The sequence below is a fragment of the Calypte anna genome, chromosome 3, assembly GCF_003957555.1.
Source record: "Calypte anna isolate BGI_N300 chromosome 3, bCalAnn1_v1.p, whole genome shotgun sequence".
Classification (NCBI taxonomy): domain Eukaryota; kingdom Metazoa; phylum Chordata; class Aves; order Apodiformes; family Trochilidae; genus Calypte; species Calypte anna.
Genome location: NC_044246.1, coordinates 31,797,625 through 31,941,803, shown reverse-complemented (window position 1 = coordinate 31,941,803; position 144,179 = coordinate 31,797,625). Strand labels below are relative to the sequence as shown.

The window sequence follows — 144,179 nt, the reverse complement described above, 5'->3', positions numbered from 1 at the left end:
CCATTTCTGGGGAAGAAATTCTTCTGTTTTCCTTGGGGTTTGGGGGTATAGGACGGGGACTGAAATGTTAAAAGTGTTAATTATAAGTGCATTTAAATATGGTTTTGTAACTTCTTCCTATCACAATAGTTTTGTGCATTAATCCAGTAATGCACTGTGGTAGACACAAAGTTTTTTACGTGTAGCTTACAATGTACTTTATGATATTTATATATTTAGCAGATAGGAATCTGCAGTTACGTTCCATACACAGAATGTAACTTCATACACCTTAGGGACTTACAGTTCAGCGATTTTTAAGCACAAGCTTCTGGCTTGAAGCTATCTTTCTCTTGGCTGCACACAGCACCCAGTAAAAGTTTGTATCTGGCACGTCATTTTTGAGGTGTGGCAGAGTTACAGATGGTAATAGGAGTTGAAGTTTTACAAGTGGCTATGTTAGAGACATGTATGAATCCCTGAGTTCCTTTATTATACGTTGTGCAAGCACTCAGTTAGCTGAGGCATACTTCACTTTTGAATCATAAGGAAAATGCCACTACCCAGCTTGCTGGCAAACTCGTTCACTTAGAAGCCTCCTTGCATCCGTGAAAACAGCAGTGCTTGGTCAGAGTGCTCTGCAGAGCACAATGTTTCCTGTTCTTCGTTCAGTTGATTAAATTATTGGAGCAATAGTTTTGACAAGAAGAAATCATTTCATTGTTATGGATAACTTTTCAAGTGAAACTGAGTTTTGGAATAAAGTGATGGTGAGTAAACCATGTGAGGGGGGAAGGAGGGATTATTTTTTTTCTGTTTCATTTAGCAGTTTCTGAAAAGTAAGATGGAAGTGATTCTGTTAGTGTAACTGCAGGGTTATGCTTTTTATTAAGTGGAAAACATATCAATTAAAGAAGGGGTGAGACAGTAACAGGCATGCTTGCTGTCATGTTTCATAGGAAAGTGGAATGTAATTTCTCTTTTTATATTGAGATACAAATCTGATTCACAGTTAGTTCATCTGATTTCTTCAGAGAAAGAAGAAATCTCTCTTCAAAGAGAAACATGTCAGCTCATTAAATAGATGCATTTTGTCTAAGCAGCTGCTTTTAACATAATAATAACCTTGATTTTGAAAATAATTTGTGGTATCGCTATCTAGATATTTAAAAAGGTGGTTTTTTACTAAAAAAAGAAAAAGGAAAAATAAAATAAAAATATAATTGTTTCAGATCGGGGAAAACTTTAAATTACTAATTATGATTGCTTGCTTTCTGGGAACAGTGTTACTGTATTAACTGTATTCTGCGTGTTCTATAAGTAGCTTTCTTTTGTTTCTTTTTTTTTTTTTTTTTTTTTCCCCTTCAGAATGCAAATACTATTTCAGTCATGGAATTGTTGATTGCATCCAAAGAGTCAGGGTGGTTTTTTTAAGTCCAAGTTTTGCCCACAAGAATAAAAAGACCAGACGAAATAATGGTGCTTAAGTATAGGGAGGTAACCATATGCATAGCTGCAGGTTAGGACAAGTAAACATTATTGTGCCTTCTGTGTTACTGATGATAATCAGGACATTCATATTAGCCTGATGAAAAGAAAAAATCAACAGGAGGTTTTCTACAGTAACTAAAGGAACACTTTTTTTTTCTCTGAGGGAGAGAGGCAATGTGATCTGGCTGGTAAGGTGTGTAATCAGTGTGTCTGGTGTATCTTTTTGGGCACTGCCACAGGCAGCCTTATAGGAGTTTGAAGAAGCCACTGTACAAGCAATTTCACTACACTTGCTTACAAAGTGAATTGTACTTAATTCACCTAGCAAGGTATCCCCTGAAATCTTTTGGTTTCCAGATTTTTTATATATCAGTAATTTTTGCCTCCTTCACAGGGCTGCTGTGATTCTACTCCATTGGTGTATTTAGGTTTTGATGATACAGTTTCAGTCATCTCTAGGTCTTTCCTTCACAGGCAGCACTGCAGTTAGGAGTGAGTGATTAATATAAAAGTTGTGCATATTTGTAAGGACTTACTTGTATTGCCTTGTTTTAAAAACGGCAACTAAAGTAACCATTTGGCTATCCAACTGCTGAAAATACAGAGATAGGTTTACCTGCATTTTAGAGATGTATGAGTTAAGCTAAAGTTTTCTCATATAATTTCATTTAAGTTTGTAAGCAATGAAACTCTTAATTTTGCTGTCTTGGGTATATGATTTGTACAAACATCCTAGCTCAGGACAGCAAGTTTGCAAGTGGAAGTGCACACCCTGTTGAACCTTTAGGCTGTGATCATGCAATCTGGTTGTAAACCAACAGTTTTGTGGGTAAAAACAGTTGTGGTTCTTTACTATTGAGGGTGTTCCCATACATGGATGTTACCTTTGCAATGTAGTTATTTCAGGAAAGTTTGTGTCCCATGATATCCTTTGCAACCTGTCACCTTCATGATTTGCTAATGAAATTTAAGAATGACACGAGAAGTTTGCTCTTTTTTGCAATTGCTGGGGGTTTTTTCCTGCCTTTGTCCTAGAATGGTAGTACTTCCATCTTCACCTGATTGTACTTTCTTCTCTGGTGAGCTCCGTTTGGCAAGACCAGAGCTCAGAGCTGAGCTTTATAAGCTTCACTTGTAAGCTTTATAAGCTTATAAGCTTCACTCCATGAAGAAGATGAAATGAAAATTTCTGCCTATGATCATTCCTATCTCTTGAAACCAAATAAGCATCCATGTGTTCCTAATGTTTTCTTCTCATAGAGCGTTGCTCTACGAGGACAATACCATTTTCTTCATGTTTGTTGCACTTGAACACAACATTTCAAAGGAGCAAAAAAAACTTCTGAAAAATAGGGCTGTGGTTGTGTGAACACTGTAATTTTCAGGAAGGATTTTAAAAGGAAGGTGCCTGGAAGTACTGGTTGTAATTTCAAAATAAAATAGCAAATGCATTGCATTCCTGTGGCAGAAACCAGATGATAGTCATGAAGAAGATATGCTGGTGTCTGCATTGTTCATGAGGTTTGCAGGAACACTGCTGTGCTGAGCTGAGATCTGGAGGCGAGCCTCAAGTCACTCTTGCAGTGTATTTCTGTGCTGGAAGGTGGTGAACTAGTTCCCAGTGTGTCTTGAGGGTGGAATTATCAAGAAAGTTTGGTCAGAGTGAGTCAGGATAGCTGGTCAGTATCAGATCATTGACTGAGCCATATCTCCTGTCAAAGATAAAAAGAAGAAAACACTAAGGCATGCTAATGCTTCAAAGACAGTAGTAGACTCATTCTACCACAGGCATTTTCATAGAATCATAGAATGGCTAGGGCTGGAAGGGACCTTAAAGATGATCTAGTTCCAACCCCCCTGCATTTCCAGGGACACCTCCCGCTAGATCAGGTTGCTCCAAGCCCCATTCAGTCTGGCCCTAAACACTTCCAGGGATGGGGCAGCAACAACTTCCCTGGGCAGTCTCTGCTGGCTTCTCACCACCCTCACAGGAAATAATTTTAGTACCTCATTTTTGAATTTCAGTAAAGAAATACATGACAACCAGAACATGGCTAATATCAGGATAGAAAGTATAACAGGGGTAGAAAAATGTTTAAACTTATAGTTATCTATAGGGGGGAAAGTCATCTAGTGCAAAACGGCTGTGTTATGCAAGGAAAACCAAATCCTGTGGAAAGATAGAGGAGTTTTTTCTCATTTCTAATTAGGTGCTGATTTGCTGCTTGGTTTCATATCTATGGCTCAGGTTTGAACTATGACTCTCAGCAAGGGCTAGTAAATGGGGAAGGTCTCTTGATTTCCCTTTATGGCTCCTGGCATCCTGAGCCCAGGCATCACTCTTGCAGGCTCAGGAGTGCCCTGCTGTCCATATTGTCTGCTGGATCATTTTGTTTGGGAAGCAGCTAGTCACCAACAGTCTCCTAGTGAAGGAGGTTTTCATGTCATAAATTCAAAACTGCTGGGGTGTCCCAGTTGGTGTCAATGAAACAGGCAGACAGAAGAAGAGTATAATAGAACTTGTAATTGCCAAGCCATGGGTTCATGGGGTCTGTCTAACCATAGCGATGAAATGTGTCAGTGTTAGGAAGTGACAAGTGCAGCATCAGCCTGCAAAGATTTTTGGAATGTAGATCAGAAATTTGGCTCTGCAAAACTGTAAGTTAACTGTGTGTGTTGCCAGCTTCACCAGACAATGGAAAGAATGTTCACACTTTCCTTTAATTGAAGTGCTTAAAGCAAAAAGATAAGCAAAAAAGCACTTTAGTGATAACATAAATAAAAGCAATTTTAGGTTTCAAACACAAACACTGAATAAATTATGCTTAAAATGAAAGCAACCCTGCTGAATTCAGGAGGTATTCTGCAATCCAGTTGTAGGGGGTGGAAAGCCTGACTTTGTAAGCTCAGGCACAGCAAGGGAGTGGGATGCATCTTATCCTTGTTCCAAGTCCTGGAAACACTGCTTTTAGCCAGCTTGCCTTGCCAAACAGAGGCTTCACTATTTTTGAGTGGCCTGTTCTTCACTGTGTACAATTCACAAACATCTGAAAGGCTTTACCCATCACTGACCACGTTGTCAAGTCACTGACCACCTGGAAAGTTCCAAGTCACTTGCACTAAGAAACTGCTTATCCATTTGGATGAGATGCCACAGTCCTGCCACTTTTTATATAGCAAGGTATGAGGCAGCAAATCTTGAGCACAGACCCTATGAGGAGAGGCTGAGGGAGCTGGGGCTGTTCAGCCTGGAGAAGAGGAGGCTCAGAGGAGACCTCATCACTCTCTACAACTCCCTGAAAGGAGGGGGTAGCCAGGTGGGGTTTGGTCTCTTTTGCCAGGCAACTCTCAGCAAGACCGGCACGGTCTTAAGTTGTGCCGAGGGAGGTTTAGGTTGGACATTAGAAAGAATTTCTTTATGGAGAAGGTGATCAGACATTGGGATGGGCTGCCCCGGGAAGTAGTGGATTCTCCGTCCCTGGAGATATTTAAAAAGAGACTGGATGTGGCACTCAGTTACATCTGGTAACTGCAGCAGTAGTGGATCAAGGGTTGGACTCGATGATCTCTGAGGTCCCTTCCAACCCAGCCAATTCTATGATTCTATGAATGATACTGAAATATACTTCTCCATGTTCGTTGCATATAGAAAGTGTTTTTTTCTCCCCTCCTCCTAATTTTTACTCCCAGTTTACTAACTCTAGTTGTATTTTGTGCTTCATTTTCATCGCAGCTAATGGAACTGAAAACACTGTCTACTACACACCTGCATTTGTTTTCTATCTAGTCATCCAAATTCTAAAAATGCAAACCTTTTTTTTACAGGTAATCTGTTCATCTGAAAAACAAATTTTTATTTATTTTTTTTAACAAGACTGAAGGCTACATGCTTCCTTAGAGAAAAGATGCATACATTGATGTGTTTATTCTTTGCAATAATAATATTTGTCCATATGACAAAGTGTGAAGTTTTTTTCTTCTGCCACACCATATGGCTTATGACTATTTACAATCCAAACAATAACAGCTGCTGCTGCATAAGAGATGACATTCCTCTGAGCTAGAGATGCACTGAGTAGCAAATGACAAAGTGTATGTCCACAGATGTATTCCAAATATCCCCATTTACCACTAAACATCCTATCACTCTCGTCTTGGAAACTGCTGGAGCTTATTCCTTAGCTTAGCTAACAGGGAGAGCTTTGACAGCTTGGTTTGGCAGCAGATAGGGAAGCTGTGTCTGATGACGGTTTTCCAAATGGGAGAAGGAGGGACATTCTGGTTTGGTGCTGCACAAAATGAAAACGTGAATCACACTTTTAACTCCTTTCAAATAAAAATCAGTTGACTGTCTTAATAAGTTATGAGTTTGTAGTTGGGAGGGGAAAACAGGTAGTCTAGACCTTTAAAATGTGTGTCATTTCATGCCGTTCATTGATGGGATGCTTAAAGTTTGGAATTCAATATCACAAAGATACATCTTGCATTTCTCCACTAGCATCAGTCATGTTGGGCTCCTCTCAGCTGCCTCTTTGAGCCTCTTTTTTTCTGTGGTTTTCTGCTGGCCATTTTGATAATTCTTGAATTTTTGGATCAGGCATTATCAGTCATTCCTGTCAACAGCAAGAGAGCAATTTTCAGATATACAGCTGGGCTACATGCCTGGCCTTTACCTATAGTGCTCTGATTGGAAATGGCATTTAAACCATGTCCGTGGCTGTCAGAAGGTTCTCTCAGATTTTCACCGAGTTCTCCATGTACCTGCTCTTTCCCTATAGGTTAGACAATGGGCACATTGTATTTTATGTGACTTATCTTGCAAAAGCATACTCCAGAGAGAATGAAATGTTCAGCAGGGTTATTCCCCTGGCATATTCTTCCTGTCACACAATAATCTAACAATGCTCATTAGCGACAAAGAATTGCAATTTTCTTGCAGTTGATGCTTTATCTGCTATGAAGCTTTGCTGTTAAATAAAACCCACTGGATTTCATCTGAATTTAGAGTGTATTGAAAGGTGTTTATGAATAGAAGCAATCATACTTTCTATAACAGTGTTTACTGTTATGGTAAAGCCTTCTCATTGGAAAGCCTTAAAATTAGGCCAGATTAATTCCCTAACAGCATAGTAAATATGTAAATATTTTTTACATTTTATTTTTTTAGATGTATCTTTAATACTCCTGTGCTGCTAGGAATTCTTCCTGTTAGCACTACAGCTTAACATCAGAACAAAAGGACTGAGAGGAACCTTCTGACCCTACTGTTAGGCCAGCAGCCCTGAACCTCACTGCTTCAACAAGCCTTTAGCTTGTATGCCCTTGTGGTCATCTTAAAGAGAGGTGCTTTTAACTCAAGTTTTCATCCTTCTGAGTGGTTTCCATCTCAGACTCTGATTTACTAAAGTCAACAGCCTCTGCTCATCTCTTCTTGTATGATAGATGCCATTACACTGGCCACTTACAGTTTCTCTTTCGTGACACTGCAGTGACAAGAAAGGTCTTAAAAAGGGACCCCAGGTAAAAGAAAAAGCAATTGTAACCACTGAGAAAGATCTGTAGGGCACATCCTGTGGGACAGCTCGGCAAAATAATAATGTTGGCTTCAGGTAGATGCAGCTGAAATCCCTTTGTTGTAGAGCCCCAGCAATGCTGCTTATAGTTAATGAAAAATCTCCTTTAGAATTCTAAGGGCTGTGATATGGCACTGCATAGCTGTGATTCCATAGTTCATGTGCTGAGTCAGCTCATTCCCATGCAAAGGAAGGAATTACTTGAGAATATGTTCCTCAGTGTGAATTTCAACTCTTGCCAGAGATAAAATGGAGTTACCAAAAATATTTGTATGAAAAGCCATAAGTGCAGGCTTAATCTACAACAGTGCTACAGGAAAGAGCTTGTAACATATTCCTACCAGAAAAAATGGTGATATGTACTGTCTCCTGCCCCATTTATGCTTCACTAGAAATGACAAATTACTTCAGCTTTCTTGGATCAATGCAGCTGTGCCTGGGTTAAACTTGGAACTGTATGGAGAGAAATCAATATAAAACAACAGACAACAAAAATGGCAGATGGGAAAATTTCTCTGTATAAACTAAGGCTATGCTTTGTTGTGGCCTTTGCCTGCCAAAGCTGTTCTGTGAGCAGTAACAATGGGTTGCATAAACAAATTTAAGGGATCTATGGAATCCAATTTCATGCTTTGTTCTTGCTATCTGTCTGCTATGTTAAGCAGGGAATCCATTTCAGTATTCACTATGCAAAATTCTAGAAGCAGCTGTGAATTTTTACTTCTAGGGTGCTCCTAGGGATGATAGCTGGGCTTGTTGGCAACTCTGTGTTAGAGCAATTCACGTCAAGAAACTACCTCATGAATAGAATGTTTTTTCTGGCCTGTGACATGATTTGATGCCATTAATAGCAGATATTGAAGCCTCTGCTCTTCCTTCAGTCCTGCCCTTGGTTCATACAACACAGAGATGAGAATTTGCTATCACAGGTTACTCTGCTTCCTAAGCAGGTAAACCATGAGCTTCGTCTGCAGAGGAAAGTTGCTGTATTGGCTTAACTAAGGGAAAATCTATATAGAATGTTGACTTCAGAAAAGCAAATAGCATTTTGTCACTCTGTCCAAATGCAGTTGTGCACCCAGGCCTCCCTAATTCCCTGTGGCTTTGTGAGCACTGAGGAACTAAGTCACAGAGGGTCTGTGCTTTGCTATCAGCTTTGCAAGCTAATGAAACTGAGCCTCTCCTGTAGAGAGGCAGCTTAAATTGCTTAGCTCTGGAACTTCATAGGTGTTGTCTGCATTTTGGCTTCAGACCAACAAACTAGAATCTAAGAGATTGTTCTTTCAAATCCCGTACACTTTCTTTAGCATAGTAAATTAGAGCAAAAAGGCTTTGTTTGGACAGCATCCCAGTGAGACAGCATGGGAAGTATGGAACTGGTTAATGTCAGAAAGCTGTGTCTTGACACGAATCCTAGTGTCCTGGTGTTGCTAAAGCACTCCTCTCAGAAGTCTTCTCCTGGAAGTTAGATTCATTGATTTGCCCAGGGACCTTTGTCAGGAATAAAGTGAGTGATCTGAACATGCTTACACAATAACCTTGTGAAAGAGCTGCCATTAGCATCAGGCAAGCACCTGCAACAGAGCATGTTCATAAGGTTTTTACCTGGTGTGCCAGAAAAGGTTGAGCAAGGCATGAGGTAAGAGGGGATTTGGGGAGATCTCTTCATCCTACTCACAAGTAAGGAAGAAAGTCCTGCTCCTTCCATCTCTTATCTGAAAGGGATCTTCCTTCCTGTGTTTCCACAGGCTGATGATATGATGGCTCATTATGATGGAAAATACAAGATAGGGATAACAAGACAATGTAACAGCAGAATCTTACAAGAGAAGATTTGAAGTGTAAATCCTGTGTCTTCCTTCTTTTGCCTCCAGAAATGCCCCATTTCTTAGTTCTGCCAAAGAGCAGAGATGCCAGCAGCAGAGCAAACTCAGCCACATTGGGATTCCAAGAACCCTAAGAGAGCCTCAGGCCTCACTGAACTGTAAGAAAAGCATTTTGGGCTATTGCTCCCAGCATGGCTGTCACTCCATATATTTAGAGTGCAAAACAGTCAATCAGTGCCCCAAGAGAGGCTCTGACAAGCTGGGAGCTGAGCTTGGGTAAAAGGGTTCACAAGGCTTCAAGCATCTCCATGATCTGCTTTCACATGGGCTTTTTTTACATTTAAAATGTGCTTGAGCTACCATCCTGAGCTAATTCCTGCAATGTGATTTGCACTTTATAGTATTATTTATTACATTACTTCTGCAATTTCATTCCTCTTATTGTTTTGTCTGAAAAAAAAATCCCAAACAATTTACTGTTCACCACTTTGTGCTGTCACAAGATGAACTTATTTTCCACAATACCTGTACTAAACCATCAATACAGATCCCCTGTAAAAAACCTGCAGCTGTTAGAAGAATTTCAAAAATATATCTTCAAATTGGATGTTTGCCTCTTGATTTAATAGTCTCCTAAGCCATTACTTCGAAAGGGGATGTTGCCTGTTTTTTATTTCTAGGGTTCAGTAGTCAATGATAAATGAATCTCAAGAGAGAAAATAACTGAAGATGGTGAACAGAAGAAAAATGTTCATTATTAGCTCAGTCAGAAAATTAATCACGTTTCAGAGATTCAAGAAGTTGATAATGGTGGTATTTTTTTTATAGATGATTACCCTCATGGCAAATCTATCACTTTGCTTCCTCAAACAAGTATGATATGTTTTGTCTTTTTTTCCTCTTGACAAGGGAATTCATGACATAATGTCACTCTGTTGGAAAATGTGTATGTTTCTGGTAATTACTGGAAAATTATGCTGTTCTTAATTTCCATGTTACGCAGGGTGGTTGTGATTAAAAAGTTAGACGTTGCCATGCAGGAAAGTGCTGGAAGAAGTCAGTTAATTTCTTCTAGCTGCAGCAGACATTTGTCTGTGGCAAGATATATTAACACATGTGCTTTCTTTAAATCTTTAACAGCAATCCATGTACAAAGCAGAGCTGTGATCCCACACAGATGCTGAATTTCTGTGTTACCTTCAAGTGAAGGTATCACATCCCTCGTGCAAATTTTTACCTCTTCAGGAACTCTGTTACACCTTTATTATTGCCACACAAAAGAGAGAACTGTCATCTTATCCATTTTCAGGTGTGTATGTATTATTTTCGGAGATGCAGAGGTGAAACTTCATCTCAGCACCCATCCCCCTAGAGTAATGTGCTGTATTTGAAAGTCAAGCAGAGAACAAGCTGTCATGCTGTCCTTCTCATCTGTAAACCAAAATATTATCTCTTGCCTTCTTAGACATAGTCTTCCTTTGGACCTAATTGAGCATTTCTCTCCAAATTATTGCTGTGAAGTCAAAGTCAAGGGTGACAGAACCATTCTGTCAACGCAGGCACTATTGACTTAATGAGTGAAGTTGCAGCTTGTATTAAATCTTGCCCAGCCCATTATAACTCCTCAGCCCCATTTAACGTGTCACATCTGGCCACATTTGGGTGTGGTTGGCATCTTTGTTGGAAAGGTGCAATGAAATGCTTACCTAAACCATTGGCCAAAACAAAGGACTGAAGCAGAGCCAAGGCTTGAGGTTCCCTTGGGAAATGGAAAGACAATAGCGGGGACCCTAAGGAGTCCTTCCAAAATCCCTTGGGAAAGAAGTACTCAGTAAATGGAGAGAATCAGAAGGAGGGGTGATTGTTTTACCAGTACCCCAAAATAAGGCAAGTTTTGCATTAGTGGATTGCTGCAACACTGGCAAACCCTTAGAGCTTTCTGAAGATGGGAAGTTTTTTTTCTGACTGGTTTTGATAGAAAAGCAATCTTCTCATGCAGTGAGAATTTATAGTGCACCAAAATATTTCTCAGGCTTAAAGGAGGATGTAAAGCCAAAATCCTGGGGACCGCTGTAAATCCACAAACTAACAATAATTAAATAAAAAAATAATCACAATATCTCTTTTTTATTTCTGTGCCTCTCCCTCCCTTTTTTGAACTTTGTTTTGCCATTTTGTGGGTTCTAAAATTGCTAATGTTTCACAACAAAAAATAATGCTACAGAAAGGACAAATTTGCAATCAGTTTTGTTTGCAAATCAAAATATCTTATAATTATAGGATGTGTTTTTCAAAATATTTACAGTTTGCTCTGCTTTTGAAAGCAATCCCTTCAAATCCATGAAAAAAGCTGGTCAATTCCCCTCTAATTAGTCCCTTTCCCTGGGCTATGGTTCAGGCATCTAGGTTCAGTGTGAAAAAAGAGAAGCTATTACATTAGGTGAATGACTGTAGTATAATCTGGGTTGAGCAATTGCATTGATATGTATAGCAGATATCCCAAAGTCTTCTAAATTCCCCCATCTGAAGGGAGAGGAAGTTGTGCCAGGGGAAGTTTAGGTTAGATATTAGAAAGAATTTCTTTACGGAGAGAGTGATCAGACATTGGAATGGGCTGCCCAGGGAAGTAGTGGATTCTCCGTCCCTGGAGATATTTAAAAAAAGACTGGATGTGGCACTCAGTGCCATGGTCTAGCAACCGCAACGGTGGTTCAAGGGTTGGACTCGATGATCTCTGAGGTCCCTTCCAACCCAGCCAATTCTATCATTCTATGATTCTAAGAAAAAAACCTTAAGTGCTGAGATTAAACTCCAGTAATATCAATGTGTTGCAATCAAATCACTGATAGAGCAATAGCACCCTGTAAAATGATGTAAAAAAGATGAATACTGTTCAACAAGATTAGCATGCTAATAAAAAGGATTTTTTTTCTTTGAATTATAAAATCCACCTCTTGTAAACAGCTGAACAGGATCAAGATGCTTCTTCCTAGCATTTTTTTGCCATTGGTTATGTTTAGTGGTAAAGTAAGTTCATTATGTAAAATGAAAAGAGAAGGAATTGCCATCACTTCTATCAAGTTGGGGTTTTTTTTCTTCTTTACAGGCTTTGTCGTAGTTCCATTTAGCTTTCAAACATGCTGAAAGCTGTGTTTAAATTTTAAATCTTGGATGCAGCATAGAAAAATTTCAAGCAGATGTTAACAGCCTGAGCACTAGTCAAGCTGTGGAACACTGCATAAATGTTCTGGAAGCTGATGTGTGTTGTTCCCTCCCTGTGCCCCTGTGAGATGTGTGTAGGATCACTTTGGCTTATTGGGAAGATTTTTTTGACATGCAGCTGACAAAAAAAGAGGCCTTTCTGATATGATACCTGTAAAGCTGTGGAGGCCAGGGAGCTGGCAGGGTAGATCTGGTGGTAACACAGGTTTGTTTGTCTGTCTGCCAGAGGAAAGCAAAGACTCTCCCTCTACTTCTTTGCTAGCAGTTGTAGTGGGTGGTAGTAGGAAGCAGGTGGCTGTGCATTCAACAGGACAGATGCGTGGCAACTCTCAAAAGATTTCTCTTTCTGCTGCAAGATCCTGATTTCAAAGTCTCCTTGCTTTAGCCCAGCTTTTGTCTCATCTCGCCTCTCTCATTTAGCACCAGAAGCCTTTTGGTCCCACCAAAGTAGGCTGAAAACTTGTGCTGCCTGAAATGAGCCCTCCTTTAGTTTGATGAAGCATCTGTTCACCATCGAATTTCAAAGCATAGCTGTAATCTGTTTTGTTGTGTTTTTTTGCTTTTTTTTTTTTGCTTTTTCCCCATGGCAGTGCTTTTAAATGTTTGGATCACTTTGTTGTTTAGTTTGCAAAGTTTTAGATGTGGTCCCTTTCTTCTTTTGAGAGCAAAAATATTGCCTCAAGTTGCAGTATCACAACATATATCAGAAATGTATTAGTTAATGATACTTTAGAAGAAAAACACCACACAAAACATCTTCATTTTATTAAAATCAGTGTTATGATTTCATCAAACAAAAAGGCACAGGGAAGAAATCATCTCTTTGACCAAGAAGATGAAATAGTTAACCCTGTGGATTTTCACACATAACTTTCAGTTATTTTCATTGCTTTTTTCCCCTAATACCTAAAGTCCCATGTCTGTTGCTGGGATTCTTGCCATGACACTAAAATGCCTTATTTACAGAGATTGTATGTGCTCCTTTGTGCATACAGGAGTAACTTTCAGCTTTCCTTTCCCATTCCTCATTACCCCTCTCTCCCCCAGCTTTTTTTCCTCATTCATATTTATACCAAGAGTTATGGGAAGGAAAGGAAAAAAAAAAAAAAAAAAAAAAAAAAAAGGGAGAGTTCCCTCCTACCATTTTCTCCAAATCTTAACAGATTGGGGTACCTATGCAGCTGGGCTACACTATTCAGTTTTTGTGGATTTTTTTTTTAATTCTCTCAATTAATGGACTGTAGAGAGGCAATGCCTTCCTCTTACAGCCAGTCACAATCTTCCTCTTAGAGAAGAAAGAGCAGAGATGCCGAGAAATTTTTGCCTTCCTTTCCCTCTTCCCTCCACCTCTTCCCCTTTGAAATCCCTGGTCCAGACAGTCTCATCTCAGCTAAACACACCTTTAAAACTGCATGGATACATTCCTTTCAGATATTTAAAACTAATTTTTCAGGAAAAAAGACTGGATAATTCGCAGTCCCTTGTGTGGGTGGGAAAAGCCTGGAGAAAGGCACCAGGCTGAGCCTGTGACAGAGTCTATTTCCCCTGAGCACTTTCTGAGCTGCTTTACTTGAGTCTACTTGATGTGAAACCATAACACAGGGCATTTTCAACTGTGCAGCTTTACTAAATATTTTTCCATGCATGCTGCACCACTATGTATGTTTGAAACTTGAGACTTAAAGAAGATAAAATCTTTTTTCACCAGAAAACTGCAAGTCTTATCTTCTTGCTCTTTAAATAGTACTTGGTACCAAACATTTTCTGCTACTGCTAAGTATTTGTGGACAAAAACTCTTTTTAAGAGGTGGTGGAAATTATGAAAATAACGTTTACTTATTCATAGTTCAAAAAAATGTTTGAACTCTGGAAAATTCATCCTTCAAGAACAAGAAATACAGATTATATGAAGGTAGGAAGTAAAAGTAATTGGAGCTGTAAAGATATGAAAATCAAGAGGATCCACTAGAGGTATTCATGCAATGTGATAGTTATTCTTCCCTCTGTAGTAGCTGCCTATGTCTGCATACCTGGGTTAGGATATATGCACTCAGTTACTGTAAAACTGGTCCTACTGAATCCAGAAATCCTGAGAACTCAATTGAGAGGTTCTGAAAAATCTGTAAATGTTGAATTACAGCTGTAGGAAATAAGAATTCTGCATCTATCATCAGTGCAATATTTCGGTGGGGGGAGAAATCTCATCTAAAAGCAGGTACAACGAGTATGATTTGCCTGAGTTCTCCTTTGAACTCAGAGAAAAATGTTCTCCACCTAGGTGAGCAAGAGCCAGCTGCTTTCTTGCTTATATATGTACATGTCTGGTCCTGTAGAGTGGGCAGAAACTGAGCTGACACACTGAGCAAGTGTAATTTAAATAACAGGTTTAATTACAGTCCTGAACCGGAGCGGCAAGTCTGTGAAAAACGCGTAGTAATTTCCACTGCACTTCATAGAGTCAGCAAATGTTGATCAACAGGTACTGCTTACTCTGTCTTTCTGAATTTTGGATTTAAAATAACCGAGATCAAACCAGTTCTAATGTATTAGATTCTTAAAGTTTACTCATTTTACCAGTTCAGGTTTTTCCATGGTGTTTGTTTTCAGTAGCATAAGACATTGTAAAACAACTCCTACGACAAGATAATATTGTTTTAAAAGTCAATACTGTGAGTGCTGGGAGAGGAATTAGAAAAATGAGTAGCTCTTGTACAGGCTTACAATTTGTGTGTGGCAATATTTGTTTTCCTGGATATCAGTGGTATGTCAATAATCACCTCGGATTCAGGGCTGCTGTCATCAAACCATTCTAAAGATTACTAGCTATACATTTTCCATTAAATCATTTCAAGCTGTATTCCCACATCCTTTGGAATATCTTCCCTTAAGTCTTCCTCTTTTAGAGTATGAATTTTTTGTTTGAGAGTATGAATGAAACTCCTTATATTAAAATTATTTTGCTTCTAGTTGGTAGAGAATAGTGTTCTTCATGCCAAAAAAAAAGTAGAAAATGCTGCATAAGCACATTATTCTTAGAAGCAATAATCTAAACATTTAGTTTGGTTTATGGTCATTACCTGCACTGAAAATGAATGCCAAAGTAGGAATTATATTTTAGAAAGAAACAATCTGTCATCTTGGAGATATACTTTGTGCCTTTTTATGAGGCTCTCTGGAGAATGGAAGCCCATAGTTGATTCTCAGAAGTACCTTCATTTGCTTAAAAGTGATAATTTATCAGTTTTAGTTTTTTGCAGCAATTAGTTTAAAATAAGTTATTGAAGCTAAATGGGTTGTTAGTTTCCTCATTCTTCGTTTTCCTCAGTATCTTTTTTTTTCTAGAAGACTCCTAAAAAACACCCCCATGGATTTGAATGGTTGTTACTATTAAATCAGTGCTAGAAATAAATAAAATACTCCAGAAGATATTTTCAAATTAAAAATCTAACAATTTTATTTTGTCCATTTTAGTTCTGGCACACTTATTCTGTTCCTATCAGAAATCTGTGTCCCTTGGTTTTTCTTCCCTCTCCCCCTTCCCTAAACCTTTACAGCATTTCAAATACATTGATGACTGCAAGGTTTTTTGGGGGTTTTTTCCAATATTTGAATTCAAGAAACATGTCCTGGAGAAATAGTAATTTTTGTTTTATTTTTCCATTCATATTTGTCAAGACCTTTGAAATAAGCAACTAGAAATTACACATTTCATTTACAAGAAGATTTTTGTTTTGCTGTTTGCAACAGGAGGAAAAGCAATTCTGTTATTCAGCTATTGAGTACAAGCTCAGATAGCAAGACAGAAAATGGAAGCTTCATGAGCCCCACTGGATGTGAGCCATCCCAAGTAATGGAGGTGAAAGAGCTATGGGTCTCATTATGCAGTCCCACAGCCTGATTCCCTTACCTTTATCCCCATCCATCTGGAAATTCTCTTCCTCAGAAAGTGTCCTGGCACAAATAACTGAGAGAATTGTGCTCTATCTTTTAGTGCATTGGTTCCAACCATTCCATACTCTACCCTCCTGAAGGTACCACTGTGAAAGGATTCATGTCAGTTCTGCCCTTGAGTATCCTAGGTGAAAGTGAGGCTTGAACTTTTCCCTGAGTATAAAATGTTGTCAACTTGACAATTTCAGCTCTTTAGTGTGATATGACACCTTGACTCCATGAAAAGGCCCCCCCTCAAGTCCTCCTCTCCTCAGGGTGCCTCCTCCAGAAAGAGAAGTTGCAGTTTATGCCACTCTGCCATAAGGAGAAGGGAACGATGCAGGTTCCCTCCAGGCTTTCTGCTTCTCCTCAAGGCATTAGTCAAAAAGCTACCTTGGAGCCAGAAGACTTGGGGTAATGTCACTGTGGAGGTGTCTATGACTTCTGTTGCAAAGCTGAGAAAAGATCTTCAAGAAAGAGGCACAGCAGAACTATCATTTCTGGTTTTGCACTCTAATAATATTCACATTCCTCTTCAAGTGCTGGTGAAAGCAGTAACTCCATCAGATAATAATGGTTACTTTTCTGTTACATATATCAATCCTGTTAGGTGCTGTTGTTCCTCCAGAAGCAATCCAAAAAAGAGGCAAACTGATTAGGAAAGAGCCTGTTGTCTGATGTTATAAGTACTGGCCTATGACTTGCCCTTAGTGACCTACTAGGTACCATAAGTTGAAGTTTTATTAGCAGTATTTCCCCAATCAAGCTATTTTCCCTCAAACATCACATATTACATTGATTATGCACCATGTCATTTTAAAACTATGCAGTTGCTGTTTGATTTAGATGGTCAAACTGCCTGCCAACTCAGCACTTTCCATCCTAAAATAACAGATCCAAAAAAAACCTCAGGCCCTGCAGTCGGCTGCTTTTTGTTATAATGAGTCAGCTGCAGATCTGTGCAACCTCTAATTTGTCCAAAGGGACAAGCAAAAACATGCCATTTTCTAGCAATTACAATCAGTGAGGAACTCTATCTGGGAATGGTCAGCAGAAATATCGAGAAAATAACTTAGACCAGGAGACATAATTTTTTTTTTTTTTTTTTTTTTTTTTGCAGGCATTCTCTCTACCTCTCTCTATATATAGAATCATAGAATGGCTAAGGTTGGAAGTGACCTAAAAATATTATCTAGATCCATCCCTTCTGCCATGGGCAGGAACACCTTCCACTAGATCAGGTTGCTTCTTACATCCCCACCCAACTTGCCCTTGAATACTCCCAGGACTGAGGCTTCCACACACATATATATACCTATAGATGTCTCATTATTGGCCAGTTCTCAGAAAAGAAAAAGAAGGGGAAAAAACAAATGATAGCCAACCAAACAAAACCCCCCAAATCTGGTGAAGTCAATGAAATTACTAGAGGTTTGCAACTAACTGCATATTTAAGTGAATGGATGCTGATGAGGCATTTTCAAGCTTTAAATAATGTCTCTTATTGCCATAACAAAATGAATGAAAAGCTTTCTTGACAACTTTTCTATGCATGGTTATTTCACACATAAACCAGACAGGCCCATGTGCATCATGTGTGTGATTCCCTGTCATTCAACAGCACACAGCCTAATAGAGAGCAGTCGTAGGTTTGGCAAATACAAATGTATATTTCTACAAGTATGAGAAATTATGGAGGCAGCCCAAAAAAAAGCTAAAATATGCTGGTACACTCTTCATGTGTATAATATTCGTGTTGGTACTGATTAGGAAGGAATAAGGGAAGAAATTAATGTACTCTTACTGTTAGTTTGAGATGGAGATATTGTGCTGGGGATACCTTGTGCTGGCCACTTAAAACCCACTGCACCACAGTGCTGCAGTCCTTTCTTTGAATGGAAGATGAAAAGCTGTAGGGTAAATTCAAAGAACCCATCTCCATTATTTTCCCTTCTGGCACTACAAAGGTGACCAGGAATTCAGATTGGTTTTTTGATGTGAAAGAGCCAGCATCTGACAGTCACTGTGGAAGCCAGCTTTTATCAGTCCAGTCTCTTATGACCATAATCAAGTGTGACTTTGTAATTTTAAGGTGATATATTAGAGCCTCATACTTAAGTTGTACATTGTTTCTTTTAATGATGGATAGTTAAGCCCTGAGCAATAATGTAATGAGACGAATCCAATAGAGTTCATTTGCAGAACCTGTGAAAGGAATATCTTGAACAGACCTTACGTTTAATGAGAATATGGTATTGATTAAATTAGATTCATAATGGCATAAACAATAACACTGAATTTCCAAAGCGTGCTCTGATTGAGATGCTATTTCGGATTTAGGCTCTAGGGTTAGAAATTGGGTAAATGCATATCCGTAAGTAGTCTTTGCATGGCATCAGTACTAATTAGTATAATTATATCCCAATGTCATTTGCTTAATTTATGAGTTGGCAGCAGGGCTAAAAGTAGGGGTTTTTTCTTGGCTTTTAATGTTTAGAATTTAGTTATTACGATGAGGTCGTTAGTTTACAATTAAGTCATTTGATTTCCTCTAGCACTAATATTAATGGAACACTTCATCACTGGAGCCCATATCTTGCCTTTCTGGTAAATAGCATAGAGGGAGGAACTCTCATGGGGTTTAGCTTCCCACTCCATCATTAAAGCTGAAGGAGGAATTTTTTACTTGTGTTACATGAGACAATGAGGCAATTTCTTATTAAGTCATTTTTATACACATATTCCCATCTTCATGCCTCCAAAGGGCTCTTTGGATCTTTCCCCTATCCCTCTGCCAGTGCAGTCCACCAGTTCAGATGTGAAAGAAGGCTTTGCTTTGCAGACAAGAAAAAAATGTGAATCCTAGCTTTAATTACAGAGTTTTGTCAACCCAAATCAGCCCCAAACTTTTAATTCTAGAATACATACCTGGCAGCAGATCCCATCAGATCCCTTGTTGTTGCTGTTGCTATCACCCAGTAAAAGTAAATATACACAAAGTATGAGATTCCTTTTTTCTCCACCTGTATTTAAAAAAAAAACAAAACAAAACAACTTGAATTGGCTCAAGGCTTTTCATCATTTGTCACAGCATGATCTGATTTAACAATCGATCTCTCGTTATACTGTTTCCCTCTGGTGGTGGGTCAGAGGAGATGGGCTGCTGCCTGCCTCCAAAAGTGACTGCAGAGCAGAGACTACTCCTTGCTCATGGAACTGGGCAGCAGATGTGTGAGTCGTTGATTTAGAGTGCAAGTTTATAAGTTGTTCCACCCAAGTCTAAAGTCCCCTGAGAATGCACTGTGGCTTTTGAACTGCATATCTGTGTCTCGTGTATGCACAGAGATACTTGTCCCTGCACATAAACTTTACGCTTGAACCTTCTGAACTGGGTATCTTTAGTGCATTGAAAAATCCCCTCTGTGGGGTTCCTGATGGGAGCCTTGGGTGGTTGCTTTGCAGTGGGAGGATGTGAGAGATGGGACTTTTGCCAAGGTTGGCCTCCATCCACCCTCTGTATGCCCATCAGCCCCTGGAGGAAGGTGTGCACTGAAAAGCTCTGCCCTTTGTCAGGAGGATTAGCTGTATTCTCAATTTGCTGGGGGAGTGGTGTGCAGAAAGACTTAAGCTGAGCTATGAAAGCTGCTAAATGGAGAGCTGGAGATATTGCCTGAGAGTGGAAGTCCTGTCCTGGTGTTCCTTTATCCACCCCATTCCAGCCTCCTGCATTCATCTCAGATGTCTTCCAGAAACCATCCCAGGAGAAACAGCTGCCTCATGCTTAATAGAGGAAATACTGAAAGCTCTTGAGGTTTTTCAGTCTGGGGGACTGATGCAATTTCTCCCCTTTAGCAACACAAACAGTTTTAAACACATCTTTAGCAACAGTCAGGAGATTAAGAACTACCCTAAATTTTTTTGTTTGCCTAAGTTAAGGATGGTACCTTGAGTGGGTTCTCAAAGGTGTTCAAAGTGGGATAGCTCTTTGGTGTGAAATGATATTGTTTAACAGGATTTGAAAATCTACATTGAGAAAAGGATGAAAGTAATGTGATATTAGCATGTGGGCCTGGACTTTCAAATTCAAGGTACCTTAAACTTGTTCATCTAAAGGTGGCTCTTCAGTGGGGTTTTTGAAGTATTCACTAATAGTTATGAGATTTTCTAAACTGGTTATTCTCCTTTTCAACCCCTTTGAGATTCTAAATGCCTGTAAAAGGAAGTGCGGGGCTTCCTCTCCTACAATGGCTGAAGTTCTTACTATAATACCTTTCGAAGGGACAGTCAAAAATTAGTCTGGTGTAGAGCTGGCTCCTAGTGCTTACTCACAGAGAGAAGCAGCAGCCTCCAGGAGTCTGGCAGAGAAGCTGAAGTCTGAATGTCCACATGCAAGGATATGTCCATGCATGTAATGATGTTAAAGAGACAGCTTCTGAGTTGGACTTGCAGCAGATTAATGTTAATTGTAAAATAAAGTGTTGAGTAGGTATTTTGAGTCATAGACATATTCTCCCACTCCTGTAATAGTATGGTTCAGCTTGTATTAACACTTACAGTGCTGTAAATTCTGAGTTACTCCCTGGAGAAAGTGGCTCTGGCATAGATTTTACCAGAATGTAAAGGGGAACAATTACCTGAAGAGGGAGGTTAAGATGTGGAAGAGAAATTAATTGCTGTGATACACACAGTAATTTTGCTAGAGAAACAGAGGAGGTAGAGGTGACATTTATACTCTTTAGAAAAAGAAACAATTCTTCATAGAAATAGAAATCAAAGTTCCTGAAAATAAATGGCTATGAAGTACTTTTGCTTCTACTGTTTTCTTCCAACTTCACACATTTGACAGGATTTTGAACATTGCTATGTTTGCTGTATCCCCTAGCATATAATTCAATAATTTTTCAGTGTTGTGGCTGGATTGCTGCTAAGTGTTTGCAGGAATGCCAGCTGTATCTTTGGCACTGTCTAAGTACTTGAGGTTGGCAGCTTGGACTGTAAGGCAAAAATAAAAAAACCATAGTATTACTTTGCACAGCTTAAAAATCAATGTATTTTTCATAAGCAGCATGGTGCAACTGGTTCAGGTAAAGTAGGACTTTTAGGAAAATTTGAACAAGAAAGGTGATAATGGGGCAATAGACAAGGAAACTGAAAACCTAGCAGGTCAGAGGGCTGGGAGAAAAGGGCCAGGGGGGAAGAAGGTAAAGCTTAACAAGAGGAAGATAAATTAAAAGGACCCAGAATTACATTGAGCTTGGAAGGTGCTGACATCTGTTATGGTTTTGGAGGGAAGCCAATAATGAAGCTAAGAAAGGGATGAGGGAAGAGAAAGAAAAAGGGGTGATCAAACTTCCAGGCAAGAAACACATGTTTATTTGGCAGCACTTTGATTTGTATGCCTTTGTGCACACAGGAAGCCAGAAAGGAGGAATGGAGGCTTCAGTAATCAAAATGGGATATGTGTCACAGATGGAGAAAAAGATTACACTCTTAGGATGGAGATGAAGGGGTGGATTTTTAAGATGCTGAAGAGATAAGTGTCATGACTTGGAGATGATTTGTATTTGGCTAAAAGGAAGGAATGAAACGCAACCCTCAAATGTGGGCCTTAGTGATAGGAAGAGGAATGGTATTGTCAACAGCACTAAAAAAAGTTTTGTGATGAAAGGTAAATTTGTTTTGGCCATAATGCATTAAAAATGACCAAGCATTACAGATTTTCTTGGATAGCTAATTCATACTTAAACAGTGATTTTTTTTTTTTTTCATGGAATTAAAACAGTGTTAACTCCCAGAAACTGAAACAGTTGCCAGCTAATTTAAACCACTCTTGCACAGATCTATAAAAGTCCTCATGTTTCATGAGGTAGCTCTGTTGAAATGGTTATTAGTTCTTGTATTATATAGGTCTTTCAGATAACCATGGGGTAGGAGAAATAGAAGTATTTTTAAGGGAAAGAGTAATTGGAAGATTCCAGAAGCTGGCAAGGAAATTTAAGCCAAAATGTTAGTGCTTGAACTAGGCAGTCTGTACTTTGATATGCCTGTACACCCTCTTTAGGAAGCTAGATTTCCTAATGCAGATGACTGCATCTCTTTCACGTCCATGGATGTCAGTTCTCCTTTCTGTCTTTTTCTTTTATTTCACTAGCACAAATGAATTCAGTATCAACTTGTAATTAGTCAAATATGATGATCAGTAGTATTCTTTTTGGACCACAATTCAGGAAAAAGCTGTTTCTCAGCTACTACTTATATAGCTACATAGAGATGTTTATTCCAAGAATGTTTACAATAACACTAAAGTTATGCATTTTGTTCTACCACTGAAATTCGTGGCTATTTCTTTCAGGACAGACAGCAAAGTTTGTTCCTTCATCAGCTGTCAAGTCCAGGGCACTCAGGAAAAGTCATGTCCTGACAAACTATTACAGACTGCCCAAGTGGGAGAGCCTGACAGCCTGACAGCAGACACGTTTCAATATCACGGAAGTATCAGTACTTGGCTGGTATATAGCATCAAAGCTGGGAGTTGTCAATGTTATCATGGCATTCACAAAACTAAAAAGTGAATTATACCTTTCTTTCCCACTTCTTTTGCTGTCCTCTGCTCCCTAAGAGGGATGGTGCCAACCTGGCTGTTCCTCCCAAGGAAGTAAGGTCAGTTCCCACTTCTAAGGGACACTTGAGGGCAGACACACTTTCCTTCCAATCCCTCTGTCCAATTTCCCCCTTTCTGTTCCCAGTAAAATGCCAGAGTACACCTGCATCAGTGGGGTCCATGGCAAAGATCCTGAGGAGCTACAGGGGAATGAAAGAGAAAGGTCCAGCATGGTTCTACATTTCATACCCCGTGAACAAGAGCAAGACAAGAGGGCACGGTCTTAAGTTGTGCCGGGGGAGGCTTAGGTTGGACATTAGAAAGAATTTCTTTACAGAGAGGGTGATCAACCATTGGAATGGGCTGCCCAGGGAAGTAGTGGATTCTCCATCCCTGGAGATATTTAAAAAGAGACTGGACGTGGCACTCAGTGCCATGGTCTGGTAACTGCAATGGTAGTGGATCAAGGGTTGGACTTGATGATCTCTGAGGTCCCTTCCAACCCAGTCGATTCTATAATTCTATGAACAGTTAAGTACCACTGGGATATGCCTGGGCTCCCACCAAAAGCAGAGGAGTTAGCACAAGAAAGAGATTCCTGATGCCAGTATACTTCTCATGGAAACCAGTCTACTGTGTGATGGTACACATCTCAATTCTTGAGGAATATGGTGCCTTTTATTTTATTTCGATGTACAGATGAATGCACTGCTTCCTTTCAATGTATTGGTGCAAAAGAGACTGTCGTGCACTTGAGTATAGAATGCAAAAATGTATTTATAAACCTAATCCTTCCTCCAGCTGGGAGCTGGAGCAATTCCTGTTGTTTCTTGTTAGGCTGCCCTGTGATAAAAGAAAATAATTCATGCAGTCTGTCTTGAATACATGTTGCATCTTTTATTTTTAAACTAGTAGAAGGAGGACGTGCACATGAGAGGTGGAAGGAAATAAAAATGTAGAAGTTTTAGGGAAGTCAGTCCACCTCCTGCCCTTCCCCTCAGCAAATGTTCCCTTGTGCAACATAATTTTTGCTTTCCTTGGTATTGCTCTGTGCTATCATCATCTTACAGCATTCATTACTGCCCGTATCCTGTCAGCCCCAGGTGCAAAGTTACTCAGGCTGTGATAGCTGAGCATTTCTTTTGTAACAATAACTCTCAACATAAGCTTCCTCTAGGACATACTTCAGTCCCTCGCAGTGGGTTTTGCTATCTGTTTGCTGTGAAGTTTTCCTTGAAATGTATAAATGGGTCACAAATGTTAAAGTCTTGTGAGGAGATGTTTTCAGAATTAGATAAGGATTTGTGCATAAATGCTTGCAGAGGCAGGGCTTAAGGCATGGAGCCCTGCATACATAGACTGCCTGCTGGCAGGGGGAGGTCTGTTTGTGCTAAAACAGATTGACTTCTTTCGACTTGGACAGTAACAAGAATACAGGAGCAAGCTAGGGCAGACAGAATAAGTTGAAACTGAATTACTCTATACTTGCTGCTGAGAGACGCAGACAAGAGAATCTCCATTCATATAACATTTCTCTACTTAGGCATTTGACTAAGGAGACACAAGGGAGTGCTGCTTTGCTCTTGCTAGAAATAAAACAGCCTCAGTCCGCATCTTCTGATTTAAAAACAGTGCTCTGTGGCAGTATTGCTTCTGCTTGGCTAGAGCAATAGCTCTTGTCTTGTTTCCTTCCAGCTTTAGTATTACTTACCTAAATTTAGCTTTGCTTATCACAGTCATCTAATCCTTTACAAGAACAAGGCTGTTATATTTTAAGGAAAATAATTATCTAAAGCCATTCTATTTCAGAGCTTAAACCACTGAACTCATTGATTTCTTCTCTTGCTGTATTTCCAGGCTGACTTGCCAGATCACTGCCAAACGTTATGTTGGGGGATATGTGGAAAGCAGAGCTTAATTTGCACCTGCAGTGTTCAGGACCAAAGCTGAAAGAGCCAGTCATGTCTTAACCACTACCTGTACCTCACGGGTACCTACCTCTGCCTTTAGCTGTCACTCTACAGCCTTTGCTCTTCTTTGATTGCCTCCACTGTTCAGCGCCATGTTGTCCTCTCATTGCAGCAACTCAGCTTCCAGCATGGTTCTCAAAGCAAAAATTTTAATACAAGAGAATCACTGGTATCACCAGCACAATCCAGTGCCGGGGATTTCATCATGAACCTCCTTAAAACAATCATTTATCTTGGATCAGTGCTAGGGATTCCAAATGCAGCCTGATGGGTAGGGTTCATCTTTGTCTGTCCCTTCAGTTAGGGAAGGACAGTTGTGAAGCCTTAAATAGCTTGACTTCAGCACTTCAGTCGCCTTGGCTAGTAAATGGAAGTGGACAAAGATGAAGCAGAAGGCTAGAAGGAAGGAAGCACATTCATCATCCTGCAGACAGAATTCATCAAGACTTGCATTTAAGATGCCTGAGCAATAGTGGCTGCCTTGTCCAGCTCTTTATCTTCCCTGTTGTGCATGCACATGTATGTGTATGTGTACAATACACAAAAGCATGCACACCCTCAGCTTTTGATACAATAGAATCCGTGATGCTTTCCCAGCTTTTTTACCTATATGTCAGTCCTTCCAGGTATAACATATGCTTCTGGGGAGCACAGTAGCATCACCGTGCCAGCTGACATCTGTGAGCAGCTGTCCTCCTCTGCTAAAGCAAACATTCTTTGTTCTGGTGAGATGCCATTTCTCATTTACCCCTCTGGCAGTACTGCATCCCTCAGGCTGGGGTCCTAGCAGGGCAAAGGAAGAAGGATGACTTCAGCAGAGATTAGGGCTCATTTCAAATTGGTTTCTGAATGGCCAGGTGTTATCTCAGTAGAAATGTAAGCCATTCTAGTACCCACATCTGCCGATAGAGATCCTGTTACTCGTAAGATGCCTGAAAATTTTGCATATATTTACTATAAAAGCAAGAGATGCTTTAAAAAATAGAGAAGAAATACATCTTGCTTGTGTGATTTGAATAGTGAAGGAAGCAAACATGAGCACTAATGAGAAATATGTGAAGCATGGCTTGGAAACCATGCAAATCCCATGAAAAGTATGTTAGATTTCAAATGAGACAAAGAAGATAGAACACATATGTGAGAATGAGTTTCCCCTCAAGCCAACATTGTTACTGTGCTTGTTGAAGAGGAGGAACTTCTCTGAAATGCTGAAGCAGTCCAGACCCAAATGCATTAATTCCAAGTTCAAAGACTATCACAAACCAAACCAGGGTTGGTGTTGTTTCACTTTATTTTTGCAATACACCTTCACATCAGGGGTAAATCCTTCTTGCATTCTTAAACGTTGCTTCTTCTCTCACTGACAATGCCATGGAGAAGCAGAAGGCTGTGCTTGGGTTCACTGAGCTGGAACAGCATATTGATATAAACAGACCTGGGACCTGCTCAAAGAGATGCCTGCTTGGCAGTAACACCACCATGAGTTCAGACAGGATGTACATCTGTGCCTCCTTGATAATGTAATAGCCTTCATTACATTTTTGGCTGAGAGCACCTGTGCTCAGCCCGAGACGTCAGCCCAGGGCAACCATTTTGATTGAGGTGATATTAACATCTCTCATTAAAACTGATGACTATAGCAGTGCCCAATAGCACTGCTGTACTAAAGTGCCTGTCAGCATTTCTATTACAGAGCTCTATTTTCAGGATTTAATAACTCAGCCATAAAAGTTTGCCTACCTCTGAGCTGAAACTTGAATACAAAATACCAGACTGGGATTTCTTCAAAGCAGCAAAACTATTACAGGTCGAATTTTCCATATTTTTTTTTAAGGCTATCTTGTGCTTTTTTAACTGTGCAATGGCATTTCTCAAATCTTAAGATGCAAAAAAGTCATGTCTTCTTCATTCAGGCTAGAATGGGAGAGCTGGAAATGCCTGAAAAGTCTTGTGAGTCCATTGAAGGAGGCATTCTCCATCTGCCCTGAGAGGAACCAAAGCAGGTTACTAACCTTTAAAATTGGTTATTGTTCTAAATTATACTTAAAAGATTATCTTATCTGTAATTAATGTTGGCCTTTTTTGCTTAAATTGCATGTGTAGGCTGTACAGTAGTTTTATATGTCTGGGTAATAATTGTCTTAGTAATAATTAAGAAATAATGATTTCAGGTAAAATATTCCTGGTAAAATAACATGTAGGTAGCCATGCATATTTCATGTAAGGATATCATCATCATACTAAGTTTTCATACTCTGGAGAGTTTGTTTAAGTAATGTCCAAAACTTAGGCATTCTGATTCTGGAATTAAATTTTTCTACTGAGTTATTCCTGAATCAAGTTCAATTTAAATATACTTTCCAGTGGGGACAGGCTGTAAAAAACACTCAGCTTCATTTAGACATGTAAAGCTAATGCATAAATACAGACCCTGGAAGTGTCATCTTTCCCATGCTTAACTTTACTGGCAAGTAACATTAATGTGTTTGAAGGGTTTAAATCACAACATTTAATTATACAATTCCTTATAGACACAAAATGACCAGCTACATCAGTGGGACCGTAAGACTGCAAATACACGTCAGCAAAAAAGAATGTGGATAAACAGCAATGACAACACAGATCTGACAAGTAAAAAATCCAGCTGAGCTCTAGAAGTTTATATTTTGGCATTTGGCTCCTTACCAACACCAATGTTTCATATTTGACACTTTACATGGACGCTGTGTACTTTTGAAAATATTAGAGTTATGTGCATCTTGGTGAGCCAATGTCCCCCTTAGGGAAAGGAGGGTGTAGGAAAGAGAGAGAGGAGAGAGAGAGCAACTAATGGGAACATTACTGATGCCTCTTATTAGTCATAAATTATAGAATCACATAATAATTTAAGTTGAAAGGGGTTTATGGAGATCATCTAGTCCCAATACCTGCTTAAAGCAGGGCTACTTGAAAGGTAGATCAGGTCCTGACAACTTTTGGCCATCTTCAAGGATGCTGCTTCTGCTAACTCCCTGGGTGTCCCTGTCAGTGCTGACCTGCTCTCACTGTGATGAATTTTGTCCCTGTGTCTAGTGAAATTTTTGCTTGTTGTAATTTGTGACTGTTGGCTTTTGTCCTGTTGTCATGCGTCCCTGAGAAAAGTTTTCCTGCGTCATCTCTGTATCTTGGTAGATAAAGACTGACTAGGCTGCCTTCCTTTCTCCTGGATAAGCAAACCTGGCAGTGTTTGAGTTGGGTCCAGCCTCACAACTGTTTGGCCTCTGCTACATTTTGCTCTTGTATTTACCAGTATTTCTCTTGTGCTGGGTCACCAGATTGGCCACAGTGCTTTGGATATGGTTTTGGGTGCTGTAGAAGAGAGAAAAAAACTTTCTGTAGACCTGCTAGTTCTTATCTTGCTGATGCAACCTGGTATACAGCTTGTCTCCATCACTGCAAGTGCATCACTGGCCCACATTTAAATTGAAAGCCAACAGGAACCCTCTGTCACTTTTCTGCAAGGCTGCTAGTTAGCCAGGCAGGTCATCTTGTATCAGTGAGGCCTTTGGTCTCTCACAGTGCCACCTTTGAACTCTCAGTATCTTGATGGGTGGGTTTTTTTAGTTTTGGATTTTTAATTTTTTTTTAAAAGAAAACAATAAACATACTGAGATTTCCATGTAGTTTTATTTAAGAAGCAATGGACAAGTGAGGACAATCAGGAAAAGTTAGTTCCCATAGTCTATGGAATTAAAGCAATCAATGGAATAAGGTAACCTTCTCTGTAAGTCCCACTTATTGTCTCTGTAAATGTTTAACACATACGTATACAGTTTCATCATTCATAAAACTTTTTTTTCACATAGATAAGTAAAACATGCTAAAGATCCTTTCCATGTATGTTACCTAAAGTACAGCACAGGGCTATGCCGTTTAACATTCCTCCAAATACTTCAGCAAGGTAGGGGGATAAACATTCCAACCACCCTATAGGGGATAGGAAAACTGAGACAGAACGGTTCAATTTTTTTCAACTTTTTCCAGAGGTCCATGCACTAAGTCATTCAGAAGGAAAGCTCTACAATCCTTCTCCTTAGTAATGCAGACACCTAAGATATTCTGTATGTGTATTGTAAACCTAGTAGCTTTATACTTTTAGTAAAAGTTATTTGAAGACAGTTTGAGGAATGCACAAGTACTTTTCATAATTAAGTTATGAGTTACCCAAATTATTCCTATTTCAACATTAAAAACAAAAAAAACCCACAAAAAACCCAAAACTTTTTCCATTTCCACAAACGAAAGTAGGACTTGCCTCTCAGCATTAGAATAACTACAACTTACAGAAATTAAAAAACCCAAAAGTACATTAAAAGAAAAAAATCAAACGGTTTTAAAATGAACAGTAAAGCTGCAGTTAGAAAACTAAGAAGCAAGTGGTTCTGGTTTGAGGAATGTGATCCTCAGAAGGCAAAGGCAGATCTTTAAATCTTCTCTTTCTGGAGGAATGGATCTAAATAATGCCTTTGTGATCAGTCCTTCCCAGAGATGGTAGACTGTGCTCAGTGTATTGAGTGTTTTATGTTAATTCACACGGAGTCTACCAGCCAAACCAGAGAGGTGTGAAAGCAGATCAGTTGCTTGGCCCTCCCCTATGGCTGAACTCAGCCAACAAGCTGTTCATGATGGCAGCAGATGTTCCTGCCCTTGCATTATGCCAAAGTTAGACGTATGGACTTAGTTCAAGGGCCATTTCTCCCAGCTGAAAATTCCAGTGCAGGCAAAAGCTTTTCAAAGTAGAGAAATCAGATGCTGGGGCATCAAGACCTGGCAGCAGTCAGTGTTTTCAGAAAGGTACAGGACAGAATAGCAGTAACCTGCAATGTAACAATGTGTATATCTGAATTTCTTTCTTTTCCAGTCTTTGGCTCAGTGCCATTCTCTTGTTTTGGTCCTTAAATAGAGATTTTTGTGGCTGGACCACATTGAAATTTGCACTTCACAAAGTCCTTGTTTCCTTTTATGCAGGCCATGAAAGTTTTGGGACAAGGTTTCTCAAGGCCATGACCCAGCCCTATGGGGCAAATGTTAGTATGGGTTTGCACAAGCAAATAACAATATAAGAAGAGGGGTCTTTATTTATACTTCTTTTTTTCTAGAGAAATCCTGGCTTTGGTAATGAAGGGCTTCACAAATAGCAAATTTAAGACTAAGGCCATCTCTGGTGCTAAGGAGACCATCTCTAGAAGAAACTGTCTCATGTGCATGAGGTGTAAGATAAAAGGGCAAATTCTTTCCTACTGATAGCTCTGCTTCCCCTCTAAGCCTCTGAAAAGCAAGAGTGTCTTGAAGCCGTGATGCAGCCTGCTCCTGCCTTGGATGGGGAGCCAGGCTGCATAGGCTGCAGCAGGGCTCTAGCCAGAGATATGTACTTTGGGCTGCAGGGCTGAAGCCTGCTCTCCATAGGCAAAGGAACTTCAAAAACCAAAGTCTTAAATAAAGAGATCAGAATTCCTTTCCAGCTTGGGTTTTTGAAGTGTTTAATTTCTTAAGAAAAAGAACTGGGTGGCCCATTGCTCAAAATGTCAGAATAAATAGGTCATTTTTTTCAATTACTCATGTAATCTTACTCCAATAAATGCATTCATTGTTTTATTTTTAAACATAGAAAGTCAATTAAATGGCTAGTTTTACAATGCTGATTTTTTACATAGTAGAAAAAGATAAATGGATCCATGTTCAATTTTACATTGCTTTTTTGTGGACTTCATAATTGTGTACCAGTTATTAGTAATCTGTATATTTTGATATTTTTAAAAAAATCAAACAGGATTATGCAGCACTGTAGGAGTTCTGATTATTTTTCACAGAATTTTTTTTTTTTTATGTATTAGTTTGCAATGAGGTTTCCTGACTGTTTCTATACAGGAGTAAGGCAGAAAGCACACATAGATGCCCTTGTTGAGGTATATCAATACTTGCATATTTATTACTGAAAGGGTATTTTAAAATATAAAGCACTTTTCAGTTTTCATAATTGGTAATTTTGGAGCCATTGGCTTTTATTCAGGAGAGAAACCTGATATTTATACTGCTGAACAGGATTTCAGTGCCTTTAGGAGCTCTGGCCCTGATTTTCACAACTCAAGCAGCTAATATTTAAATGGATTTTTGAAAATGGGACGTGAGTTGCAAGACCACATAACTGCTTCAGAAATCTGTTGCCTTTCAACTACACTACAAGAGAATCACAGCTTCTGGTTAGGGCATGTTTAAAATGTACAGCATGGCTGGCACCCAACAGCAGAGCTTAACATTTTGTTTATGTCTTTTAAGAAGATATGTTGCAAACCCCATCTTTTTTCTTCAAAATCTGTTAGTTAATGTAAGCCTTAATTTTTGCACATGCTTACTGACATTTTGATGGAATACTAAGCAAGCCTCAGGAATCAATTCCTCTATTTTATACACTATGGTATGAGTGATTTGATTATCCTTGCAGCTGTAAAAAATACCCTGCATCTGTCCTGAATTGCAAACAGATCCACATGAAAGAGCATTACATCAGTATTGCTGATATGCACAGCATCAGAGATTGTTTGCCTCAGCCTCACCCAGGCAGTAGATGCTCAGTCAGTGTAATGGTCACTGCTTCCTCTTTTAGCTGTAACATGGCCTGATGTCTCTAATCACATTGGTGCCTCATTGGCCTCATATCAGGCTCTAATATGTGTTTTAGACACATATTTTTATTGCTCTTACAGGGCAAGAGACTACAGGTCTGTAGAGCCAACATGTAATTCCCACACTAGGGTTTCTACTCAGACTGGTACAAAGTCTTTCTCCTTACTCAGTCTTTGATACAAACTAAAAAAATTACTTACATCATGGGTATTTTTATTTCTCTCTGGTAATGAGAATACAGTTGTCAGTGCTGCTCCTTGGTAGTCACCAGAATATTTTTTTTAAAAATCTCATAGCAAGGTAGCTGTTTCATAACCCTTTCCATCTTAAACTTGTGTGACTGATCTAAACTTTTTTCACTAGAGAAAAATGTAATTTTAGCAAACTAAAACGCAATATGTCAGTATCTGAGAATTTAACAACTATAATAAAGCATGCTATAGTTACTCTCTAAGTATTTTGGCTTTTTGACTTCATTTATTTTATTTTTCAGCAATTTGGTGTATTTCAGGACCAGCTTATAACACTGGTGACTGAGCAAAGCATGGAGTGTTTTGTTGTAACTAGTCATTCACTTTGAAGCTGTCCTTGACTGTTTCATCTCCCTTAAAAAAGTTAATGAATAAAGTTAAACTGCTTTGCTATATTATTTCATTGTTTGGCAGTTTGCATGTAAAATGAAATCTCTTCTTGGCATCTGGAACAAGAATGACACAAATTAAAACTGAATCATTTAGATATACGTTGAGTTCAAGTACTGGTTAGCATGAAGAGAGGTGAGACAACCACTTTGTTGATAGCTTTTGGACTGTCTGCTTGTGACAGGACAAAACTGTGGGAGGCAAGGGGTCCAATTTTCAAGGAAATGAGGCTGTGAATCTAAGATTGACTCACTGCAGGAGGTATGAGTTACATCCAGTGACTAAAACCACGTGAAGGCTGGGGAGCCAAATAGCTGACGAAGATTTTGGAAAGCTAGAGTAAGAGTCACTGGGAAACTTTCTTCCTTTCTTTCTTTCAGAGTTGTCAGAAGAGTGGGAGCAAAATCTGATCCACTCAGCTACCACTTTCTTTTTTCTAAGTCCACTGATCATAAATATTGTGATGGTGTTAAGAGAATTCATATTACATGAGATTCCCATAGCTGAAGTAATGATATATTGGCCAGGAGGTGATGTTTTCTTAAGAGGATCCAAAATTTTGTTGTGTTTTGAGAATCTGCCAGCATCCCTTAAATGATGTCAGATTGTTACGTGTGCCAAAAATGGTTGCAGGCTGCCATGGGACCAGCTTTGCCCTATGATCAGCAAGATTTTTTAATTTAGGTTCTCTGTGGCTTATTTCACTGAATCATAGAATGGTTTGGGTTGGAAGGGACCTCAACATCATCTAGTTCCAACATCCCTGCATGGCCATGGACATCTCCCACTAGACCAGGTTGCTCAAAGCCCCATCCAACCTGGTCCTGAACACTTCCAGGGAGGCATCCTCAGCTTTCTGGGAAACCTTTGCCAGTGCTTCACCACCCTCATTCTGAAAGACCAAGAAGTTGACAGTTTCAATTTGAGCTGTTTCCAATAGCTCAAAACATTGAGCAATTGGGGGTTTACAGTCAGTTAAGGAAGTAGATGAGTGAATAACTCTTCCCAGTTCTGAAAAATCAGATCACTCCAGATCAGTGAAAATGGGGAGTTTTCTTTTGATGGTTGTATTCATCTTGTCCTTGAATTCATTTTTGATCAAAGGCACACATTCCTTTGGTTTGACTCACTGGCACTGCTACTGACTATCTCATCGTGGCAGAAGAGCACAAAGGACAGAGAGACAGGACTGTCTTGGGGTGAGATAGGGATGTGCTGTTTGATCTTGTATAAATCTTTCAGCATTAATAATGTAAAGAGAGAAAACTTCTTAGTTGAATATTTTACTACTGCACAAGCTTGGTTTCTTAAGAAAATCTTCTGCACCTTTATTAATAGCTTAGTTTTATATGTATGCTATTTCTAAAGAAACACGATGACATTTGTAAGGAAAAAAAATTAAGTATTCTCTCTGTATTTATTTTGTTAGTTTTCTCTCTACAGTTATCTTGGGCATATGAGTGTAAGATTACCTGGTGTTCACAGAATTTGACTGAAAATATTTGCAAAGTCCCCAATATGTCACAAGTTACACCTGGCCTTGCATGCTTCACAGATTGTCTTCAGGTATCTGTCACTTCTATTCTGTAGTTTTTGAGCAGATAGTCAAAAGTGTATTATTTTACTAAATTATTCATTACAAGTCATTAAAGAGAAATATTTTCTCCATAACAGACCCAAAGGAAGGTGCCATATAGATTAGTGGAGGAAGAAGGAACAATGCACCAATGTGGGTGCTGTGCCATCACTTGAATCAGAGTTACTGAGTATCTGTATGATCAGAGAAGGACACTATCTCCTTAGCTTCTCCCTGAGAAATGTACATTTTTCATCTATTAGAATAGATAATTATTAAGCTTTCGTGTAGAAAAATACAACTTTTACATAATTTTTTGCTTCATGGTAGTTAGCTGGCTCTGCTGCCAGTGCCCAGCAGTGACCAGCCTGTTGCAAGAACTTAAATCTGCATAGATGGTACTACATGATTTGCTCAGCTACACCACGTACTAAGGTGATTCTTATTTCCTTTTCTAGCGTAACTAGAGCCATCTTACACAGCACACAAAATTTAAGCACAAGCTCAATTGTAATCACAGAAATAGTTGACTTGAAATGACCTATATTTTTATTCTTAAATATATGTTTAATTGTCCTGATGGAATGACACCTCAGCACTTTCCAGCTTCTTGTCAGAACATGACATTGTTTTATTATTTGGCAGAACAAAGTAACTTAAATCATATAAGGGCTTGTCTGTACTACACTTGTGACTGTATCAGGACATTCAGCTGTCAGAGTGCTGATTTTAGGATACCAGAATTGGGTTGGAAGAGGCCTTTAAAGCTCATCTGGTCTGACACCCATACAATGAACAGGGGCATCTTCAACTAGATCAGCTTGTTGAGATCCAACCTGACCTTGAATATTTCCAGGGATGGGACACCTACCACCTCTCTGGGCAACCTGTTCCAGGGTTTCATTACTCTCATCATAAAAAATTTCTTCCTTACATCCAGTCTGAATCTACCCTCTTTTCATTTAAAACTATAATCTCTTGTCCTATGGCAACAGGCCCTACTAAAAGCTCTGTCCCCATCTTTTTTATAAGCCTTCTAACTATTGAAAGGCTGCTATAATGCCTCTCCAGACTCCTTTCTTCTCCAGCCTGAACAACCGCAACTCCCTCAGCCTTTGCTCGTAAGAGAGGTGCTCCAGTCTTCTGATCATCTTTGCAGCCCTTCTCTGGGCTTGCCTAAATATGTCTTTCCTCTTGCCCACCATTACAGGTGTTTTTTTCCTCATTTGGTTGTTGTCTGGTTGAAGGAATTTTTGTTTCATCTGTGTTGAACCAATATTAAAATGGCTGAGGAATATCCCTGTTGCTTGACCCTCTGTCTTGCCTTTCTGTAACCATTCAGAACAACTGGGTTCTTTGCACAGCCAAAATTAAAGTTGCCATTACATTGTACATTCTCTCAACTTTTAAAAGGCTGTCACGCAGCAAAGTGAAGCTTTCTAATTTTGACTAGGGAATCTAGCAGGGAAGAATAAGGATAATAAGCCAGGTCATGACTTTTTATTTGCCTTATCACCAAAAACTTTCTATATCCTGTATATCGATGGATATCCATAACTTGAATAGTGAGCTTATTATCCAATTTGTTTGTTTGTTTTTTTAATAAGGTCCTCCTTTTTCATGGGTAATATTTATTTTATATTAAGACACGTGGTCTGTGTGCTTGTATATTGATCCATTAATTTCAGGAATATACTCTTATTTATAGTTTTTGAAGTTTTTTTACCATCTCGGGATTTCTAAAGGGAAATGAGTGGTGTATATTAATTAATACTCTATATGTTTTCATTAGTAAACAGCTATGTCAAATGATTTGCAAGCAGATTAGTACCTCAGAGGCAGGTGACTACAGCTATCAAAAAAACTTTCTTATAGACCATATGACATAAAGGAAAAATGAGTGTCAAGGACTCGGGTGTAAATTAAACACTCTATTGTATTGTGTAATGCTTTACAAGTCTTTTATTTCAAACCTTTGATTGCTTATCAACACACCATTTTTTAAAGTTCAGCATGTATGTAAATTTGGGGATGCACACAGAAGATAAGAAGCCACATTTATTCTTTCTTTTACCGTTATTGTGAGCATCATTGCAATTACTGCTTTGTCAAAACCAAACATTGTCTGGTTTGCAAAACATGTTATCTTTTTCAGAATATCAAACCTGGGGCAAATTAAAATTTGAGAGCTTTCAAAGGAGTAACTAGTGACATTTTAAAGTTTATGACAGAAAGACGGATAACAAAATGTTCTCTAAAGGAAAGGCATCAAAATGAGGCGCTGCATTTGCCTTTTCACAGTCTCTGGAATGCCAGCTGCTGATCAGGAGGATCCAGCAGCATCATTAACAACCTGAAGTAGCTTTTTTGAAAATGCTGCATTTTATCTAAGTGGTCTGTAACCTCTTCTTTTTCCTAATCTAACCTGAATTCTCACCCCTTTGTCATTCATCTTAATGGTGTTAGACACCTGATAACAGTTAACATGGTTAGTGAAACAGAAGCAACAAAATCTTTAAATACATTAGCGGTCTCTGTAGTGCCTGTTTGCTTTACATTCCTCTTGAAATGTGCATCAAAGCATTTCCTGGTCCCTACAGTTAATCTGCTGTACTTTTTTATTAGGCCTCCAAACACAGGAAGTTTACATCTCAGGTTGCACTTTGATTCAAGTATAAGTTATGTAATTACAGGGAAGGTATTCAACCAGTCTTAAGCCCGTAATTATTCCTCAGAGTAATTTACATTTCGCCTGCTGCGTCTCTGAAACTCATTTGGAAAAAATAACAGCTTTTAACTTTCACTTAGTCTACACAATTATTTAATGTTGTGCTTCACATGCCAAACTTCATCTGGCAAGATAATTTCATGAAGATATTCTCTAAGGAATCCAGGAAAACACTTGGTTTCTTCTTTAAATGGTTGATACTCCTTCTTACTCTTAGGGGACTGGAAATCACATCCCTTAGGAAAAAAAAACAAAAACCCTTTGTTAGAGTTGCTCCTACCTGATGTGCAAAAATGCTGTGGACTAACTTGGCTGCTGCAGTAGTTTTCTAAGCCAGCAAATCTTCTGTCAGTCACACAAGGTTGTGCAAGCACTCAGAGAAAAGCTCACTGGAGAAGCACTGCCCCACACTGTCAGGAAAATATTGCTGAATTCCATTATATGAAAAGTGAAATGTTCTTCATGCATTAAGATCTCTTTGCAAATGTTTTCCATTGTCTAAACTGTTGGCCCAGATCCACTGGCAAGAGCAATACTGGGAGTGTAGAACAAGCAGTGAATATTGTTTTCTCTTTTCATTTTATGAAATTTCTCATGTTATTTGGTATTTTTGCTAGTGCCTAGTTACTGGATATTGTGATTACATGAGAAAGACAGCTTTCATTAAAATAAAATAAATGAGAAGTTGCATCAGTGGTAAAATTTAGGCCCTGCTGTTGCAAAGACTTTGAAAGCATACTCTGGAGGTGCAAAACTCTGAATGCAAAAAGAGCCCTGAAATTTGCCTCTTAAAAATGAATTTAAGCCACTGAATAACACGGAGGAGTGCAAGATATACTGTATTTGAGGGTGGCATATCCTCAGTCTATGGTACATGCATTACAGACCAGTTGTTTCCTGCTAACTTCTGAGATTAGCACATAAAACAGTAGTAGCCAACTTACTCTGTCTATGCAAAACCTCTTTTGCCTAGTGAGGCAGAAATGGCTGAAGCTGCTTGGGGATCAGGAACTTCCAGATAACACCAGTTACATGTTAAAAGAGATATGCAGTATCCTCCTGCTCTTTTAAAATGGCTTTGAAAATCAGAAGGTGGTCTTGTTTTCAGAAATAGAAGAATTCAAATGTTTAAATGTTAAACCAGTAAGATTTAGATGGGAAGATAATGTCATATCTGTTTGCATTGCCAGAACTAAAACAAGACCAAAAAGTAAATCTTAAAATGCAGGCTCAGTGTAGTGAGTGGTGTGGGTGGGCACAGCTGGTTTCTCAGCTAGAGAAATTTAAAAATACAGCTGAATATTTCAAGAAACGGTATCGATGTGAACAGGAAGAGAAATCCTTCCTGGGCAGCAGCTTCCAATTCTCAGCAGCTTCCCAATTCTGAACCCGTGCTCCAGGGGGCCCTACACGGCCAAAAGTCGCTCTCCCTTCCCTCTCGGCATCTGCAAGCAAGGGAAGCTGCTGCAAGTACTTTGAAACTCTGCTGCCCAGTATTTAATAAAATATTGCAGGGGTAGCTGCCTCCTGGCCAAGCCCTGTACATTTCTGAGCAGTCACTGCTTGCTTTCATCTTGCTTTTTACCTCTGTGTTTATCTGGGCGGGCCTGATGTTGCTCCAGCTTGGAAGGAGTTGCCGCATTCTGCCTTGGCTAGGATTAGGTTTCAGTGCTGAATACAGCAATCTCACTCTATCATATATAAATGTCAGCTTATACGTCATCTTTAAACTTCTTCAGGAGTCCTTAAATGCTGCAACAAATCAAAGATTATTGTAGGAGTGATGGTTTATTTAGAGAAATTATTTTTTTCTAAATAAGAAGATAGCCAACAAATGAAGAGCCATAAATTTTGGGTGTGTCGTGTTTGTGTGCTTGTTGTTGTTTCTAGACTGAAAAAAAAAAGCTAAAAATGACCAGGCATGAGTTTGCAGTGCTTGGAACTGTTCAGTTTGTTCATTGTGGTAAGAGAAGTAAAGCAAGTATTTAGTTCTTTGATTTTACATGGTCTTGTTGCTCAGCAGGTTTCAAAACTAGTGCAGTGCACCTCCTAGATGACTCCTATCTCCTTCAGAGTAGGTGTATATTTCTGTTGCTCTCCCCTTTTCCATATTCCTCCAGGTCTCCTTTGCAAAACTGATCCATGTTGCAAAGGGGGAGAGCAGCTGACTCAGTTAGCTGTAAAACCTTTGGACTGTCTAACACCTCTTGCTTCCTTTAAACAGTGTGTTTCCATGTCACAAATGAACGGAAGCCCCGACTTCCGTCTTTTCTTTTTGTTGCTTAGGTTTCAGCTGTACTTTGTCATGTGGCTTCTGATACTGTAGGGGAAAAGCACTCCGTCCTTTTAACAGTTCCTGTCATTGACACAGACCTTCTTCGAAGAGACACTGGGAAGTTTTAGCCAGCAGTATTCCCCATGGCAGGAGAAGAGGCTTGAAATGAAGCTTCTTGGAGCTTGGATAGCCTTGAGAGTCGTGGGCAGCCTTGTTGCCCAGAAGGTGTAGTTATTTCAAAAACAAGTGATTTTGAGGTTGAGATTTTAGAGCGAAAGATTTTTTTCTTTTTTGGCAGTCTCTAGTTTTTCTGTACATAACAGTAGACATAAGACAGTTTTCTGGAGCAAAGGGAGGGCATGCAATGAGTCAGGCTTACCTGTTACATATAGTTGGGGTTTTTTGCATTATGATTAATAGTAACTGTGATAGGTCATGGAGCAAGCCTCAACTTCTTCTGTTTCTTGCAGATTTATTATATAAAATGCTGACATAGTTTTGTCTTATGGATGGCTGGAGTTTAAAAGATCTAAAACTACTTAGTCTTAACAGCAGTGATCATTCTTACTTCAAGACCCTTTGAAAATATCACTGTGACAGACTTGGGATGTTGCTTAAAGATGTAGTTAGAAACTGCTGTGGTTGTAATCATGGCCTGTTTCCACAGGGCACTATTACCAAGCTTATAAAAATGGTGCCTAGCTTTATTTAGCTTTACAAGGCTTTGACTTGACTCTAGCAGAACCACATAAGCCTGTTTCCCCCCACATCCCCGAGAGAAGAATGTAAAGTTTAAAAAGGGATCCCCACCACTACTAATAAATGCCTGAACTGCGCACACTAATCCTATTTCTTGGGGATGTAGGAGAATGCTTTGGCTGTGGCTTCACATCCAAGAGAGCACTGTTTGAATAACACCTCCTTAGAGCAGCCTTCCCTCTCCCCCACACCAGGCTATGCCAACAGCAGTATTCATGTGGCTTCTCAATGTACCTGATCACAGAAGTGATCTAGCTGGAAAAATAACCTAGATTTGTGTTTCAGGTTTCTTTTCTCCCTGCCTGTATCAGCTCCTTGATACATTTCACTACACAGCTGCATAAATAGTTGACTTTGGCAGAGCACAGGGAGAGGAGTGAGCACCAATGTCCGAAGCAGTAAGTGAGCCAGGGCTGTTTAACCTATCCTTGCCATTAGAAAAATTCTCCATGAACCACAGTTCCAGCTGGATGAAGTACAAAAGCACAGGTATAGATTGCCAGTTGATTTCTGATTGTATGAAGAACCTCTCTCTCTACAAAACTGGGAAGCCATTGTACACAAATATGAAACTTACCCTGATGGGTTGCTTTTGTGTGGGCTGTCCTCTGTGTGCCATTGAACCATATGCCATAGCCATGCTGGTTATGGTTGTTTACTATCATGTTGTTGGATAAAAACCAACAGTAGCTTTGTGCCTCTAAAAAAGCAACCTCTAGATGTAAATAAAAATGACCACTGGACTGGGTGATGCTAGCACTGTGGTCCCACAGGCATCCATCCTGCTTATCTTGTGGTTAAGATCAGGTCTGTGTAATACCATATCCAGATCACTTGGCAACAAAGATGTGTCCCAAATCAGACTTGGGCACATAGTTACTCAGTTAGCCCAGGCCTGCAAAATAGCATGTAATTCAGGCTTCTGGTTATGCTGAATTCAGGGGAAATAAAGAAATTTAAGAAATTAATTCAACTGTTTGCAGTTTTAGGTTTTTGAAGCCATCTATGGAGGTGGTTGTACTGCAGTCTGTGTGGACATATCATTGGACTGAATACCTGCTAGGGGGCTGCATCCAACAGAATAGGGCATCTTGTGGAGTCCTTCTGAAAGGAAAATTATCTACAGAAATCCATTTGAACACTTGGCATGATGGCAGAAAGGCACAGACTAAATTTTGGGGGAGTACGTCCTACAGGTCAGAGAAAGTAATTTGCATATATCAGAGTAATGTTAGGAAAAAGAAAGGCAACAAGGTCTATCCAGCTCTGAAAGCATCTGTGAAAAATTACATAGCCCAGATGGCTGAAATGATTTTCTCATTCATTGCACATGTAGTCTGGTTATAGCTATCTCCAGTGCAGTCGTTCTGCTGATCTATGGTAGTTATTCCGCCCTCAGTGCATGAGCTTGTTTCCCTTTCACATAAATAAGAGTTATGTCTTTGTATCCAGAGAGAGGGGATTTTATTTGTCTAGTGCTGAAGCAGCTTCTCACAGGACTGTTTTCCTCCCACACTCTTGGTTTTGTTTAGCTTTCCTGACCTGTGTTTTCTTTGTTTTGAACTGTTTAGACTTTTATATTTTAGGCAGTAAATGTTAGTAAACTATTGGAGAAGGTGACATGGCTAGAAATGGAGTCCTTAGTGAGTTCAGCCATCTAAGTAATGCAACCTAAAATATGAGACATAGCTAGAAAGAGAGAAACAAAATGTTGAAAGTTTTGCATAATAGAAGTAATTTTATTTTATGTGATGATGTCACCACCTTTTTCCTTCTCCTGTCCTCTAGCACCTATCCATGAGAGTCTTGCTTTGCTGTATGTGGGAAAACTTGCTTTTATTTATAGGGCTTTTATGTTGTTTAGCCTTTTTTATGTTGTTTAGCCTTTTTTTTTTTTTTTTGTCAATTGTTTTTATAACTCTCTGTCACAAGGTACTACTATTCAAGTACTACCAGTGATGACTATGGTCACCACTGCTAAAAATCTTATAAGCCATGGAGCTTGGGTTTCTTTTGTATATGAGTTTGGGTTGTTCAGTTTACAAAGTGTAATACTGATGACCAGGGTACCTTGGGCCATACCAGCAACCACAGGGCCTCCTTTTATGCCTCCTGTTGATTGTCCAAGTCTTTTGCTGGGAAGGTAGCACCAGTGATGTTCACCCAAAGCTAGTCTTGGTGTAACAGGGTTCTCTGTAGCAAAGGTTCATCAAATTGAAGTAGTGAATTTTTGCCATTTGCGCTCCCTCCATGAAGTTCACTTGGTTACAACGAGGCTGTGATGAGGAGGTTAGGTTACTCTCTGTGAGCTTCTGGAAATGTTGCTGATGTGTCTGCTTTTTAGGGGCAAGAGGGGAGAGATGGGAGAAAAAGTGGCAACAAAATTTGAATTTTTAAAAAAAATTTAATTTTAAATTTTTATTTCTTTTCATCCCTTTGCTACTGTTATGGACCAGGCCCTCCACCCACTCCAACCTGTCTCCTTTTTTTGTGACAGAAGCTGTCACCCTGCTTTCTGATGACGCAATTTCTCCTTAACTTTTCTGTCTCTTCTTGCAGTCCACAATTTTCCTACTTTGCTCACTGCCTGATTAATCACAGAAACTGGCACGCAACCACCTTGAGAAACAGTTGTATAACTGAAGACACCAGGGAGAAGGCGGGGGAGGTTTCAGCAACGTAAAGTCAGTAGCGATGTAGGAGGGGTGAGGTCCTGGGAAGCACCACATGCCGGCCAGCATCCCCTCAGCTGATCCTGCATAAGTTGGGGTCAGCTAAAACCACTGCAGAGGGGTTTTAGTTGTGCTTTAGGTGAGTGCTCTGCAGGGTACTTGGTCACTGTAGCTCTGAGATAACTTTGCATTGGGCTATGGATATATCCTGCTCTTTTGCATCCTTCAAGGCAGTTTTTTCCTCAGCTCAGTGGTGCTGGGTAAGCATGATGTTTGCCTGGCAGCTCCTCAGGTTATCAGGGGCTGCAGGAGAAGCAGATTAGGGCCATTCACACCGGCAGTTTCCTTAGTGCCTTTACAAGACTGATAACTTCTGGTGGAGAGGCAGTGACGCCAGTGGGCAGGAATCTTTTCCCCAGGGAGCACCGCCTGCCCTGTGCCTGTGTTTATCCCCGCAGGTGTGGCTCCTGGAAACCCTCTCTCTCCTTCTGGCTTTTGGCGCCTGTAATAGTTTCCCAGTCCAGTCAACTCGGCTTGTCCAGCTCCAGCAGCCGTCCCCTGGGAGACTCTTCTGGCCAGGATCTGAGGAAAGTGTTGCTCAACAGCAGCCTTGTCCTTCATGGGTGCCGTTAGGGCCCTGCCAAGGGGGTACGTGCCAAGCCAGCCTGGCTGTGGCAGACCATGGCCCCCACCCCAATTTCCTCCCTGCTGCCAGGCAGCCCGTGGGGAGAGGTGTTGGCTTGTGCAAACGGGACAGGCTAGGTGAGGGAACAAGAGGCATGAGAATAGATGGGTTTAATCCCAGGCCTTCAAGTTTCAGTGCAGCCAGTCAAAAGGCAGGGCACAGCCCAGACAGCCTGTGATGGGTGGCACTGGAGCATGCCCACCCCTGGGGTGCAGCCACCAGGATATGCTGGGAGCCCAAACCAAGCACCGGCTGAGAGACAGCAGGGTTTGGGTGGGCTCCTGGCCCAGTATGATGTGCCTGCAGAGCCCCTGAGCACAAAGACCCTGGCCTTGATCTTGACTTTCTGTCCGTACCTTCAGGGAAGTTATGAAAGCAAAGTACTACTGTGTTTGAGGGTTTTTTTAATACATGGCTGTGAGTGTATATGAGCTTGCTTGGCCCCGGATATAGTGAGCTACTGAGGAGTGTTTACTGAAGTGTACCCTGGCATCCTTATCCTTCCTTTGCAGCTGCTATTTACCAGACAGCATTTGTGGTGAATGTAGCTGGCAGGAAATATCGTCTAGGAGTAAACTGGATGAGCTGAAGAAATTTTCACACTAACATTGTCACAGGCATTTTAAAATACTTCACATGAGGGCATATTTTTGTAACGCCAAATTAAAATAACTTTGCATGAAGCTGGTTCAAGTAAATTGAATTTACCATCAGAATGTTTGGTGTTTGTCTTGGGTCCCTGCCTTGTTTGCAGCTCTGCTGTGTTGTGTTATGTTATGTTCTGTATTGCAGTGAGAGCATCTCCCATCCACTCTATTGATGTGTTGTTTCACAAATGTGGCAGCAGTACAGCTAATTCATCCACACTGGAGCAGACCAGAATTCAGGCTTTTTCTTGGAAATTAAACTGGTTATGAAAATGCTCTTATTCCTGTTTTACTCAAAATTGCATGCTGTGATGCTATTTCTTTAAGAAGCTTAAGTAGAACGAGAATGTCTTCTTTAAAAAATTATCAGAATAAAGAAGTAGGATTGTTTTTTCTGTGGGCTGCTCTGAGATTCAGAAATCACTTTTTCCATCCTGGGATTTAACTTACCAGTCAGATGTAATTATTCTTTTTGTAGTTTCATAGTTTTGTAACCCATGACTGGAACTTTTTTTTTTAATTATCATTCCAGAAACTGAGAAAAATGCTTACAAAATAGATTTTTTTACAAGAGATCTGAACCCACAAAAGCAAAAATACACAGCCATTAGTATGCATGTCAGTCCACCGTGCTGATTCTTTCTTTGTAGGTTGTGCAGTCTACCCTTTCCTTTACTTGCTGTCTTTGTTTTCTTATTTAGGACCTTGTTTAGATTCTTGTAGGACTGTAACTCTCTGTTTTGTGTAGAAAGTTCCTAGCAGATTGCAGTTGAGCTCGCTGTATTGAGCTAGCAACTATTTTTTGTTGAGTTATTTGAACTGGGACTCTCTAAAACCCTTTCCTTGTCATCAATCTAATTGAGGCATTCTGACAGTGTATTAGTCATTACTGGGGTGACATGAAGCAGAGTATCATGTTTGAAAACGCCCTCCCAGTGAAAGACACTGAGATTTAAGTCTCCTCACAGATGTGCAGAGCCGTATAAGCCCTGCCTAACTCCCTTTGCATGCTTAATAGGCTTCTTGCCTGTAAATCCCCATGTGTCATTGAGACATCAGATATTCATAGAAGGGGCTGTATTTAATAGGAAGCCTGGATGTCTCTGATTTACCTCACAGCTCCCATCCTCAGCTTTGCTCATGGGGTTGGGCGGAGTATGCTGACTTCTGTTGCTACCCATGTGAAAACAGCAGAGGGGGAAGATCTCCCTGCCCAGCACCCAGAAGCAGATTCAGAGCTGGGGCTTTGTCTCCAGAGCTCTGACAGCAGCATGGCCATGAAACAGCTGAAGTAAACAAACCAACAATACAGGCATTTTTGTACAGAATGGATCCATTATTCTTCCTGACAGCATGACTTGGATTTTGAGTTCTCATTCTTTGTATTGTTCCTTATTTAAAAAGAAAGAGAAAGCAAAACAAGGAATAATATAAATGAGACAGCCTAGGGCTTGTGCTTGCCTATAGGATACTATTAGGATCCTGTCGGCGCTACAAATTGGAACCATTTCATAAGCAGGCCCCTGAACACAGCTGTATTTTTAAAGCAGTCAGGCCCTGAAGTCTTAGGTGCTTGCTTGATTGATTTGCCCAGGAGTTTTATGCAGACTAATAATGAAGAGGCAACAAGCAATCACTTACCAAGACCAACTCATTGATCAGTCAGCATACAGAGTTTTTCTTTCCCAGCCAAGGGGGCTTTCAAAGTCATATAGAGTATCACATGCATGATATGTGTGTGTATGTATGTGTATTTACTGCAGCCCTCTCCATCTCAGCCCAATGAGGAATCTGGGCTAGAGGATGCTTAGTGGGCTGCAGCAGGGCCGCCGCTGCTGTGCCTGGGTGCACTGAGCACTGGGCCCAGTCTCAGGCAGGCTGCTGGGCTGGGTTCTGCCCTGGCTGTGTGTGCTGGACAGAAGCGTCCTGGAGGGAGGGAGCCCGTGGGCCAGAGACCTGGTACAAAGGTGTATGAAGCTGTCAGAGCTTTCCAACAGCAGTTTGTTGCAAGGCTGATGCTCAGTAAGTCTTTAAAAAGTTTGTGTTAAATCAGTTTTGAGCCTTCTCTTGTCATGTGGACTGGAATTCCATACTGGCTGCTGGACACAGAAAAGCCAGCATGGGTTCTTAGAAAAATAATTATTTCTTGCTCCATTAGAGGCTGGCTATGCCTGAGAAACAGCCCATGAGCTTGCCCCAGCATCAGGCATGGAGACATCCCAGCTACATCAAGAGAATATAGATTTGCATACACAAACTCCCTGCCAAGGGTTAATGAATTTGTCTGGTCTGCATGATAACTTCTTTCTTTGCCTGGCAAAGAAGACTTTTGGGGTGTTGCTCTGGTAAGGGAAGTATAGCTGCAGGGAAGCCTCTCCTGTGAAATTGGTGAGGGAGGTTCTACTGAAACCCTCATGCTCTCCTTGATCTGACCTTCTTAGTTCTACGCAGCCATAGGAAGGGACAAGAAATAAAGCCATCATTACTGAAATGAGATGCACCATTATCATAATCAAATTAGCTATCCTGAGCCTGCTTCTGGAAAGAGCACATCAAGAACATTAGGTAGAAAAATGATGTATCTTGAAAAATGTTTAAAAATTGTTACTGGCTGAGTAACAAAATTTCTTGGGTTGTCCCATGCCATTTTTGTTTTAATCTCTGCACTTGTGATTTTCCAGGGGGACATATGGAGTAAATTCTTATTCCACTTTCAAGACTGTGTGTAAATGCTGTTTTAATGAGGCAGTCTGGAGCATCTTTCATTCAACTAGGTGCCATTTCTGTTTCCACACTATGGCAGTTAAACATTCCAGGATTGTTTAAATGCAGTGTTTAAGTGCATTTTACATTTAATGCCTATATGTTTATGTTTAAATGCACAAACAATGCATAAATTTGTATTTAAATGCATAAACATTGCATGACCATCTCTGTTCATGGTCTTAAACATAAATAATTGGGGGGAAGGAAGGGGGCTGCCTGGAGCAAGCAAAATGACAGTGGAGGAATAAAAGGGTACCACAGAACATCTCTCCCTTATTGGCAGTTAAAAAATAACAGAATAACTTTATTGACAGATAAACAGTTAAGTGGCTGTGAATCATACCCATTAACAGTGACCAGCAAACCAGCTTCCTCGCTCACTCTCCTGATACAGTTTGAGAAGCTGATGCTCAGAAACCCAGGAGTCTTGCAGTGGGAGGTGGAAAAATGGGAGAGGACAAGCACTGAGGAGAACAGGGTGCATGAGGGAGGGAGGAGGCATGAAGAATTCTGGTAGGTGAGTCAGATGCATTAAGGAAATCTGACAGAGAGACATGGAAAAATAGAGAAGTGAGAGCAAGAGAGGTAAATGTGAACAGACAGAAGACCTGGTTCAGGAGGGGCCTTAAAGCTTCCTGGTCAGGAGGTGGGGAGGGTGAAGGTGAGGGAACACAGAAATGTTGTATTCAGAACAAGCTTTGGCATCCAGGGAAGGTCAAGGGATGGAGGCACAACAGAGGGAAAGGGCCACCTAAGAGTAATGTCTTGTACTTGTACAGACCCAGGTACCTGGAATATAGGGATGCAGATGGCATGGAGGGATTTGAGAAGCCCACACTGGGAAGACACTGGGGCAACACAGAATTGCTGGCACAGGGACACCATGGTCAGCTGCAGGAATGTCTTGTGTGTCCCTGGGAGAAGTTCAGGGCTTCCCTCCCCACATCTTTATTGTCAAATGCACAGCTTTCTTACATGCAGTAAGACTGTCCTCAGCAGTGTTCTTCAGAAGATGGGCAGCAATAAAATTTCCTCAGGAAATATACTGTGCATCTATTATTTTCAATGGGTATAAAGTGGGAGAAACAAAGGTAATTCACTGGCTTACTACCCACTCATACTTTAAATTCAGAAGCTAAAGCCTTTTTTCTGGCATTGTGGCTGCTCAGCAAAGGTTTTAAAGCTCTCCTTTCAGTGGGGAAATCAATCAACTTGAAAACCAGAAATTCTCTCTGTCTGACACACTGTCTTACAAATTCTGCAGTGTATATTATCTTTTTGTCCTTTTTCTGCTATTGATTTCCTCATGCTAAATAGTTGTGCTGTGTTTTTGAATGCATGTATATATCTAATTGGACATTTGTCATTACAGTGTGTAGGTGAACTTTATATATGTTTAAAGATACGGAAGTCTTGTTAAGAGGGATCTATTTCCCCTGGGGCCACAAACAAACATTTTAAATACTTGATTCAGACTGAAGCACTAGTTTAAAATAGATTGGTAAAGTTTTCTTACGTACTTTCTAAATTTTAAACCCTGTGGAGGCGTAAGGAAGCAGTTGAATTTTTCTCACTTTAATCTTTTTCTCTGGTACCAGCAGGAGTAAAGCAGGGATTTTCTTTCCTTTTAATGAAAAAAAGAGATTCTCAAGACTTGAAGTGAAATCTCCAGTATAGGAGACAACCTGTTTCCTGCTTCCTTCCCGTGTTGTTCCTGCCAGGGGATCCTCAGCTGTCAGGCACAGCCCCTGGCCCTCCTGCACTCCCCTTTAGCCCACACTCCCCTTTGCCTTGGATCCCTGTCTGACACCCCATTTGGACAGTCAGTGTTGTGCTCATATGGCCTGAGACTGCTCCAGCCCAGCTTGGCCCCCAAGGCCACTGTGAGTAAATGTGGATATAAGTCCCTGTGCCAGAGCCTGTTTGTTTTATGCTTCTCATTTAATTTTAGCCCTCATTCCCCTTTCCACAGCAGCAGGGGTGGTTGTTTGGGCCGAGATGCTGCACAGCTCTAGCCCACAGTGTTTGTCCCTGTAATACTGGCCCTCTTTTTCCTCCTGAGAGCACAGGAAAAACAAACCCTCCAGGAACTGCCCAATTTAATAGCTGCAGATGGAAATGAATGGTACCTAGAGTGACTGCAAAGAGCTGCTGCTGCTGCCAGAGAGCAGCTTTTCTTTGCAAATGCAGGAACTGCTGAGCTGCAAAGGTGAGCTGTCAAAAGTAGTGGAGTATGGAGAAGTTATTTAAAATTTGATTTAAATTAAAACCCCACAATTAACGTCATCTGTAGAAAATTATTTTCTGCCCTTCCAATACTCCAAAGCAGCTGTCATATTTGCTTATATGAGAAAGACATCAAGATGGTTTTAACTTGAAAAGGGAATGTCTGAGAACATCAGTGACTTAGAACAGTGTGTAGGGACTTGATATATCGCACTCTATTTCAGAATGATTTTACCTCTTTTGAACTCATAGTGATATGTGTCTTTGAGAGAGCATTTCATTTTTAATGTTCTTCCAAATAGAAGTAAAAAGATATTTTAGAAAATTATATGCAGGGACCTTTCTAAAGGCCTAACATTTTAAATCTTCTGCGAGTGTGTGCGTGCATATATCTAAGAGAAATTCATATGCAAATGTATATATATATAGGAACAAGTAACAATAACATGTTTAACTTGCTTTCTGCACTCCAAGTTCACTTTCATTTGTTCAGTTACAAAACTTTTGCTGTATTTAGTCTGAGATAAGGTTCAGAGGGCTACAACTAATGAGCTGTACAATCCTTATCAGTGATTTTCATAACCAGCCAGACCCAGGTTGGTCCAAGCTGAAGTGGAAGTTGCAAAGGGACCAGCCTGGGGCTGGGCACCAGGGTTGTTACCCCAGGGTGAGGAACACCCTCAAAGTGATGCTGGGGGAATGTGGGGCTGGATGCTCTCCTGGGAAGCCCGAGAGCCCCTGCATTCCAGCTGCAGCCCCACTGCAGCAGTGTTTTGGCAGTCGGTGTTACGGGTGGACAGCGCGCAGGGGTGGAAATGACACATGTCTAGCAGAAAGGGAAAAAGGTGTTTGTCAAAGGAAGGCCAGCAGCTGGACAACTGCAGCTGGGTGGCTTTGCCTTTGTTTGAAGTGTAGTGCCCATGAGTCAGCAAGGCCCTTGGCTCAGCTCCTCTGAGTCTTTTTATCTCTCTGTCAATATACTTTTTCAGATTTTAGGGAGTGGTTTCCCAGCGTTTTTAGGAGGCATGGCTCTTCTGCAGGAATATGGGACTGTTTGGCTTGCTGATGCTTTTCATCCAGACTATGAAGTGCTCTTTTGATGGCTGATGCAGTTTTTGCCTTTTTACTCAATCTGGAAGCTGATGGAGAAGTGATTGGCACACACACTTTGGAGAATAGTCTAGGCTGTAAAAAAGAATTTACTTAATAATCCTTATTGAGACAGTTGCTATTCATTGATGTCAGATGGTAAGTCATTAAGATCACTTCAACTTCATCTTTCTCTGTGGCTATTTTCCTGTATTTCCAAACTAAAATGAGGTTACATTGATGCTTTTTTACAAATCTATCATGTAGTTAATTATAGCTGAATTTAATAGTTACTGGCATTGCATATTTGACTACAAATTGTTACTTTCAAACTGTTTCACTCTGAGAAATAAAGCATTATTTCTGATACTACTCTTTGTGAAGAGAGCTGCTTGCTCTCTTCCTATCATTAAAAGGTAAGAAATTAAATCAGGTAATATTTTAGAGTTGTTTTGTATTTTTAATTTCTCCCTTTAAATAAAGTTTACAGAAAAAGATGAAGGTGAGGAATGGTTAAACTGAAAGGAAAGAGACCAATAAATGCAAATGTGGAGAAGGAGGATGTAGATAAAGGTTAAGCATGGGATGTGGGTTTTTCCTTTCTCTGCTTTAAATACTAGTGAAAACTGCTTCTTGAATTTATATTGAATTCAGATTGTTTCTCACTTGCTATGGTTTCTAGTTACTTACCTAGTCACATTATTTTAGATCCAACAACTGAATGTTGCTCATATGTATTCACCAAGATAGAATTCTCTATTTAGGGAGAAAATAGAACTTCAGTTTGTGGGGTGACTGAAGCTCTTAGTATTTCCCAGGGATGGCACAAGAGATGAAATCTCAATTAACAGTGATTTTGCCTTACAAAGTAGTCTTTGAATCAGAGCATACCTCTGAGCCTTTTGTCTGCCAAATGGGTGGAGGTAATTCAGTTGAGAAAATGCAGTCAAGATGTGAAAAAAAAGTTCCTGGGGGCATGCAAGGCCTGTTTCCAATGATGTACGAATGTTAGCATCATGCTGAGCTTTAAGATACCAGAGACAATAAAGAAGAGTATTCCTTCTCTCTCTGGGAATTAATCTAGGTGTCAAACTAAAAGACTTTAGGAAAATAAAATCAGAAAATGTTTGATTATCGGTTGGATCTTTTATGTAACTTACAAATTTCCTGTGTATGAAAGCTTGAAAAATAGGGTTCTTTATGGGCACTGAATGAGGAGATGTCAGACGTTTTTAATGTCAGTGCCTTTTATAAAAGCAAGTTGTAACTTTAATGCAGAAGCTGTTCAATTATGTGCCTAGTTTAAAAACAATGGCAGGCTATGCTTCAGCACAACAAACTCTAAAAAAAAATATATATATATATATAAAAAATACTTTGTAGTACATTAGTACTTCACAGTATATACACTTCATAATAGATGGTATAAAATCAGTCTTAATTCCTAGAACTGAAACAAATAATTTCAAAAGTTCCAGCAGTGATTCTTGTTCCAACTAAATAAGCAGGTTTCCACAAGTGTGATCATCTCACATGCTGTGGTATTATACTGGTACATAAGAACTTAGAAATGAAAACAAATAATCTGTTCTGTTTCCCTGTTCCTTCAGTGGTGATAAATACAGAATGCATCCCCTTTGAGAAGTACTGATAATATATTTTCAAAGTTCCTACACTTTCAGAAGACTCAATAGGGAAAATGATTTTGACAAAAATAGGACTTGAGTAATTCTGGTTGATGAATGCTTGACTCTTTGCATCCCTCACTTTATCAGCAGGAACTGCTGTGCCCTAAAGGGATTGAAGCTAAATGTCTATTTCTCTGAACAGAGGAAGAAGAAATAGTAAATAAAAAGGAAATACAACGTAGTGGTGCTATACATTGGGTTCAAATGAATTTGAAAGATAGCACTTGAACAATGAAGATGTCTATTTTAAGAGAAAATAAAAACCAAAGCAACTGTGAGTTATCTCTCTTCAAAAATATAATGACTATCTTCTGTTAAATACTTTCAATTTTCTTCCTCATACAGTCTGTTGTAAATAGGTAGTATTCTTGATTTCAGATTTTCAAGCTTAAGTTAGACTTCCTGAATAATAACAATTCTTCTTTAAGCCATTCTCCCCAATACCTTTTTTTTTTTTGGTGTAGTTTTATGCAATGCATGATTTTATCAGTATTTGACATATGCTGAATTTGTATTGTTATGCACTGTAAAATCAAGAAGGTTAAAAATCTTTGCATTCTTCTAATCTCTGTTTCCAGTAAAAAGAGGAAAAAAAAAAAAAAAAAAAGTGTCCACATAACTTCATCCTTTTGCAGCAAGGCAAGGAAATGCCAGCTATCATAAATTCTTAGGTTGAACATCTTCCAGTTGAACTAGCACTAACTCCCGGGCAGCTGAGGCTTTTTTTGAAGAACATATTTTGTATAACTAGTAACTAGGTCTGTAGGTTATTTAAGGTTATCTTCTATGGACCCTTCTTTCTTGATTCAGATCTTTTCTGAAGTGCAGTGTCAGCAATAAGTCTTGTAGCCCAGCTGATGGAGGTCTTACAATCTGCTAGTAAATCTTTATGATTACCACTGCTTTTCTATGACAGCACGAAAGTTGACTCATGTTCAGCTTGCAGCCTGCAGTTCCTTTTGTGAGAACTGCTGCAGGGCCAGCTGTCTCCCATTTACTGCTCATCCTCCTCAATTATTTCTTCCCAAGTGAAGTATTTTGCAGCAGTATGAACTTTTTGCATACTGACTCCTGTTTCTCTTAGCCCATTTCTTCCATTTCCATACCTATGTATGTAGCTAATCAAGCTTGATATGCCTGCAGGTCCTTCTAGCTTTGTGCAATCTGAAAACTCTGTAATCAGGTTGCCTCAGCTACATCGGGGGCCAGGCTGCAACATGGTCTTCTCATACTCACAGTTTTCAGTACTTTCTGATGACTTCTGCAGGCTCAGGCACTTCTTGCATCTTGCTGCTGAGCATAGTGAACTGGAGAGGATGGTTACTGGAACTGGAAGAGCCTCAAAACTGATGTCTTGATCACAGATCTCACAATGCAAATAGCCCCGAACCAAGTATGCTGTAGAAATACTGAATAGTATCAGAATGTCTTGATGTATCTTTAAAATTTGATGAGGAATCACTGGGGGTAACTAGGGCTCAGTTTCTCTCCCTCTTCTATGCCCAGGTCTTCCATGACCACCTCCAGCCACTTTCTCTCATGTACGTACCAAAGATGCACTTAGTGGCCTGTAGGTTTTGTGTCTCAGCAGCACTTGGGTAGGTAGGTCTTTCTGCTTACCAGCAGGTTTTGCTTTGTGTGATACTATTCAGAAATAATCCTTATTCACACTGCTTTATACCTGCTTTAATCATCTATAGTAGGCATTCAACAGTACCAGACCTTTTGTTGTTAATGCCCCAAGACTCTGAACAGGGCTTTCTGCTCTGTCCCTCCAGAGTTTGAGACAAATGCAGGTTACCTTTGTACTACAAATGCAGGCCTCTCCCTTGCCTATCATTCCCAAAAAAGCTGTACTTTTTCTGTACTACTATTTTGGTTGTGGGAATTCTCATCGAGTTTCTGTTATGCCAGTTATATCTCATATTTGTTATGCATTAAGACTTCCAGTTCCTCCCGTTTTATTAGCACGTAGGCTTTTAATATTTTTACCAGACTAGGCTGCTATTTGTTCCTGTCCCTCTTTGTGACCTTACAGTGAACCCCAGTATCTCTGTACCTCCTCAGAGTTTCCGCACTTCTTTTTCCTCCCTTCCATCACTTCCCTGGGTTGTGACTGTAGCTGTCATTGTTTTGGTTGAGAGGGAAGAATTTTGTTGACTTTGTTGTTTTCTGTCTTTCTTCACTAGATGGATAGCAGTAGCGTAGCAGGGAATCTGTCCTGGAGCCATTATCCCATGATCAAAGAAGCCAAAGCACTCTTGGCAGTATCCTGTGCATCCAGCCCCAACCCGTGTGTGCATGAGTGTCCATGTGTGCCCCTCTCCTCTGCCTGGTATTTTACACTAGCTTGGTAGGGTCGAAGGTGATGCTTATGGAGACTTTGTGCCTTCTCCCATAGTCAAATTGTTGCCTAAATTTGTCTTGCTTTTTACAGGAATCTGTGGCTTTGTTTCTGGGAATTGCCTGAGCAGTTTCTTGAAGGAAGGGAGGCTTTTTGCCCCTCCTGAAAGAGGACAAAACTATGGATGGAGGCAAGTCACTAAGGTTCCTAAAAACTGGAAGTGGAACAAGAGCACTTCCCACTGGGGCTGCATGGGCTCCTGATAAACAACAAGCAAGGAATAAGGCTAAAGACCTGGAAAAAACAAAACAAAACCCAGCTAAATAGGTTTTTTTTTGTTTCTTTAAAGACTTGATATTAAAAACCTGCATTCCTAGGGCCCTAGATGTCTTACAGGAGACTTTGTAATTTCCTTGAAAACATCACTGCCATCTCCTCTTGATTGCTTCTTCCTCCTTCCCATAGAGACTGTGCAGTTTAGGACTATGTATGTGCATTTGAGGGCCTCTGTGCTACTGAGTCACTTAACTGCTAGGAGTTTGCCATGTTGAACTGACAACTAAACTACTAAACTACTAAAAGTTGTGCCCCAGAACAACTAATTATTCCACATACTTTTTGCTTGCAATAGTTCCTGCATATTAGCTTTGGTTTCCATTAGAACATTCCATCATTTAATGGCATATGCTGCATGTTTTAACTATTTCTCTGGTACCATAACTAATCTAGTTAGTTTCAGACTCTGGCTGAAACTTAACAAAAGTGATTTGAAATTTTCCTCTATTCCGAAAGAAGTCTAGGTGAAGTTGCAAATCACTGTGGTGAATTTAAAGCTACTAAAACCTATGAAAATTTCTGGATTACAATATAAGGACTTCATTAAGATAATTACTAAGTCCTCAGAAGTCCATGAATCACAAACTGAAAACCACAGCTTCAGAAATAATATATTAGGATTTAGTGGCAAATTCATAGTGTTACCTGCATACTAACTAGTAAATAAGAGAGGCATCTGCTATCTGTTTAGGCAGCAAAGATTACCAGTAGAGGTTTCAAAAGCAATTGGTTTCCTCGACTGATTGATATGGAAAGGACTTCAAGAGATAGATTATTCTATATGTTTTATTTCTCCTTCTCCAATTTCACCATGGTGGCATGTAGTTTTCAATATGGCTGAGAAGCATGAAATCCAGAAAAATGTGAGACCCTGAAATGAAGAGAGATTATGCTATCACTATGATTCTTATAAACCTAGATTAGTGTGGTTGTAGCTAAATACTTCGTGATTCTTTATCTTTAATTCTCTGTCAGCAAATGATGACCATAGGTCACTGTGATACAGTGTCTGCTACTTCTGCAATTACCATTAATGTAATTTTAAATGGAAAATAGAATTGAAATATGACTGCCTGTCACTGTTCTACCTTCCGGAAAGATCACAGTTCTCCAGATGGCTAGAATGTTTTTAGTTCTAACTTGCAAAAAGACTTTAAAAAAAAAAAATTATATTTCTCTTCAGTTCCTTATGAAGCTCTGCCTTTTGCATGCACTTTGTAGTACAGAAATATCACTTTCCAGAAAACACTCCCACGTCTTCACATGGTTTGGGACTTTATTACAGAGCATTTCCCCATCCCCGTTACAAGAGCGTCTGCTCAAAGTTGTGTTCTTTCTGTGGTTGTTGCTGTAATGTTTTTAACAGGTTTATTTCTGTTACGCTTCATTGTATAAAAGGTGTCCAGCAAAACAGATAGTTTCCTAAGATGTCTTTACTTTCTTAGAGTCATAACTGGTCTACTGCACGATTATTTATGGAATAAGGAGTACAGCATGGTCCAGTCAGCAGGGCCCCAGACTGCAACTCAGGAAGACCCTGATTTCCTTTTTGGCCCTATTTTCTGTGTTTCCCAGAGCAAATAACTTCATCTTAGTGCATCTTCACTCTCTGTTTCTGGCGCAGATATAGAGTGGAAACAGCCATAATCTATACACACTGTCTAGTACACTAAGAAAGATCTTGTTCCTTAGGTAAGGCATACCTTACCTAAAGGTAATTAACATTTTTGTAATAAACATTAAATATATGCTAGATAATTTCTGAAGTAAGAAAATGTTCAGAAACTGTAACAAGATAAAAGATTTATTTGGGGCAATGCTTTTAAGGTAAATTTTCATCATGGTCTCACTACCTGTCATTTCCTGGGCCTGAATTTATTCCTGCATTATTTATTTCTAGACTTTCCAGAAACTTTCGTGTAATCAGAAGCTCCCATTTTAATTTGCATGTTCCTCTGAATTTGGTACGTCTAACTTTGGTAACATTATCTCATTTTTACTGCAAGAATTAGAACACTGAGTTGTGGGAGGCTGGTGTAGTGACAGTCCAGCCAGTTTTAGGAAAGAGGGAGCTCCTTTTTACACCTGCCAAGGTAATTGTCAGCTATGATAAAGTCTAAGCACTGATGATTTTAGATTGGGCTTTTTTTTTTTTTTTTTTTTAAACACAGAAGATAGTGATAGAAAGCTCATTCAGAAGCTGTGACTACTGCTTTATATCCACATCGACATTTATTTTATGGGTTTTGTGCAAATTGGATTAGTTTTCAGGCATTTTAAATCAAGCATAAGTGGCTAATGCAGGGAAGGAGCACTAGGATTTCAGAGGAGACCTTGTCTTTGCTCAGAGCAAGAGAGGGAACAGCCTGGTTCTCCCTGGTCCCGCTTGGATAATAAAGGAGAAAGGAAACTTCCTGCTGCTCCTTTCTAGAAACTGCTCTTATAAATCTCTCACTCACTTCCCCGGGAACAAGTGGCATTGTACCTTTTGCTATGTGCAAGCCTACAATTTAGTGGGAAAGGGTTCTGGCAGGGAAATGAGATGTAAAGTGTAAGTTGCCAATTTCATTCCTCTTTCAACATTTCTATTTGAGGGGAGAGAGTGTTTCCTACCAGTGGAGTCTTTAACTTACTACTGCACCTTTAAAGTTACAACAAAGCCTCACTGACTTTTGTGGTAAGGCATTCAGTGTGGAAAGCGTATGTATATATTTTTGTTCTTCAGCTTCTGATATAAAATACTACTGCAAAAAATATTCCAAACTTTTTAAGAGGGCTTTTGCATGAGAACAGAGAGTCCTTTGTTTCACAGGAATATCCAAACCTGCGGCAAACTCTTGCTCTTTTTTTTTTTTTTTTCCCTTCAGACAGGTGCCATGAAGCTCTTTGACATTTACAGAGCAGATGGGATGCCATTTTACTGTTCTATCTAACCAGCAGAACCTTACCAACTCTCTCTGTGCATCCTGCCTCAGACAGGGTGGGCTTCGAGTCTTAGCGATTTTCCTCATTAGCAATTTGCTTAACACACAACCCAGTGAAGAGGGAGAGCAACAAGGTGCTAAGTGTCCTGCAAAGCCTCTTGAGAATTCATAACCCAGGGAGATTATTTCTAGCTGCTTAGTTTGCCATTTTGGCCGGTTGGTTGCTTGCTGTTGACTTGGCTACCATACGTTGTGTCATGTATATTTGCAGCAACAGATGTTATTGTGTGCACATATTTTAATGTAAACAGAAGTGTTGGCTGTCTATGCAATCACATAATGACTACATATTTGAATATGTGTAGAATACATGAAGATGTCAGAGAAATGCTGTCTCTGGGGATGTGTGAATGCATGTGTCTCTCCATGCTTCCTTTGCCTCTTAGGCTCCCAAAGGTTTTAAGAATGTCTGGCTTTGGGATTCCACATACAGTGAGGGCAAGATTTCCCAAAAGACCAATGCCTCTGAAGGTCTCAAAGAAGAATGTTGCTTTCCCAGTCGTTTCTGCTAATCTTGACATACCACCATCATGCTCAGTTTTGGCATGTATGTATATCTCAAAAGAAAAGTGAGTGTAGGCTCTGCTAAAGGTTGTACACTCCTTGTCAGGTCTGCTTTACAGAATAAAACCACATTTGCAATGTGCTTCCAGGATTTGAATCCCAATAGGCACAAAATCTTCCCCAGAAATTGCTTCTCTGAAGAAAGCAAGCAATGAGATGATTTCACTTTTGGAAAGGTAGCTAGACTGTATTTTATGGCGATTGTCATTGGGTATGATGAAGAGGGAAAGAAATACCCAAACAAATATTTAATGTATTTCAGCTGGAACACAAATGAACTAAGAAACCCCTTGCCCCTGAGCAGCTGTAATTTTTCAGATTATTCTTATGAAGTGAATTGAGTTGGAGATTCTTGTCTTGCTTGTGCAGCAGCCTGTCCCTCTGGCAACTGTCACCCTTAGTCATATCAGTTACATGCTGCCACAGCCACTCAAACATCTTGTGCAAATGTTAATACTGCAAGCAGGCCAGGTGGTAGAAAACTCTGGGATAGATCTTTAGGTCACCACCAAAATCACAGGCTTTACAAGTATCCTGTGTAAAAATTCTCTAGTTCTCCAGGTGTCAATAGTTATTCCTGTGGCATTGGCAAACAAAGTATTTCAGTACTCTTAGTGGTATTTGTGATAGCAGTAAGCTGTAAGTTTAACTTGCAGGACTGTATGTTGGCTTTTTGGCATGAATTCCATTCACATATCCTTTTGAATAAATCTTGGACTGTGAAAAAAATCTTTAGAGCTTATTTAGCCAACCCCAAGCCCCAGAGCAGGTCAGTTGTACCAAAATAATGGGTTATTGGGAGGCTCTCAAGTACAGGTTAGTCAGTGATGAAGGCATCACACTGACCCCAGGCTATCAATTCCACCACTTTTATGAACCTTGCTATTAGAAAGCTTTTTTTAGCGTTTAACCCAACATCACCTCTTCTGCAATTAAACCTGTTCATTCTTGCCCTATCCTAAGTAGTAGAAAAATTTATTTTCTTAGTGAAGCAGAGAAAAATTTTTATTATCCTCTTTTCTGGTGATCTTCTTTTGTCTTGGATTAAGCATCCTCATCTTTATGCTGCTCATTCACACAGCTGTCTTTACATTTGCTCCCATTAGTCCAGGTCTGTCTTCAGATCTAGGTTATGCTGGTTCAAAACACATCCAGTACTCCAGCTGAGGGTTTGGGTCTTACAAACGTCATTTAAATTGCTGCAGATCTGATATATGGTTGTGTATCCTACTAGCTGTACTGGGTATTTCCTACTATGAAACATGCTGCTCTGCAACATAATGACTTGTTTGATTCATGTTCAGTAGTTATTTTCAAGATCTATGAACTTACTGTCATCTGTAAATTTAATGAGCATATTCTCTATTCTGCCAGCCAAGCTGTTAATTAAAATACTGGAGGAATAGATCCCTGCAACCCCCCACGCAATATATTCTTTCATTTTGGTCACCAAGCCCTGAAAACTAATCTCTGAAAGTTTTTTTTTCAACCAGTTGTTTACCACTTTATAATGGCATCAGCTGACTATGTTGAGTAAGGTAGAAACCTTATTAAATTCAATATGTATTCCATCTGCTGTTACTTTTTATCCAGTACCAATTATCCCCCAAGGAAGGAAATTAGATTGATTTGACACAATTATTTCTTGACAAATCCATTTGGCTGTTTCAAACTCTTGCAAGATAATAGGGTGGAAGAAGAAACATTATATAACTTTCCTGTGTAGTTTCCAACCTCATGCTTGCCATCTCTTTGCTTCTCTGAACTCTCCTCTTCATTAGTCCTCATTTGTAATTATCATGGTGTGGGGGTGAGAACAAGAGATGAAGGCAAGAGTCACTTCTACTACCAAAATATTTGTATGGACAAATGTGAACAGGTTAAGCTTATTTGAAAACAGTAGGCACATTAAGTAGCCTCTAATACTGTTTAGCCTTTTTGACACTGACAGGAATCATCTGTCTTACGCAGAGCCTGTTGCTGTAATTTCTCGTACACCCATTTAAAACTATCCATCTATTTAACCTTTGCTACAGATGTATAGACATGCTTCTTTGGGAAATGGTAGGTGCTACAATATTTTAAAACTGTTTCTCCCATGCCAGAAAACTTTGGGTGAATGTGAGCTTGTTAGAGATCAGGATAATATTGTTCATTTTTGGAGGTGCTGTGAATAACGAGGTCCTTTGAATTCCTTTCTGCTTGCAGATAAACATGAACATTAGCTGGGCATGTACAAGCAATAGGAGGCATAAGTGTAAATCATGTTCAATACGTGGAAAACTATTCTGAGTAACTACACTAGACAATGATTGTATTTGCTTCTTAAAATAGGAAGTCCATGTCTATTCGTCTATTACTTGAAAACAGTAGGAGATAAAAAGATATCACAACATTTGGAGAATGCTTTTAGGAGGGTAAGGAATTGGTCTTTTTGACGAACCAGAACACAGTAAACTGCTCGTGTAGTTTACATTACAAATAGAAAATAAATAATAATAAATATAATAATTCTTATGCCCATGTGTTTGAAAATTCTATATTAAAAAGTGAAAGCTATTGAGCAACGATAATAATCTAAATGAGGCCCAATACCTTGCTGGCATCTCACCACATGCTTATGTGTTCCCTGGATACCACATGTGTAATCGTGGGGAGCCTAAGGGCCACACAGGCTTTTCAGACTTCTTAGACAGTTGCCTCAGTAGCATGCCCTTTAGAGTTATCCATTAAAAGCACCCAAAATAATTCATGTAGCTGCAAGCCATGGGAAATTTTCATGGATTGTATCTAGCCCAGAGCCTTGTGGGCTCACCACCCCTGCTGCCTCCTCAGTGGTGGAGATGGTAGATAATAAAAGTGACTCCAGAAGGTCAACTGGCTTGCCCCCAAGATACAGAGTTACTGCTGCTGTTTTTCATATTCCCCTCACCAATGTAGTACATTTTCTTCATTTTTCCTATTTTTCACTTTCACATGTTTTTTCCTCAGTGACAAATAGTGATGACTTCTGAAATTACCAGAGCTTCTTTTGCATACACAAATAATGTCATCGTTTCAGAAGCCAATAATTTAGGGCTTAAAAACACATACATTGATCTCATTGCCCCGAGTTACACCCTCCTGAGCTTTCTTCAGCAATCTGACTTTCCCCTTGGTGTTTACACACCCTAATGCTTTCAGATCATCACTGAATCCTTTCCAGTCCTTTTAACCTTCATCAAGCCAACAACAGTTGTTTGTTTAAATCCATTCTCATAAATCCCATCTTCCCACAGAAGTCAAAAGGAACATGTGATGCACTTCTGGAATCAAGTATATTAGTAACTTTCAAAAACCCAAATCTCAATTACTTTTTGTTAAGTATATGTTGCTGGAGGATACATATTGTACAGCAGGAGCATCTTGTCCGTCTTCAAATAGATTTGCCTAATTATTAAATTCTTGCAAATGAAGATTAATTTTTCTGAGAACCAGAGATACCAGCCTCCTCTTATATATACTTGAACAAAATTACTTCCTTGTAAAACTCCATGAACGTGAAGCCAGTCCAGTTAGCTCATTGCCCTCGAGGGCTGTTGTATCATCGTCGATGCAGTTGGTTGAGTTGTGGAGGGTAAATTCCTCCCACTCACACTACCACAGTCACAATAATTCTTCTGTTCACCAACTTCCCTAAATATTTGTTGAGAGAATAGCTCAGAGGTATGTTTTCAGCAAAGCTTAAGCCTGTTTTCACTTGTCTCTCTCGCTAGCTTCTTTCTTTTTTTCTTTTTCTTTTTTTTTTTTTTTTTTTTTAATTACATTTTGGGAGTGAGTTGGACAGTGCTTAAAAGCTGGAGTTTCAGATAGAGGGCTTCTCCTTGCTTTAATTAGTTTGACAGACACCTCTGCTTTCCAGCTGAGTTGTTCTAACTGGAAGCAGCTGCTCTTTAGAATTACTCCCCCTTCTTGCTGTGTTACAGAAGTAATAAGTGTCTTGTGCCCCTTCAATGTATTTATGGCTATAAAACACACAGTTCCAAGGCTTCAGGTATGCCTGGTCCCAGAGAGATGTTTCTCTCCTTTCTCTACTACTTAATGAAGTTTTATGAAGCTAAACATGACATTAACATTATGGGGGAAATGAAATGTACAGGTCACATGGGATTCTCCATGTTAACTCTTGTTAGTGAACATAGAACAGTTTTTAATATAGTTTTCTATGGTGATTTGAAACCCTGATTTGAGAGAAAGAGGTCTGAATGACTGTGCCGCTTGCAAGGTAGTGAAGGGTAAGGTAAGGCTCTTCCAGAAGAGCACAGGCTTTGTGAATCAAGCTGATGCCTGTTTACAGCCACAGCTGAAATGAATACTTACCATCTTGACTGTGTTGCCACAGACTCCTGAATGCTTCTGATTTCATCACAAGCTTGATGATTTATTTAACAGCCTACCACCCGAAGATAAGTAGAGTAAAAACCTCAATTTGCTACTGGTTTTTTAATAATGGAAATGTAAATTCTGGCTTTTCTTTTCCAATAGAAGTGTGAAAATGTGACTGAAATGCACCCTGATGACTCAGACAATTGAAGTTGAAGCATTCCACAAGTCTTACTTTTAAAATTGCATTTTATTTAAATATGTATAATTTTCAGGTGCCTGACATCTGTTTTGAACGCTTATCATTACAACAGAAATTGCAACACTACCTGTAACACAACTGCTTGCCTACTGCTTGCTAGTCAACTGCTGTTTGTTTTTCCATAAATTATCTCTTAATGTACATGTCTGGGCTTGCTGGGTGGTGCACAGGTCAGCTAACCCAGGGGAGCAACTCTGCCATGGGGAGAACACTCATGTTTTGGTCTGATCTGGTTTTGCAGAGTATGGACAGGAAGTGTTTAAAAAGAAAGGTAGGGCAGCTGTTTGGAAGCTGAGAGAAAATTGGGTGCTCTGCATCCACCAGAGCTCGCTGATAACAGCTGTTTCCAGGGATGGAGGCAAGAGGAGAAGCTCTGGTCGTGGAGCATCTGAAAGGTTGAAGCAAGGTTGAACGTTCTTCTCAGTAGCAGGGGTAGGGAGAACTGACCTTAGGCTGACGTGATCTGCAAGCAAAGATCAAAAAAGTGCATCTGGCCAGGGTGGCTGGCATCTGGTGGCTAGCTGAGATTTACAGGTTTTTTCTCAGTTGGTTGGTTTCTGCGTTAAGTAAGCCCACGTATTCCTTCACTGATGGATTCTATGTAACTTGGGATATAGGCTCAAAAAGTGCAAAGCCTGGGCTTGGTGCTCAATCTTCATGAGAGTAAAAGTCAGTTTTTGGAAGGATCTGTGTTCTGCTTGTTCAGAATGGTGGTGTATTTACTTGCAAAAAAGCAGTTAAGAAAATCTGCTCTGTAACAATGTGGGAGTATATTTATTTGGTAAATTGGGGAGTGGGTGGCAGGTGGAATGTGGAGGAGATGGTGGAAGTGGTCTGTTTTGGAAGAGAAGCAAAGCAACTCTTTGTCTTTTGTTTTCTTGCAAGCTTCTACGATTACTATGTTTGCTATAATACTTGAAATTACACAGCTCTGTAAATTTTTCTCTTTCCCTTGAAAACAAATAACTTTTTTTTTAAGATCTATATTTACATTTCTTAATTGGCTGCTTTTGCAAAGATAAAATGAATTAAAGTTCTTGGGTTTCTTTTTCCAGAAAGTATTACTCTTAGGAAAGATGGTTTTCCCTTTCAAAGGGAGATGCAATAAAAATCATCTTTGAAGTGTATCCATTCTTCTTTTTAAAATCTGAGCTGGTCCCTGACTATTAAAAAAACCAGTCACTGTATGAGTCTAGCCATCTCTCTGGTGCTCCTCCCACCTTAGTGCATCAAGCTTAGTGTGATATGTCAGCACTGAGCACCTCTGAAATACACAGCTACTGCACACGACTAAGCTGTACCTTATTCTTGGCAAGTTTTATGATGTACTTTAGGATGAGATCATTAGACGCCTTTTCATTAGTAATTTACTAGGAGCTTCAACAAAGGAATCAAAGGACACTGGAAAAAGGAGAGGCTGAAGTCCTATTCCCAGTTCTGAGGCATGCTTTTCTTCTCTTTCAGTTCCCCAGTTCTAAAATTATTTGGGATAAGAGCAGCCAAAGGCCACTGAGCTAAATAGTTCTGTCTCTGTGGATTTTGTAAGTCACTTACAAAAAAAAAATAATTTGCATGCATCCTTTCTAGCAGATGCTTACAGAAAGACTTAAAGTTTAGCAAGCTCCTGTGACCAACAGTGTAAAGACTACATCAATACATCCCAAAGGATGCTGAAGCCCAGTATGAAAAATTAATTAAGGTTTATAAAAAACTTTGTAAAACGTGCTGCAGAAAACTAATACAAAATGAATGTGAAGCATTTAAATGTTGACAGGAAATAACAAGGCTTTAAAGCTGCCATTGCCATTCAGCTAGAGAAGGGGGGATGCTGAGTTTGGGTGGAGAAGTCAGAAGAAAATAACATGAAGAATCAAGAGCCTCAGTATATTTTGGCAGTTGTTCAGACAGCGTCTGACATCGTGGCAGGCAAATAGAGTCCTGATCTGTGGGCAGTTTTAGAGCAGAGTGTTGTGCTGTCCCCAGGGATGTGTGCTCCTCCCTGGGCACACTTGGGCTCCTGGAGCCCCTCCACCAGCTGAACCAGTGCTGCTGCCTCCCAGTTAAGGAATGCAGTGCTGTGGTCCCCGACAGGGAAGGGAGCTGGGCAGGATATGAGAGGCCTTTGTAGAGCACATCTGCAGACAGGAAGGGAGGATACAAACCTTTCCTTTCTCCTTTTGAGTCAAAAGGTATCCTTCCAGAGGGGCTGTGATACTCACTGTGTGCTGTGTTTAGACTTCTTTTCCCTGTATGATTTGTCATGAAAAGTCACAGCCACTGTATTTTAACTGAAGCCTGCCAAGCTTAGCTGTATTTGTATGTCTACTGAGCGTGGTGCTAGCCCAAAGCATTAAGACTACTGGAATGATTTTCCTGGGCATGTGCCTCCCTCTTCTTATTTTTTAATATAGTGGGGTACTGATATCTAGGGAAATGATGAAGCAGGTGTAATGTGGAGAGTTCAGACTTTTGTCAGAATAAAGCAATTTGTTGTTCATAACTGCATTCTACTGATAGAATTCAGCAGCCTTAACTCTATCTGGCTCCTGTTGGGTATATTAGGGTACTGTTCTTGCTGTGATGTGATAATCTGGAGTCAGTAGTATGCCAGTAAGAGTGGTAATTGACAGCTAAGCCTCTGAAAGACTAAAGATTCTGATAGTGCAACAAAGAATATATATATGATTTAAATACCATCTATTGTAAAAGAGCTACTGGATAGTATTCTCTGCATCACTTTCATAAGTGAGAGTATTTTCTGTAGTCATCTGACTATCAGAGGATTCTGAAACTTACAATTTCAGGAACATGTAACAGTCTGATGTGCAAATGCACATGATGGATGAAGTGTGCTCTCACAGTTTATGCCTGTCCATGCCAAGAGTGCCTCAGACAGTGTGACAGCCTGTTTGGCAGAAGAGCTGATGAGTTGAGTGTGTGGGTCCCTGTCCTTCTTCATGCTGGAGGCTTTCTGGAGCAGCCTCTGGCACATATGCTTTCTGCTGGAAAGCAGCTGCCAGCTCCTCCAGCTGATACATGCGATACAGAGAGCCCCACTCCAAGAGACCCCACTACCAGAAATAATTCTTAAAGAAAACACATGAAAAATGAAGTAACAGGTAAGAACTAAAATAATTATGTTTTAGAAGGACTTTCAAAAATGTGGTAGTCCCAATGAGACATCATTGTTCCAAGATAGATTTTGTAAGTTGATGGGATGGAGCCTGCAGCTGGTAGGGGTTACAGTTCCAATCAAAGGCTGTGATGTGAAACTCTGCAAGTTTTAATTTGATGGCCTCTACCAAGGGGAAAGAGGGAGAGAGCTGAAAGGAGATACACTGCTAATAGTGTGCTGCATTGTAACTTGCTTGTGCTAAGAGTTTTAGGGCTTTTGCAGGCCATCTGTATGAGCTAGCTAAAATTTTTATTTCTCCCTTCCTCTGTACCTATGTTCTGTGCATACAATGGTTTGTTTATTTATTTCTCTGAAGCTTTGATGTTCTGATTTAGACTTGATATACTGGGAGGGTGTCATTAGTGATGCTGAGAAACCTCATATGTTTTGTTCATGCATGCAGAGTTAATTTCCAGGCCTCTGAGCAGGAAGCCATTTCCCTCAGGTCATTTATCAGGGAACTTGTGAAGTCTGGTGTCTATTACACTGTGGAGCACGATTTGCTTTCCAAAACAACTTGATTTCTCCCAGCTTCTTGCATGTAGTTTAAAACTGATATCAAAGTATTTCGGGCTGCTTGTGGTATAGATTTTCTTGGATTTTTTTTTTCCTGGAGCCTTTTACATGGCTGCCATTAGTTGTGAGAGTCTGGTTCAGATGGTGCACATCATCTTTTCCAGCTCATTTTGGTGCATATTTCAAGTTGTCATTATTAAATGCTTTGTTGAAACTGTTGTATGACTTTTGTGGGGCAGTTGTGAGATGATACACACTACTTTGGGACAGAAAGATTGTCATCTTCTATCTTAATGACTCAGAGGTTTGTGTTTGAGGTTTGTGCTTGTGAAGAAGTAATCAGAGAAAGAGTTTGGCCTGGTGAAGGTGACCTCCCTAACACCTTTGTAAACAAAGGAAACAGATAAGCTTCTCTACTTACAGCTTAACCTGGAGCTAGGATCCTACTCTGTGTAGCCATCTAGAAGATAGTTCATCTCTCTATAGTACATGGGAGTGCTCTCTAAGGTGTTTAATTCTGCCTGGTGTGGGATGTGGGAAATTCTTATTAACTGCACACCCACATGTAGCTGATGGTGTGATAGGAGGATACACTCACATGTGCAGTGCATCGGCTGCAACTGGGCAAAACCAGTTTCATTGCATACATGTTGATCCTTTCCATCTCCTGTGTAGAGATTTGTAGGAGAACAACCAGCAAATTGGGGCAGCTTCGTACCTGCTCTGTGAAGGAATTGTCCATCCAGAGTACACTGGAGTCCTCAAAATCTCAGAAAGTTAACCAGATTTATTGCTTCGCAGTAGTGTACAGAGGTCCATTACAACATGCTTCTAGAATATGTTTTTTTGTGGATGAGTTACTATCTCAACAACTACAGCTAAAAATGCAAATAAAACTTGTATTGACATACTAAATCGTAATTAATTTATACTTCTATAGAGGCAGGAGAGCAGGGAATACTTTAGCATGTGATAGTCATTGAATGTCTTGGAAAAATGGCATCTAATGAATGTCTGTAGATTAATAGACACTATAATTGCAAGATGATAGAAGATGGTAGCTGCTGTAAATGGCCATGAATTTGTTGCACTTTGTTTCTTAAAGCAACTGCTCCCTGCTCCTAGATTCAGGTGATTTTGCAAGATCTTTTCCTTGTCTCCTCTTTTTAAAATCAAAGGCTCTGTGTGTCAGATAAATTAAAGTCACCTGGCTGAGGTGAAGACTGCCACAGCCATGCGTCATGCTCCTCTGATGAAAGTTGCTGCCTCCACAAAAGAGATGACATCATGGCTCAGGAAGCAAGCAGCTCCTGGACCACCAGAATTTATAATCTAGTTGCTGTTACCTGTAGAGCAAGGCTGAAAAGTGCAGATATTAAGAACCTGCTTCTGTAACTAGCCTAGTCATCACTACACAGGAGCAATGAAACTCCATCAGCAGGGAGGGGCAAGGTAAGCATGAGTGCTGCCCCTTGAACCTATTTGGTCTTAATCTGTTGCTGCCTGAGTCAGAACAATTAGGGTTTGTTGGACTTTGTGCTGCAGAGTTGCTGGATTTCTTTTAAATATGTCTCAAAAATATAATAAAAAAGGGAACATACATAAAACAGGATCTACAAGAGAAGCACAGCATATTAAAATCCTGAGATTGACATCAAGGCTCATTCAGATGTTTTGAAGGTAGATATTTTGACATGACTATTGTAAGTGGTTCAGCATGGATTTCAGAGGGTCACTAAGTAAATTACTTCTGACTAATTAAACCAGTTTTGAATTATGCAAGCCATTTCACAGTAGAGAGACTGCATTGGCACACCTTTATTCTCCTACTTAAGAAGCTTATATTTGCTTAGTAGAGATTTTATACCTGTAGTAGTAGTAGAGATTTTATACCTGGGGTTTGGCCTTAATTATTTCTCATTACTAGTCAATAATATGATGAATTATATAGTTTGTATCCTACACAGGCATCCTCAAGAAGAGCTAAGAAAAATGTGCATATTTCTACATCATCAGGGTCTCCTTTACTACTTTCAGTGTAATTTGCTTAGTTTTTTTACCTGTGCCCCCACCACCTTTTGTCTGTTCCATGTGTGCCCTTCAACCCTATTGTAATGTAAGTGTTTTGAAAATTTTCATTCTGTTCTTTGTGGTACCATTTGCTGAGACAGGAAGCATTTTGATCAGCTTTTCTCACTGGTGCTAACCTACAAAGTGAAATAAGCCATCATAGCTTTGAGGACAGAAAAAGGGTATTTCTGGGAATGTCCAGAGAATCACAGAATCATCTGAGTTGGAAAGGACCTCTGAGCTCATCAAGTCCAACCCTTAATCCACTACCACTGTGGTTACCAGACCATGGCACTGAGTGCCACATCAGTCTCTTCTTAAAAACCTCCAGGGATGGAGAATCCACCACCTCCCTGGGCAACCCATTCCAATGTCTAAATCACCCTCTCTGTAAAGAATTTTATCCTAATATCCAATCTAAACCTCCTCTGGCAGAGCTTAAGTCCATGCCCTCTTGTCTTACTGGTAGCTATTTGGGAGAAGGGCCCAACCACCCCCTGGCTACACCCTCCTTTCAGGGAGTTGTAGAGAGTGATGAGGCCTCCCCTGAGCCTCCTCTTCTCCAGACTGAACACCCCCAGCTCCCTCAGCCCTTCCTCACAGGACTTGTGCTGGATCCCTTCACAGCCTCCTTGCTCTTCTCTGGACCTGCTTCAGCACCTCAGTCTCCTTCCTAAGCTGAGGGGCACAGAACTGGACTCAGTACTTGAGGTTTGGCCTCACCAGGGCTGAGTACAGGGGAAGAATCACTTCCCTGGACCTGCTGGCCACACTGTTCCTGATACAGGTCAGGATGCCATTGGCCTTCTTGGCCACCTGGGCACACTGCTGGCTCATGTTCAGCTTCCTGTCAATCCAGACTCCCAGGTCCCTTTCTGGCTGGCTGCTCTCCAGCCACTCTGTGCCCAGCCTGGAGCTCCCCATGGGGTTGTTGTGGCCAAAGTGCAGGACCCGGCACTTGGCCTTGTTGAACCTCATCCCATTGGAATCAGCCCAACTCTCCAGTCTGTGAAAAAGATGGGGAATACGTAGTCTGTGTCTTTCTTATGTCTCTTCTGCTTTATGCCTTCTATAAAAACTATTTTTATCCCTGGTAGCAAATGGTGCCATTTGTTGCTCTAGGCTTCCCAAGCTGCTGGTGCTGTGCAGTGGGTGTGAGCCCGTGCACGGCTGGGGGGGTGACTCCAGGGCTGAACAAGGAGCCTGGGGCAGAGGCCAGATGCTAGGCCAGGCCCCTGGGTTGAGTTTCAGTAGTGCAAGGTATGCAACACCCAGCCTGGCAGCAAGCAGTGCTGGTGGGATGCTGCCGAAGACACTGACTGGTCAAAGATGAAAGCTCTTAAAATGCTTGGCCAGTGCATGATAGCTCTACGGCTATCAAATGTACATATACACACACACACACACACACATCCCTACACACCCTTTCCCCTTGCAGACAGGTGCTTTCAATAAGCAACAGCTTGATACAGTAGCTTTTCAAGATGCGTCTAACTATTTGAAAGCCTAATGGTGAGCACCAAGGTTTCCTTGCTGCTGGTGCCGGCAGAAGCCGGGAGCCAGGTGTGAGGGGGTGGGCAGGTGCCCCGGCTGTCCCATCCAGCGAGCAAGGGGATTGCCCACCGGCACCTCATGTACCTTCCCCAACAAGAGTGCTCCGGGGGGTTGTGTGCGTGTGAGCGCACGGGCACCCGGCTGTTTCGGGAGTATGCAGGAACATCACTACTGCTGTCTGTAATAATTTCATTATAATGGGAGGGAGAGCAATAGGAAGCAGGGGGGCATAGATGAAGGCATTGTTTCCACAGTCCCTCTCCAGGGAGAGCTTTGCCTTTTACAAGACGATCCGGTGACAGGATCTCCCCACTCCTCAGGTCCCGGATCTCGTCTCTGGGGTGAAGGGGGGGAAGCGGCCGGGACCCCTTCAGGGCGGTGCTGGGGCCCTTTGTTGCCGCCCCGGGGCAGCCACATGCGCCGAGCAAGCCCACGGATCGGCGGGGGGTGCGGGGTGGCCGGCGGGGAGAGGGGAGGGAGGAGGGGCTTTTCCGCCGCCGGGTGGGCGCCCCCGCCGCGCCTCAGTGGCACCGCCGGCAAGCCTTGTCCCTGTGCCCAAAGTTTGGGGGGGGGGAAGGGAGACGGTGGGGGCGGCCCGTGCTGTCCCGGGGTGGGTCGGGCCGGGGCGGGGGAGGCATGGTGGGGCGGGGCGGCCCGGCGGCGGTGGGGAGCGGGCGCTGATCCGGCGGCCGGGCCGGGGCATGGAGGGGGAGCAGGCGGGCGACCCCGCCGCCCCGGCGGAGAGCGGCACGTCGGAGGCGTTTGCCCACCTGTGGGACGACATGATGGGCATCTTGGTGAGTGCAGCTGGACCGGGGCGGGGGCAGCACCGGGGAAGACTGCCGCGGGAGAGGGGCTCCGCAGCTCTGCGTCCCCATCGCGGGGTCGTGGGTGGTGGAGCCCGGGCCGGGACGCCGGATTTCCCCGGCACCTGCTGCGGGGTTTGCCCGAGTGGAGACAGACGGATCGCTCCGGGCGGGCTTCTACATCCGAGGAAAACTTTTTCCGTGAGCCAAATCGAGTGTTTGTATTAGCCACCGCTTCAGTTACAGCTGTGGCGTGAAGTTTTCCCGGCTGTCAGTACCGGGGGGGTCGGAGGTATCGCAGTGGAGCAGCCGGGTTTGGGTTGAGGTGTTACCGAAGTGGACCAGCCCCGGGGGCTGTTTACACACTCAGAGGCGCTTGTTCAGGCCGGTCAATGGGCTTATTGTCTCCTGTTGCTCCGGCGCGCTGGTAGGTTCGGCGAAATTTGGGCAAAAGGCTGGTTTGTTGCTGCCTTTACGTTCCACGCACGTGTTCCGTGTGCCCTGAGCGCGGTCGGGTGCGGAGCTGTTGCTCCCGGTAGCCTTTTGGGAAGGAGTCGGTCGGTGTCGGCCCGGGGAGTTTCTGCCCTGGTGATCTTGTGAGGAGGGACTCATCATCGTAACTCGCTGGTTACAAACAAAAGAGATGGCCCCGCTAACAGAGGCTGCGGCAATTATATTAAGTGCCTACAGGACGGGCTGGATGGCAAGCAGTAAAAATGCAGGAATAGCCAATTCTTTATTTCTGCCTACAGCAAGAGAATAATATTTACATTAGGTGCAAGGTGATAATTACTACAGTGGACTGCCTGCCACTCAGGCAGTTAAAAAACCCAACAAATACTAATGTTATATATATACTGGAGCTGGCAGTTTTCCAGCGATACAGGAATGTGGTAATCAGCAGTGGAGAGCCTGCTTATTCATTTTAAAAGCAAATGGATAGGCTTGATGTGTTTTCATTTTTGTTGTTAACATTTAACCAGTAGACAGTAAAGAACGCTATGAGAAAAACCTTATGGAAAACTTCTCTGAAGTGCAGCAAATGGTAAAGCAGTAGGGATCTAATTCGGAAGTGTTAAAGAATTGGGCAGAGAATTTAATTAGCATTTTACATTGCATTTTCTTCCCACGTGGACTTCATTGCTATTATCAAAATAAGACTGAAAAACATGCCTCATTCCTTTTTCTCACTGAAATTATCGACTGACATGGCATTCAGTTTAATAGCACCCGGCTGCGTACGCTCTTTCACTGTTAATGATTTCAATCTAAGAATGCAAGGAGAGTCAGTTCTGCCAGTTTGTAGGGAGCACACAGTTGGTACTTCATGAACAGTCTCTTTCTCTCTTTTTCTGGCAGGTTTCAGTAATGCATTTAGTAACAGCAAAGTGCTATTGGATGCCTGGGAAGGAGTGTTGGAGGAGGCCAAACCAACAGCCTAGTGTGCTGGAGTTCAGTGCAGCAAAAGATCTGATTCTTACACAACTAATAGTTTGAATAGGTTTCTGCTGGCTGTCTATGCTTGTTTCCTTCCTGGGGAAACAGAGCTTTTAAATTATTATTTGTCTTCTAATAAAACTAATCTAAATTCATTTGTCTTTAGAGTTGTTTTGCTTTACAGGAAGGATTCATCTTGTAACTGTGAAGTTGCTGGTTTGTATCAGTTGCAAACATCACCCAGCAGTATTTTGGGTTGGAGCATAATTATAAAGATGAAAAGATACTCTTGTGTTGGGTCCCAAATAATAACATATCTGAGGGAAGACAGAAACTCTTCTCTCTGCAAGCTGACCCGTTTCTCTACATGTAAGGCTTTTAAAGAGTTTCTAGTCTTTGTGCATACGAAGTATGTCTTAATATGAACAGAGTATAAACTTGCTTAGGGCTCTGTCCTTACCTGAAGGTAAGGTAGCTCTGGTGCCTTTTTCCCTTCTTCTCTTTTCATTACATTGGATTTTGTGCTTTTTCAGACCTTTGATGGAAAAGGCAAACAGTAAACTTGATTAGTTGTTTTACAAATGGAAGTCTGCAAATGGTTGGTCGTGGTCCATGAGGCCATGACAGTTGCCTGCAGATCCAGCTTACTTCTTTCGTGTTGTCAAGTAAGTGAAAGTATGAGTCTTAAATTCATGGGATTTACAGTAATTCACAATTCAAAATGTTCAGGGAGCACAGAGGTAAGCATGAGTGATTCGCTAGGAATGGGTTTATGAACCCAGAAGTTGATGCTGTGACAGGCTGGCTAGGTTGTCCCTGCAACAGCTTGAAAGCTACCAAAGGAATGTACAAGGAGGGGGTGGGGAGAGGAAGGAGAGCGGATCCAGATCTTGGGAGGGGAAAGCTAAAATGAAAGCCAAGAAAAAAGGTGATCATCAAAAGTTTATTCATTGGAAGAGAGAGAAAATTACATTCTTATGCAATAATTGTAGGATAAAGCAAAGGTTAGAAAGAACCCCAGGCAGTACCTAGCCTAACCTTGAGCTGAAGCAGGGAGAGCTCTAAGGACAGGTAAGGTTGCTTGGGGCTTTATCCAGCTGGGTCTTGAAAACCTTCAGGGACAGAAACTGCACATCCTCTCTGTGCAGCCTGTTCTGCCACTTTGCTGTCCTAATGGTGGAAAACGTTGTTCTTTGTAAAAATGATGAGATGACTGATTCTGTCCTCCTCATATTGAGGAGTTACTGCATTGGGGAGGACGAAGGGGAGGTGTCCACTACCTCCCACTGGCCCTGCTGGAAGCTTTGTGGGCATGGTGGTGGCCCTGGTGGAGGCTTCTCTAGGTGCAGGCTTAAGAGGAGATTCCATGCAAGTCAGCCTAAGTGGTAGACCCGGTACTGCAGATGCTTAAAATACAAATTGAGCCCCTGTCACTCAGGGGATAAATGTATTTCATTGTTTGGGTACATATAGTTAAGTTCCTTAAAATAGGACCTCATTAGTAGGAACCTGTGATGGCAGATCCCAGGTCTGGAGAGGAAGCAAATATTTCTGAAGCACTGCTTGTAAGCACCGAATTTTATGGACTTTGGAAGTCATGTAATAACCCCCTCTGTATTTGACAAATATTGAGTGCACTTGCAGCTGTACTGGGATTATGCTGAACTAAATGCAACTTTTCCCTTTTGCACTTTTCTAATGAAATATTCCATAGTTGCAGCTGTGCCATAAGCACCTCAAAGCTATTTGTGCTGTTAATGATGCTCACTAGATAACATAATTATACTTAAAAGCTTTTTCGTATTCTGTAGCAAGCACATGTTGGCATGTACTGGTTAATTATAATTTGCAGTGTCTCAAAGCAGCAATGGATGGTGGAAGTGTAGTAAGGTTTTAGAGAGAGACTGCAGTAGGTGAATCATGAGTAGTAATATAGAAATTCTCTGCACCATACGAAGGGGTGTCTTTGGCACAGAATCATTAATTCATGTAGTGATAGCAAACTCTTTGTTGCAAAGAGTCTGAAGGTTTGTATGTGATCAGATTTAAGAACAAGTTGTAATATGAAGCAAAAATCATGAACTTCAGAATAATAAAGATGTGCTTTCAAAACATGGGGCATTCACCGTAGTATGGGGAAGTCATGCCCGTGTCTGTCCTTTTAATAGGATGTTCTTCCTACTTGCATACCATAGCTGGGACAGGTTTTTGGGTCAAACCCTGAAATCAATGAAATCACTGGCAAAACTGATCAGTTCTGATACAGCAGGAATTTCACTGAAGAAAATATCTATTCATAGCAGGAGTTTTTGTCTTAAAGGGCCAAAATGCAAGAGATGGGAATTTTCAAGGGGTGCAGTGAAATTAGAAGTCTTTCTAGCTTTTTATTTCAAAGAGATGAGTAGTTTCTTGTTTCAAATTATTGAATTAATTATAAGAGCTGAAAAAACCTGTATTTTTCAAGAACTGTAAAATATTTTTCAATATTATGCTAAGAGAAAACCAGTGTTTTTCTACCATCTGCTGTTAGCTAAAGAGAACAGAGTATTTTTGGGACAATAAAGCTCTCTTGAATTTGTAGCTGGAGCCCTACCATTTACATATATGATCTGTCTTGTGCTCTGTGTTTCAGTGACTATTTGAATTTCTTATCAAAGTAATAAAGAAGCCAATAGAAAGAGAGAAAAACACGCCAGCTGATAACACTACTGTGATAACATGTAATGACATAATCGCTGACATACTTTGGGTAGAAGAATTTGATATTAAGCCAAGGAGCTTAGATATCTGGAGAGATCAGAGAAGTGGATTCCCAGCTGATAAAAGCAGAGAGAGGACTGCCAGGAGGAGTTGTGGAAGTTCATTCCAGCTGCAGATTTCTCCCAGGATTGCTGTTCCATAAACCATCATTAGTTTGCCATGATCTCCAGTGGAAATCTCTCCACTCCATCACCTTCCCAGCATCTCATTTGGGTGACTGTTTCTCTGATGTCTACTTGGCACCAAGAAGCCACTTCAGCTGAAGCAGTCAGTACCCAGCACTTTTCTACAGAAAAGTGTGGGCAGCCAAGCAGCTGCTCCAGGTAGAACATGCTTTGAAACTGCAACATGCTTTTTTTTCTGATTTTTTTTTTTTTTTTAAGTGATGTGTTGACAAAAGGGCTGTGGCACTGTGTAATTAGCTCAAAAAGCATTTTGGGACATCCTGATTCAAAGCATTTTTGTTCTGACTTCTGCTTTGGTGTGTGTTTTTAAAACCTATCCTAGTTACAACAGTGAGGATAGAGCCAGAAGGCCTGGCCTCTGCTTTTCAAATGAGAAGGTAGTGGTTCTTTTATTGTTCAAAACTGTGGAGTGCATTTTTTCTTTGAAATAAATCAAACCTAAGGATGACTGACTCTCAGTCTAGGTGTTAAGATTCAATTTTGTATTTTAAACTTAACCAGTTGAATCTCCTGCCCGTCTCTTCTCTATGCCATATTACACCTTGCAATGCTAATCCCTTTATGAAGAAAGACAGCTCACAGAGATAACCTTTGCTCTTGGCTTTTTCTTGCACTTCAGGTCACATCACACAGATGTCTCCATCAGACAGTATAGTCTCCACAAGACCCTACACAATCAGGAATGATAAGGGGTTTTGGTTCTGGTGCTGTCTTTCTTAAAAGCAAAACCTGGATTTCCCTGGCATTTGAATTACAGAGGAAAAAAGGGGAGAGTTTTGTGTATCTGTTCTTTGTCTGCTATGAGCTGTTTGTTGTTTACTACAGCATAACTGTATACTTAAAGTAAACTGGAATCTTGGTGATAAATTCTGTTTTTCAGAGTGTTGTTAGTTTGCTGTGAATGCCAGCTCCGTTATTAATATTTGGAAATACTTTTTTTTTTTTTTTTTTTTTAATGCTTTGAAGGTCAATCAACTAATCAACTATTAAGAGTAATGGTGAAAAACTATTTTTAGTATATCTTGGAGGAAATAACATTTTATGGAACTAGATGATGATTAATCTAACTTAGAACTTCCTACTTGTGTAGGAATCAGTGTAAATTAGCACTCGTGGCATGAAATGCTGTGCAAATGTGGGACTGAAGCAACATGAGCTGAGTGGAGGGACTGGAGCGGGGTCACAGCTGGATATGGGATGGGGCTGAGGGACAAATGAAAAGGGCAGTGCCTGGGGCTGGGGAGTTTGAGTCAGTAGGGAGAAAGGACTTCCCTCTCCTTCCAAACCTCTATTGAAGTGCTCCAGCTTTAGACCTGGGCTTGACTTTTCTTCCTCCAGAAGTTGTGTGGTGGAGGAGGAGCCCTCCTGCCAGAGCCTTTCTGGGTCTCCCACCATCATTTCTGGTTGTAGCTTTTCTTTCATGGAGCAGCACAGGTTTTCTCCTTTTCTGCTTGCTGAATACAGATACTAATACGGTATCACTGTATTAGTGGTTGTAGAGCACATTGTCCTATGGATGTAGGAGATTCAGTAACACAGAATGAATAAAAATTACTTTGTAATGACACAGCAAAGTCATTTGTCACAATAAATGTTTTAACATAGAGTACTGCTAATAATTTTCCTCTTTGTGGTTGCATGACACGGATGTTGACTAATGAACCTGGCGCTTTCTCTGTTATTGGTGATGGCAGGAGGAGAAGAAAGGTGGTTGTTGTGACTCTGGGAATGCTGAGGTGGCTTTGCAAGAATTTGGATTCCCAGGTGTTCCATGAGGAAATGAACAAAAACCAGGAACTAAATTTAATATGTGCAAGTCTGTGAACATGAAGTTACTACTCTAAAAGCATATTCTCAGTTTTAGAAGTACATAGAGACGTGTTATGTGGTTAGCGAGATATGAAGCGCTTTTATTTTGTGCTGTAATGAAGAAACTTAACTGTCCCGTTGGCAGAAAAAAAAAATTACAAGACCGTTCACTGAAGTGCATTCAGACCCAGGAGCTTGTGATGTAGATTTCCATTATGAAAAGTAACTAAAAATGCAAGGAGCTGTGGTCAGCGCGGTGCAGTAGCTCTGGTGAGGGTAAGGTGTGGGCACACTGGCTCTGCTTTAATCTTCTAGAGGTGAGGGGGACATTTTTCCTGGCTTCCTGTAACATCAGAACTTTTTTGTCTGCTGCTGTGTTTTGAAGCACAAAGTTACGATGTGCTGTTTTTATTTGAAGCAAGCTTAGTGTATACTGAAGTACTTGATGGTTCAAGTTTTTATGACACCTGGAGCGTTTTTGAGCTGTGTGCTAGGTTTAGAGGCACAGTTCCCATGAAGAGTTGAAATTGAGAGTGAGGTTTGTATAACCTGTCTGGAAAACAGTTTTAAAAAGGGTAAAACTGGAAAATCTGATGGACAGGTTTAAGAGTATAATGCAACAATGATTTATTAATCACAGGTTTGGGCTTTTTTGTGGAAAGCCATACAATAAATTGGACGACTGTTTCCTAACATCTGTGTTGTGACCTATTCTTGCAGGACTGCTCTGCTACAAGCCCGTTAGATTTGGTGTTTTGACTTCCCTGTAGCCCTGCATGAACTCAGGGATATGCTATTGAGATCACTGTGAATGATCAGGCCTCCAGATGGAAAAAAATATGGTTGTTCTTATGGGCATGGGTAAACATATACATTGAAGCTTACAAGCATGGTAATATAATTATCAGGAATGTAAATACAAGCTTTTCTCTTTCATTGTTGTCACTGTATTTACAATGATATACTGTGCTTTTTGCTCTCTGATAGCAGCACACTAGAATTTTGTGTTGCTGTGTTCTCCACTTTCAGTGTATTCTCTGTGTGTGGGAGTGTGTTTAAAGGAGATTAGGTAACTATTTAACACAATAGTAAAAGCAGTACTTCGAAAGCTTTGCAGTGGGCATGAGGAGAGTCAATAGATGATAGTGAAAACAGTACCATGCTGTTTACAGTATGAAATTGAGAATACATGAACTGTCTCTTGGCTGTTGCTGAACCTTTTGCTAGCATCTGAAAATTCTTTGCGTAGTCCTGATGAGTGTGATGGAAGCAAAGATGAAGAAAAGGAACAGAAGGCAAAGGGTCTAATTTCTGCCCTGTTTACACTAAAAACTTTGTGAATCTAAGGCAAAAATACTACATATTTTTTCTACTGGAACAGTGTGTCCTGTAGGTTTTAAAGGAAAGAACAACTTTTGTCTTTACATGTTCAGGTGACTTGAGCCTCCAAGTCTTAAAATGCCAGCACTAAGTTGACCCTGCTGTGCAGAGCATGCTGCCTGCTTGAATGCAACCCCAGTCTAACTCAGTGGAGGAAAAAATGGATTTGAGAGCACTTATCACGAGAGCTCATTGCACTACATGGTGGCACAGTCCTTTCAGTGAGTGTGCATCCACAGCTGGAGCTTGGGTTGAAATCCATGCTAGGGCTGATGGAATAGCATTACATTGCACTTCAGGAGAAAGGCATTTTAGGCTTTTAAGGTATTTTGCTAGCCATAATAATGTCTTACTGGTCATAATAAGTACTTCTAGCAGTACCTCACTGCTGTAGAATCTGTGGTTTGTTATGTACTTAGAACACGGAGACATGCTCGGATGTTTGTGTTCTGTCTATGTTTGTTATCTCTCTTTATCTGTTACAGTTCTGAAATGGGTTATCCTCTGTGGATTTTGTGCTCACTTTCAGCAGAAGGTTCCTATATATTTTGACTATATTTTTTAATGCTAGTAGAAAGAGGGTCATCTCTTTTCACTATCCCCATTAGACATATTTCATATTGTAAACAATATTACTGTGTAGACCTACCTGCAGTCTTCAGTAAAGAAAATAATTTTTAACACGTGTAAGTTTTGGAGCTTTCCGTGGTTGGCCAGCTCAGTGCAGTAGCTCTGAATGCTGACAGTAAATGCTTTGAGTCTGAACTGAAACACAGTGAGGATAAAAAAAAGAAAAATCCTGTTTTATACATAAATCTATTTGTATTTGTACATAAGATGCACCACAACTTGTAGGTTGTAATTTCCACTCCTTTTTTAGGCTTCTTACCCACCTTAGAATTCATAAATAACCATTGTAAACTGGGGAAAGGTGGGGACAGACTGCGTGTTGTATTTGCCTTGGTTTCTGTCTTCAAGATAACTGTATGTACGCTTATGCTTCAAAAACCTGACAGTTCAGAATGTGTTGTGGGATATGTGTCAAGTTTTGTACTCTGGATGGGGAGAACATGTTTCCACATGCAACGTTTTATCAGAGAGCAAATAAAGATTTTTTAAAAAGAAGGTTAAGATGAGAAAACTTTTAGTGATAGAAGTGATAAAATGCTCAACTGCCACACTTGCAGATACTGAGCAATACAGCAGCTGATGGGCAGTGGAGTTGGGGATACTGGTGCCCATGGCACTAAGACATGTTGCCTGGTTTCTGACCTGTTCTTCATCAGATTTGCTTGATTCTTCATCTCAGACAGGACTTACTAGGTTCAGAACAGGCATTTGCTTTTTACTGTATCTCTGTTGTACAATTTTGCTTTTTCAGCACAGCAAACATAGTGAGGGATCTCAACCACAGACATCTCTTGTGTTCCTGCTTCCCCTGCAGTTTGCTTCTGGTTTTGGTAGCAAGTAGAAGTAAGAGCATTGTATCCCTTGAAAAATGTTGATAGCAAAAATAGCTTCAGGTACCACAGGAAAGGATGGAGTCACTGGTGTCCCTGTGCGGCTGCAGCACTGGTGTGGTTGTGATAAAAAGTAGAAATTACTGTCTTCCCACTGGATGTGTTTCCTTAGGTCTGTTTTCATTGCACTGCAGAAAAAGGGCTGAGTAAAGGCAGATCTCCTGCTGATGGGGCACATTGTGAATCTCTGTACATGGCAAATTCTTTAGAGTGTTTTTTCTCTGTGTTTTTACATACCATACTTCTCAAAAGCTTCTAAGTTCATGTTTTCCTTAGAGAAAAATGTCAGATTGTTAGTCTCTCCTCTTAATTACCCAAATGGCTCTGTTAGTGTTTCAGCTTGTATGTGGAAGTTCCCACCTTTTTTACTCTGCACTGTACAAATAGAAAGGAAAAATGCATATTCTTCAAGATGTTTTATTTAATGATTGTGTGTCCTGTTCATCGTTTGGAGAGGAAGGGGGAAAGTTCTGTTGTGTTTCTTGTTTCGTCAGTGGAGATGACTGAAGTTGTCAGTCCTTAAAAAGATCTTGTTTTCCTCATTAATTGCTGGTACCTTTATGCTGGGTGTTTCACAATAAGGCATGGGCTCTCATCTTGTGTCATCCATCCTTCTTCACTGTGGTGCTGTGTTCTGGTTTGTACGGAATTGAAGGGATATTGGGACATGTCAGCGTATTAGTTCTTGCTCAGCCCAGATCCAGCAGTGCATTGTTTATATTTTGCATCCGGGAGTGAATATGTACGTGCAGATGGATTAAATTTGTAAAACCTAAGCTTTGCGTGATAGCTATCTAAACTCAGGAAGTTAAAGGAGAACATAAGGTCAAGGACATAGCCAAAATATTGGCATGAGGATGAAGAGTTGCTTTGTGCTGCATATGGTGTGTATTCATGCATAATGAGAATGGAAAGGGATGCTTCAGCATATCCCTGTCACAGACCCATTAATTATGTGTCTCACTGGGTTTGGTCAGTGGTGGAGATTGAGTTCTGAATTGTCCAAAGTTGAGAGAAAAGGAAGAGGTGGATGTTGACAAAGTAGCTTTTTTTGTCAGAAATAACGGTACTTTTTTCAAGTTACCTTTGCCAAATTACTTGTGGTTTTTAATCCTTCTCTCAAATGTACTTAGAATACAAAAGATTATACTTTTTTTTTCAGCTGCCAAGCCTAATTACAACTATTGCAAAGTGCTTTCAGACAGATACATATTTTTTAAATTGCCATGAAAAGGAGAGAGGAGGGAAGTAATGAAGTATGTTGAGCTCCGTTCTGCCCCTTCTGACTTTCTTAGGTAGATCTGTTGCTGTGTGAGTTTGAGCAATGTAAAAATAAAAATAAATAAATATAGTAGCAATAAGGGTTATTCTTTCTCCAGGCACATGCCCCTCCTTAGGAAAATACCCCTTGTGTACAGAGGAAACTGAGGCTGACAAGGCAGGAGTGACTCAGTGTCCAGAGTTGATTTTCTGTGGATAGAAAAGTGAAAAGAGAGTCCCAGCCAAGAAGAGTAACTTGCAACTGTTAGGAAGAGGAATTTAGGAGGATCATGTGAAAGGGAGAATTTTGCTGCCTTCACAGCAGGAAATGGCTGGAGCCCTCACTGGGACCCTGGCAGGGGAAGGTCAGTGTGCAGACTGCCTTCAGGGAGGCCCAGAGGAGGTGGCTGAATGCTGTGGATGGACTGGGAGGATGTGGCAGGTAAATTTAAGCCAGGCAGGAGATTTAAGCCTGGCTCAGAAATGGCTGGGCTCTCTTCAGGCTCTTGAGTAGGGATATCAGAGGGCAAAGTAAGCTTTTGTGTCTCCTTGGTCGCACCTTGTTTTGTTTTTGTTTGAAGACAAATACAGACTATATGTAGGAAACCGTTCATGTGCATATGAGTCATGTCAAATGAGGCCATTCAGGTATTGCCAGCAGATGGTTCAAATGGGTAATTTGTAGCAGAGGTCTGGTTAACTAAAGCAGGCAGAGGAGGAGAATGCAATTTGCTATTTTGCTGGAGACAGTCTGCTGCCCTGCCTCCCTGTTCATACAATTCATTCTGAACCAGCCTTTGTATTTTGGGTTGTACCTCTGAAGGACTGAGGAGCTATTCACATCTGAAAACATGTAATTCTCCTTCCTCCATGAGAGAGCAAAACACTTATTTCCCTTCCAGTCCTGATTCTCTATGCATGAGGCAGCTTATGTACTATCCATCCTTTGATTTGAAACTGATAATGATGCATACTGTGAATAGTGATGTAATGTCTTCCTTTAGCTCAAGGAGCTTCCTGCTGCTTTTATGGTGTTTTAGATGCATCCTGGTAAACAGGTTGTCCTGCCACTCTTGCTGGGTTCATGGTTTGGTGTTCTCTGGTACTGCAGTCTTCTCTGTCATTGATGAAGTAGAGTCTGCGAGCAAACTCCTTCCATCTGAGACTTTCTTCTCCTGTTACACTCACTTTTACAACTAGGTGAGATGTTTTTCTTTGGCATGACAACTCTCCTGACAAATGGTCAGTGGGATACTCTCCTTTTGATGTTCAAGTTGCTTTGCATAAAGTTGCTTAAGCGAGAACTTAACATTCCCTCCAAGTCCAAGTGTCTTTACAGTTGTTTTCTTTCAACCTGTGGTTCAGGCCCTTGGGTTGGTCAGAGCCAGCTACTGGGCTTTTTAGAGACACATAATTTTTTGTGAGCCTTAATGACACTGGGGTTCTGCCAGTTTCTGCTTTTTATGATCTCTTTAGCTATGTGGGGCTTTTCAAATTGCAACATGCTTTAATCGGAGGTACATGTTGTGAAATGCATTCAGTTTCCAGTAAAAGCAACACAAAATCATAGAATATCTCAAGTTGGAAGGAACCCATAAGGACCATCAAGTCCAACTCTGTGCTCCTTGCAGGACTACCTGCCACTAAACTGTAAACACTAAAGGTGTCATCCAGATGCTGCTCCTTGAACTCTGACAGGCTTTTTGTCATGACCGCTTTCCTGGGCAGCCTGTTCCAGTGACTGACTATCCTCTTGGTGAACCTTTCCATAATACCAAATCCAAACTTCTGTAATGCAGCTTCATTCCGTGTCCTCATGTCTCTTATCAATGGGCAGAGCCACTGGATTGACAGCAGCCGTGGGCTTCAGCACTTCCTTGAAATGCACACATAGCATCCTGCTTACTGAGGAGCTCCTGAAAGTAATAAATTGCCTGTTGCCCCTCCAGAGAAGTATGTGCATGAAACACCTGAGAAATAGGGCAACTACACGGTTATTCAGGCCCAGACTCTGTAGGATTTGTTCCGTAGGCAAGCAGGAATATTTCTGTTTTATTTGGGTAAGAGGCCCATTTAGCCTAATTAGGAAGCGGTTTGGCAATGGTGAAGCAATATGAACACACAGGAACGTGAGAAGCCCATCTTCACTGTACACAGATAAAGGGAAATGAGCAAATAAAATATGAGATCCCAGAGCAGAAAGGATTATAAGCTGGCAAGAGATAGAGTTCTTATTGCTAGCTTGGTATCCCTAATTGATATAAAGATGAAGCCCTCTGCAGCCTGTGGTAGTTAAAAGATACGCATCTAAATAATATTTAAATAGATTCTTGCATTTTTAAGACCCACTGGAGTATAATTGTATTCAACTTAATTAAATGAACTGAAACCCCCTGATGATTGTGCATTACTGCTCCTAAATAAAACACTCCCCAAAGAGACTTCAAAATGCTTAGTAAAGGCAATAAAAAAACCTGAGCCTGGCTGCATGAAGTTTTCCGTGAGCAGCTTTATTTTTAGTTCATCTGTATGCTACCTGCAGAGGTTGAGAGTGTGTAAAAACAGTGCTGTACCTCTGCTAGAGTCAAAAATTGAGGGTTGAGTGAAATGCTTCAGGGCAATCTTTCTGGTTTTGGATTATTCATATGAATGTGGGCTGTCTATTGAAGCTATCTTGTTAATGCCACCAAAGAGGGGGAACCTCTCTGTGCCTGTGAGAGTGGTGGGCACACAGACCCAGCAGAAGTGAGGGTTTGATGGTGGATCATGGGCAGCATCAGTGAGGGGGGGCTCGGGTTCAGCTTGCTTTCAGGAGCTAAAGGAAACCATTTCTTGTGCTGCTAAGATTAGATGGGAAAACATGGATTGCTGCCATGCTCAATTGCAGTTGTTTCCTTTCCTGGTAAAAGACGGCCTGTCAGGAAGCAGTAGGAGTGAAGGCGAGGTTAGTTCCTGGGTATGCAAAAGTGTTGGGTGTATCCTCAAAGATGTGAGCTGCTGGATTTCTGGCAGAAAAAAACCAAAAACCAGCAGAGTTTGGGAAAGGAGATTAAACATCAGCATTTTAGTTTGCCACAGCTGACAGGCAGGCTGCCCTCTGTGCTCACAGCTGTATATCCAAGGCTGGGTCTCTGGGGTGTACAGTACCCTGTAGTGCTGGGCACAGCAACCAGGTTAACAGATTTTCACATCTACTACCAAAACAGCAGAAAGACTCTGCTTTGTGCAGAACCATATTTTTTCATGGTTTGTAATGAAAAGGATTGCAGGAGACTGCCTGTATTTTGGAAATTAGGCTTTTAAGTGGCTCACGGAGGAATAAGTAATAGTGCTTACTGTCACACCCAACTTTATAATAGCATAGTAGCATTTCTAAACTTTGGTATGCTCATTGCTGAGCTGGGTGCTGCATGAATAAAGGCACAGTGCTACCCCACAGCTCTTGCTGTGTAAGTGCAGATGAGGCAATGGCTGGTCCAGCCAGAAGAAACCTGGGGTGACTGCATCACTCCAGGCTTTCCTGGGTACTGGTTTCCCTGCAGAGTGGGAGAGGACTCTGCATTCCCTGGTAGTTTTAGCTGGTAGGAAGGTCCCAATGCATGAATCAGCTGCTGAGGTGGTGAGAAATGGGGAAGAGCATGGAGGGCTTTCCTCCTTTATGAAGTGTATCCCTGAAGCTTGTACAGGCAGATTTTAGTGGGTGGGGGCAAGCTTTGGTCCTTAGGGAGGGCTGAGCTGGAGACCTGTGTAGCATCTCAGGCCTGGCACTAAAAAAGGTGCTCTGGAAAATCACTGAACCTAGAAAAGGAGAATTAAAGGGGAAAGGAGCACACAGTGCCAAAGAAAGAAACAAGGGGAAAGGGGCAGGAGGAACAGAGAAAGTAAGCTAAGAAGTTTCTTTGAGTGAACTTTCCCTTCCTTGGGTAAGGTATGTTCTGCTTGTGCCAAACTGTCCTGATGAGAAGCATAGCAAAGTTTAAGATAAAGAAGGTTATTTTTACTCCTGTGACACTTGGAAAATATAACTGTAGAGAAGAAGAAAGGTCAGAGTAGGTAGTTGGTGCTGTTGTTTTTTATACTGCACCTAGCACAAGGCAGAATGAAATACCATTTCTTCCACAGACAAATTAGAGATTGCAAGAGTGTAAGGGTAAAATAAAAATAAACACTTAATTGGCCAAGCCAAATTTAGTGTATTTTACTTAGAGAAACTATTTAAGGATCACCAAATTGCATAAAGAATTATTTTACTTAAGAAACAATCTTTTGGCCTGGGGCAGTGTAGAGACAATTATGCATATGCCCCTTATGCATATACATGTTAAGAACCTGTGTACTTTGTTTCTCAGGCAAGAATTAACTTGCACAGTAAGTACAGAGGATATAGGGTGCTATAAGGGTTTTACTGCCATGTGTTGATACAGTAGATTCACAAAGCCAAAAGTTTAGCAAGTTCTTTCTTTACTGTTTTATGGTTGATAAAGCACTTCACTTAAAGCATAGAAAAATACCATATAGGAATAGAATGCTAGCATAGCATTAGATGGTATTTGGGATATCATTCATGCATGGAGGCTGATTTACAAAGAGTTGCAATAGCTAGAAAAATAATCTAGTCCTAAAACAAAATCTTCCTTTGCATAATTCTCTGCATATTCCTAACAGTATGTTCATAGTGAAACCCTTATTTTGCAGTAGTTTCTGACGTTTTTCTTCTGTTGAAAGTTGAAAGTGAAACCAGAATTTCATCCAGCAGAGTAATTGTTAAATAGGATTTCAGTGCCTTGGAGATTATTAACTTAGGTTAGTGCACTTTATTGCTTTACTAAGTTTCACTAATATGCCCATCTGTGAAGGAATGCCCATTAGTGATTACTGGTATAAAGTAGAACAGAATTTTGACTGTGGTTTTTGTAGTAAAACTTGGACATAAACATGACCAAAGTTTGCACTCTCTGAATGCAACTTTAGCACCATAGGAAATACTGTAAACCACACTCGCTGAATTTACACATTTGTCTTGCGATGCTGTTGTCTTCTCCTTTGGTTTTGTCTTTAAATATCCAGATGGTTTGGGTTTTGGTTTTTTTTTCCTTTACATGTTTTCTGTTTGTTTTTTCAGGCTACTATAATAATGAGTCTGGTACCTCAGTTTTGTTGATCCAAACTGCCACAGAAGATTTGTTTTTTCATATTGTTATTACTACTATATATAAAGAAAGTAGAGTACTTTTAATGAGATCTCTTTCACTAACACAGTTAATATGGCCAGCTCACTGAAATAAAGATTTATTTCATCATCTACAGAAGCTTTGGCTTTTGTGTATCTATTTCGTTGCACTTGAACTTAAGCAAGAATCCGCAGCATAAACTTTCAGATACTGAAATCAGAAATTCATCTCTCTCCTTCATGATGCTTCCATAACATAAGTTTCTTTCTTAATTCTTTTCATTCTTCTGTTTGCCATTTATTTCTGCTCCAAGGACAGAAGCCCTCTGCAGATGCTGTGTACGAAGAGACATTCACACTGAGTTTGAGAAAAAGGAGGAGGCAGCAAGACCAAGGGAAACAAATCTAATGAGAGATGATGTCAGGAACAGCTATTACATGGCTTAAGGAGTTGTTCATTTGTTTTTTACAGGCTGGCAGTGATAACCTTGCGTGACCACTGACCAGCTGGGTAGGTAGTGGTGGTCTGGCAGGTATCAGAGTAGGCAAGAATTTCGAGTTACATTTTGATGAGCTTGGTGCAGATCACCTCAGGGAAAGGAGGGTAGAAGATAATGTTCTGTTATTAGGGAAGCTGGACATTAAGGGTCCTTTGAACTAACTTTTCATGAATAAAATTTGCATGTAATCTTGTTTGTCAGGATAATGAGCATGTGAAAGAGCTGGATTTTAATTTTTTCATTAGCATGCATATATATACACACACACACACATATATTTTTATTTTTTACATAGAGGACCTCCTTGGTTGCTTGCCAGAGAGAAGCATCCCAGTGGTGTACTTTCAAATAAATTTTAATTTACAAAGGGAAAAACTTAAATCACATTCAGAATGCTGTGTGATACCTTCTTGACAAAGACCTCAAGGCTTTACCGTGAGAAGCGAGGGGAAAAAAATAATGTTGCTTATAGTGAAGGGTACACCTTATTTGTAAAATTTAAAAGGGGAAGAATTTGTTTAGATGTAAAGATAGGGCAAGGTTATATATATATATATATACATATATATTTAAAAGGTGACATTAGTGGGGTTTAATATAAAGTTTCTGGGTCTTGAGTGACTGTGATCTGAACTCAGTGGGCTGTATCAGATATTTCAGATAACTGCTGCAAAAGCTTTTATATTAAAGTATAGCTTGTGCATTCTGCTTATTGTACAGAATTTAAAACTGTTTTAACCATGCTGCTGAGAGCTTGACAAAGTTTTATTAGATCTATTTTTGTAACTGTCTGCAAAGGCGCATAGCTTAATGACTCAACCCTCAGATGCCATAAAAATTAATGGAAAGTCTTCCATTGAATTGGTCTGTTCTCTGTGTTCTCTTTGTTCTCACAGCGCCCAGCTATAGAGAGGTCAAGGGAACCATGACAACCCTTCAGCATCCTCAAAAATAGCTGTTCTCAATATAAAAATGTCATGACTTCTACACTGAGTATTTTATGCCTCCCCCTGAATATCAAGGCAAGCGCTGGGCTGCTTGGCCTTACGCTTCTGTCTCATTCGCATTTCTGACCCTGCTGACTGTCAAGACAGACTTTGAACCTGTCACTTCATGGATAGTGGAATTGTTACTTCTGCTGAATGGAAGATTATTCTTTCCGGGCCCTAGGAAAAGAAGGGAACGTTTCTCTAGCAGCTTGTTGGGTTTATTTTTAATGGCAACCATTTTCAAGCTGAGACAGAAGGCAAAACGTCAGCCTTTTTCCTGGGAGAAATACATTGCTAGCAAGGGTCAGGTAAGAAGGTCAGAAGCGTGTAACAGATACAATTGACATGAAGCTTCTCAGGTTTTCCTGCTGATGGCTGTCCTCATCCTCTGAGTCTGTATTACTGTAGCAGATTGAGACACGAGCCAGAGAGCTACATGGAGATTTAACTCTTATGTTTTGTAAAGGTTTGGATCTGGTATAAATCTGCCTTCTTAGAAAGAACTCTGAAGGAATGTGAAATACAGTCTCTCCCTCAGATTAATCATCTGAAGCCTGACTTAATGTATTAGTCCACTTTGAAGAGCAAGGAGGTAGGCTTGTCCAAGGTTGCCTAGGGAAGGATGCACAAGTTTCTCAAGCTTCCATTGCAAGCCTGCCATTAGGAAGATACCCAGAAAGGACTGATATCTTACTCAAAGTTGTCCCATGAAGATTGGAATAGCCCTTGCTTTCTAGGTGAGCTAGTTCTGCTTAACTTTACACATCTCACAGGATGTGTGCTGTATGGATGAAGTCCTGTTGAAAACTGTGTTTATAAGGTACAAACATGTTTTCCTTCAGCAGATCTCACCACCTTTTGGTCCCTCCTCCCTCTTATCCCGCTGTCCTCCACAAACAAGCCTGTTTGCTCTGGCACAGATTCTGGTTTTCGTTTATGTACTTCTTACAGCTATCCAAACCAAAGGTATTACTGAAATGCAGGGTCATGTTCCACAAATTTTTGGTAGGCGTCCCTGTTAAGATCCAACTGCCAGAAATAAGCTGCTAATGTTTACAGTGACTCTTCATACAGTAGTCCTCTGTTTCAGGCACGGAAACGGATTTTTTTTTTTTCATCTTGGGCTGTGAAGGTAAAAAATATGCCTTTTCTGGGGTGTGACTGCAAAGTGTTGTGAAAGAGCATCTTCCCTTCATCTGTGCCCTTTTCACGTACGTTTATACTTTACTAGGGAAAGGCCAGATTTATTTTTTTTCCTACCAGATTCTGGCCTTTTCCTAACCTCCCAGTTTATACATGTAGTGGCCATAGCTAGAGTGGTTTTCAAGTTAGGAGCTTGTATAACTTCATTGTGGGCTATAATCTGCATTACTGTGTGAAGATGGAGATCCATCTGTCTTTCTGACCAAACATGCTTGTAACGTGCATGTTTTTTACATTTTTGAGATTCATGCAGGTAATGGATTTTGCCCAGTGCTTAGGGGGTGAGCATGTATACCTGATAATCAAGTTCTTTCCTTGACATTCCTAACACCTGCTGGAATAGGAAAGGGAAATTGTGGAATATGCAGTTTTGCAATACAGTTTCCAGAATCTAAGATAGAGAAGTAAATACTCAAATAGTTGTATTTTTGATAGCTTTTTCTAGAACTTTATTCTGGATGGAAATTTATGCAGAAAGTATGTATGCTTTTCCATTGCCTGGTGTTTAGGTCTGTATGCAGGCTCATGTAAAGCATGCATTACTTAATGTAAACGGTTTTTCCTCCTAATAATAGGAATAGTGCTTTTATTTTATTACTATTATTTAAAATGCTAAATTCTTAAATTTATTGCAACAGAGCTCTGTAAAAAAAAATAAATTTCTTTACACCTTTGATGTCAAATACAAAGGATTCTGCCAGCATGTTAAACTAACTAATGCGCGGTGACCGATAAATCCTAACTTCATAATAAGCATCAAATCGTTCAAACTTTTCTTTGTAGTCACTCCATTAACAAGAATTCTGATGGATTCTGCTGGTATTCACATGCATATCAGAAATAATTCTCTGGGAATTTCAGGGCAATTCATAATTTGCTCTGTTTTATGATGCCAAAAAATGTTGCATGCATGTATTGTGAGATGGCAATTTCGGAATGTACTTGACAACTGAAAATAAAAATCTGAGATGTCTGTTTTTATTAGAATATTTTACTAAATCTTCATTTTAGGTTCAACTGTTTAAAACTAGTGGATTGTTTACTTTCCTGGCTTTCAGACTATTTTATGGAGAGATCTCTGGTGGTAATGAAGTCTTGGGAGAAACATAGTGTAACTTTTTATGAATAAATTAAAGCATTTCAGGAATGGTATTTCTGCTCAATATTTGTGTTGCTTATGAATTTTTTTCCTCCAGAGAAAGTCTGTGGGATTATATAGCTGGAACATTGCAGTTTGTGTGTCAATAAACACACTGGTGCAAAGCAGTCTTCATGGTAGGGCTTTGCTTAACTGGTAAACTAGTAAAAAAATGAGAATTTATTATGAGGTCATAGTTTTAATAATATTACTGACTTAAAGGAGCTAAGAGCACATCAGTGGCTACTGGACTACATATCTATCAGTAATAAATTTGAAAGCTGTATCTTTTTCATTACATAAATTGTTTCAAACGTGGGATCTGTCTTCATCAAAATGTGATGTGGCACAAAACCAAAGGCTTATTATAAATTCCATTGCCCTATTATTTATGCGATCAAATAGCAGTATACTTTTTCCTGCCTGTGAAACTAAAATGGCAGTCCACAGCTGGTTAGACCCTGTTGTATTAGTGTTTCAATTAAGCCCACAATGTGAGGCTGTTAATACAGAAGAAGAGAGAGGAACAAACTGATGGGTTTGGGTATAGACTTTTGTGTATATTGTCTTAAAAATCATCTAGGTTTTGCCTTGCATGTGGAGCAAGAAAGTAGAAGGAACTTCTGAAAATTACCATTGTTTCTTATTCTTGATGCATCAGAGTGAAATATTTGAAAATTATTATTGCTTATTAATACATTTATTCAATTTTATTAATAGTGCTAAGGATTTTTAAAAAAGCATTTTGGACAATTCCTTTGTGCTTTGTAAGAGAATGAATTACTTCTCAAGCTGGAGCTCGTTTTATAAATGAATATTTTTTAAATTCTCAGTTAACTTGTATGCAAAATAGAAATGCTGAGCACACTGGTGGTGGTTTAGTGTGAGTTTACAAGTGTTTGGAAAAGTTAGGGGAATCAGCTCAGTGAACTGACAAAATGCCAGTTGAAAATTGGTCTTCTGGTTAGTTTGATGATATCTAAATAAGGTCCTCTGCCATTATCAGTGCAGCAGAAAAATGAAACTTTTTAAATTTGTGCCAAGTTTTTAATAATACTTGAAGGAGGATGATAAGTATATGTAGGGGTAAAAACTGAGGTAATAGAACTAAGATATACAATTCCTTGTTACGTTATTACATTATTTCCTCCTATGTAACATGGGTATTAAATACCTGCTGTCTTTGGCTTGAGTTGACTTTGTGTATCTGTGTTTCTTGACAAAAGTTCGTGCTTTCTGGATACCTGCATACATATAAACTCATAAGAGAAGCTCTTTGCCAGAGAGACAAATGATTCAATCATCTTGTCAAGCTGAGATGTAAATACGAATGTTTGTATTTTTGTTTTAATTTTTTGAAGCTTGAGAGTTCAAACCCCAAAGCTATCCACATATATATAGTCAGGAGGTTGTTGCTTTTGTGGAGTGATTAACTTGTAAAGCTGGCTGACCCATCTGCTCACCCAGCAAAAGCAGGGTTGCAATAATTACGTGTTTCAGTTATCAGTTCTCATCTCTAAGTTCTGCTGGTATTTCTGTTCCTTCATTTCGGTGTTTTGTTTTTTGTGGTTTTTTTTTTTCCCAGATGTTAAGTGTGCTTTCACACAGGACCGGTCTTCTCTGGAGAGCCAACATGAGCTGTATTTGGAGCACAGTCCCTAAATTGAGTCTCAAGCACTGACAACAATCCCTTCTGTCAGTCAGGCAGGCTGGTGCCTGCAGCTCAGCTTCTCTGGACATTAGGGCTCTGGCAGGCTGGATTGCTTGTGAATAGGCTTTTTCTTTGCAGCCACGTGCTCGCTGGTGGTGGGGCCACCCACATTCTGCAGGTTTTAATTGGGGTGCTGCAATTGAGCTAATTGTGCTTTAGGGAGAGCTACAAACCTTCAGCTTTACAGAGACCACCTTTAAAATAAGAAACAAAAGCAAAAAGCCCAGTGAACAGCACAATAATGTAAGTGAAAAATGAGCACTTGTTCACTGTGGTTTGATTCATTGTGCAGCATGATTGCTGTCCCAGGGGTGGCTTGTGACCATGGAGTGATCCTTACCTCAGCTCTACCCTGCTCTCAGTTAAGCTAAAGTTCAGTGATAGTTTGTATTTGGAGTATGCCCCTCAGTTTCAAAGTCATGGCTTTATCTTCACAAGTTACACATATTTCTGAGCAGGTTTACTACAGGACGTCTAATGGTTTCCAGAGCTGAGAGGAGATAGAATCATAGAATAGAATCATAGAATTGGCTGGGTTGGAAGGGACCTCAGAGATCATCAAGTCCAACCCTTGAACCACCGTTGCGGTTGCTAGACCATGGCACTGAGTGCCACATCCAGTCTCTTTTTAAATATCTCCAGGGACGGAGAATCCACTACTTCCCTGGGCAGCCCATTCCAATGCCTGATCACCCCCTCAGTAAAGAAATTCTTTCTAATATCTAACCTAAACTTCCCCTGGCACAACTTAAGGCCATGCCCTCTTGTCTTGTTGAAAGTCGTCTGGGAAAAGAGACCAACCCCCACCTGGCTACAACCTCCTTTCAGGGAGTTGTAGAGAGCGATGAGGTCTCCCCTGAGCCGCCTCTTCTTCAGGCTGAACAGCCCCAGCTCCCTCAGCCTCTCCTCATAGGGTCTGTGCTCGAGTCCCTTCACCAGCCTGGTTGCCCTCCTTTGGACCTGCTCCAGGACCTCGCTATCCTTCCTGAACTGGGGGGCCCAGAATAGAATTTAGAGAATAGAGAATAGGAAGGTTTCATATCATTCTAATGAAATGGCTCCCATCTTGCCCTTCTATCATTTTGGTTTCCATCTTCTGTACTCTTAACTGGCAAAGCTTATCAAGGAATAAACAGACTATCTGGGGAAGATAGTTCAGAGAGGGAAATTTTGGAAACCCGTGGAGACGTATGTTTGTTCAGATGGAGTGGCTGGGACTCTTGATGTCACATTGTCTCTCTGGAAGTTATACAGGTTTTCTTATTGCTTGTTACAGTGAACAAATGAAGGCTAACTTTTTGGGTGGTTTTCTGTTTGGTGTTCATTTTCTTCCTTGGCACTGCTGCCCTGTTTATCCTAGCTGGGTGTGCAAACCTTAGAAATCAGCTCATTGTGCGTGTTGTATCAGCAGCCGTGCCTTCAGCCACTGGAAGGGTGTCCAGTTGCACAGACAGATGTGCGGAGCTTGTGGCACAGGTGGAGAATCCAAGCTCCTTTCCCAGTTTCTGGGGAAGTGATGGATGGTGTGCAGGCAGCTGGAGGCAGATATGTGCTCACTGCCTGCTGAGTGGGTAGTGCTGCTACTGCCCTGGTAGAAAGGAAGGATAGCACTGGCACGCTCTCAAAGATGATGTTGTGCTGTCCTCATAAACTATGCACATGCCTTGTGGTGTGGAAAGTCCCAAAGCTCTGCAAAGTCTGAGTTTCTCAGCAGTGTATTTGGAGTCCGATCTCGTAATATTTTAAAACATCTCTTTTTTGAGATCTTTGGCAGGCTGAGAGATGGGAAATATAGTAAAAAATATATACAGAGGAGGATGTGTGTATAGATACATTTTTAGTGTAGTTATTTTGCTTCTGCTGCTGCTGCAACAAGTGACATGCAAGTTGTTTTCCACCTCTACTGTACACGGTAGTTTTAGGAAACTGCACGCTGTTCTGGATCTTGGAAACAAAATCTGGGGAATTTGAGATAACTGTTGTATGTGCTGAATTGCACTTGAAAAATGTAGAAAGTGTGTTTTACACAGCCTGAGCTTTAACAGGCTTTCACTCTGCTTTAAACTGGAATATTTTCTTTCCAATTCTCTGAAGTGATGGTTCATTAAAAAGGATCTGCCTCTTCAGCAGAGTGGAGAACCCCAAGAGCAGGGTCAGGTATTTCCAAATGGCAGCAGTTTCAGTAAGGTATGGTTTCTATTTAAGATACTTCCTCCTAGCTCATATGCTAAAATTCTGCATTGCTATTTATGTATACTATTAGCATAATTATTTTTAAATGATTCCTCAATTGCTTGTTTTTTTCTTAATATTCAAGGAATAATTTTATATTTATCTGTGGTGCATCTGTTTATAGCAACAACGAAATATCAAACTACAGTGTATTCTTGTTCTCAGAATATGCCGTGTGGATTGTTACCTTTTACATAATGTATACAGTAATATAAATGCACGATCATAAATCAAATAGAGAAAATTACTCCACCCCATCTTTTGAACCTATTTTAAATATGTGCATATTGTGCCAAAAAAAATTGTTAATTCATCCTGCTCTCACTCCCTCACCTGACCCTCTATGGCACATGTATCTGAAGTTTAGAAGGATTTCTCATGGCTGCTTTTGTTTGGTTTGTTGTTTGGGGTTTTTTTCCTATTTATTCATCATTTTGTAAGAACAAATTCTGACTTTAACTAGAAAATGGATCCAGTTAGGTTCCTGGCTGTAGCCATTTTATTTAGCAGGCCAGCACTCCTGCTTAGCAAAGCACACATTTGGGACTGAGCAAATCACGTTTCTGCTTCTAGTGTGTCTTCAAACTGGCAGAGTGTCTTTGTGGGTGGCATGAAGTCTCCTGTTAAAGTCATTTGGCTGGAATTGTCTGTAGCCCAGCTGATTGTACTTATGAGCAAGAACTTTAATGTTTCAAATTGCTGTCAGCCATTGTTAAGGAAAGCAGGGCTACTCCCAAGTCAATAAGGTCAGTGAAACGTGTGTATTAACTGCGTATTGGGTGAGTGGGCAGCTGCTTGGGAGAGACAGCTGCAATATGAATATATTCATATATATTGGGTGGGAGGCAACTGAGATAGGTGGTACCTAGGGATATATTGTTTCTCTGCTGTGGGGTTCTGTCCCTGCCCTCTCTTTCTCTGTAGGAACCAGCAAGGACCCGCCTGTTTTGGGGGAGTTACTGCCATATTGCAGTTCCCAACTGTTCTTGCGTGCTTGGGGTTAAGGATTAAGAGGATGATCCAAGAGTTGTGCTGAATGTGCTGCAGGGAAAGAGCATCCCTCAGAGTGTGGTGTTACTTTCAAATTAGATTTTTAAAATGGATTAACATATTTTCTTTTTCTTTGTCTCCACCATAGGATGGGTCACTGGGAAACATTGATGACCTGGCACAGCAGTATGCAGACTACTATAACACTTGCTTCACAGATGTGTGTGAGAGGATGGAAGAGCTGCGCAAACGAAGGGTTTCTCAAGACCTTGATTTGGTATGTAGAGAAGTTATGACTTTATTAACAAATTGTTGCCATTTATGCCCCTGATAATGAATCAGTATTGAAGAATTCTACCCAAAGGAGTAAGTATGCGATGGTGATATTTCGGCCAACGCAATTAAACACTTGGAAATTAGCAGGATTACTGTTTTTCTAGGCATTTGTTATGATTCATTAAGCCTTAGAGCCTGCATTTCTTAGTTCTTTAATTAGCGTACTTCTTGCTTACACACATTTTCTTGCAAACCTCAACTCTTAGAGGCAACATTGAGTTGGCCGAAAGCTTTGTTTCCTTGTTCCAAGATGCTCCCAGGGTGAGCACAACGAAACTGTGCTGTTTTTCAGTTGCACTGTACAAACCTCTCAGATCTCCAAGATGCAAATAGTGGTTTCAGGCTCCCAAGTGTAAGCAGCCTTCAATTCTGTGAACCTTTTTCCCCCATTATTACACAATATAGAGTCTTTGAGTAACTAAGTCTTACGTGCTCCTCCTCAGGAGGTCTCTAATCCAGCCTTTGGTCAACACTGAATTCAGACCAGGTTGCTCAAGCTTTATCTAATTGACTTGGAAGACCTCTGAGTATCAGCTTCCCTTAATGACCTGTTGTACTGCTTCACTGCCTTCATAATGAATTTTTCTTTTTTTCCTGATATTCTGTAAGATATCCCCCATGGCAATTTACACCTGTTGTCTCTTGTTCTGCTGTGCACCAGGTTATGGGGAGGTTATCTTTTTGATAACCTCCCCATAGGTGCCAGCAGGCTTCTGGTACATCTCCTCAAAGCTGAGGTCTTTTTTTCAACCTGAATGTCCCAGCCATTCTTGCAGGACAAGGGCTCAACCCTGGTGGCCTTCCTCTATACTTTTTGAAGTTTGTCAATGCCTGCCTGTCAGGCAGGACTGCAGAGACAGAAGCATGGTCTGACAGGTGTTTAGGTGCTAGAGAAAGGGGAAAAATAATTTCTATCAGTCTCCTGGCTACACTACTGTTGCCATAATGTGGGATGCTGCTGGCTGTCATTGCTACCCAAGCAATCTGGTGGCTTGTACTAATCCTGCTTTCCCTCAGGCCTTTTCTGGAGAGTAGGCTGACCCAGTCAGTCAGTCTCCAATGTGTACTGTTGCACCGGCTCAGTCCTCCTCAGGAGCACAACTTTGTGTTCTTCAGGTTACTTTTTTGGAGGTTGCTTCCAAGCCACTCTGAATGGCATCCCTGGGCATCATCTGTTATCTTGATGGGGTGCCCTCTGTTTTCTTCTTGGATACCTGATGGGATAGACCTCTCTTACTACTACAGTTGTAAATGGCCTCCAAGTACAGTATGTTAAACACTACTCTTAAAGCCCAACTAGCCAGTTTTTCACCCACTGAGTTGCATAGACTCCCTAAGAAGTGCTACTTTAGCCAAAACTAAATGCAGATCACCTCCATACCTCATTTGTGTTTCATTTAAAAAAGAACATTTTAGGAGGCCTATTACAAACATCATTTATTTTTACTTGGGCAATTTCATCACTGTCTTGTGCCATCAGTAAATACTTGTTGCTACATAGGGTACATATGTATGTATTACTGATTACTGTGATTTTTTCATTGTAAACTTCATAGTTTAGTTTTGATAATTTATTTTTCATAAGGTTTATAAAGTTCATCTGTGACAGAGAAAAAAGCTTATAAGTCTACTTTGTTAAGTCTTCAGTGTTAAGTTTGTGTTCTCTGACAGTATCATATATTTTCACATCCAGCCTTACAGATACTTCCTTCTAGTCTTGTCTTTCAGAAAACAGGATACTTGAAGGAATTGTTTTGGTCTCTTATGGCTTTGCTGTGATGGTAACTTCTGTATATCACATACAGAAAGTTGTAGCAAAAGAAAGGTTAATACCTCTACCAAGGTATGCAATCTAATCACAGTTCTGCAGTTTCTCTGCAAAATCAAATCCTTTAAAAAATATTTGGAAGCTGAAGTTGTATCTTCTACCTTTGCTTCCCCAGATCCTAGCAGTGACTGGCAGCATGGAGTGGTTTGTGTTCATTCTTTAGCAGCTGCACCTTATGATGTGGATTACTTAAGGCAACTTTCTTTCCTCTTGGGATTCCAATTTAACAGCTGAGAGGCTTACAAAGTTTGTTCAGACTGCAAACTTCAGTTACACAATTAGTGTCTGTATGATCAAGGCAAGGGGTCACTTACTAAAGTTTGCTAATTCCTCCTTCATTTTTAAATGAAAAAAAAGTAAAGTCAATTGTATTTTGCAGATCTATTGCTGCCAAGAAGTTCCAAGTGTTAAACAAAAGGTTACAGCAGGAAATCCCTTTGTAGACAGACCCTTGAGGCTTCTTTGCTAAGAAGCTGATGGCACAGAATCATTGTTCTTGTGAAAACCCCCACACTTGGCATACCTGGTATTCTGGGTAGCTGTTGGCAGCAACCAAACACCCTTTCCTGATGCTCTTGGAAGGCAGCTCCTGTGCTAGGTAATGAAGCATGCTTATGTCAGGAGAGGACTCCCCTCCATTTAGACAGATGGGCCTAATTTAGCTCCCTTGACTTCAGAGGTTGCAGAAGCCAGGCTGGGGAAAGCCATGTGAGCTTAATTAACTCGCCTCAAAGGTGAAGAGCTTCACACTGGTTTAAATAGATATGAGCTAACCCAAGACAGACCAGCAAGGAATTCACTAGCTCGTTCTCCTATAGGAAGAAAAAGTGACTGTGTAAAAAGACATGCTGCAGATTCCTCTTCAATGTCTCTTATATCAAATTTGCTCCCTGTAGTAGTCTGTTGATGACTTCTTGAACTGTCGGGTCAGAGAGAAGATATTGCAGTTTAAAATTAAATCAGTGCTCAATTTTTGTTATGTCTTTTACCACTATAATACAGTTTCTGGACATCAGGTAGCCATTCTGCTGATAACACAGGAGACTGTAGATATTAGCTTGCTTCCTCCACAGTAGCATACAGACAGTGCCGACTGCAGCTGAAACTTGCTCTTGTCAATAAGTAGGCAGGCTTAACTTAGCTTCTGAGGGAGTGGGAAATGCCCATATTAACTAGAATGCATTTTCAGTGTGATAGGGTAGTAAGCCTGTTTATAATCTGCTGTGGAAACAGGAGCTGGTTTGAACGGCAGATCTGCCAAAGTGACTGCAAAAGTACTAATGTGAAAGACATGAAAAGAAGTGTGACTCATATGTTGTGATGTTTTTTCTCCCTTTACAGCTTGGGAAAAGGTAGCATATTTGCAGAGGTTTTGGAATAGTGAATAACACTGGGGAAAATGCCCGCTTCATAGCATGTCTCTGATGTGCTTTGCTTGATAAGAAAATATGTGCACCAGATAGCAAATATATGCAGCCTGAAAATCATTATGCAGGAATATTATTGGGGTGTTGGTGTAGTCTGGCTCTGCTCTGCTGTATGTTCTCATAGTGGGGGTGAGGAGGGACAGTGCTGTCTGTATACCCTCTCTTACTAGCAGTGGGGTCATGCCAGAGCTGGAGGTGGGGCAATACTTCTGCTCTTCCTCCCTGCCCCTGCCGCCCCCTTCTCTTCTCTTCTCTTCTCTTCTCTTCTCTTCTCTTCTTCTCTTCTCTTCTCTTCTCTTCTCTTCTCTTCTCTTCTCTTCTCTTCTCTTCTCTTCTCTTCTCTTCTCTTCTCTTCTCTTCTCTTCTCTTCTTCTCTTCTCTTCTCTTCTCTTCTCTTCTCTTCTCTCTCTTCTCTTCTCTTCTTCTCTTCTCTTCTCTTCTCTTCAGCAAAGTGCTAGAACAGAGCAGAGAGCTGATGTGCAGTAGTCTTAGTGCAAACTGGCAGGGTCTGGCTGGAGTGAAGATTATTGAATCATGAGAAGGAGTTATCAGAGATTAAATCCAACTCCTGCACTGAGATGAAGCCTGAGGAATCAGGGGGCAATGGGAAAAGTCTTGGTTAAGAGCTATCTCAAAGCTGCAGATCCCATGTGCAAAAAAAATTCATAAAGTCAAAGGTGTGGGATTACGTCTTTAAATTTTATAATCATAAGAGATCAGGCAATCAACTGATATAGCTGGGAGACTGCAGCTTGATTGATTTTTGGATGGTAGTTCTGATGTCTTTGAAATATCGCATGAGTGATAAGTAATGCAGAAACACAAAAGGCCTGATTTAGGTTTGAAGCTGCTTTTACTGAATGGTCTAAACAAAGAGGAGTGAGTCACACCAGGGGTCAAAGTGTCCTCTAAATATTGCCCAGAGAGGCTTTGTTAGGAGGAGCAGTGTACTAACCAAGCAGAGCTGGCAGAACTTTGCCAGGAACATGTCTTTAGCACTGGCTCGCCCAGATTGTGCTTTGTAGCCTTCCCACTGGAAGGACAGAAATATGAACTGTTTATTGCTGCTTCTGTACACTCTGAAATATTTCTAAGCTGTCTGGGAGCAAGCGTTGATATCTTGATTGTATATTGTACTTTCTAATCAGCTCTCCAACCTTTCCTATCAGACAATGTCCATTTCAGTCTAGATATCCTGCTCTGGAGTTGCATTAAAAAATAAAAATGCTAAAATTGTTTGGGATATCTTGTAACAAAACAGTAGCTGCAGATGGAGCTGAACACAGAGTGTTTTTCCAAATGGTAGTGCCGTCAAGGATTGTTAGTTGTCCCTAACCATGATAACTGCTTTTTGCATTTGGAATTTTGCCTCTGTTTTTGTAATGGAGAATGTGCTATGGTTTGGGCATTAGTGTTTGGGAACAGCATGGGAGTTGCCCACGTTTCCTAGCATTTGGCCTATTGCTGCATGCCATGTGGTTTTCTGGCCAAGAAGAAACTGCATTTGGAGTAGATAGAGTGGATTTTCAGGCCCATAATGGATGTATCATTGATAATATGGAGCTGGACATCTGCTAAAATGCAGTTACGGCCAGAAAAGTGATTCTGTGAGGATAGCACCTTGTTACTGCTCGTAACTGCTTCCTTGGTGCCTTCAGGATCATGTCTGCCTGGCTCACTGACAAAACCAGGTTTGCCTTGCCTGTCAGAAGGGTGAGACAGCACTGATATAGCTGTGAAAGAGCAAACTGCATTCTGTTGTCTCATCCATCACTGACACCAGCCAGCTAACTGCTGCTGCCAAGGTCTATATTGTAGCTGATGATCTTGAAGTCAGAGAACAGCTTGAGGCTTTCTGATGGGCTCTGACAGCTATGGTTGTGGCACTGAGAAGCTGCACTAATCCATTGACTTGGGAATTTTATAAATTAAAATAAATGGCATTGGAAAAGCGAGAAGGCACACAAATATACCCTTTTTCCTCTTTATCCATTTACTTAATTGCAGTAACAGAGGGAGTTTCAGAATCTGTCTCTATATGTGGTGTTAAAGTACCGTGTATGGTTTTGAGAAGGTGATTTGCCTAATCCCCATGTGTTTTTACAGTACCTGCCCATGTACCTATGCAAAGGCAGAAAACTGAAATGAATGTAAACCCAACATCAGTTTCTTGCCTTGTGCCCAACATGTATGTATACCTTAGAAATGTTGTCTGCGTTTGGTTTTGAAAGATGCTCAGTAACCAGTTTTGTGATTACAATTGGAACACACCATCCAGATGGTGTCATCACATATAAGTGATACGTGTCAGCAATGCAGACTGGAGAAAACTGGCAAAAGTAGAGTAATTAGTAATAGAGCAATAGAATAATTAGGCTTTAACCTTTATAGAGGTGTATTTGGCTGATACAATACTGCTGGCTGGCTATATCATGAGACTTCTTGAGAAACTAGCCAAGCTTCACAGAAGGAGACTAAAACACCCAGAACTATTGCAGTCAGTGATTGATGTGTATTTAAGAAATCTTCGTGGGAGTTAGCCAGTGAAGCTGGAGTTATGATGCTGAACATCTTTATGTGCCTGTATGTGCTTGCTCTATAGCTAGTTCTATCCATGTCTGCTATTCTTTGCATCTTACATACATTAAAATCTCAAGATCCTAAAATAGATTGCTTATTGCCTCCCATGAAATAATCAGCTCTTTGCAAATGCAATGCTGGCTGCTTTTGCCTTTGTCCTAAGACGACACCTCTACATCTTGCTAGAACAGTATCCCACTGTTTTGTTTTGTCTTGCTGGCTGCAAGAATATAAACAACATCTGAGTTGGATTAAAAAGGTATCTACAGCACAAAAGAACACACAGATAAGACCCACTAAGTTTTGGAGACTTTCCAGGCCTTATCAGGCAGACTCACAAAAGAAAAAGTAGCAGTAAAAGATTTTCGAGCGATCTTTTTATCCTGGTGTAGCTTGAAATTGAGGGCATTTTGCCTGAATATGAGGTGCATAAAGTAGACTTGCATAGAATAAAGTTTTAGTTTGTGTGCAGTGCATTCTCTTTACACGTTAGGCATTAGGTTTTTAAGTTAAATTAGTAGTAATTTTTTCATCATTAATGGAGCTTTTCAAAGGTAGACACAATGGAAATTCTGGAACAAAGAGGCTATTTTGAGTGCCTCATGTATCACACACCAAGACAGCAGAGGCATTTAAATACAGAGCTGGTATCAAGAATAAAAAATAAAGCAAGGCTTGTTCTATATGCAGCAAAGTGAGTAACATTCTTGAACAGTTCTTAGTCTACTTAGTAATAGCAGACTAAGTAAAAATCTCTCAACTTTCTGTAAGCTAATGATCTCCTGTGGTCTTACCACTGGTTTTGTTGGAAGCCCATTTATGAATAATCCCTGAAGCAAAATCTGTCTGTTTATAGGCAGACTTTATAGGCTGGAGACTCAGCAGGTTGTACAGCTGTGCTGGATTGGGTGACCTTATCTTCCTTTTATATATTTGGAGGGTCCTTGCTTTTTTGGAGCAGGATCTTCACTTTAACACTTCTGCTTTTCTAAAAATATATCTTTGGCAATGTCAGTGTTATGGGAAGAACAGGTTGCCAAATGTAATTATTTTTTTTCCTGAACTGGCAATACTGTTATGAATAATAATAATGAATAAAAATAATGTTTATATTATGAAAAGGAAAGGGCATTTGCTTCTGGTAGTTTGATAGGTAATTGTGGAGGGGAGAAATTCTCCTTAGTGTTATAAATGTTTTTCTAGATATTCTTAATCTTTTAGCATCATCTATAGTGATTTTCTTGTCCTTTTACATTCAGTAGGACTTTTACTTTGAACCTAAGATTAGTTGAATATATTCATCCCGTGCTGTTCTTTTATCCTAGAAGCAGTGCATATCTGCTGGAACTGACAGACTAGATCTGTATTAACTCTGGGATTTAATCTCATCAGAGCCTGAGGACTTTGGGGGGAGGAAGAACTGGTTGACTAACTTCATCTTCCTTTGTGTATTTTTTTTTTCCCTTGCTCCCCTCTGACAGAAAAATAGAAAGGAACAGCACCATGCTACCTGGACCATCTAGGTATATTTCTTAGCAAAGAATATGATTGTCAAAAAGAAAGTAAATGAAATTGTTGCTTAAGAAGGTGTATGTCTGAAGAGAAAGAAGAAGAAGAAAAAAAAAGCAACAGAAAAACCAAAACCAACAAACAAACACCCAAAACACCCAAAACCTCTAGTCAGTGGTTTTCTGAGTGTGCAGCCCAGTTTACCATTCATATATTACTAGAAAATTCCAAAATACCCTGCTGGGTGGCATTACTCTGGCAAGGACAGCAATGTATAACATCTGGATGAGAAGAGTGTCAGACTTGTGTGATGTAGTAGCAGCTAAACCAACAGGAGAATGAACCTAGAAAGTGTGATGTCTTGCATAAAGATTACTCCTGTTTGTCCTTCAGCCTGACACCCCACAGAGTCTCTCTGTACTCTCCTCTTGTCTCCCAGCCACTGCTCTCCAGTCCATCTATGTGTGCTGAAGAGCACTGGTGGCAACTTCAGGTGTCAAGTAATTGTTGCACTAGGTGACATTTCTGCAAAGTCCTTGGCTAGGGCAACACCACCCCAGATCCTCAAGGAATGTAAGTAAGAAAATGGATGTAAGGATGTAAGATAGAAGTAAGGATGCTCAAGACAGAAGTCTTGAAGTCACTGAGGTATTAAAAAAACACACTCATAAGAACTGTAGCAGCTTTGCAGGTCATCAGGGAAAACAAACAGATCTTAATCAAGAACTAAATCAAGAACATATTTTGATGAGAATAAGAAACAAATTGTGTTTGGTGCACATCTGGATGTGCTTTCAAACATCTGCTTCTCTACAGCAGAAGGATTCTCCTCCGACACAGATGCCCAGAGGAAGGCAGGCCTCCCTCTGTGAATTCAAAGGGTATTTTGGGGGGAGAAGTTGTGAGGGTATTGCAGGGGAATCTTGTTTTGTTTTGCCATCCTGGCCCTGAACCTCCTGATGTAGGCTCTGATTCTGCAGAGCTATTCTCCTTTGATCTCTCCATGCCTTATCTTGTTTCAGTGTTCTGTAGGTTTCCTCTTTCAGTGGTATTGCCTGAAGCACACAGAGAAATGCACTGTTTCAAACAAGATGGTCTATGAATTTTGTTTGAAGGAGAATCAAGAAATTTGAAGAGATGAGAGTCTGTTTTCCACAAAGTAATAAAAAAGAATGGCTACCAGTTGGAAGCTCCTCTTCTTGACTGCCATATGTCATATTCCATTTAATTTGTATTTGTAAGTTGTCCCTGACAGTTTAGGTTGCAGCTGTATCTTACGTCAGAGTATAAAGTAATTTGGGTTTACTACATCCAGATTTTCCTTGATTCTTAAGTCTTTTTTGGCCGTTCAAGCAAATTGAGTTAGGGAAGGCAATAATCCTGTAAAAATATATATAGGGAAATGAATGGCTAATATTTTGCAAAAGGATTCAATTTCACTATTATGTCAGGAGGATGAGTTTCTTGTGTTGCTGGGCACAGTGAGCAAAATCAGTCATGGACTAGAAACAAATTAAAGAAGAAAGACTTGAAATGATTGGTGAAATTTTGAATTCATAACTTCCCTATGAAGCACATACTGGTATTTTTTTGTTTGTTTTGTTTATGGCTGTGTCTTGTGCCTGTTGCTGTTGAGTTTCTTGTTAAGACCACAGTTATAATCATTTAGTTCAGGCTTCATGTGAAAATAGTCGGCAGCATAAGGCTTTATATATAAGGCTTTATTCACAAACCATGCAGATGAATTAGAAAGATACTAAAGCTAGTAAAACCAAAAAACCAAAACCAACCAAGCAACCAAAAATCAGAATTTGGGAGCTTCCTTTGAGGACAAACTAGGCTGGTAAATTAAATGGTGTTCAAAAGAAGTCCGTCCCCCTTCACCTCCAAGGGGCAGATTTTCCAGGCTTCAGTCAGCTTTCTGTCTTGGTGCATACACAGACTGGTTCAGGTTTCTCCTTGTTTTGGTATCCCAGCGAAGGTTAAGCCATAGTTCAAGTCCATTTTGACAGAAGAGAAAGCTCTTAAAGTTTTGCAGCATGTGGCAGGTGCTGCAAGTCATGCAAGGAAGAAGGAAGTCAGTCATCAGAGTTGCTCTATTGTGTTCATGTGGTTAATGTTGAAAGCCACATAATTGGAGCCCTCAGTTGTTAGCAAACACAGAAGCTCACTGAATAGTCTTGTTTCTCCTTTGTGCAATACTTTCCACCCTCAAAACTCTTTAAAAACATTAATTAGCCTTTGTTACATCCCTTGAGCTTGGTAATTTAAGAACCATTATCACTATTTAGACCTCTCCTCCCTGAGATTCAGCTCCTGATGATTAACCGATATAATCACTCCATTCCACCTCTCTAACTACCTTTGCAACAAAGGAGCATGAAGTTTGTAACTAAGTGGCACAAAAATTGTGGTCAATCGGAACAATTTGGTAAGAGACAGTGGTGTTGGCCTGGGTCTACCCCCAGTGTGGCTATAAAAGAATACAGGCTTCAAGAGCTAATTAAGCAAGGCCAGTGAGTGAAGACAGTCCAGATGACCTGTGGCTCAAGCCTAAAGTCCAGTCCACTAGCCCACACTTTAAAGAAACCAAAAAATATCTTAAAATTATGCTAGAATATTATAGCATTGTCAATCTAGCATCTTTCAGAGAATGGTCTTATTTTCCTCTGAAGAAGGAAGATCTGGTGAAGTCTAGCTCTACTGGTCAGCAGCTCATTTTGCCATCCTTCCTCTGCTTTAAATGACAGTCTGGTAGGGATGATTCTGATACAAATACACAGGACGAGAGCTGTGTTGTTTCACTGTGGAGTAGATTTACTTCTCTTCAACACTGTCTTAGTTTCACTCAAATAATGTTAGCTAGTGATAGCAGAACAAAATGATATTTCCTTAAGCATCAAAGAAATACTTCATTTTAAACACCTGTGGGAAAGTATGAGAAATTAAGATCATAGTGTGCAAAGTGGTAGGAGGTGGTGATTTGATGCAGTGGTATAGAAAACCCAGGTTTGGTTCTCTCCTCTGCCTGAGGAAAATTGAACTCTTATCTCCTATCTTGAAGCAGAATGTTCTGCAATATAATATTCTGTAGTCTTCTTAACCTTATCTATTGATCAACCCTATTTGCTTATATAAACAGTTACTGCTTTAGCAATAGGATACCAGTGTCTCATCTTCCAGGTAGGTGTATTCTCTACAAAGCTAGTGAATTTTATTTTTTTTTCCACTTGAAGGTTACATAATTTAAATATTTTAAAAAGGGTTCCTTTATTAGGAACAGAACAGGAATGTGAATCCCAAGCCTAACCATTTTTGGCTCCGTTTTTCATTGTTTTATGTGCTTTGAAACTCCATATTACAACGATACTCCTAAAAAACAGCCAAGTTGCTGACCTTCTAGCAAAATTTATTTTTCTAGATTGCTGTTTTTGACTGAATAACTAGTTTGGATAACTTTGTTTTTAGGATAGACAATAGCAAAGAGAATTATCTCCCTTGATCTCTTTCTTTATGAGTAGTCTCCTAGGTTAGCAGCAAGACTAAAATTTAGCTTAATGCAAGGCTGAATGAACATTGTCATGGACTTGTTAACTTTGTTTTTCCTCCTTTAAACTGAGTGATGCTTAGCATTAGTGGATTAGTTTTGTTTTAGCTATTGAATTGCAGGTAGTACCTGTAAACTTAGACCTTTGCTCTTGAAATATACAAATGTCATAGAAGTCATCTTGATTTGCTAAGAAAAGTTAATGTACTTCAAAATGTCTTTAAACGATGGAAATGGAAAAACACCATGATTTGCAACAACTCTTTGACTTGTCTTTGGTAATAGAAATATGAGGTATCACAGGAAACTTTCTATGACTGAATGACAAGGGGTACTTAGAAATGGAACACATGCTGTTAAGACCGTGTAAAAAAAAAAAAAAACAAACTTGAAGATAAATAATTACTATAGAGGCTAAGCACACATTATTTTTTCTTACCAAAGTTTTGGTCCAAAAGGGAGTAAAGAAGGTTGGAAAGAGAGGAAAGTGAACATAAATTTTGGCAGTTGGACATGATTTTTGGACATTCCTGTTCAATTTTTCCCCTCTTCTAGGTTTTGTTTAGATACTTAAACATTTCAGGTACAGGAAGTGGCAAGCTCTGAAGAAATAAGGCTTAGCTTTGGACTAGTGAGAAGAAATTGAGGAATCCAAGAGAGTCTGAAGGAGGTGTCCGGGCAGCTGGGACATCTCACTGCCTTTGTTAGGTAAAAGAGAAGGAAGGGGAATTTGGTCATTGCTTGCTCAAATGAGTAGTTCACTAGAAAACTAGGTAAAGAATAACAGGTGATGCACTCTGGGGCTAAGGGAAAAAGCTTCCACAAAACAGCAAGCCATTTTTTCCCATGTGAGCCCTGAACTGGCTGCATAGATCAGGATACCATAAGTGTATAAGTTTAAAATATGATAATAAGTAATAAGAAAAAACCTCCAAAGCTGTAAGGTAACACAACTTTGGTTATTTTAAGGCACTTTTAGAGAATGTTTCAAGTCTGTTAAGAGATCTAGAATGGATGCCCTGGCTTGCCAGAAGCATCATCATTCAGTGGTGCACTCTTTTTCTGTGAGTCTGTCATGGTTGCTGGCCATAATGCAGGCTAAATTTGATGAGGCAGCAGTTCAAAGTAGGAGATTTTTGAATAGCAGTTTTGACCTATTCATGATGGGAACTGCAGGAAAAGCATTGAGCCACAGTCAAGGCTGTGATTCCCACTACGCTAGGTTGCCCTGAACCTTTGCAAACTCCAAGAATAAATGAATGAGAAAAGAGAAATGAAAGAGTTGAAAAAGAGTGTCATGGAGTTCTTTGCAGTGTTTTACATGCATGAAAGTGCCCAGAGGAAAAGAGTAAAATTCATGTTAGCTATATATTAATCCAGCTTCACAAAATAACAGGGGAACTTAAAATTGTTAACTTGTAACAATAAACCTAATGAGTTCAGTGAAAGCCTAGGGAGTGGAACATCTCCCTTATGAGGAAAGGCTGAGGGAGCTGGGTCTCTTTAGTTTGGAGAAAAGGAGACTGAGGGGTGACCTCATCACTGTTTTCAAATATGTAAGGAGTGAGTGTCAGGGAGATGGAGTTAGGCTTTTCTCAGTGGTGACCAGTGATAGGACAAGGGGTAATGGGTGTAAATTGGAGCACAGGAGGTTCAAGTTGAATATTCGAAAAAATTTTTTTACTGTAAGGGTGACAGAGCCCTGGAACAGGCTGCCCAGGGGGGTCGTGGAGTCTCCTTCACTGGAGACATTCAAAACCCGCTTGGACACGTTCCTATGTGATGTACTCTAGGTGGCCCTGCTCTGGCAGGGGGGGTTGGACTAGATGATCTTTCGAGGTCCCTTCTAACCCCTAGGATTCTATGATTCTATGATTCTATGACCTGAAATACAAAATGGTATTTATTGAATTATAGCCTCATTTGCAGCAGTGGCAGGACATGAATATCCCAAAGTTTTGCATTTTTAATGAATTTCTTCTACTCTTAAAAATTACAAAAATAAACATATTTTCCTGACCATAATTCAGGAAGTGAATGCAGAAGGAAGCAGGAGGACAATTTAGCTGAGTGAGTGATACCAAAAATCTAACATCCACAGTGAAGTTTACAAAGATGGATATTTTGCCAAAAGTCACTTTCATGGGTAGGATGGCAAAATGCAGTAGGAAGCACTCTGATTTTATTCTATGGCCATGCTATATGGAACAGGAAATATTTATAATTCTCTCTAAATAGTGCAAACACAATTGATCCTTTCTTATTAGTAGTGATGCATTGAGGTTCTTCTGGCTGAAATTATTCAGCTTTCTAAAACAAGAATTATTGAGTAGTGGCCTTTTTTTGACAGTAGAAGTGGTATAGTTAGGGCAAGACATTGCAATTGTCTCTCAAGATAATTTGGCTTTTACCAAATTACCCATTGTGTTTCCTTCCAGCCTTTGATATAAGCGGCTTCTTTAACTCTATTGAATCTTGGGGTCCTCCTAGAGCTAAAGAATGTTTTATCATTTATATCTGAGATAGTTTGAGGTGATTCCTTTGAAAGCATATTTCACAGTAGCAGCCCTTGAACTGTGCTTTAAATATGAAAGATTTCATCAGAGTGTCATAGTATTTTTAAAATCTCTACCTATAAGCTTATAGATTCTCTTTAAAAACTAGCTTTTTTTTTTTTTCTGGGTGTGTTTTGGTTTTTTTCACACTAATTTCCCTTAATAATTGTATGACCACGGTCCTTTTTTACCCTCTAGCAGACTTTAGAACAGTAGTACAGCATTTTCAGTATGAGATCACAGCAGTTTTTCAGAACCTGAAGCCTAACAATTTACTCCTTAAAAATATACCTGAATTTAATCTTATGTATAGGACAGGGCCACTCTGTTTCTTACTGTTAATACAGTTCCCTCTTTCTTATCCATCTTAACTGAGGGACACCTTGAAAAATTATCAGCTCCATTTGCGTGTGTGGTGAGACATTTTGTCAATGAGTAAAATGTGAAAATTTGTTGGCTACCTTCATTTAGTACATTTTCTGTATGAACATAGATTTTATTGTGGTGATGCTTTAGGTGATGTAGTGCTTGTAACATGGCAATGCTGATCTCATAGCACATAGAATCTTGCAGCACATAGATTCTTGCATTATTTATACCCCAAAAACACTCACAGTGCGGTGATACAAGATGAGCTTTGTCTTGTCTCACCTCTTAGGCTGAAGGGAAATGGCATATTTAACAGCTTATAGAAGCACCAAAGGGGGTTTGGAAAGCTAAAAGGCTTCTTAAATAAATTGGGTTTTCAGCTGTCTGAAAAGTAGAATGAAAATGAAATGAAGGTTTCTTGACAACAAGTATGATTTATGACTACTATGTATAATTTTAATAGCTCTTTTAATAAAAGAGCTACTAGAAGTTTTTAAGGAACTTACTGTGTCTTCAGCTTTGGTGGAGCTCAGAATCTGTAAGAAGAGTGTGAAAAAATTAATCTTATGTATCATACCAAGAAAATTAACTTTACTTGGCAGGAATCATGCTGCTTATCCTAGTGCCAGTTGCTGCTGTTGTTCATCTGAGGCCTGGATAGGTGAGCAAGTCTTACAGAAGTTGGACCTGTTTCTTAACCTGTGTCATCACATTCAGAACATGGTGAACCCTTTTGAGTTAGAATTTATGAGCCTGCAAAAAGGGGTTACACATACACACACACACACTTAAATATTTCTTTTGAAACATATCAGTCTTTGTATTCACATGTGCTTATCTCTCCATGATATTCAGATTGTGCCTCTGTATTGCCATGTTGCAGCTGTGTCAAAGCTATGGGAGGAGCCTCTGGGTTTTTTTATCTGTAATAACTCTCCTTCCATGACACCATCTTTATTCTCAAGGCTGTTCTTCTTACAGTCCCTTTTGTTTTCCTCCTCCATTCCTTCCCTTAGTAGCTCAGCCTCTGGGCCTTCCTCGTTTTGGTCCACGCATGCATCTTTTTGAAGCTTCACAAACCTCTTTCTCTTCAGTACTCAGAGTAGAAGGGTCTTTGAAGCAGCCGTTCTCCATTCATTTTGTCCTAGATACTTTATTTTCTTTTTTTCTTGAGTGCTTCCTGCACCATATTTTTCTTCCACATTTCAATATTCCTTATTGTTTGTCATACTTGCATCCCTGAGTTGGGTGTTGTCATGGGCAGCAGGAGCTTTGTGAAAGCACCTCTGCTGTTTCTGCAGAATAGCAATAAAAAGAATGTAAAAGACCAGAAATCTATGCAAAAACTGTCCCTTGAAGACTGATGAGTTGAGGATGGTGAAGATTTAAAATGTCTCTTGAAACACAAGATCTATTAAAGATTTGGCTGGTGTATCTAGCTTCTCTTCCAGACTTGGATTAGAGATCACAGGAAGCAGTCTGCATTTCAACCATAATAACGTTGCTTGTTGCTGCAACCGGGGGAGTGGAAATACTCTTTGTAGTTATGTGTGAAATACGTAAATCAGAAGTGAAACACAAGTATAGCAAGCTCTGATTTTTTTTTGGTTGTTGATTACAAACTGCTGCCTCAGTCTCTGTTTTTTTAATACTGTTCTACTTGATGTAATTTATCTTGGCTTCATTTTATGATTTTGAGAAATCACCTGGTCCACCCTTTGCCGGAAGACAGATTCAGCTCTGCTTATCATTCCTGACAAATATTGTTCTGACCTGTCCTTAAAACTGTCCTAGCATGTTAACTCAACTAATCTCCCTGGGATATTCGAATATCCTTACCATTGGGTGATTCTATTGGTATCTTACAGATATGTCTCTTTAACTTTTGCTGTGTTTCGTGAATGCAGTAAAGTTCTTCTTGACAGAAACTTTTTTATATATTTATGAAGGGCATTTTGTTCCACTCCCCTCCTTTTTTTTTCCTCCTTTATTATTTCTTCTTTTTTTTTCTTCCTACAGATTAAACACTGATGGTTTCCAAGACCAGGTGTTTTTAAGACTGTTCACAAATACCACTGTGTCTTTTTCTGGGTTCTGATCATTTACCTGCCTCATTTTTTAATGTACCTGAGGCCTTAGGAGGACTAATTAGAGCAGAGGGTTGGTAGCACACCATTGTCTCGTTTATATTTATAATACTATGTTAGTTTTTATGCAACTTCATGACACTAAGACCTATGCTTAGTTTATGATTTGCAGTAATCTCCTACATCCTTTTCTGCCAACCTATTAGCTCCAGATGTTCCCCACCCTGGATTTCTTTGTCTGGATAATTCTGTTTAAATGCAGTACCTTTCAGCTCTCAGTATTGAGTAGCATCTGATTTCCAAACATTAGGCCAGAATAACCTGCTTTTTCATCAGTTATTTCCCTAGCAGTGGTGGTGGATTGACATGTTTGTTTGTCTGAAACAGAGCCTTAGATGAAAACAACCTTTGTCTTCTAATGGATAACGACAGTACCTTCCAGCCCTTTGCTCCTCGGCAACAGAAGCAGAACACTGTCTCTTTTTGCACCTTTCTCATTTGATGTGTCAGCAGAGGTCAAGCATGTATTTATGGATGTAGTAGGTATATGTGTGTTTATGTATATATGTATTAAAAATACATATAGGTATTTATGTAGGTCATTTAGCTTAGGCAAAAATTAGGCAAGTTTCTCAGGTGGCAGTTTTTTATTGCTCAGTCCCATCACATGCTCAGTCCCATTACATGCTCATTCAGCCTTAATTCTTGTAGCTATCTTTTTTCAGCTCTTGAAAAGCACATGCCACTGTGAATACTTGTAGGAAAGGGTCCATCTGTAAATAAGAGTGACAGTGAAAGGGTCCAGAGAATGTCCTGTATTTATATGCGACCTTAGAAAAAATTGGAGAGAACTTAACCTGTCTCAGCATTGAGTTCCTGTGCAAAATGTTAAACAATTTTTTCAATGCAAATTTTATTCCATTGATAACTTATTATGTAGATTTCTTTGCCATCCTCTCAGGTGGACTTGCAAGTATTATGAAGTGTTTGGGTTGTTTGTTTCTTTTCATACTGCCTTCTTTAGTCATTATTTATTGATTTCTGTAGGGGAACCTTCCATAAATTTAGTAATGAATTACTTGCTTTTGAACCCTAAAGGCTATACTTATTGCTTGCAACAGTAAAGAAAGAAAAACAAGAGGTCAACTCTGGCAGTAACATGATTCTTATCCAACCTTCTTTTCAGTGGAATTGAGCTGTAAGGAAAAAAGTGTTAATTACTTTTTCTCAAGTTCTAGAGCAATTAAAAGAGACTTTAGGGGCTTGGGAAGAGTGGTGAGAGATCTTGGTGCAGATCCTCTTTTCTTCTCTTCTTCCAGTCACAGGCAATGGCACGGGAATGAACAACCATACCCAAACCATTTACCCGTGGCTTCATGGCTGGTGTCACTGCCACATATTTGGGTTCTTTGACAATGGTATGGCATATGCAGCACCAGGGATGCTGATACCGAACAGGAGAGACCTTTCTCAAAGGGGGAAGAGGGTCCTGACCTAGGAGATTGCCAGGCTAATTCATAGGGCTTTAAACTAGATGTGAAGAGAGAAGGGGATAATATCAGTAGGCTTTCACATAACAAACCATGGGACAACACGCCTATCTCAAAGCAGGAAAAAGATCCTGGCTCAGGAGCTAGGAAGACTCATAGCAGCTACAGGCTGGGCACAGAGTGGTTGGAGAACAGCCAGACAGAGAGGGACCTTGGAATTTGGATTGACAGGAAGCTGAACATGAGCCAACAGTGTGCCCAGGTAGCCAAGAAGGCCAATGGCATCCTGGCCTGGGTCAGGAACAGCGTGGCCAGCAGGTCCTGCACTTCAGCCACAACAACCCCCAGCAGTGCTATGGGCCTGTGGAGGAGTGGCTGGAGAGCTGCCCAGCAGAGAGCAATCTGGGGATGTTGATTGACAGCCAGATAAATATCAGCCAGCAGTGTGCCCAGGTGGCCAAGAAGGCCAACACCATCCTGGCCTGCATCAGGAATAGTGTGACCAGCAGGTCCAGGGAGGTGATCCTGCCCCTGTACTTGGCCTTAGTGAGGCTGCACCTTGAGTCCTGTGTGCAGTTTTGGGCACCACAGTATAAGAAGGACATCAAGGTGCTGGAGATGGTACAGAGAAGGGCAACTGGGCTGACAGGGGTCTGGAAAACAGCTCTTATGAAGACTGGCTGAGGAAACTGGAGCTGTTCAGCCTGGAGAAGAGGAGCAGGAGACCTCAGAGAACTCATTGCTCTCTACAATTACCTGAAAGGAGGTTGTAGTGATACAGATGTTGGCCTCTTCTCCCTGGTGACCAACAATATGAAGAGAGGAAATGGGGTCAAGCTTCACCAGAGGAGGTTCAAGTTGGATATTAGAAAAAAAATTTTCACAGAAAGAGTGGTTAAACATTGGAACAAGCTGCCCTGGGAGGTGGTGGAGGCACCGTCCCTGAAGGTGTTCAAAAGATGGGGAGATGAGGTGCTACAGTGGATGGTTTAGTGGTTAGAGGTTGTAGGATGGCTGGACTGGATGATCTTAGAGGTCTTTTCCAACCTTGATGATTCTCTGATTCTATGATTAATACTTGTCATTTTGTATATAGTTCTAAATTTTCCTGATACATTAAAAAAAGCAACGCAGTTTGTTTCCTACTGTGCCTAACAGCTTTGAAATCAAATTTCATGCTATACTTCTTAGTTTTAAATTATGTAATTGCTTTGTGAAACAAAACTATTTCTATAACTTGTTTCCCATTGTCAGACATTGTATTGGTCTGCAAAATGATCTTTTTAAGTCCTGATTTAGTTTTTCTTGTTTCAAAAACAGTATCTTGAACATGTCTTATGATGGGAAAAACTCTGTTGTTTTAAATATAGGTGTTTGTCACTTCTTCAGTTCACAGGCTATTTTATGATCTGGTTTTCATTAATATGAAACAGTACCCTATCACAAACATTCCTGAAATTACTTTCACTGAGTTTTTTCCCTCACTCTTTTTTTGTGGAAAATGCCATTCTAAAAAATGAAAAATATAAAAATAAGAAAATTTAAATCATGCAGGAAATTATTCTTCTGTGGTACTCATTTGGTTTGTCTCTAAAAAAGTAATTTTAGAAGTGTAAGGGCATATAATGTAATATAGTTTTTGTCATTCTCCAACATCATGATGTCGCTTTCTGAAAACACATTTTCAGGGAATGAGTTACAGCTGCTGTGAAGAAGAGAGACTTTTGATCTCTAGCACTTTGGATATTACTGTGTAGAAAGGCAGATTATTGTTACTTGTAATTTGGGTCCCTGTGTTGCCCAAAGCTGGATGCTAAAATACCCTTTTCACAGAAGCTTAGACAGAAGCATAAAGCAGTTTCATAATTTGTATTGGAAGATTTCAAGGTTTGATCAGCACCTATTGACAAAGTCTGTTCTCTTGGGTGGATATGGATCAAGCCTGTGATGGAACAGTGACCAGATTTGACTAATAACAAATGATGCCTTTTCAGTGACACTGAGAAATTACATAGCCAAATGGTTTTCCTCGTGTTGGATATACAGGATGTTCTGCTGCTCTTGGTTCCCAGATTTTCTTGACAGTGGGCCATGGGTGATTTCTAGATTTTCATTTGCCCAGGTAAATTTTCTCAAAATTGCAAGAAAATAAATTAAACTTTTAAGTGTTGTATGTTCATTCTCTGAACTTGATGAAAATTTCAGGACATTTCTTTCAGATATATGTTAAAGGCTCTCAAAATTCAGAGAGCAACAATCACCAAAGAAACATAAATTAGCATTTGAAGGAACTGCAACAAAAATTCAGGACATTGAATCCCATTTAAGGATGGGATGCTAGGTCAGAAGGAGAGGAAAAAAAAAGTCTATTCATAATGGTGTTTCTTGAAAAAATCTAGAAACAGGAATATTCTTGTGCAATCGGGAGAGACATTTCTGGAGGAGTGAAAGGTTCTCTGTGTTCCCATTTCTCATTAATATGTGGCAGACAAAGCTTAAGTCTCCTTTGCATTTTGAAATGAGCACCTTCTCTTAAGCAGTCAGTAAGTCAATGCTGATAATACGAAAATATTTGTGTATACTGTGAAATTGGCATATAGAAACAACTACAGTATGGCTCCAGGGGGAGTTTATGGAGACCATAAATATGTTGGTTTAATTAGGGGCACAGTGCTAACTGCTGACACACTCTCCTCAAAGTTTGCTTTCAGAGCACAATTGTCAAATGTTTGTGGTTTTGGGTTTTGGGTTTTTTTGGTTTTTTTTTTTTTTCAAAAGAAGGGAAGCTTGAGGAGGCAAATTAAATTGGGTAATTCAGTTGTGCTTTTTGTGAGTGGTGGAAGTATGGTCACAGTCCATGAAGTCTGCAGGGCTGCTTGTTTATGTGTATCCAGATTTGGAGCCAGGGTTGACAAAAAGAAAATGGGGAATTGCTGCACAGATCAAAATTGTAACACTGAGAGATATTATCTCAACCTGGCACACACGCTTTTAATAAAGCAGAGCAAATTGAGAAGAATGAGTTTTCAATTTCTAAAAATTAAGGACCTGCCAATAGCCATGCAGTTACATAAGGTAGGGTGAATTATTTAACCTATTCTCAACAGGACTTTATCTGTTTGCTGGGGCCTTTGCCAGCTCTGCTTTCACAGAGGCTATTTGTAAAAATAACTCCTCTCTGTATTGTCTCTTTCTGCCTTCTTGGACACATAGAGATAGTTACCCCTGGCTTCAGGGGTAATTAAAATCTAGTCTAATAAAAATACAAAGGCAGAAACATTGCATACACAGAAGAGAGTTGTCTGGGGCTAAGTGAGAGACAGTCACAGAATGATATGTGGTTATTTTCTCAGACAGTCATGTCACTGATGTTTTTTGAGGCTGGTTTTGGAAATGGGTCACTTAGACAGTAAGCAGAGTCCTCTTTGGGCAACCAACCAGCTGTGCTCCCATAGTCTGAGTTGAGACTGTTTGCAAGTGTAGGGCACTGAGAAAAGGAGATGGTACTCTGTGATTCCAGTTTTTCACACTTTTGTATGGTTTTTCTGAGGTGTTTTTGCAGCTTCACAAAAACTTTGTCAAATCCATGCAGTAGGTAAGGATTCTTGTTTGCAGACGAATATATTGAGACACAAAGGTTTAAGTAAATCCCTTAAGATAATGCAGAAAGCCAGCAGCAGAACTGGATGAGGGAATTAGCATTTTAATATCTAGATGTCTCTCTTACTGGTTTTGGAATGGAGTTCTCAGAAGGTGAGAAGGGAAGAACTTTAGTTTTTGAGATGCACTTGTGGTGGCTTTGGTTTTTTTGTTGTTTGCATTCTCATCCCCCAGAGGATGAGCTTTTTATCTTTGTAATGAAGAATTCTCTATGCTGTCTTTGGGCACTGGTAGAAGGCATGTTATGGATTTTGGCAATATGAGGCAGAGCAAGCGCCAGTAATACATACCTTTTACTTTTTTTATTTGATAGTCATTCTAGTTCAGGCTTCTAAGTCCTAGAGATGCTCATTCAGAGCATCTGGAGCCAGAGCACATGAAATAATGAGAATTTTTTTTCTTTGTAGACTCACTGAATAAGCCTACCATAGAGTCACTCAGTGCTTCATTGAGCTGGTTTATTGTAGGAGGAGCAGTAGATGAGTCTTGCTGTCCATTGGAAGACCACAGCAGTCTGAATAATGTCAAGTATAGCCTAAATATATCAGCTCTGCACTGATGATTTTGTCTAAACTTGTTTCCTTCCAAAGAGCACCATTTTCTGAAGTCTCCTGTGTGTTTGGGCCTTGTGCCATGTTCTCTTTGGACCATCACGGCTTTATATTCCCAGTTTTTCCTATGGATCTGCTGATGTGCTCTTCATCAAGACAAAAGAGAGTCCAAAGTGCTACAAGCAGTACATCAGACAGGAACCCAGTGACTGCCCTGGTGGAACGAGGTATAGTCTCAAGGTTGAGTGGGTATTGGTTTAGTTTTTCTCTTCCTGGGAATAGCAATCCATTGTGTGTTTCGTGGTCACCACATAAATCACTTGTCTAAGTGTGTAGCTGAGGAAAAATCCCGTGGGAGCAGGTCCCATAGAGACTAAGAGAGTGTACAGTTAAAAAAAAAAAAAAAAAAGACAAGTATTTTGCTTGAGGCAGTACAAAGCGCAAAATATGCAGAGAAGACTTTTTTCCTCTTTGAAGACTTCACTTCCCGTTTTCTTGGTGTGGAGGACATGAAAAATTATGGCATGCAGCATGCACAGAATTAGAAGAGACGGGAAATGAAGTTGGAAAAAGAAAAAAGGGACTCAAATTAGCCTTGCATGCCAGCCTTTAAACCTGCAGTGTTCTTTCTGTAACTCCTCCTATTTTGCATGGACTGCTAACCAAAACAGTTTCATTAGTTTCAGGCTTGTTGAAAATAATTATTACAAGCAAGCACATTTATAGCTACCAAGAAACTGTTTTAAAAGATATTAAAGCAAATAGATCATTCATTTTTCATTCTGCCCAGCTAACATTTTTCTTTTTTTAAAAAAAATTGCAGAATGTCTTTTTGTCCTCCAACACTGAGACTTCAAATGAGAGAAAGGAATGGTATAAAAGACGAGCGTTTACCAGTGCTAGAGAAGCCAAGGACGTGCAAAGAAAACAGATTAATTTAGTAGCAAACAGGCAAAGGCCATGAAGAACAGTTTTTACAGCAGATATCTTGCCAGCAAAGGGACTGGAATGGCAGTGATCTACTGAGATAACCTCACATTTTAGTACCTAAACAGCAGTAGCAGCATTTTGAATATTTGCAGGCCCTTCAAGGCCTCATCAAGGAGGACAGCTGCAGAAGAGAGTTGTGAGAATCCATTCAGTCCATGCCTACTGAAATGTGCAGTCTTGTGGTGTTTAAAGTTGCTTCTTAATTAGTTCTGGAGGGTACTGAAGGAGAGAACAAACAGAACTATTAATGTAAAAGGCTAATAATTGAGTTTAAGTAATTAATACTGTCTAATTCAAGCTGACAGGTGGAAGGAAATTTCGTTGGTTTTTTTAAGAAGTGTGAAGATAAAGATCACGGCAAATCAGTGCTCTCACCTTATTTAAACTTAAGTTTTGGCATTTTTAGGTACTAGTGAGCACTTGTGCTTTGAAAGCAGGCCTCTGATCCATTATATATACTTGTCATGCATTTTTGTACATTGGAAAAAAACTAAGAGCAAGCAGTTGATAGATTGATTTTCAGAGCTTTTTTTCTTCTCTGAAGCATTGCTTCAAATCAGAAAATGGTTTTGGCATTGCAGTTTTGTTCAGATTTGGCACTTGCTCTCAGAAGTGCAGTTCCAATAGGTCTCTGACATCTAAGGCATTCTGTTACACCTGCCTTTGCAGTCATAAGAGCACTCAGAGAATTTCAATGCGTGAGGAGGGTAGCTGGGAGTGAGGGTTTGCATGCATTTATGAGGAATGGTAAATAATGAAAGTGGCTTCAGGTAACCTCCCTGTCAGTGTTGCAGCATCCACTCTTTCCTAGTTCCAACCAGTTTCCACACTTTTGTCTTCTTTCCTCTTGTGATCTGATGAACTGACAAAGAGAAGCCTCTTATTATGCTTGGACAGTGAGTGGTTGTTTAGTCTTTTTGCAGACTTAAAAAGATTGTCTGTCCCCTAAAGGCTTGGTCAGTTGTGTAGAAACTGCAGCTTGTGCATCGTGAAACATGAAAGCTGTAGTTTCTGTAGAAACTGCAACCCTGTGCAATGAAAAATAAAGGTATCCTGTATTATTTATTGACTTCTCTTACTTCTTCTTCCTCTTCTTGCAGCCTACCCTGTCCTGTGGGATCAGAACTCCATCTAGTAAAGCATGCAAAAACATGCCAATGTTTAAACATATAATCATTGTTGCCAGACATGTAGTTCAATACTTTGTTGCCCAAACCTGTCAATTGTCTGAAAGATAATATTAAAATATATATATTAGAATGATCATAGATTAAGCTAAATTAAGAGAAGACTAGAAAGACAGGGAAAATAGCTTGATGCTGATGAACTGCACTGTCTCTTTTTGGTTTGAAAGCCAGTAATGTACATAAAGCCATAGTTTCTTTAAATAGCCCCCTGAGCCTAATGTGATTCACTTCATGTAACTTGTATACCAGAGCCTGTTGGTATCCACGAAAGACTAATGTAGGAAATGGGATATTTTTCTGTACTTTCAGCTACTAATGTACTATTTTTATTTTGCTTGTTTTTAACAAAATCTTGTGTAATTGAAAACCCATTTTGTATCCATTGGCATGCACTTATTCACACATTGCACATGACCTTCAGTAAGAGACAAGAAATATTATTGAGGTGCAGTTTGTACTACAGTTAGATTTGAAACAAGAAGAACTTCTAAAGAAATGGTGTAGGCACTGATGAGAGCCTCAGGCTGCTGTAACTGAACTCTGTTGGGACCATAGCCTGGAAAATAACCTAAGATACTAAGGATAGTTTGAGCAGAAAAAACCTAAAGCTTTCAATAACGATGTTTAGTTGCTGTTGCTATTAGAGCAGACTTGTTTCCAAGAAGCCAGGGCAGCTTTCCCTTCTGAAGACAGCTGAGCAGAGGAATTTGTACCGTGGACACTCCCATTACAGTGGCAGCACCTGCCCAAACAAGCAGGTCTTGGCTGAAAAAAAGCCAGGCATTTAGAAACTCTTGCAGGTGTTTGTACAGCTTAACTTTTACTTCGCTCAGATTTTCCTTACCACAGTAAATGAATTTAGTTGGAGGGCCTACCAGCAAACTGAGTCACAGTGCTTACACAAAGACATTTGCAAAGACAGGTTGTTTGGTCATTTGTTCACTGGGTTTTGAGTGTGTAATTTATATTTGCTGGAGGGAAGAGGAGACAAGACACAGAACACTCCCTTCCCACAGCAAACCCTTTGCTTGTTGCAGGCAGGCAGCTCACAGCGAGCTTGCTCCATGGGCTTGCCAGCAATGACAAAGCAGCATTGAAAGTACTTGGCAGCAAATTATTAACTGAAATTATTTTACTTCAATAGATTTATTTTTTTTCCCCAGTCTAATGCTTTTGACTGCCATGTGGTTTAGACTGAAACTGAGAGTTAGTATCACTCATAGCAATACTCTAATGTTAAGAGGCACCAGGGTCTCTGGACTTGTAGATCTGATTTACTAGATCCTTGTGAGTTATGTTTCTTTTGTATCTTTGCTACTGTCTTTCTTTTTGAGGAGTTTGTATCATTGTTTGGGGGTTTTAATTGTTTTGCTGATTATTTATATATCTCCAGGCTGAGATCTGGCTCAACACTTCTTACCTTGAGGACTGCATTGTGCAATCTGCATTACTTGTTCTCTTACCCGACATGTGTCCCAGCTGTCAATATTTTCTTTGTCGCTTGTAGTCTTGTTACTTGATTGCTCATAATATTTCATTTATCCCCTGGATTGTTGGTTGGTTGGTTTTGGTCTGTTTCCGTTTGTCATACACACCTGTTTAAAAGATGACTAAGAAAGCTTAGTTATGTGAAGCAGGAGTCATGATGAAGCCCCAAGTTTCTGCTGCAAGATGCTAAAATATGGCCTTTATGTTACTCTTCAGTCAGCTGGGCTTAATGTGGAGCATGCTTGCTCTAGCTGGCCTCTGGGGTTACAGAGACATTTCTTGCATTTACAGCTGCAAGTGACCTCCTTCCAACTATTCAGCTTTACAGTTCTGCTAAGGCATGAGGAGGGCTGAAGCTCCTCTGCAGCAGTACAGATGAGGCATACTCAGTTCACTGGTTTTACCTGGCTGGTCGTGGTATCCCTGTAAATTATGGCCAAGTTCTGTGCTGCTGCAGTGCCTGCACGCTGTGTTAGTACTGTTTGCAAAGGTGCTGGTAGACAGCGTGAATAAAAGGGTGCATGAGGGAATGAAAAGCTCTACAGGTTTTGCTGACATAAAGTACGTGTTACTCATACACAGTACGTCACTAAAAATTGTAGGTGGCTCTTGGAGTGCCAGGCTGCTCTACGTTTGTGTTTCATTTGGTTTTGCATTGCCAGTTCTCTGCGTCCTTCCTAAAGTCAAGTGTGACCCAAACTGGTGGAGAGAAAGGATGAAATTGCAAGTAGAACTTGGAAAGAAGCTCATTGCAGTTGCCACTTCAGGAATAAAATGGTCCAAGCAGATGAATTGTGAGTATTTGGTCTAACTGCTCAGGGAGAAAATGTTACATGAGAAGATCATTTGTGAGGCTATACTGGAGCACTCTTAATTCTCTAGAGAACAGTTGCAGAGTCCACAACTCTGAGGTTTTTGTGATTACTAGAGGATGGCTGCTGAGGTTCAAATGCTTTCTCTGTAAACAGCATGTTGCAGTGTTGTAATTATTTCTTCTCCCCAGAAATTCCTGGTACTAGGTTATCTCATCGTTCAGCGTTTGGCCTTTTGTTTGGAAAAGATCCAGACTCAGTCTGTGATGGGATAGCTGCCATTCTGCATAAAAACACCACAAGGCAAAGCAAACTAGCCTGAAAGCAGTGTGATGCCCCTGGGCTTAGGGAGCAGAGTCAGCTCTAGGGATTGCACAAGCCTGATCTCACCTGGAGCCTGTTTAGGCCCTGGGAAGAGGGTTCTTCTGGTTCCCACTGTCCTTCCCCGAAGGAAAAACTCTTAGCCTCCTGCTTTGGAAAACAGGAAAGGATGGGTGTTTTACAGCTGTTTCATATATCCTCACAATTCAGATTTGTTGCCCTTTGAATGTAAGAATCACTGAAACCTGTATTAACCACTTTTCTGCTGTCTGGTTCTTGTGTGCCAGAGCAAAACTCACCTTCTGTCTCAAGTGCTTGTTACTGTGGCAGGAGACCACTTATGCCCTTTCAGAACAGCTGAGCTTTGAAAAAACTGGCTGGAGCTTTGCAGCTGGGCTGGAAATGGGCCCAATATCAAGAGCTGTTAATGGCATGATTGAAGCCTTTAATTTAACTCCTTACCAGCAGTTGTGCTGATCACTACTGAAGCTGTCAGATGTCACTGTCGCATCATTAACCTTTAAAGCAAGACTTGCTGCAGCAGTAATCCCACAGAGCACGGCTTCCACTTGCTGCAACATCACTGTTAACGACTGCATCTACAGCATAGGAGTTTCTAGTCCAGTCTTACTTTAAATATGAATAAAAAATGAAGAATATTTCAGTAGTTGTGTAGATACAGATTTCTATCATTAATGTGTAGAAGGCAATAATTACTATTTAATATTCTCAAACAAGAGTACTGTATGTCATCTTTGTAAATACACAGAGTTGAGCTAAATGGTAAAATAGCCTTCAAAAGTAATTTTTTCCTCTGATTGGAATAACCATGCGTGTTGTCTTTGGGCCTAAAATAATGCAATACAGTGCCTCAGGGTTGACTGAAATTCAGTTTGATAATAATCCTTATGTGATGGTCAATGACAAAGATTTAAACGAGTAAGGATCTGCCCCAAAGCATCCATCAAATACAGGTTTTCAGTTTCAAAGGGAAAGGGAGAATGGCTAATTCAAGTTTCTATGCAAGGCAGTTTTTATACCAGGGAGGATATATAAATACAGACTAGCAGTTTACAGGCTAGCTTTTTTTTGCATTAATATGGTTAATTTGGTTTTGGTTCTCTTGTTCAAGAAATTAATTTCTCCCTCACTTTCTAGGAGACTTTGAAGTTAGCATCCAACTAGCCACTCTTGTCTTTCTGCCCTCACCCCCTCACATTCCTGGAGTGTGTCTATCCAGGCTGAGAGCCAGCAGTTCAGTGCCTACCTCTAGGGAATGAATTCATATTATCCATATTAATTTTCAGGTGTTCAGTTTCACATACCTACACAGTAAACAAAACCAGTTTGATTTCAAATTAGAAAGTTAGATGTTGATTCTGCTTTTCAAGTGGTTACAAAAGTCGGATGTAAAAAAAAATAAACAAAAAAACCCCCAAACAAACAAAAAGAAAACCAACCCATAAAACTTCCCAGTATGACCAGTTTCTTTCTTGCTTCAAGTGTGTCTTGAAAAGGATTCTTAGAGAAACTGTTTCTTAGAATTTGCTTATTACAATAAAAAAATGTTAACGAAGAATCAATTCCTTCTATGATGACACAAGTTTGTCTGACAGAAAGTTTTTTCAAGATCTTTTCTCATCTGTGTTCCTTGTATTGCCACTGTCAGAGCAGCTGAAGTGTGTGTCAAACCCCACCAAGCCTCCATGGTCAGAAGGGATTAGATACACAGCATATCGTACCCTGTTGTTGCAGCTTTCTGGCTGGGGTCTCCTCATGAAATAATGAACATAGGAGTCACTAAAGGGGAACTAAACTGGATTAAAACCACTAAAAAAGCACTTTTAAAAGTGCTAATCAGCAGAAAAGGCCTAACAAGTCTAAACCTCTGAGAATAGATGGATTGAAAGCTAGGGCTCCAAGGCTTTCTGCCAAGGAAGACCTGAGTTCAGGATGTCTGCAGTTTCCAAGCTTTCAACTGCTGGTGGTTTTAATCTCTGAACGAGAAAAAAAGAGGTACAATTTTACTGCCAATTGGAAAGTAAGAATCCATTTTGCCCAAATGTTTAAAGTTTTGACATAATTCTTTTTGTAGAAAAGGCTGAACCGGGAGACGGAATTTCTTCATGGAAAAAGGAGAAAGCCTGTAAATGTGCATGTAGGCATAGCCACATGATAAGACTACTTGTTGAGGATGTAGGACAATGTGGTTTTCTCTTTTCTGTTTTCTTCTGGATTCTTTAATTACTCTAAAAAATTAAAAAGCAAAATCCATTTCTTGACAGAAGCACTAAAAGTTTCAGAAATGTGGTGCTGGGCGCTAGAAATTCTTAAATCTGGTAGATTAATTAAACAAATATTTTAGTCCTGTTCTGAAAGCTTCAATTTCACATTTAAAAGGTAAAAAACGAAAACAAGAAACAAGCAAATAAAACCCAAACGAACAAAAAAACAGCAAGGGGTAACAAGACTTTAAAACTGGAAACTTGGATATAGGTGTAGATTTTCCTGGAGGCATATGAGCATATGAAGCCAAGAGGAGTTCATGAGCTCTGAAGCGTATGGTTTGGTAGCAAGAACAGACAGACTGAAGGGTGGCAGTTGTAGAAAAAAGGGTGACACTGGATTTAACATTAATTCGTCATTTTCTTCCTCTGCCCATAATGCTATCAAGTTCTGAATTTTGATTTTTGCCTACTGCAGTTGAAAGATCTAAAAGGACTAGGTGGAGGTATTTTGTATGTGTTTGGGTTTTGATTCTCTGTAATGTGTGGTATCTCAAATACACAAGATGTAGAGAACTATCTTTATTTTTTATAGCCAGCCTGCACATTGCAATGAACATAACAATGGAGGTTCCTGACACAAAATACATTGCACGTTATCATCTTGAAAGAAATTAGAAAAAATTTTAAGTGGAGAGAAATTTTTCAAACTAAAATATCCTTTGCTTTCCACTAGATAATTTTTGTAACTTTTTATCAGTTTCCTTTTTTAACAAACAAATCACTGCTTTCCTGGAATGAAATGGAATCAATGCAAAGTTGTTTGGCTTTTTTTTCCCTGAAATGAGGGGTACCCCATGCATCTGTGGTAACATAAAAAAAAAACAACAGCTTCATGGATTTCTTAATGAGTAGTGCTTTGTTCTGATTTACTTACTCCTGAATTTCACCAGGGATTTTAAGGCCTTAATAACTCCAAGTCAACTGTAGTTTGAGTTTTCTGCTATAGATCTTCTGAATAATTCATTGGTAGCTTATTGTTTGGCACAACATAAAGTCAAAATGATGTAGTTTTTTCATGTCACGGAGCACAATAAATGGTGTTGTGAAAGGTAAATGTACTTGTAAAAATTAGTGTTAGAATAACAATTTGTATCATAAGAATTGCTAAGCCTTGAACATATTGATTGATTTAGTGCAAAGGCTTCTATTCATTTGCAATATAAATCATCTGAAATTTCATGAGCTGGGGGCATGGATATAGGCCTCTAGGTGCACAGATACAGTATCAATACAAATACAACATACTTGTGTTGTTAGCCTGTGTTTGCATGGTATGGCTGGTTGAAAAGTCTTGTAACACAGCTGCAAAAGTTTCCTGGGGATGATAAGGTGCTGACTTCCTAATTATTTGAGATTATTGGTCCAGGTGCAGACTGAAACTGAGGTACCCACACACCTCCATAGCACTCCTTGCCGGGGGGGGGGGGGCAGCAACTGGGTGAGGAGTCTGTACTTGGCTGACCAGGCTGTTTCTGCTCTGGAGGACTCTGTAACAAACTATTTTTTTATTGTTCATTTACTTTCTCCCCTCCTTCGGTTATTTTCCCACAAGCCAAAACCAGGCAGCAGTTCTTCCCCAGGCCCATTGTCAGCTCCTGTGCAAAAAGGGGCCCTTTGCCTTGGGCAGTGTCTGGTTGGGCTTTGCCTCATGCCTTCCTCCCCGTCATCCCATCCTGAGCCCTCTCCAGCTTTGCATTTAACCGTTCTTGATGTGTTGGCATTTTTTTTCACATGCCTCTGAAAGATCACAATGTCATGAACATCTTGTCACAGTGTGACACTGGGACATCAATTAAACAAATGGCAGATGCTCTCTATTAACCCCTCTGCTGGAGGCAAAGGGGAGAGAATAAGGGAAAGAGACTTAGGGGTTGGAAACTAAACTGCACAGCATTAATGAAACAGTAGTGATGAAAAGGAAAATAAGGGAATGCCTACATTATATGCAAAGGCAATATCACATTCCCCTCCTTCCCCCAGTACTGCTCACGTCACCACTGAGTCAGTAGGGCAGCTCTGGAAAAGTCCCAAGCTGGGCTTCTGGAGTTGGTGGCAGATGGGAGCGGGAGGCAGGAACACATGGATTCAGGAGGGCACAGATTAGCACTGAAGGCAGACAAATGGGGGAAATCCTCCCAGGACTCCATCCAAGGATGAATTAAAACTTGGCTCTTGTGATCCCTCAAATTTATCATAGAATCATAGAATTTTCAGGGTTGGTAGGGAACTTTAACGTCATCTAGTTCCAACTCCCCTGCCATGGGCAGGGACACCTCCCACTAGATCAGGTTGCTCAGAGCCCTGTCCAACCTGGCCTTAAAAACTTCTAGGAATGGGGCTTCTGCCACCTCTCTGGGCAGCCTGTTCCAATGTCTCCCTACCCTCATGGTGAAGAACTTCTTCCTAGCTTCCAATCTAAGTCTACCCTCCTCTTAGTATTTATGCAAACTATGATGCATATGGGATGGAATACTCCGTTTGTTCATGTTTGGTCACTTGTTTTGTTTGCTCCTCCCCAAAGAAGCGTTGCTGGTGTAACCCCTTTCCTCCCTTTTGCTTTCCAGAGCTTAAGAGTCTCAGAATCAAACAGTGGCCTTGGTTCTGCATACAATTCTCTGATCATTATCAGTCCTAGAAGCAGACTCTGAGAAACATGCCATTAATTTTAGTAAGTGCAACTACTTAGAAGAGACTTAACTAAAAATTAAAATCACTAGAATGAAAATTGGTTCAGTCATGGCTCAAGCTAGGATCCAGTTTGTCTGTCTTTAAGTCCTCCCTGGAAACCCACTTCTTTCACAGTGTTTTCCATCATTATTTCACTTTCCAAAACTTCTTTTTGGCCTTACATGTCCAATAGAAGTTGTATGCTGACAGACCTAAGGAGTTTTAGGCGAAAATGGCAGGTCTCACTGGCCCTATTTAATACCAGGAAGAGCCTGGTATGCCAGCACAAGAGCTCTTTACTGTTTTGCTGTTTGAGTAATGGGTGTAAAATACATCAACCAAAGTCCTGCTGTGTTCCCATCACGTTTATACACCTTTGTATTAATATGGTTTTAGGACAGAGAGAGCTACCATAGTTCTCTGCTTGCTTCATCTTGTTTGGAAAATTGATTAGAAGGTATTTGATTTTCCCACAGCAGAATGCTGTATTTCCATATCGACTTTTCCTTCCTGTAGCCCATTGTTGCTGTTTTTTTGTCTTTGTGTTGTAATTTCACTGGCTTCAGCTCATTTTTTACAAGTGGATTTATGAGTTAGCATTGCCTTGCTTCTCATTGTTAACAGAGCTTTACAAAAGCTGCAGTTTCTTAATAACTGCTAATAAATTATGCTTTTCAGAATCATCATGGAATGTTTTTCAGCCCCTGTGGCTTCCAGCCTTAGTGTTGAATGCAATGTATTTGAGATGGACAAAACCCCCCTTCTGCTTTTATTGTTAGCAGAGAGGAGAGTGTCAAATGCTTCTCCCCGTGACGTGTTCTGTTCGATAGATTCCAGCATTTCACTCAAGCTGAGAGGCAGGATTTTTCTTCCCTAATTAATACTAAAAGTAGTCATGTGAATACTGTAGCAGCATGCTCTCTCTGAAGCTACATTTCATCAGTAGTTAAGCTAAGTGTTTACCTATGTCTGCAGTGCTGTATGAGGCACTGAGACACTTAATCTGTTATTTCATGTGTAGAACTATTCATTGTTTGAAATCCCATTTTTTTAACCACTCCCCCTCATATAGGTCATTCCCTTGATCCAGAGTTTGCCACTGCTGCAGGATGTTATCATGTGGTGTTTGTCAGCTCTGGCTCTGATGTGCAAGAGTAACGGAGCAGAAAGCTTTCACTCTTCACTGAAACAGCTAAGATGATGGTCCAGAGGTTGCAGTGTGAGTCTCAAAATGAGACTTTTAATAATATGTACCACCAGAAATTTGCTGAGCTGGCTAATTACCTCAAACACTTGCTGAGGTGGCTGTCACAGGGATGCATCTTTATTTCTTTATTTTGGCCTGTGACCCATAGCTAGTGACTTGAAGGCAATTTCTGTTACTCACATGTGTACCTGCCCTGTCCCTGCATAGGGGCTTCCCTTCTTCTCCAGAACCTCTGCAGAGGCTGAAATATTGTGTGTAGTGGAAGACTCGAGGCAGAACAATTGCTTTTGAAGTAAAACAAGTTCTTGGAGACCTTCAGCACTCTGTCTGTCGTTCAGATGTAGCTTTTTTAATCATTTCAGGAGCTAGACTAGAACATGTAGTCCATGATCAGAGCAAACAGGAAAAATATTTTTGGGAAGAGAATGGCAGAATTTTCTCTCAGAAGTTTGCTGCTGCAGGTTATTTACACCTGCTGAAATAGTTTCATAATTATTTTTTTAATGTATGAGCATTTTAGCCATCTTTTTTTGTTTTGGTTATGCCACAGAATTTTCCCACCATTCAGCTAATTTCCACTTTGCACAGTTACTGTCTGTACAGTGAGATTAATTCTGTCTTGGGATCTGCAGAGGAGTGTTTAAATTTATAATTCATATGGACACAGCTCCAGTGGCAGAAACTGAAGAGGTTCATGAAATTCTAATTAGAACAGATTAATTCAATGAATATAATTTCCTAAACTGACCAAGCTGTGGTGTGGTGCATAAATGAAAATTAGGTAATTTAAATTTCCGCATTTCTCCTAGCACATGTGAGTCCTGTCCTCAGTACTGAGGTTTTCTTTTGGGTGTTTTTCTCTCCATGCTTGTGTATTTCATGAGCAGAACAGCAACACCTTCAGATAGGCAATATCCCTTATCTGTTACCTTACATACAGAGCAACTGAACTGAAGTTATCACCATGTATTTTGTGCTTTGTTCTTTCTACCTATACGTGCTTTTCAGACTTAGCTCATAAATTACTGTAAAGCTGTTTTCAAGATGGAAGGTAGTATATAAAACCAAAATCACACTATTTAGAAGCCTGCAGTTATTTGAAAATAAATTGTATCCAAAAAAATCAAATCACACAGTGTCCACAGTAAGCAGAAAAGCTACCTGTGAAGGAAGCTTCTTTCTTGAGCCCTGGGGCAAACAACTTAAGGCTTGCAGGAAGCCCCAAGTACTGCTTGTTAAGCTTAGAACTCACATTTGCTTCCAAAATGTGAGATTTGTAAAAAGCACTTTGGTGATTTGCACTTCTGCATCAGAGCTCCCAAGCCTTTGCAGTTCATCTTCAGAGTTCCTTTCTGCAACACCAGCAGTACAGAAAGGCTGGTGATGCCAGGCAGTGCCTAGGAAGTTTGAGGCCTGTGGACCTTCCCTTACTCCGGTTGCTGGATCACAGCTTCAGCCAGAACCCTGGGGCCTCATCCTCCAGTCGTCCTCTTGATGGCTTTGAGTAAAGAAAAAGACAGGAAGGAAATAGGACTGGTAAGAATATGGCTTAAAGGCTGGGAGAACAAAATGTTACCACAAGTTGAGATTATTTTAAATAAGCGATAGGTGGCTTGGTGATGCTAGTTTAAATTCAGTGGGCTTTGCTCTGCAGGATCTTAGCATTACTAATTTTAACCCAGTTTCTGTGGCTTATTATTGGTATTTTGAGATGCTGTGCTGCACTAATCTTGGACCTCAATGGGAGCTTATCAAGCTGGTACTAAGCCACTGTTTGCCATCCCTCTTATCTGTTCCATGGGGGTTGGAAACAATTTATTAATATCCCAATTTCTTCAGAATCTTCAGATGTTATTTGCTATGATTATCATGTGCTATTTACATTGACACTGTCTGAGTACAGGACTGGTGACTTAGGCAAACCGAGTATTTAAGTGTCTTGAATGTCTGGTCTGCCTCAGACAAGCTTCATGGGCACATGAGGGCAGTTATTTAGGGCAGCTATTTCTGTCTGCTAGGACAGAAAATGACCATCAAACTGATACCTCCTTTGTCTAGACCAGAAATGGTCTAGACAAATGGTCCAGTCCTGGAAATGCAAGCTAGGGATGTCTGTTACTGCAGTGGCTGTTTCTATAAACCTGAGCTCTCTTCTATTTGATTTTTAAATTTGGTTCAGAAGGGTGAAAAATACACTCTCACAAAATTAATATCTTCAAAAATATTTTTGAATAGATGTTATAGCATGTCTGAGAGTGTGCCAATAGTTCAACATTTACTCAACCTTCTAGAATTAGCCCTTGGTATTAAAAAAAAAAAAAAGTTCTTGATCCTGCTGGATTAAAGTCAGCACAACCTGTGGATTTCAATGTGAGGTTTACTGGATTTTAACCTAAATAAATAGAGTCTCTCAGAGCTGATGGAAGTTTTGTGATCTGCTTATAGATCTGTGCCAGAAGTTCAGTCAAGAGTAGTGTTTGCCTAAGTATTTTTCTTTGGTTTCTTGTCTAATTGCAATAGGAAAATTACTGTTCAGCTGGAAAGACAGGTGGGTATATGAAGCAAAACAACAAAGGACCATCAGGTGTTTTGCATTATAGTATTACAAAGTAGAGCTTTAGAGGAGGGAGGGGAAAGGAGAGTTGTCCTTCTGTTCTCCACAGTCATCTTGATGCTATAAAACTGTTCTTATTCTAATAGGGTGGGCTTGACAGTAAATAAGAAGAAAGAAGGCATATACAGTGAGGGTTTTTTTAGGATTTTGTTACATAGGTTTTGCAGCTGGCTATTCAGATGAATAGTTTCATGCTGAAAGTAATAACTTTCCATCTAATTGCAATTTCAGGATCCACCTTCATGCACAACTGCTGGAGCAAAAGACTGCTATAAAGCCTTGGGCAGCCATGTAGCATCTTGTAAACGATTGTTTTAAAAAGCTGGTATATTTTTTTAAAAAAATTTAAAAGTAACATTTGCAGTGTGTGACTCTTTTAAGCAGCAGATAAATCATCAGGGGTCTAAAGGCATGGTGGTAAAACAGTGGATTCTCCTGCCTGACTACATGAAACCTTAAGATGGAACAACTGATAAAATCTCCCTTTTTCACCTGTGTGGCAGCATGTGGACAAATGAGTCACTCATGAACAAGAAGAGTTTAGAGCATGGGGCTTGTCTTTCCCTCCCTCCTTGCAGACTGCTAGGAGGGGGTGGGAGAGTGCCCCAGGAAGATTCGCAGCAATGCGCCTGCAGCCTTTTCCAGATGCAAAACTTATTTGGATTCCATTTTGACAGAGCTAATAAAGAGAGGGATGTCTTGTGCCAAAGAGTTAATTTCACTTTCCTGATCTGTGAACATCTGTGGAATTTCCCTGGGCTTGGTCCAGCTTCTGCTTGACTAAAGGGATTGGATCTGTCAGGAAGCGAATGTGGTCGCCTTTTCATGCTGACTTCCAGTCAAGGACTTCAGTTCCCTTTCTGTGATATAAAATCAGTAGAAGGAGATATGCAGACCTTGCATGGTCAAGGCAAAATTCCCCCAGTTGGGCAATGACCCTGTGTCAGCCTTGTTTGTTAGCAAGTATATGGCCATGAGCTGTCCTATGCCCTGCTGGATGCCACAGCCAGAAGTGCAAACCAACTCTTTTGTGTGGTAGCCAAATAGGTTCCTCTCTACTCTCGATCTTACAACCTTTCTGGGGGGACTAATCCAGCTCTGCTTTGTGACAGTCAATGGTCATTTCCTGTTTAGCATTAAAAGGCTGCTTTTCCAGAAAACTGTGTCTGGTTTTCTTTTTTTGTGTTAAATCTTAAGAATGTTTTGTCACTCTTTCTGCAAACAAAGGGCATAGGAAGTACAGTTTCATAGAGATAGAGATTTACATCTAGGCAGAGGAATGTGTGAACAGACAGACCTCCAGTAGTGAGAAATAAATCCATGTCCTTTTCATTTTTTGGAGCATGTGTGTATACTCTTGTGGTTGCTTATTCAGCTATAATGACTTTTCAATTTAAAGTACTACTTTGCAATAACTTCACTAGGGGTAGGACTGGCTGAGAATAAACTAACCATAAGTAGGTTCCCCCATGGTTTCACATGCAGATCCATCAGCAAAGTGTAGTTCTCAGACTAAAAACTATAATTTCTTTCTCCATTCTGATTGGAGTTTTCCCACTGACTTGAGCTAGACTAGTTGTTAATAGTACATGCCCCTTAGGCAGCTGGCTTGAAGTCTTAAATTAGATACCACCAGTGGGACTGGCCTCATCTAACTTGAGGCAGCTGAAACCCGTCAGGTGAGTTGTTCTGTAAGAGTTTCTGTCTCTCTCCGTTGACTGCAAAGGCCCCTGGATGACCAGGTTCTGGAGCAGATGGTTATATGCTAGATATTTGATGGCAGGTGATACCAATCCAGTCCTGCTGACAAATTTACATGCAAGAAACTTGCCCAAATGTAGCTGAATCTTTTCAGTAGTTTTAGCTCAGGGAGTGCTCTTTTAATGCCAGGTTTTCACAGTCTGTTCTTCTTGAAAGCAACTTTTGGAAAATTGTCCTTGAATTTCTCTTAAAAAATGTGTAAAAATCTAATGAAAATAACACATTCTGCTTTCTATTTTGTTTTAACCACTTCTGTCTGGAAATTTTACCTTTTTCTATATTCTCCAGTGATAAGGATGGTATTAGCTGTTTTACTGGAGTATTCTAGAGTTTATTGTGAAAGTGTTTCCTTCTGGAGAGCTTAATGTTTCCCATTTGAATGGCTTGGAGGTAGTCCTTGGTTCTCTTCTGATTCTTCTTCCCTTTCACTCCCCTTCAGATTTCTTCTTTCCATTGTTTGGGTGTATCACTAACCTGACATCTGTTCTGTTTTAGGAGAAACCTGATGCCAGCCCCACATCTCTACAGCTGCGATCCCAGATTGAGGTTAGCACTTTGATTTTGATCATCCATTATTGTTTGTTTGCTCTTTAATTTGATATTCTGCATAAGTTGGGGAAAGGCTGCTCTCATGTCTGCTCTCACTACCATGTGTCTTCTCTTGCAGGAGTCACTTGGTCTCAGCAGCACAGCATCAACACCCGACAGCGAAAGAAAGTAAGTGAAAGGCATAGGAGGTGAGAAAGGAGGGAGGTGAAATTTTCCTTGAAGTAAATTCATTTTAGATTTCATTGGTGTTTCAAGGTTTCAGATACAGCAGCTAGTAATGAAACCCATTTTGGAACCTGTTTCTTCTCTTGTTCTCTTTTTGCCTTTTATTATTTTGGGTTTTTTAGATTAAGAGAAGGTTATCTTTTTCTCTCCTCTGTGAACACTCGAGGTGTGCAGACATACTTGGGTTTTTTTTAAGGAACAACACTGATTTCATGTTCTCTGCAATGTAAACCTACTTAAAAAATAACTTTCTGTGACTAGACCTAAATGCAGCCAAAAAGAGATAAGAGAGGGGGAGGAAGAGTTGCAAACTTCAACAACTTTCCTTTTCCTGTGCACTCCTGGGTTTTGTAGCTATTCTTTTGAAGGTGCCAGGGGAATGGAGTATTTAAAAACAAGTTAAAAGGAGCTTTAATTTTAGCAGTCCTTAATAAAAACCTCTCTGTGAGGACTCAGAGGATTTCTGTTTACTGTCACCTCCTGCTGCAATGGATGTGCTTGTTTTCTGGGCCTTCTTCCTTTGATCCCAAGATCTTAGATCCCAACTGCTATGGGTAATGTGCAGCAGTGCATGAAGACATCTGACACCACATTTCCAATTGCCTGCACGTTGTGGGGCAGTGCCAGCTGGAATGGTTCAGAGAGGGTATGTGGAATCCTATTATGATGTGATACACTTCTATAAGGTTTTACTGTCCCACATTTGAGTATCTTCTAGTGATTCAAAATTGGACTGTAGCTGCCCTTGGTATTTCAGGAGAAGTGGTAGTCCCAGAGGGACTTACAGTGGATATAGGGTATTGGACTTGCCTGAGCACTGGCCGAGTTAAAGTCAGATGTATGGTAGGGAACAGCTGCCTAGGAGCTTCTTGTGGGACTGTGTGAAAGCTGATTCATGCTGAAGATCTTGGAAAGTGATAAATTATCCTTTAGAGGTGCCTTGTCTCTCTTAATTGCTCACAGAGAAAGCAGTGGTGGTGTGCTTGAAGTGAATACTCATTTTCAAAACAACTGAAGACAAATAAGATGAATTTTACCTTAGGTACCATCACTGCCTCCATGTTACATGCTTTTAACAGAAAAGGCCTTGAAAGCTTAGAATTTAGAAGTGGTGCTTCAGATATTGAAACATGGAGAAGTTTTCTTTAGGGATACCTCCCTGTCTAACATAATCAAACCAGGACTGCCAAATGAATGGAAACACTGAGAACTGTAATCTGGAAAGTAATCCTTCAAGGTTATCCTATAATCATAATACTCTTCTGTCTGTCTCAAAGCACCACTTTGCCCATTGGTAAATAACATCATCCCACCTCAGGTAACAATGAGATAAAGATCTCAGAGGAGGACAGCACACTATTTGGCATGAACTCCTCTTGCAAGTTCTGGCCAGTTTCTTCAAATGTGTCTGTGTAGATGTTGTACCACAAGTAACTGAGTGGGAAGACACTGTCTGCAAAAACATCTCTGGTTTGAAACAGCTCTGTTCGGAAAGAGCCGATTTACTTCACTGAAAGGAAATTAAATTTATTATCTTAGCTCATATAGAAGGAACCTGTGATTTCTGTGGACCTTTCAAGAATGGAAGTGTCCTGTTTGAGGATTTGTCTCTCAGCTGAAACTTGTGTGTTATTAAGCTGATCAGATATATGAAACAGGCACGAGGTTGTGTAAAATATTTGGGCAATAAGAAACAAGGCAATGTGATGCATGCCAATTGAGCAAGGTGTTGAAAGGAATAAATTATATCTACTCAATACCATACAAATTATTTGAAACTGAAATTACCCATGCCTGTGCCTGTTAGTGACAGCCTGCCCCTCCACTGCTGGCTCCATTCCTCTGGCTTGCAGGGCTGAATTGTCACAGGAATGCCTCTTTCAGGGAGTCAGAGTTTATAAAATTGATCAAGGAAAATTACTACTTCAAGTCCATCTGATATGTCTGTACTTGTTACTAACATGTTGAGTTTGATGTTTGTTAGGGGAGGATGGCTTGTTTGCTCTGGAGGGGTTTTTTGAGGTTCAGTGTTTAGTTCATGTCTTTCATCTAAATTTACTGTTTGAGCACTGTCCCCCAGACAGGGGAACACTGCTTTTGTGGCCCCTTAATGCTGCATGAAGATCTGGGGTAAACCTTTTGCAAGACTTCTTTTGTTGTAATGAGACTCCAGTTTGCCAAACCTGAAACTTGATGCAGACATGTACTGGTTTTTCATATTCACAAAGGGATTTGGGAAGCAAAAGGAAAGATTTGTCCCAAAATAGCCCTTCATATTTTAGGGGCTGAAAAATCTGTTGTTGTGAGTACTCAAAGTAAAACTTGGCCAAGCCTGCTTGCATTTCTGTATGTTGAAAATACCAACAGTTTCTCAGGGGGAGGTGAGGAGGGTTGTTTCTGGTCTGGTGTTCTGAGCAGGTTGCTTCATGAAGTTTTTCCCAAGGAAAAACCTGTGCTGGGATGGAGAGGAGAGAGTGTTCCAGCCAGCTGGAACATGGTCACTGTTAGAAGCTTCCTTGCCCAGCACTGCTGCCTGCATGCCCCACAGATTTTAACTACCAAGATATAAAGTCTTAAAATAAGTCACCTGGATGGTTGTTTAATTTGCCAGAGCTGAGGCAGAAAGAGGCTTTGAGGGAATGTGGTGGAAGCTGTGCTAGTTTTAATTTGGTTTAGTTTTCCTTTGGTGCAAATGAAGGGAGACCCTGACAGGCACCACTGTACACCACACTGAAAGCAGATTACTACGTGGTAGGAAAAAATCCTGTTTGTGTGGACAAGCAATGTATGTTCAGTCTTGCCTTGAGTCTTACTAAGCCTGCTGCCCAGTCTGTTCAAAGCCAGTGTTGAATCAGTCGGTGCCATCAGTCCAGCAAGTTGCTCAACAAGTATCTGTGTAGTGGGTGATGTGCTGTGCTGTAACACAGAAGAGCAGCCGTAGTGACTGGAGGGAGGCAAAAGGGGCTGGAGGAGCCTAAAGGCAGAAATGTTTGTCACTTCAAGTCATTGTCTCTCCAAAAGATGTTTTGGGGAAATGCTACCTTCCTCTGTTGCTGACAACTCTGTCCCTGTTAATTAGGTGAAGCTACAAAAAACCCTGCACATATAAACCTGCTCTGTGCATTATAAATGCCCTGCCAAAGGTTTTTTTTCATTCAATTGGTTCTCACAAAAGGAGAAGAATCTTTGCTGTAGATTTATGTGCTGCCTCAGATTTATGTGAGTAACATTAAGGGTACTGATGTGGCCTGAAAAGCTATCTGTAAACAACAGAAAACAAAGTCATGTTTGTTCAAGCTTTGCCTCACAATTGCTCTAAGTTTTTTGACCATACTGGAGTTTCTTCTGTAAATTGGAACAACTAGGCAGACCTCAGAGTCATATAATATTCAACAAGTCATGCAAAGCATGGAATGAGATGTTTGTAGCTTTCCTCTCTTAATAATTAAATTCATTTTCCACTGCCCTTTCCAAGATTCCCATCTTAAACTGCAGTTGTGGTGCTAGTGTAACTTTACAGATTCTGTGTGCCTTCAGTGAAGTGGCAACGACAGCTTCAGCAGTGATAATATTAATTTTAATCAAAAATCTCGCATCTGTAGGTGTTCTTGTATAGACAAATTGACTTCTGCTTTTGCTAGAAGAATCATCAGTGTAGCAAATATGCAATAAATGTGTTCTCAGACCTTATTATTGCTTCTTTGTCTCCATACCATGTTGATCTGGGGATGTATTGTGTATACAATCACTATTATTTCCAAGTGATGGCAACACCCCAAGGAAGTTTACTCAGGCAGGGGGACTGAGCAGGGTTTTCTCATAATTGTAAACAGAGCATTTAAAACAATGTAATCCAACTTTTAGCTTGTTCCCATTTTTGAGCATTCAAGTCTACATGACAGACTGATGAGCTTTGCATGTTTGCCAGGAAATCCAGGTTAAACCCAGTCCCCTGAACTTAGGCTTCTGCATCCTGACTCTCATCCTGTTTTTAGAAGAACTGGGGATGTTGCAGAGGGGAAGTTGTGCATTTTCCCTCCTGGGAAATAGATCTGTTTGCTGTCACTGTTCACTCCAGCAGCCTCTGGGCAAGTTTCAAATGTGATGCCTCAAAGAGCTGCCAGGACACAAAAGGAAGTGAATGCGACCCAAGAGTACTGCATACAGATACAATGAGGTACAGTTACTCCTATATGCTGTTTGTTTTTTTTTTCTTTGCAGCTGCTAAAGAAAGGAAGGATGAAAAAATGACACATAGGGTAACAGTTGTGGCTGCTGGCATTTTGCAGAAATTCCCATCACCGTCATATGGCAGAGGGTGTTAGGAGGTGAAAATTCCTACATGAATTACCTGCTGTTTCTTGAACTCAAGCACACTCCTGAACATGTAAATGGTCAGACTTCATATTAAGCACCACAAGTCGTTCTGCTGTACTCCTCAACCTGTGGCGCATTACAGTTTAAGTGTTCTCTACCCTGTGATCCTCAGCACCTAAATCCCAGACTCTGCCAGAGCTGGGAACTGAGCAGAAACAGACTTGTCAAGCAGAAGGTGCTGGAGAAAAAAACACACACGTGGGGTGCAGGCAGCACATGGGGGCATTGCTCAGGGGCTTTGCATTCCCTGGGTGTAGGGGAGCTGCTGTGCTTCTGGCAGCTGTGTCCTCAGCTCCCTGCTTCAGCTGCTCCCGAGAGCCAAGGTCTTTGTCACCCTCTCTGTGTGTGCTGGACATACAATCTTAAACTGAGCCCCCATGCAGGCAGAGTCTTGTAGGGAATTTCAGAGGAGGAGCTGTAGGCTGCTCAGGCATCAGGCCTTTCTCTGATGTTGCTAGCAGGCAGGCAACCAGTGAGACCACAGCACAAGTGACTATCTGTGTGCTGTTGTTTCTGCAGAAGGAACTGTCGACTGAATCAGTTTTTAAGGATTTTCTGCAATGGGTTTGCCATACTAAAGCCTGTCACTGCCCTGTGGTATAAACTTGAACTCCAGATCAATCTAAGGCTGGGAGAATGCCAGCAGTTTGGTGTTCCCATCTTCTGCAGTGATTTTCAGTGAAAGCAGCATCATCTTTAAAAAATGGCTTTCATTCTGCAGAAGTGTTCATGCAAGCCTCAATTCTGCCCCCTTTGGTACACTATCTACTGCCCTTTGCCAGTAGTTTTTAATGCTAGATTTCCTAATCCTCTTCTCTTGCAGCATCCAAACTGCAGGTCAAGCTTTGAATGCCAGTTATTAAATTATCCCTCCAGGTCATGAATAGGGGAGGTTAAATTCTATAGTGATCGATTTTTGGCAAGTTCTCAAGATGCCTAAATTACCTTTGGCGGGTATTTGTAAGCTCATCTGCAAAGAAACATGGTGCATGAGTTCTACAGAGGGCGTAAGGCAGAGGGACGACAAAAAATAAAAAGAACAAAGCAGAAAACAAACATTCCCCAAACAGAGGATGCTAAAGGCTGCACTTAATTGCTAACAGAATGAATTATTCTTTTTGTGCAGTTTAAAAATTTAAAGGAATACTGGAAGAAGAAGAAAGAAGAGCTTGCTGTACCCGATATGTCTGCATTTAGGATACTTTTTTATATTACCCTGCGTTTGCAAGAATCAGAAAGAATCAGTGAATGTGTAAAGCTCTGTTTTCAGTTGTTTGAGGTCTGATTTAGTCAAAGCCAGATTATTCATGCTGCCTTTAAACAGCCTTCTCAAGAAAAGTAGGGCAGGAAACTCCCACAATAACCCACACAATGGGAGCCAGAGGCCAGCCAAACGCCATCCCGGGACACGTGAGGAGGGAAACCAGTGTGCCTTTGAGCAGCTGGATGAAGATTCCCAGCCTGGTAATTTTGTACAAGGAAGCATGAAGGGAGCCTTTCATGAGAAAACCCGACTTGTCGCAGCCAGTCAGCACGGCACGTAGTGAGCAGCACACACACAGAGAACAGGGGTGCATTGCATGTGGTACATTGGGCCCAGCTCTTTGCTGTCAAGGATTTTTTAGCTGGTGATTCTCTGCCTCCTGGCTGGGACCCACTGGTCAGTCGTTAAATCTGTGGCACTGCCCCATCTGACTACTGCCTGGTCACCGGACCGAGCCCATAGGACCAAGGTGGCGGCTTCCGTGCTGGTGATGGTAGAAAATATACATACACGTGTGGCTCACAAGCAGCTTGGGGTTTGTTTCCACTGAGAAAGTTTTGACCTGCTTAAAGAGCCATTGCTATGGAAACCTAATGAGAAGATAATTGAATGAAATGTCTTTGCTTTCCATCCCTTTCTCACACTGGTGCAAGCAAGGTCAGAACCTCACAGGCCTTCTTTCTCTTCAGGTCCATGCAAATTTGATAAAAATAGCAAAGGCCCATTTTCTTCCCTCTGCCAGCTCCAGTTAGATAAATTATCTTGTATTCAGTCAGGAGCAGTTAGAAGTCTGTCAGTTTTTCATACTAATTATGTGGCTGGGCCATTTCTAATGCATACAGATAACCAAATGGCTTTGCAGCAGAGCCAGGGTATTCACCGCTATGAATGTGCATAATATTTGTAGACTGAAAATCCTATCTAAACATTTTCCTCAATGGGCTGTAAGTAGTAATTGGGAAGGAATAAGAGGGATGATATCAGTTTATTGAAGATCATAACAGTAGTGGTTTCATTATCAGATGGTGCGATGCACCTGTGGATTTTATGGTCCATAAATGAGATGTGGCCATGTGTTAAAGCACATCTGCATTTAAAATACTTAGTATTGAAACAAAGCCCATCAGAAATTTCATCATTCTCAGTTCCCATGTTTGTTCTAGTTTGAGAACGATGAGCTTTCAAAAGTCAACAGGCACGTTCATAAAAGCAGCACATAGTGTCATTTGTTTCCTTTTTCAGTTCTGCAGTGTATTAGCACATTCACATCTCGGGGCACGTATGATTGTGTTTCTTGTAAAATCAACTGCTTTGTATGCAAGATAAGCCTCAGTGTTTTTCTGTCTCAGATCACAATCAGTCCAGAGCTAGCAAGGAAAGCTGTAGCCTGGAAGTTCAATGCAACCTAATTAAAACTTATCTTAATAATCAGATGATACATTCTCAGCTGGCTTTTGACACAGATGTGTGCATTGGTTCTTGCTTGCACTCCAAAGTTTGGAGCCTACCTCCATGATTCAAGATTTAATTTATATAAGAGAGGGGTTTCTTCACTATAGCGAGGTCATCCCCATTGCAGCACTCTTACAGAAAGAAAGACCGTTTAGGATGCCTGGTTTTGCTGTTGTTCATACTAAACCCACAGGGCTGCAAAAGTAGAACCAGAGGTAGTCATCATGTTCAGATCTTTGTTCTCAAATTCATCTGGTCTGGTCTCTTATCTTTCAAGTACCCTCTTAAAAGCAGTTCATTTTTCAAGCTGCCCTCTCTTTATCTACTGCTGGAAGTTTGTCCAACTCGTTAGGAAACCTTAACTTCTCTTTTCTAATTTCTTTTCAGCTTATGTCTCTTTGTTCCTGTGCCTGGTTTATTATTAGGCAGTAAATTGATCTTCTTGTATCTTTCAATTTGGACATACCGAACAGGCAAAACTTTTCTAGATTTCTCTCATAAGATAAGGTCTCTGGTTCCCTCACTACTCTAACAGTTTTTCTTTTTACCACTTCTGGTTTGAATTCATCTCTCGAGCATGAGTAATGATGGTTGTACAGCTATTCCCATGTATAGTCATTCTTTCCATGATTGGAATTTCCCATGCTTATGTCTTTTAGGATGAACACGTTTTTCCCAATCATCCTTTTTCAGCAGGTATACTTGGTCATTTGCAAATCTTCAACATTTTTATGGCTGACTTCCATGTCAGTCTTGTTTGTGTCTTTGCACATTTTAGTGCTGAATGTAAACTCATTTCCATTAAGCCAGCCTTTCTAATCATCTAGTTCCTGGTCCAGGTTCCATTTTGTCTCTGTGAGTTCTGATCTATCAGTCTAGAGATGGTTCTGAATTTGTGAGATAAATGGATTAAAGTTTGACCTCTTCTGCTGCATACTTCCAGAGAGTATAAGTTGATAGGAAAGTATACTTTCCTCTGGACATAAATCTTTTTTTTTTTTCCTTCTTTTCTAAATGTACACCCATGCATTTCTTCTGCTATATGCTGTGACAGAGTACATTTAGTGTGAAAACTTGCTAATGAAGTTGTACATCAGACCACAACAAAAATGAAGGCCTCCACAGCGGAGTAATGGCATTTGGCTCTCTTTCAGACATGCAGTGCTGAAACTTCTGCCAAGTGTCACTGCATCATTAACTTTCAGTACAAGTTATCAGTCTATGAATGGAAGAATACAAATCACTTTCAGTGCACGCTCACAGAGGAGCTGCAGATTTAACAGAGTTAGGGAGGGTAATTGGCAAATCAAACATACCATGACTCTGAGGTACTCTGGAATTTTTTACCAGACATCTAGGAAGTAAAATGCTTGATTGATTTCACTGAGGATTCTTAAGTTCTCTGATGGAACTAAAAACAAATGCCTTATCAAGCTCTATGTGGTAGGCTTTTTTGGCATTTCCATCTTTTCAGAGCAGCTGTTAGAATTTCAGCATCAGCCCATGCACGGAAGTTTTTCTCTTGAGGGAATGCATGAAATAATAATTTGAATTTGCATCCTCTGATGAAGCTCAGCATAGTTCTTAAATCAGTTATAAATGAGAACGTGGTCTGCTTGCTGTGGATTCTCACCCCTTCTAGCTCAGGCATGTGAAAAGTTTGCTTCTACTTCTCCTCCCCTTCTTGAGAGGCCAGTGTGTGATGATTTTGGTGGCCTCAGGCTAATTCCCTTTGAACAGATGTCCACATCACAAACATTGCTGCTACACCTGCTACTTACTTGCACTTACTTGGTGCTGGCAACTGTACAAGAGAAGAAGAGGATTAAAATCAATTTGGAGGCCAAAGTGCACAAGAGACTGCCTCTCCACTTCGAGGCTGATTTCACTAGTGAGGCAAAGTTCTGATCATTAGCAGATTTAATTTTCTATGGCCGGTGATTTGGTGCATTTCATGGATACTAAATTCATTTAAGATAAATAGAATAACTGTTTGATGAGTGAGGTCTATGCTCAAGTGGAAAACATGCAGTGGATTAATTCTGTCAGTTCCAGCAGAACTTGGCTTTTTACTTAGTTGTCTCCATATACAAGTCAACATACTTTTCATCCAATTTACCATTATTTAGAAAAACACTCATTAACAGCTTTACTTTTAAGTGTCTCAATGAAATCCAGGCCCTGTTGAAAGTCTTTGACACTAGCTTTTCTGGAGTTTTTACCCAGAAAGGATGGAGTTCATGTTTTTTTCCAGCATTTGCTATTCAGGCTTCTTAAAAATTAAACATGAGGTGGCATATCACCTATATCAATAACTTTTCCCCTTTGAGGGTAAGCTTTCCCTGCAAGGAAAACTCTAAACGACTCATAGAATCATAGAATTGGCTGGGTTGGAAGGGACCTCAGAGATCATCAAGTCCAACCCTTGATCCACTACTGCTGCAGTTACCAGACTATGGCACTGAGTGCCACATCCAGTCTCTTTTTAAATGTCTCCAGGGATGGAGAATCCACTACTTCACTGGGCAGCCCATTCCAATGCCTGATCACCCTCTCAGTAAAGAAATTCTTTCTAATATCCAACCTAAATCTCCCCTGGCACAACTTGAGACCATGCCCTCTTGTCTTGCTGAGAGTTGCCTGGCAAAAGAGACCAACCCCCACCTGGCTACACCCTCCTTTCAGGTAGTTGTAGAGAGTGATGAGGTCTCCCCTGACCCTCCTCTTCTTTAGGCTGAACAGCCCCAGCTCCCTCAGCCTCTCCTCATAGGATCTGTGCTTGAGTCCTTTCACCAGCCTGGTTGCCCTCCTTTGGACCCGCTCCAGGACCTCGATATCCTTCCTGAACTGGGGGGCCCAGAACTGGACACAGCACTCGAGGTGTGGCCTCACCAGCGCTGAGTACAGGGGCAGAATCACTTCCTCTGCCTGATGAACAAATCTGAAATTTGGTTGTTTCAATTCGTTTCTGGTTAGTGCTGGATATCATTTTCAATCAGTCTGAGGTTGAAGGAGGTTACTTTGAGACCTTCACTGTGCCAAACCCTCCTTGTCTAGATGAATTACTAAATCAGATGAAACTTCATACTCTCTCATTTCCCCTTCAATGATGTCTTTGCAAATTGATGAGCATGGTTTTTTCCTTGCTTACAAAACATTGGTCAGTGATTGCTCACATCTAAACTGAACTGGCTCGAACTAAAATTTCCCTGTAAGTGGTTTACTGAGTTGAAAAAAACCTCTTCATTGCCCTCTTCTGGGGGCCTAAGAAAGCACAAGGAGCCTGTGGAAACTGTGGATAGCAGCTAGAATGTGGCATGTGTATGTTGTTTTAGGGCCTCATTCAAAGAACGATTTCAGCTGAAGTCTTGGTGTGCTGGGGTACACGTGTTCCCGTTCTGCGTGGCCACAGTGCAGCCACTGCAGAATTGGGGCATTGTCATGTCCTGGGGCTGGGCTCTCAGCAGAGACACCACAGTAACGCTTTGCACTTGGAGCCTCCAGCAAAGCCATTGAAGCTGGCAGAAGTCATTTCACTGGCTTGGTGGCACAGCTTGATGAAACACTGATTCCCATAGGAAGGCTTCAAAGTATTGCACAAGATTTGGTAATTTCTGTTAGCTCCGTTTATAAAGACAGAAGAAAAGGCAGCGAATGGGGGTGATGTCTCAGAGATCCTGCAATGAACCCTTGGCACAGAGCTGGAATCCATTATGGAAAACTAGTTCAATGAACATAAGGACTGTGAACAAAAGATTTACTTAGTGGTTTAGTGGGTTGTTTTTAAAGTCCATGTTCTATTAAAATAAGTCTCTCCGGCTAGCTTTTGTGGAAAGGAGTATGCACTGGTGGGAAAGCACACAGAAGGAAATCAGGAGAAAGAAGCTGTTGCTTCCAGTCATCTATGGTTGCGCTTCACAGGGTCTGGACAAGATTTCTGCATCTTGTCTTCACAAAATCTCTAATGTTCTCTTCCACGCAGTGGCTTCTAAAGGTTTAATGAGTGCATATTTATAAAGCATTGTCAGATAAAAACCAAAAAGGCTGAAAACTGCTAAGCAGCTAAACAAATGCAGCATCCCACTGCTACATTTTCTAAGGTAGTCAAATTAATGTTTTACAAACAGAGGGGGAAAATATGTTCAAAAGGTTTTGTTTGGTTGGTTGCTTTTTTGGTTTGTTTTGGGGTGGTTTTTTTGTCTGGTTTGGTTTGTTTATTTCGTTTCCCTGTGGGCTCCCTAGTCTCCTTTGCCTTAACCATAGCTTTCTGTCAAGTTAATGTTTTTCTGTCCTGGTCACAAAAGACATGCTTAAGAGTCAAACTCAGTTACTGTGGTCAGACCAGTGGGTTCAGTTTTGTTTTCCCATCTTGCTGTGTTGGGAAGAAAAAGGAAGAGAAAACAGCTCATGATGTATTGTTTGAAAACTATAATTTACTGAAATCAGACAGCTCCCATGAAATGTGAGAAGCTTGCATCAATAAGTCCATTTCTCTTTTTTGTCCTAGGCTCTCCATTCATAAATCAAGTTCAGAAGAAGGCTCTGTAGGTCAGTATATGTAATTTTATTTTATACTATACTCTGATAGAATTCTTAAGCAGGTTTTGAGTTTTGCTTGTGCTGTGATGTGAAAAGCTGAGTAAACACAATGTTGGCAGAAGTCAGCAGCTTTCGTGCATGGGGGAGGTTGAGTCTCAGCAGCATTCGGTTAGATGCTGGGTGTCTTAGTGATCACTGAGACTGCCCAACTAGCATTGACATGTGATAAATATGC

At 40.4% G+C, this 144,179-nt stretch overlaps 1 protein-coding gene across 1 annotated transcript; it reads left to right on the top strand.

Annotated features, from left to right (window-relative positions):
• Window positions 1-69,886: 69,886 nt before the first annotated feature.
• LOC115598057 (SAM and SH3 domain-containing protein 1-like) lies at window positions 69,887-143,967 on the top strand. Its single transcript, XM_030447519.1, has 5 exons — window positions 69,887-69,971; window positions 94,413-94,541; window positions 132,034-132,084; window positions 132,206-132,255; window positions 143,913-143,967. Exons 1-5 carry the CDS (start codon window positions 69,957-69,959, stop codon window positions 143,965-143,967), a joined length of 300 nt encoding a protein of 99 aa, XP_030303379.1. The 5' UTR covers window positions 69,887-69,956.
• Window positions 143,968-144,179: the final 212 nt, after the last annotated feature.

What these genes read in the sequence shown, in the direction of transcription:
- LOC115598057 (XM_030447519.1), top strand. An exon ending in TTTCTCAAGACCTTGATTTG is followed by an intron (nt 94,542 to 132,033) that starts GTATGTAGAGAA and finishes GTTCTGTTTTAG; the next exon opens with GAGAAACCTGATGCCAGCCC. An exon ending in ACACCCGACAGCGAAAGAAA is followed by an intron (nt 132,256 to 143,912) that starts GTAAGTGAAAGG and finishes TTTTTGTCCTAG; the next exon opens with GCTCTCCATTCATAAATCAA.